The sequence below is a fragment of the Sphaerodactylus townsendi genome, linkage group LG04, assembly GCF_021028975.2.
Source record: "Sphaerodactylus townsendi isolate TG3544 linkage group LG04, MPM_Stown_v2.3, whole genome shotgun sequence".
Taxonomy (NCBI): Eukaryota; Metazoa; Chordata; class Lepidosauria; order Squamata; family Sphaerodactylidae; genus Sphaerodactylus; species Sphaerodactylus townsendi.
Window position 1 is genome coordinate 46,466,223 of NC_059428.1, and position 144,179 is coordinate 46,610,401.

The window sequence follows — 144,179 nt, forward strand, 5'->3', positions numbered from 1 at the left end:
AGAAGAATGGGATGTATACTTCACCTTTCTTCACCACAAGGTGTCTCAAAGTGGCTTACAACTCCTTTACTTCCTCTCCCTACATCAGGCACCTAGTGAGGTAGGTGGGGCTGAGAGAGTTTGAGAGAACTGTGGCTAGCCCAAGGTCACCCAGCAGGCTTCAAGTGTAAGAGAAGGAAAACTAATCCAGCTCGTTAGATCAGAGTCTACTGCTCATGTGGAGGAATAGGAATAAAATCTGATTCTCCAGATTAGAGTCTGCCATTATTAACTACTACATCACAGTGGCTCTTAGAACCCTTGCAAAAAAGCATTTTAATTACATGTGTAAACCTACACAAGGAGCAATTTGGGGGTAGGGCCTAGTACACCAGTATTGCTCCAATGTACGATATCATTTCCAGTTTAAAATCGAAGTGATGCAGGGGGACACAGTATCATTTCTTAGTTTTATTATAGAGTTTGTGTGGAACGAAAGAGTCAATTCCTGTGCCACTTTGTGCACTAGCATGAAGCTGGACCATCAGGCATTCCTCCCAATTACTCCTGGCGGTGCTCAACACTTAATGGGAATTGACAGAAGGCTTCCCATTGTCCTGCAGGCAGATGTTTGTGAAGGCAAGAGAGAGCCAGCAGGAGCAACCCTACTCCCCTACATGAACATAGAGAATGCACAACTGAAGGTCTGTCCAGGACATTGAAAATGTAGCTGCAGTGGATGAATTAAAAGATGCTGTGAATTTGTAGCACTGTCTTTTCTCTGATTTAGGTTTCAAATGTATCTCTGCAACTCGAAGAAATAGAAGCAAAGTGGGAAAGACTGGCACAAAAACTTACGAAAACAAAGAAGAAATCTAAAAGAAAGTCAATCTGGAATTTTCAAAATATAATAATCCTATTTACAGTGGTGCTGTTTGTTATAGGAGTTATAACATGGACACTACTGTGGCTCTTTATTGGTGAGTTCTTGCATATTTCTTTATGCAATCCTTCTTGTGGGGTTTTCCGCACATGTATGAAAGATTCTAAACCAGGGGTTTGCAACCTGCGGCTCTCCAGATGTTCATGGACTACAATTCTCATCAGCCCCTGCCAGCATGGCCAATTGGGGGCTGATGGGATTTGTAGTCAATGAACATCTGGAGATTCGCAGGTTGCAGACCCCGGTTCTAAACCAATTTTTGTTTTGAGTCATAGAAGCACTGTTTGCCATAGTTTGTTACGATACATTGTTTTCTTTTTTAAAAGGGAGTTGGTCTTGGTTTACATGTGTGCATCGCTTATTTTCACCCCCCACATGTATCTTAAATCCAGGGTTAAATCCAAAGCAAAGTTTTATTGTTACATTATCTTTCATATATTTTTTCTCATTCCCCCGCTAAACTTTAATGAACATGCCAAAGATTCTGATTTTATTTTTGCTGCAATGCACTAATATGCTTATCACACTAGAATCTGTATCCTTTTGGGTTAAGGGTCTAGAAAGGAGATGCTGAAGAATGTCTGTTTGGAAACAACAGAACAAGAAAGCTATTAGATATTGGACCATTTGAAAAAACATTCTCCTAATCATCAGAACCCATATTATAACCTGGAAGAAGTCTTAGTAACATTTTCCCACTAAGATTTCAGGCTTAAAATTCTGCTGCCATCAGGGGTACTTCTTACCAGAGCTCCCACCCTCACCATCAAAAAGCCCAGCAGTGATGACAGATTTTGTGATCCCCACAGAAAATCTTTCCTTCATTTTTTTTACCCTTCAAGACTGAACTATTTTTTCACTCTGTTAGAAACGTGGGTCCAAGGACCCTCAAAATAATCTGGACAAAGTTGGTGAAGCAGATAACAAAGCTTTTATTGGTTTACGGTCTTGCAAGATCGGGTGTCCACTCAGTAGTAGGCACACCCTTCCTTTGTTCTACAGCAGTTTATATTACTTTTTCAGGACTACCCAATCCCTCCCTCACTTCTCTATTGGCTAGGAGATGAGGGCCATAGCCTATTACAATTCATCTAGTCATACTATGTCATATACCAGGTGGTATCTCTTCCAATTAATACATCTTTATATGGTCATTTCCTGTAATTAATATTTGGTTCCTTTTAACTGTCAACCCTTCGGTAGTGCCTTCATGATATATATCCATGCCGTGTCTTCATGATATATATCCATGCCGTGTCTTCATGATATATATCTTCATGATATATATATCCTTCTCTGGATGCCCTCTGGATGCACCTGCCACGTCTTTGGTTCCCTTAGCTTACTGTGAAGACACCATCATATTTTACCCCTTCATCAAAAGGCCTTCTATCTTGGCACAGGATCTTAGCCTCCTATAAGCGGGTACTTCTTGGCACAAGAATCTAGGTTTTCTTGACCCACTCCCCTGCTTTGAAGACACTATCCCAAGCTTGCTAGGGGCCCTCTTATCAGCAGGTGTCTGTTTGGCACAAGAGCTCATGTTCCCTTATTATTTATGACTATTGAAACCAAGCTTCAGAAGCATCTTAGAAAAAGACTTTAGCTAGAGGCCTTAAGAAGCTTCTGAATGGAGTTTCTGCTTAATAGCACCTACTGATTAGGATCTAGAGAAGCAAGCTGTTTTAGCTATTTTACACTTTAAACTGAGAGAATAACATTTATAGCAGGATTCATTACACATGAAGCATTAGGATACATATATTGAACATGAGTGATTAACATATTATTTAAGTTTCATTATTTAGTTACAATATAGAAGCATTTTAAACGTAAAAATGTATTATGAACTTTCCCCTACTAAACTCTTAAACCCTACTAACGGACTTCAAAAGAGGAGACATAATAACCTTGGAGTCAACTGGACTGCTAACATCTTTAAAGTGAACTTTATATGAACTCTACATACACTTTTATAAAGCTAAATTATACTTAGTGTTCAACAACCTTTATATTTTCTGTGAAGGCTATATTCTTTGTGACTTCTAAATAATGCCTATATTTGTGCACTAAAATATGTTTATCTGTGAAAATACTTACTATAGGCTTACATTTTAGGAAAACCCTTAATAATACCTTCTTTGTGTAAAAACAACATTTTGCCATCTCTCACAACTCTACTCTTCATCACATATCAACAAAATGTTGCCTTGTAATCTGTGGGTGAAAACAGATATAACATTTACAAAAATTAACATGGGCATACACTCTGCTGAACTGGAGTTTCCAGAGTGTTAAGAGAAGGCCTGGAGTAGCTAGGGCCTACTGGCTATTGCCTGGAACATCATCAACGTATGCTTTACCTCTTCCCTGAAATAAAAACAACAGTCATGTGATTTTTTTTGTTTGGGGTGATCTTAATAAAGGTATCACATTGCTTTTTTATTTTTCTGTAGCAGCTACTTGGAATAGCCATGCAGTATATTTTCAAGCATACAAGCATTTAGGTGTGACATGCTAATATGACTGAATCATGGGGGAGGGCTGAGACCTGATCAAGCACTAAAGCTATGAGACATGTATGTATACAAAACAAGTTGTAAATGTGGGTTCAAATTGCAGGTGAGTAGCTTAACTCTGGTGGGAATTTAATTTAGAATGTTGTGTCTGTCTTTAGTCATCCTCTCAGGTTTCTGAAAGTAACTTTATGATCTTTAGATTATCATCTACTTAATGTTTCCATAATAATATAAAAAACAAGATAACTTTCTTTGTGTTCTTTACAGTTCAGGCTGAAAGCAATGATGCTTTGTACTTTGTTGGATTATTTCGTATTGCCAATATTGAGTTTCTCCCAGAGTATCGGCAGAAGGAGTCACAAGAATTCCTCTCTGTGACACAAAAAGTGCAGCGAGTGGTAAGGAAAAAAAATAATCTGATAACTGTATGAAATGGATACTCATTAGATGATACAAAGATTCAGCAAACCCTTGTCCTTTGACAATGGGTGATATTTAGTTCCAGCATTAACTACCTATTTAGAGCAGTTGGAGCAGTGTGTCTTTTTCTTCAGGCCAATAACAAGGGAGTTTTGGCTCAAAAGATATAAGCTTGATTCAGCAGTTCACCTTGCACTAGGCAGCAACAAAATCAGTACACACAGATTTTTCCTGTAGCACAGGCTGCTGTACTGCAGTCAAAGCTCTGCTCAAGACCTGAGTTCAATTGTGACAGAAGTCGATTTCCAGTAGGTGACTCAAGGTTGACTGAGCATTCCATCCTTCTGAGGTTGGTAAAATGAGTACCCAGCTTGCTGGGGATAAAGTGTAGAAGACTGGGGAAGGTAATGGTAAACCATCCTGTAAACATAGTCCTCCTAGTAAATGTTGTGATGTGATGTGACCACATGGGTCAGTAATGACGTGTGCTTGTACTTGAAACTACCTTTACCATTACCTCTTCTGAAAGTTGGGTCTGCATCAAATGGCTCCTATGGTACAATCAGCATCACTCAAACTCAATTTTGTTTGCTTCTTTCTACCAGCAGCACCCAAGGGCAGTGGCCCACTTTTCTGGTAAGACTAAAGGCCAATCTGCATCTGTTGAAAGGGATTCATTTCCCATTTCAGACTAAGGGTAGTCAAAAACTAGAAGAGAACCTGCACTTTCAGGAAAATCCTGACCACTACCCCGTTCTTCCATCAATGTGCTCATCCTGGGCACCTGCAAAGAGAAAAAGACATAATAATTGTTCCACTAAACACTGCTTTTGGTCATCCTGTTATGGAGATGTTATGCAAAATGACAAAACCAAATGTTATGAATTATTTAAAAAACCAGGGCAGTTTAATCTGTTATGTGCAGTCAATCCTTTTACAGAGTTTTTAACAATATCTTTTTTAGCACTGCCAATCCATTTTGTGGCTTCTGTCTTTCAGATGAACCTCGTTTATTCACGTTCTACTTTCTCCAAACTTTATAAGCAGTCCATTGTCTCAGATGTCAGGTGGGACATGTTTTGTGTTCCTTTTTGGTTGTTGTCTTTTGAGGGAAGTAATCTCAAGTAAATAGTATTTGCCAGCTGTGTACAAGAAGTTTCTTTTGTTGCAGAATACAAGCTACCTCAAAGGTGACAAATTCGCATACAGAAAGCAGTTCTGTACCCAGTAAAGAATCTTAATCCATCTGAAAGTTTTAAATAACATTTTCTCTCCTTTCTGGTATAAGAAAGGCTATGCATAATTTGCTTTTTTATCTGTTTTCAGTAATAACAATCATGGGGGCCTCCTTGTCCATTTCTGGATTGTGTTTGTGGTGCCACAGGCAAAGAGGCAAGTATTTTGTGAAGACTGTGTCGCTGCTATTTTAAAGGACTCAATTCAGACAAGCAGCACCAATCGAACATCAATAGGGACTCTTCAAGGCCTGGCTGTTGATATAGACTCCATCGTGCTTAGTGGTTGGTATTTCTTTTTAATGTTGAATGCAATATAGACATTGTTTTGCTATGCCAGAATAAGGGTAACTAAGTCAGTCTCAAGTAACTCTCCATTGTAATGTAAATATACTAGGGTTACTCCGCCCCACTCAAATCCTGCATGCCCCAGACTGCATCCTCAAATAATCTCCATGCTACTCTAGTCTGTAGCATGGAGATTATTGTAAATGCAGTTCAATGTAGCAAAATGTAAAGTGATGCACATAGGGGCAAAAAACTTCACATACATGCTACAGAGGTCTGTGCTATCAGTCACAGACCAGGAAGGGATTTGGGCATCTTAGTTGATTGTTCCATGGGAATGTCAACTCAATGCATGGCAGCTGTGAAAAAGGCAAACTCTATACTGAGGATAATTAGAAAAGGAATTGATAATAACACTGCAAAGATTGTCATGCCCTTATATGAAGCAGTGGTGCGACCGCACTTGGAGTACTGTTCTGGTCCGCCACATCTCAAAAAGGATATCGAAGAGATAGAAAAAGTTCAGAGAAGGGCAACGAGGATGATTGAGGGATTGGAGCACCTTCCTTATGAGGAGAGGCTGCAGCATTTGGAGTCTTTAGTTTGGAAGGAGACGTCTGAGGGGAGGGGGATATGATTGAAGTCTATAAAATTATGCATGGGGTAGAAAATTGTTCTCTCTTTCTCACAATACTAGAACCAGGGGGCATTAATTGAAAATGCTGGGGGACATTAATTGCTGGGGGGCATTAATTGAAATGTTGGGGGGCATTAATTGAAAATGCTGACTAATAAAAGGAAATTTTTTTCACGCAACGTGTGATTGGTGTTTGGAATATGCTGCCACCGGAGGTGGTGATAGCCACTAATCTGGATAGCTTTAAAAAGGGCTTGGGCAGATTTATGGAGGAGAAGTCGAACTATGGCTATCAATCTTGATCCTCCTGAGATTGCAAATGCCTTAGCAGACCAGGTGCTCGGGAGCAGCAGCAGCAGCAGCAGAAGGCCATTGCTTTCACATCCTGCCTGTGAGCTCCCAAAGGCACCTGGGGGGCCACTGCGAGTAGCAGAGTGCTGGACTAGATGGACTCTGGTCTGATCCAGCAGGCTTGTTCTTATGTTCTTAATCAATTCCTCTCATCTCAAATTCATTTTTAACTTGTATAAGAGTGAAGGAGGGCTAGGGACAGGTTGATGTGGAGGCCAGCTAGTTGGAAAATGGTTGCTGACTCAGTCATAGGCCTAGTGAAACATCTCTGTCTTGTAGGCACTGCGGAACTGAACTAAGTCTCACAAGGCTTTGATTTCAGCTGACAATTCTACCAGGCCAGAACAGAGCAAAAAATGCTCTGGCCTTGGTCGAAGCTAGCAGATATTCTTGGGGCCAGGAACCGCAAAAAGTTACTCCCAGAGTACCAAAATGCCCTCTGGGAGTGATGTTTTTATGAAGCTTTTAGTGAGGCTTTTAAATTGTGAAATATGTAATTTTCATTGTGAAATTCTGTTGTAAGTTGCCCTGAGCCCAACCTAGTTGGGAAAGGTGGGTAAAAAAACCGAATAAGTAAAGAAATATAAAGCTTTGGTAAAATATGGATGGCATCATTTGTCTTTTTTCTCTAATGTAGCTGGGCTTCGATCAGATTATTCTTCAACAACAGGAACAGGTACACAACTTTCCTTGTCTTTCTTTCACTTAAAAGGAGAAGTGCTTATTTCCAGTGTGCTGTGCAACAAAAATTTAATTCTAACTCCCTCTGTGTATCAGTTTATACTGAAATCAACGTGATTCTTGTACGCCAAATATGGCAGTTATCTGTGCTCAGCAGTGTATTTGTTAATGTGAAGCAGTGAAGGATATTTAATGGCACCTTCTACCTGAGACTGTAAATGACAAGGATTGAACCGGGGATGTTTTAATTGCAAAGTTCATGCATTGCTACTGAATCACATCCTTTTCATTTGTAGAATTCCATTGGCAGATAATCTCTTAGATAATCTCTTAGCATGTAACCACCTGCTATAAAATCATGGCCACTGTAACTACATAAAACCCAGTCAATCTTGGTTCTGGATGCACAAGAAGTAGATATCTGTTGATTTTGTTCTTGGTCTTCATTGTAATTGGCATAAATAGAAAATTACAATCTAAATTATAGTCTAACAAACATTACACAAAGGGGACTGGAGAAAAAGAGATACTACTCTTGCTCCCCATTTCTTAAAAATGTATAGCCACTTTTAAGATTAATCCTTAAAATTTTCTTTATCTATTCAATTCTGATTTCTGACATTATGGATTGATGAAGTTGTGAATGTGAATAGCATGAATTCTTTTTATTGCAGAACTTAGAAAAGAACCTTTTCAACTCTCTGTGCAACTAGATTTGTGCCTTTTTTGTTTGCAAGTACAATAATCTCCATGCTACTGACTAGAGTTGGAAATGAACTATTTCCACAGGTTCAAACTGCATGTATGACCTGTATGCAGATTATCTTCATCAGCACTTTCCTTTGGACTTTTCTGTAACACCAGGAATGATGATCTGCTATTTCAAATTGATTGCATTGACGGGATACCTAATTCGCCTCTCCATAGCATCCATTCAGATTGAAGCTGACAATTGCATCACTGACTCGTTGACCATTTATGATTCTCTGATGCCAATCAAAAGTAAGATTCTGTCTCGGTAGGTATGCCTTTGAATAAGATTTATTTAGATATACACTCTGTTTAATAGAGAGGAACCATTTAATATACAAGAAGTAGACACTACTCACCACAGGCACATGCTTGATTAACATGCTTAATTAAACTTTTGGACTACTAATAGAAAGAGTCAATTGTTTTCATGAAGATGGGCATGTAGACTTGAATAAGTAGAGAGATTTTTAGCGTTATTTATTTATTTATCATACGGCTTGCGCTTCTCATATGCAGATGTTTAAAAAGCACGTTTACAGTAAACCTTAAAACCAATTCCTAAGCACCCCTACACATTATTATTCAGACAGATTTAGTAAAATAAAATACAATAACTAAAACCATTACACAGACAACATTGACAATCCACAATCTATGAAACAGGGCAGAGGAAGATAAGTTTTAATTATCCATTTAATAATTCTTAAACTTTGCCCTTATAAGTACAAAGAGGGATTTCTCTTATTATGTGACTGACAGACTGTTGACTTTACAATCACATTCTGAGAACTGGAGCATGCACCATTTATGCAGAAAGTGTGCACATCTTCTGTGGCCGGAAAATAGACTCCCATGTAACACAATTATGGTATTATGGCAAAGAAGTCATTCTGTGAGCATGGAGGAACCAAAATGAACCAATGCTAATGGACCAGAATTTAGTTGGAACGAGATTCTATCAGAAGCTCCCAGTGGATGAAATTGCTGCTTTCACAGCAGCTGTTTTTGAACTGTGTGCAAAATTAATCACATCTGACAGTGGACAGCAAAGGTTTGGATCCTAAGCAGATGAAGGTTACTTCCCTGCCTCTAGGTTCCCACTGCAGGCTTCTTTGACCTCTAAACTGTGCTCATGTCACCAGTGCATCAACAGAAACTGTGTGGAGGCTTGCGGCGTGGGGTAGGAGGAGGGATTGGTAGAAATAGCCCTTCCCTATGGAAATGGAAATCCTCCTCCATTGCTGGGACTGGTGATAACACTGACAAAATCACAATGTACAATCCAAGCCAGGATCCCTACATTTGTATTTACTTCAGTGTGTATGATTAGTTACTGATGGTTATTGTATTTTCCATGCGTAATTGCTACACAATTTTTGCAATACAAGTATTTCTATAATCATACATGCTTTGGTTCCTATTTTACTGAATTAATGTTTACCTGGTGGTTTTCACTAATGAGTTCTCTTGTTCTATATCAAAGTAAGCAGACAGAAGCAGTGTCTTATTGGTAGCTTTGGTGTGAATTGTGCAAGATTTTGTTTTCTTCCTGATTCAGAAATGTTTAGTGAGATGTATAGACTAACATGAACAAAGTAGGCAGACAAAACAGGGATCTTGGTTCATTTCATTGCTATGAGAGGTAATTGCCATTTCCCCACTGATAAATTAAAGCCAGATACAACCAGGTTTCAAAAGAAACGGCACCTTTTCATCGCGGCTTCGCACATAGCCCACTGTGCTCTGATTGGCAAAAAAACAAACCTACATTCAACCCATGAACCTCTCCACCAATCCGGCTTTGGCATGTGTTTTTTTTAAAGGTGCACTTCCATGCAGGTTCTTAAAAAACACATGATAAGGGGGAGAAGGAGTGCCAGAACCCGGGATGAATCTGTGTTTGGCAGTTAAGTATCACGCGATTAATTGACCGTGGGGAATTGACCAATGTGTGTGTGTGTAGGTGTGTATCCCCAAGAGAGAATATTTCCTTCAGTTGAATATCGAAGATACTTGCTCTAAGGCGGCTAAGGATGGTTAATTAATGATTGCTAATAAATTAATCATTGGTTAATGATGGCTAATAATTTCAGCTTATATGTTAAAAAAAGTTAAAGTCTTCCATTTGTTTCAGAATTTGTGAGCCAACCAACTCCCTTGTGTCTTTTGTTTCTACAAATAATATGATGTTGGTCACTCTGAAGTCTACACAAGTACATAAAGTAAAAGAAATCCATGGCTATTTTGAAGTGATTCCACAAGAAAGTACGTGACAGTCATAACAGAGTTATAAAGGTTGAGTTTCACATGTGAAATTCTCACAAATTCTTCTTTCACCAAAGCATGTCAAGTTCTTTTTCAGCTTCTCTGACAGACCTTCCCCATCTCTCCAACTGGTTCTCTTTGCCACCAATTATCTGCTTTCTTAGTTATTAGCTTTTTCAGATTCTGTGTACTTGAGACAGCAGTATTGCTTATGTACCAGTGAAGAAGAATATGTTCTTAGAAGTTCATCTTGTATGAAGTATCTTCAATGATTGTACAATGGATTCTAGGCTATCGGTCATTTCTTCTGCTAATAATGCCACTTTCCTCCAGCTTCATGTACCAAGTGAAAACAACATCTTAGGAGAATGGAGGATATAACCTGCATCGGAAATGTCTTGGCTCAACTACAATGGAACCATCAGGATTTTTTTTAAAAAAAAGTAATTGCTGTCTCATGTTCTATTACGCCAGTAGATGGAGTAGTTGTTACATGCACACACAGTAACAATAGTATATGTAAGATTTAAAAATGCATTGTTTACATTCCCTTTCAATAAACTATTCTTAAGTCGACTGATGAGGGCATCTCAAAGTAATGAAGCAGATCAAGATAGGACTGTTGTGCTAGATGGACAGCTTGTCACACTCTTCTCTTATCTACCACAGTATCAATATCGTACAAACAGATCCTGAGCTAGGAAATCAGAAGACAAGATGAGAGTGACAAAAAAAATGCTATTTTGGCCAAGATACTTCCATTATTTGAGCACTGTTCTGAGATTTGTTGCATTCTTGATGCGCTTGTTTCCATTCAATCCACACCTCCAATAATGCTTGCATATAGCACAGAACAACATTTATTTTAGGGGATGACTCTGGGTTAATTTCCAAATGGGTTTATTTCCAATAATAATACTATATAATAATATAATATTTCTTCTGTTGTTGTTGTTAGAATGTGGCAAAGCTATCCAGGCAATAGGAAATACTGCTTTGGAAGGGAGAATCACAAGTCCGTATTACCCAAGCTATTATCCTCCAAAATGCATTTGTTCATGGAATTTTCAGGTAACACTCTTCCTCCCAAATCCTGAATATGTCATAGAAACTGTGGTTCTGCTTAACGTGAAGTAATTGCACATTTTATAGCCATTCTCATACTCTTTTGGACTACAGCTGGGAAACATGTTTGAATGTTCCCTTTTTTAAAAAAAATCAAAGAATGTAATCGTTTAGAACCATATACTCCCCTGATGTACCTATGTTCTATTAACAACATATTATTTTTACCAGTTACATTTTAAATTTTTTACCTCACAAGAGGGTCCTACCTATTTTATCTTCAAAATGAGGTAGGGTAAGCTGAGAGAGACAGTCTGGCCCCCGGTCACCCAGTAAACTTTATGACTTTTTAATTTCTACTGGTGCATTCTAACTGCTGCATAACACCAGTTACTTTTTCTGATAGGACACATTCAAATTATCTCTCATCGGTTCCAGGAGGTATCATATAACCCATCTAAAAATGTAGATAAGCATGTCTTTGAGCAGTGAACACTATCCAATGTGAAGAATGTGGTATTCCTTTCATTAGCACAGGTCTTAGACTCATTGTTGTGCCTGAAGGAGAAACTATAAATGGCTTCAAACATGCTAATATTTCAAGGCACCACAATGGTACTTTTCAACAGCCATTTGTGATTATGAACTCTATGATTCTATTTATCACCCCAGTCATATTAAACCACCCTGGAAAAAGTCTGCACAAACTGAAAAACAGAATTTTAGCATGCCATTTGAACTAAACCCTAAGCCAGGCAACAGTCCCCAGACAGAACATTCTTAAATATTCACTAAGCAGCTATGTGTTAGCCTTTGTGGTGGCAGCATATCCATCAGTGTGCTGGATTTTTGTGTGCTGGAACAGTTTTTCTTTGCCTTTGGAGAATATCTAGTTTATATACCTTTTCTCTTTAGCCCATGGCAGCTTACAAAACATGGCTACAGAAACAGAAAACAAGGCCTGTTGTCTGATCAAGTCATCCGAGACTGTGAGTCAGCATAGAAAAGATAATGCCAATGTATCACAGGATCTTAGCTCACTCCCAGCTATGTTAGTATCAAAAATTGTTTCTTGCACTCTGGGGCCCAGCAGGTAGTGGTATAGGCTCAGAAGGTGATGGCTAAACTTTGAGGGGTGACCTGGAACTGATTCAGTGTGGTGTGGTGGTTAAGAGAAGTGGACTCTTTGAGACTCCTTCAAGGTAGAGAAAAGCAGATACAATTTTAAAAGATATTATATTAAATTATAATACAGAATCATTAGTTTTAAAGGATTATTATAAAATGATTTGCCTCTTAAAGACAAGTCACTTTATGCTCTAACTTAGCATATGTCCCCTTCAAGCCCATTTAAAAAGAACAGATGGAGTGATGGAGCAATTTAATACTGCCATTGATTTAAGCAGTTACTGCCCCTAAAGGCCACCAGTGAATTGTACCTGGCCCACTTGTCTGTCCTTTCCATTAGTACGGTGGACAGGTTAGGTTCCACTTCTCCATAAGAATGACCTGTGAGAGCTGACAGAATGTTGACAGCTGGAAAAACAGCACTTAAAAACAGTAATTGAGAATTGGCAGCTGTGGAACTGTGGAAGAAAAGGAGGATGTCTGACTGAGAGCAAATGTGGCACAGTGATTAAGAACAGTGGAGTCTAATCTGAAGAACTGGGTTCGGTTCCCCATTCCTCCACATAAGGTCTACTGGGTGACCTTGGATGAGTCACAGTTTTCCAGAACTTTGTCAGGCCCACCTACTCCACAAGGTGCCTATTATGGGAAGGGGATAGAAAGGTAATTGTAAACTATTTTGAGACTCCTTACAGTAGAGAAAAGCTTCTTCAACTCTTCAGTGCCCCACTCCCTGAAAAGAAGAATGTTACACACCTGCAGATTAGCTTCATTCTTTATGGTGCTCCTGTAGGTTCTGTGGGTTTCTGTTAGCCACACTGATCCCTATCCTACTCCACAACTTTCATCTTCAACAAGATGAAGAACAATTTTGATACAGCTGTATTATTTTCATCATGTATTTTTGGGTTGAGATGGTTGGTGAGTGAGTGAGCACCACCTCTAATATCCCCTGTGCCTCATAGCAGGCTTCAGTTGAGGCATTTCAGTGCACTTGGACTTGGAATGGCATTAGAGATGAGTGGGGCTGCCAATCAGAGTGGGCAACTGCCCTGATGCTCTTTTGTACTGACATTTTAATTTTGATAGTAGTGTTTTGTCCTGACTTTCCCAAAAAGACTGAGAGAGGATGAGGCCCAAGCACATGCTTACCCTCAGAGTCCAGAACTAGGAAGCTGAACAGTGGCAAGTTGACCTTCAGAAAGACCACCTACTGAACGGTTCAAGGGACTGGGCATGAACAATGGAGGTCAACAATGTTGTTTGCATGGGAGAAAATGTGACCAGTCTGCAGACTTGTCAAAGGGCATGAGAAGAGCCTCTGGGCTATGGCACTGAGGTCCAGCCAGACTGTCTCTTTCATGGCTCAATATATAGGTGGCCTGTGACTTGAAAGATACTCCCTCACCACTGCAGCTGCCATATCCTGTCTCATTGGCCTCTCACTCCCAAAGGAACACTCCCAAAGGAGCTGCATGCCCACCAGATGAGCTCCATCTCCAAGGACATCTTGGCGATTGCTGGGGGGAGGGGGTGATGCTGCCTTGCAGCAGAAGTTCATTCAGTTAGTAGCTAGGAATAAATAAATATTTTTGTTCTTGTTTTTGTTAATTTTATTTTAAAAATCTCATTGTAGAGGAGTTTTACAACTTTATCTTTTGTGTCTTTTGCATCTGTCAGAAATGGGTCTCTCTGGTCATTTCTGCATGGTCCAAATATCCCGGGTTGAGCAAGGGAAATATCCCAGTTTGGCCAAGAAGTTTGCATGGTTCCTGGTCCTAAAGTGGGTTTGCCCTGCGATATTTCCCTCATCCCGGGATTTTCAAAAATCACCAATTTGGTAATTCTTTTCAAAAACCCCACAGTGAACCCGCTACCATGCAAACATGGGAGCACAACCATTTTATTTTTCCTGCCCAGCTGCCTGATCTCCCCACTCCACCACCCACCCCCTTGATCTCCCCACCTGACATCTTGTCAGTTTTCAACTCTGCTGAACCACCAGCCATTGCAGCCCGTGAGACATTCCCTCAAGCATGTTTTCGGCTCATGGCATCGACTGGGTGCCATTTCGTTTGGGTTAATTAGGAGTGGAATCCCAAAATGTCCCCGTTTTCTTTTCTGTACATGTACTGGTTGCTCAGAGCGCATAGCTAGGGAGATGTGCATTTTGGGTCGAATGTTAGTAAGCATATCATGGGGTGGGGTGAGGCTCTCGTTTTCCACAAAAATATGAGAATGTGAGTAGGAATATGATACTGACCCTATTGTTTTCTGCTGCCACTTGCCGTGTTGAGGCGTGTGCCAGGCCCTACCCAGAACTTGAAAAAGAGGGGGCTTCATTTCCCCCTGCTCACCATGCGTCAACCAATCAGAAGCGCAGCCTTTTTGAGGGGGTGGCAATGGCCAGAAATGAACCTTGGGTGGTAAACAGCCAGTTTGAGTTCAGTGTTAAAGAGGAGTTGGCAGCCCCAAAACAACAGTCAATCAGAAAGTGGGACGCCAGGGATGTTTGCGCATGTGTGAATACGCTTGTGATATAAATACAAAAGACCTAGGCTTGTGTGAAACAAACTGGAGTATTTCCTCCAGGTCTTCACTCGATTGCTTCATGGAAACAGGCAGCCATGCGAAGGGAGAAAGCAGGATAAAATAGACCCAGATTGTAAGATACCGATTGTAACCCAGTATAATTGTGCCATGCAGAAACGGCCTCTCTTTTGAAGATGAAATTGCAAGATTCTGAGCTTTTTGATCTCAGTACAAAGCCTGAATCTCTCTCTCTCTCCCCCTCTCTGGTCAAGTAGCAGTAAAGGGAAATGAAAGGTTTCCTTGTAAGGGGATGGAAAGCTTCACCTGCTCTTGACCTGCACTAGCATAGCCTTTCTCACCAAGCTCTCTGATGTGCTGGCAGCTGCGTTATGGCAACCACTGTTTCTCCTTAAGGTCTGGCACACAGATACTAGCCACTGTTCCTGATCTGGCTGCCTGTGGGTAATTTCATAGACACTAGGGCCCAAATCTGTCTATAAGCCACTGATCTCTTGCTCCCTGCTATAATCTGTTGTAAGCGTAAGAGCTGTTTAAGTTTGCTGAGAGTGGAAGAAAAGGCATCCTGCATCTGCTCAGATGCATCCTGGTTTTTATTCCTCCAGTTAACTCTGCATGTATTAAGTGCTGTTAAGCTTCTTCTGACTCATAAGTGATCCTATGAACTGTGTCCTCCAAAACATCTTACTGTTAACCACCTTGCTCTGATCTTCGAAACTGAGGATCTTTACTGAGTTAATTAATCTCATGTTGGGTCTTCCTCTTTTCCTGAGACCCTCTACCTTTCTAGCATTATTGTCTTTTGCAGTGATTCCTGTTTTCTCATAATAACCAAAGTACAATAGTCTCAATTTAGTCATTTTACCTTCTAGAAACAATTCAGGCTTGATTTGATCTAAATCACACTGACTTGTTTTTTTGGTGGTCCACAGTATCTCTAAAACTCTCCTTTCTTCCTGTCAACCTCCTTTGGTCGATTCCCCACCGGAAAAATGAATGTAGATACTAACTGGTTTGGGAAAAACCAGGACCTTTTGAGCACGGTTTCAGCGTCCCCACTGTAGCTTCTGCCCCACAAACGATCCTTGTTTTCAGAAATGCAGAGTAACAAAGGATTCCCCACTGAGGTGGATTGAACACGCAGCCCTCTCAGGGGCTACCCTAATTGGCTGCTGCATTGTTTTGGGGCAGGATTTTTTTATTTTTAACCTTGCGGATCTGTCTGGGCGAGCATGCGCAGAACGACTCTACGCGGAGACAAAGAAATGGGCAATTAAAGCAAAGTCCTGTTTCCACGCACCTCCATGTAGTCAGATCCACGTGGATACGACATGTAGCACTGCTTTGTATTGCCTTCTACTCAGTCAGTCAAACTGGCCCCATGTTGCTTCATATCCATGTGGATCTCCAGTCCGTGAAATAAAAAAAAGGCTGTGCGCACACTGTGCACACCCCACTGCATTCTCATTGGATGGGAAGCTCCATGTCACTACCAATGGTGGGGAAACAAATCTGGATTCACCCCCACAACTTCTCCTCCGCTCCAGATTGCCCACGCGTTTTTTGAAAAGGTCTACTTTCTTCCAGATTCTAAAATAACACGTGCCGGCGGGGGGGGGGGGGGGCGCCAGAAACGGGATGAAAACATGTCCGGCGCTGGTGCAGTGGGGAGTTCTGCTGGAAACCTGGATATTTTGTGTGACGAGCACACATCTAATCCTCAGTGGGGAATCAACCTCTACTGACTAACTTTTACAGCCATACTTAGTAATTGGAAATACTTTGGCATGAATTAACCTGACCTTTGTTGCCACTGTCGCATCCTTGTACTTCAGAATCTTTTCTAGCTCCTTCATGGCTGCCCTTCCCAGCCTGTCTCTTTCTCATTTCTTGGTTGCAGTCTGCCTTTGGGTTGATGATGAAGCCAAGGAATAATTATTTTCCCCCAAGCACTGTTCCAGAGTAGGAAAACAGCTTGGGGGAGAAAGCAAGAACCCTTCCTTACTCCATGGCAAAGTTCTATGCCTGTTTGGGCTCTCCTTTTGTTTCCTAAATGTTATTCCCAGAGCTGCTTTGTGAGTTTCCAGATACAACTTGTTAAAAAAATCTTCTTCTTCTTCTTCTTCTTCTTCTTCTTCTTCTTCTTCTTCTTCTTCTTCTTCTTCTTCTTCTTCTTCTTCTTCTTCTTCTTCTACTACTACTACTACTACTACCACCACCACCACCACCACCATTACTACTACATTAAATTAATATACATTAAATTAAACCGGTGTAACTGAATAGTATTTAGTTGTTAAAAATTTAAATGTTCCTCCATACAGACTTCTCAGAAGAACCTTGGTATAGCACTGAAATTTCAAAACTATGCAATCAATGAAAAGAGCATTAAAGGCTGCAAGTATGGGTGGTGGAAAATTAATGAACGCATGTAAGTATTTAACAGTACATTCCTGAAAACAAAATTGCTGTCTAAGGGGTAGCCATGTTTGTCAGGCACACAATGGCAGGTTTCCCAAACCTTTTTGAGAATGTGGACACTTTTGGAATTTTGAGGGCCGGTGGCAGGTGTCATGACAAAAAGTGGCAGCCACAGGCAGCACACATATATCGGCAAGAGGAAAGAGGTTAAAACACACAGGAGAAGCAGCACAAGTAGGGGGACCACAAACACACATTGAAGAAGACAACCAGGAGAAAGGAAAGACAAAACGCACATACACAGAAGAATTAGGCTCCTAAGGGATTTTGAACCTGAGTCTCCAGCAGGATTCTAGTGAAATTCAAACCACATGGGCTTTCACTGGATAACAACTATTGGATAGTAGCAAGAACCCGGACCTGGGTAAATTGTGCAAGCTGTGTGGTATCAAGTCAACAGGCCTGGCTTCAATTGCTATGCAATCCAAAAAGGAAAGTGTCTGAAAACACCTTGCAAGTGGCAGGAGCCCTATTCCAACATCCGCACCCACTGTGCTGTGAAAAGTTGCAAACACTGGTGTCGGACCATTTACTTTGGTGTTGGCCACTGCCTGGCTACACGGCAGCCAAACCCAGAAGCTAGATCCTGCAGCAGCAAACCTCTATCAAAAATGCTTGTGCTGTCATCATGGTGGTGTTCTGGAGCATTCCCAGAGGTGGACTAGTGCCTTTCAGGCTGGGCACACCCCTTTCAGGAGTGCAGACTTATACCACCAAAAAGTGTGGCATAAATCACTTTGTACTATCAGTTTCTTCACAGTAAAAGTTTTTCCCTTTTCCTCTGGTGGTTGGGCCACTGATCGCCTTTTTGGAGGTAGTGCGGCAGCATGTCCCCAGCCCCTGCTCTACTATTCACCCGCCATTTGGATTGGGCTCCCCATTCACACTCAAAGTCCAAAACAGCTCTAGAAAGGGCCATGATTCCCTATCTCTACCTTTTCATGACAGAAATCAAGAACTGGAGGCTGGCTATACTGATGTGGTTGCTTAGCAATGGCCAATAAAGGCATTCATTCCTTAAAGCTATAGGTGGTTCTTTTATCGCGTTGGGCATTTTAAATGCCCCCTCAAAGTTTTGTGTGTGTGTGTGTGTGTGTGTGTGTGTGTGTGTGTGTGTGTGTGTGTGCAAATTTCAGATTTTTCTGCAAAGTCGGGGTTTTTCTCAGGGTTGTAAAAAGATCCATTTTGTCTATCCATGACCTTCATATCCAGGTCTAAGTATCCACAGATGCAACCAATTCGAGAATTAGATATATTGATGATGATATCCTTGGTCATATATTGAGAAAAATGTTCCCTGTCACATGTCAACACTGATTCATCTTGTAGGTACTGTGGTTATTACATTGATCATCAAACAGTATTCCGTGTTGCAAGCTTTGTGGCTAATGTCGAATTCCAATGTAGTTCCAAGCTTTCAGAGAGGCCACTTTTGGTGGAATATGCAAGCTACAACATCAGCCAACGTAAGATCAGTTTATAAATTTCCTTTGCAGTGTATGAAAAATAATTAATGCATCTTTAAATGAAAACATTAGAAGCTATTATGAAAATGCAGGGTAATGTCATGTTTGGTGCACAGAGACAGGTTTTTAAAATGAAGAGGTTTTCCTCCTTTTCTTGTATTCTGTTTCAATGCCTTTGAAAAGTTTATGGGATTACTTTTTTCCCCGTAAACCTTGTATTGCAGCCCCAATCCAAATTTCTCCCACCACTGAGCTTTTAAAATTTATTTTTAAAGAAAGCCATTGAGAGATCTAATCGTGTATTTCTCACTTCTAGCTTCACATTTAATCTTACACATATCTGCACCAAAATCCTTTTGTGCTATTCAGGTTGTTTTGTTTTTGTTGTATTCATCCTTTGCCATTTTTCTTGACCTGCATTTGTTCCTGTGCTGCTCTTTGTGTGTTTACACATGCCAGTATCAACAGAGTAATAAATGTAAATAATGAGCAGGATGTGAAATGCTGTCCAATGCCTGGGGCATGCTTAGCGAGATTTTTCATCTTTTATCTGGATTGGTAGACCATCCTCTCACTATTATAATACAACCTGTTTATGAAAAATCCTCAGAAGAAAGATGTTTTATATGTGACATTTTAGTATGCATGTTTTGTGGAGGGGGATTCAAGAAACACAGGTTCCTCCATTGGGCACACAGAGGTAATCACACAGTTTTTTAGATCTAGGTGTTTTTTTTTTAATTATACAAAATCCAGTTGAAAGAAAATCCATCAAATTGAAAGAAAATCCAACTGTAAAATTATTGTAAAACTTAAACAAGAATAAGTGAATTCTGAAAAAGCAGTAGCAAACAAATTGTTAAACACACAGGAAAACAAAACCATTGTTATCTGGTGTCTGAAGGACAAGACGATTATGTCTGGTAAATATTTCTGTAGAGCTGTTCTGTAAGTAAAATGCACACACAAAAAGAGCACATCATGGTGCCAACGTGGTGTAATGGTTAAGGGCAGATAGATTCTAATCTGGAGAACTGGGTTTGATTCCCCATTCCTCCACCTGAGTGGCAGAGGCTTATCTGGTGAACCAGATGTGTTTCCACACTCCTACTGGCTGGGTGACCTTGGGCTAGCCACAGTTCTTCGGCCCCACCTACCTCACCAGATGTCTGTTGTGGGGAGAGGAAGGGAAAGGAGTTTGTAAGCCACCTTGAGTCTTTTTACAGGAGAGAAAAGTGGGGTATAAATCCAAACTCTTCTTCTTTTATACTACCAATATGGAATGCAATGGGTTTTTGAAGATAATCTGAAAGGGCCAATGTAGTTAGGAGGAGATGCACTATCTTTAAAGGAAGGAGCAATGTTTCTCATGATGTATGCCCAAAATCTTTCTTGTGGACCAAAATTCTGTTTGTTGGAAGAGCTGTTGCTGCTACTGCACTGATGGAACAGCACTTTTATGTTCTAAGCCATGGTTAACTTATCAGGTTTTGATTTTACTGTAAAAAATTCAGAAGTATCCTAATTAGGGTCACTGATAAGACTGTGCCTGATTTTTCCACTGTGTCTAGAACGTTTCATGGGAAAACACCTGGTTCAGATATGCCCTTTGCACATTACCTTTGATCAACTGATGTCTTTGTTTTTAACAGAGTTCTTCTGATCACTTTTGATGGCTGATAGCTTTTTAATTTCAATTTTTGACTAACTCTAGAAGTAATATTTTCATCTATGAGTCCCACTGAAATAAATTGAAGTATCTTGCACTGCTTGCATAAATTTCATCAAGGCACATATAAGAGACAATACAAGAAAGTTGTTTCAAATGAGAATGAGAGGACAGCTGGGAAAGCTAGAACTTACTACTCTTCCCTGTCTTGCTATTAGCCTGTCCTCTTGGATCTTTTGAATGCTACACTGGATTGTGTGTTCGCCAGGCTCAGCGCTGTGATGGGATCAATGACTGCTTTGATGAAAGCGATGAACTCTTTTGTGGTTAGTATCTGCTCATGTAAACACACACAACCCCTCCACATGAATGTGGAATTATTGGTTTGAATTAATAACTGCTGTTGCTTCCCTCAGAGATCTGCTGATTCTCCCTTCCTTTCTTGTTTTAGATGTGTCTAAAGAAATCTGCAACACCAGCATCTTAACACAACAACATTCCCTTTTTTGTGATGGAATAATTGACTGTGAAGATGGTCAAGATGAACAAAGCTGCACCACAAGTAAGATTTCCATCCCCATAAGCACATGTGACAGTTCTACATAGCTCATATTTGCCTCTCTGTCGCAGTTAATCTTGTCTTGATCATGACTTCACTGGGTACGCTTAGTGAGCCAGACAGTCCTTTCAGTCACAGTGCAGTTAAAATACTATGAACAGATAACAAAGGGAAATGACAGCGTTGTTATTTGCATTTCCTGAATGGAAATTGCTAATTGAGGATACCAAGTATATTAATTTTGGGAATTTGCTTTCAGGCATTCCTTGCACCAACAACACTTTTAAGTGCAAAGATAATATTTGCTTCAGGAAAAGAAATGCAAAATGCGATGGGATAGTGGACTGCCTCGACAGAAGTGATGAAAGCAATTGTAGTAAGTCTTCCTTATGTACAGTGCTCAGAACTGCCCTATAAGTAAGTATTTAATTTTTCACAAGGGTATGTCAATCAAGCCGAAGCTGTGGAGTCAAATTACTACCTTGCTTTGAAATTGTTGACTAAAATGATGAAAGATGTCAGCTCAGCACTGCGAATAGTTGGAAGAGATCATAATCAAATAAAATGGGCCCAGAAAATCCCGGAAAACTGACTACATGTATGTATGAAGCAGTAGTGATTTGAAAGATCATCCAGCTGAACAGGCAGGACACATTTTCATTTCCCGCCAACTTGCCTGTTCAAATGGGGGATCAGCTATGTTTGAAACTCTTTACAGCACACCTGACACTTCCCACCACCCCATGGGAAGATTCACAGTTTTAGGCATATTTTACTTGGCAAATCATTTAAACTCAGTCTATCATTTAAAATCATTTAAGCACTGGCAAATCACGTAAAATGCTACGTGCACTGAAATCCTAACATGGTTAAAAACTCCTCATGGACTGTGAAGTGTGTGTGTTATGTACCATCAAGTGACCTCCAGAACATCTTATCATTGACAGTCTTGCTCAAGTCTTGCAAACTGAAGGCCACGGTTTCTTTTATTGGGTATATCTATCCCATACTGGGATTTCCTCTTTTCCTGCTGCCTTCAACTTTTATTGCCTTCTAGCATTATTACGGCTTTCCCCAGTTAGTTTTGTCTTCTCATAATGTGACCAAAGTACGATACCTTTAATTTAGTTATTTTAGCCACTAGGAGAGTTCAGGCTTAATTTGATTAAGAATTCGGGTTTGATAGTCCTATAATTTATCTGTGAGGCCCGTTTCCGCCCACCCGAATCTTGAAAAAGCGATACAGGGTCAGCATACTTTCGGCAGCTGATCCGACGATGCTAGGACCGTTCACATGAATGGTCCCAGAAAGAGCTGGGCCGCCGCTGCCGCAGAGTGTCGTCGCCTGACCGACCCGGCATGTCCCCGGGCCTCCAGCTTGCGTGCAGCGGAGGGCCTGAGGACACGCCCCAGCCTAATCGCCTGCTCCAGATGTCGCGGGGCGGGGGAAGGCGTGTCCCCAGGCCTCGGCGGAACTGAAACCGGGGACAAAGGCAAGTAGGAGGGGAGGGAAAGCGGGAAGCAGCTACGCCGTTCGCACGGCAGCGGCTTCCAGGCTGGCATTTTCAGAAAAGTGCGCTTCCCAGAGCACTCTGGAAGCGCATACGGCCTTTCGGCCAGGCGGGCGGAGCAGCACAAGGAGCTCTTGCGGCGGCTGCAAAACAGCCTCGCGCCCTAAGCCTGTGCCGAATGGCTGGCTTCTAGAGGGATGGCGTTTTTGCCAGTCCCCAGGCCATGCCATACTTCGTGCGGAAAGCGACGCGAACTGCATTGTGCACTAATTTGTACATCTCAATATCTAGTTATTTAGATAGCACTTTGCCAATATGGGTAACAACAAGACTACCCTCTAATATTTGGCATTTCTAGCCAAAGAGTCCTAGCTAGTGCTCAACTGAACTACACAGTTCCTATGCACAGTCTAGTCCAACAACCCTTGAAGAATTATGAGTTGCAGAACTACCACAAAAACAGCCAGTTATTTCTTGGGCCTCACCTCCTCATTTGTCAGTCAAAGCTCCTGTAGAAAATATGAGATTCCAGCAATGAGTTTTATATACTTCCAATTTATGGCTTTTGAGGCATTTGATTTCATTGTAAAGCAAAGGCGCCATTGCAAAGCAATGAGAGCTATCGAGATAAGGTGGTTGCTGGAGACTGCCCAAGTGTCATCAAATCTGTGTGAGTTCTGGATTGGGATGTTATCCTAAATCCATGCTATTGAACCAAAATTTTTTGAGTAACATTTAAAAAGTGTTATTACTTTATGGCTGTTTTGAAAAATCTCTAGTCTATTGTAGATCAATGCTACTGCAAGAGCCATTTTAAATTGTTATTCTCTTTTAAGGTTGTGGCAGTACAAAATACAGCCATAAACTGCACCGGATTGTGGGTGGTTCTGATACACAAGAAGGTGAATGGCCATGGCAAGTCAGCCTCCTTTATGGTGGAATTGCATATTGTGGTGCATCAGTTATATCAAAAGAATGGCTCCTCTCAGCTGCTCATTGTTTTCAAGGGAACAGGTCAGTCATTAATCTGGGATTCATTCAGGAATTGCCTTTCATAAGTCAGTGGTATTGACATGGGATAGACATGGAACACAAAGGATTTCCTGTTCTACCATTAATTGGTTACGGTTAGCTAAGCAATGCAATCACAGAGTTTCCAGTACCTGTTTAGGAAAATAGTTTGTCTTTCTTTGCATATGGTAAGGGCCAGTGAACAAGATTGCCCTGCTCCTGGTGGATACTTGCCTCTCATCTGCCCTTAGTAGCTCTCCATTCATGCCTCGTGGGTCCTTTGATTTGTCTAGCACAAAGAGAAGCTTCTCTTTTGACAAGCCATGCTTCGGTCCACATCCCATGGAGGAAGGAAACTGTCACATACAGAAAAAAAGGGGGGTGGGTTACCTAACACAGGATAGTCACCTGCATCAGATACTTCCCTATGCTATACTTTCAGATTCTTTAAGTTTATTGATTCAATGTATTGTTGAAGGCTTGTCTACCAAACCATGGCCACACAGTCTGGAAAACCCACCACAACCAGTTTATTGATTCATTTAGGACATGTCCGCATGGCACAATTATACCGGGTTACAATTGGTATCTTACAATCTGGGTTTGTTTTATCCTATACTCCAGTTTGTTTCGCATGAGGCCAGCTCTTTTGTATTTTACATATAGTACGTATCCTGCCACGTCGCATGATATAAACATCTCCGGTGAAAAGCTTGCATTCAAGATTTGGCTGTTGTTTTGACGGTGGCGGGGCTTGAATGAATGTCAGGTGGGAAGATCAGGGGGTGGGGAGATCAGGCAGCTGGGCGAAAAAATAAACTGGTCTGCTTCTGTGGTGTTTGCACAATAGTGGGCTCACCTCAGGATTTTTTAAAAGAACCGGCAAATTGGCGATTTTTGAAAATCCTCGGATGAAGTAAATATCACGGGGCAAACCCGCTTTAGGACCAGAAACTGTGTGAACTCCTGGGCCAGACTGGGATATTTCTCCTGCTCAACCCAGGATATTTGGACTGGGCAGAAATGGTCATGGAAAAAAAGGCTAACATGTTTATAGTATCTACTCTCTGCTCATAGCAATTACCTGTATGTGACTCTGTGACTCCTGGCTTATTTCAGCCCAAATATATACAACAGAAAGTGAAGAAAACACAGTATCACTAACAAATCAATCCTGTGCAAAGTTACTTTAATCTGTTCATTAAAATCAGTGACTTTACTGGCTTTCACTTTATTGAGTACTGGCTTTATCTGAAAAGTAATTACAATTAACCTAATTAATTGCTAACAATGAAAACATTCTAGGAAAAATAGTACAGATTTTTTTCTTGTCTGTTAAGCCCCATCATCAGCATAGAGGAGGAGGTTTCATATTGTTTAAAGTTTGACCTCCCCCCTCTAAATTGTCTCTGCCTTCCAGTTGTCTCTTTTGCATCTTATTTGGACTGAATTTAAACTCATTGGCTTTTATCCAACTCATTACTTCAATGAGATACCAGTTCAGTACATCTACCATCTCACCTGGTTGTCATTAGAGTTGGTGATACTTCTGGTGATACTTCTCTCCGTAGGACTTGACACATTGATGTTTAGCAACACGGGAGACAAGCAAGAAACTTATGGGATCCATAGCACAAATCCCATGGAGATGGGTAATTGTGTTTTACTGCCACCCTTGAGAATTGGATGGGCAGGCAAAGTTGGAACCCCCAGAGTGAGATTATTCCACATTTCTCTGGCTACTATGAAATGGTTTAAAAATTAGAGCTCTCCTGCCATGTCCCAGAATTTTATCATGGATTATTACATATTCATTTGTGTTTGATTAGGTTATCAGATCCCAGAACTTGGATAGCTCATTTGGGAATGCGCACTAAAGGGAAAGCCAAATTCATTTCTACAGTGCGAAGAATAATTGTTCATGAGTATTATAACAGTAGAAATCATGATTATGACATTGCACTGCTACAGTTAAGCACACCATGGCTGGACACAATGAGATGGCTAATTCAACCGATATGTATACCACCTACCTCATACAGAGTGCACACTGGAGAGAAGTGCTGGGTAACAGGCTGGGGACAAAAGCATGAAGCAGGTGAGATCATTTCTCAATATGGGCATAATTTTTTTTCTTTCCTCAATGTAGAATTGTAATTTTTTAAAGCACAGAGTACATACGAATTATCTATTATCAGAAAAGTGTCACAAGACTCCTATTTATTTTTACTGCAACAGACTAATACTGCTACCTCTCTGAGATTAAAAACTGTTGGGTCAGTAGAAAGCAAAATATTGATAGTCTAGCTGTATAAATCCATTTTTGCCGTGGTAGCATGGACATTGGCATACATTTCTAAATTTAAAGAACTTTTTTAATTCTGGCAGGTGAGGCAGGATTACATAACTTTGTCGTCTTCCAAGGAAACCACCTTTGTGATCAGTGGACAATGAGTACATGATTATCTTAAACACTGCTAAGGGATAGAGTGTGTTAGAGACTTTGAACAGGGACAACCCTGGTATATCAATGTATGTGCAACTGAGTGAGGTTGGAAATAACATGGGGAAATGACTGAGGAACACTAGAGAAGTTTTATGGAGCAGGAACAGCTACAGGCTAATCAGATGGTTCAGGAGTTACAAGTGTTGGACCAGAACCCCTTCCTGGCCCAGATCAGTCATGTTTAAAAGATAGAAAGAAAATTTCTGACTTAGGTTTCAAAGGACTTAGGTTTCAAAGAGAGGATTTTTATTGTTCAGATTCAGTCTCTGTAACAGGGTGCTCTAGATAGAGACACCATTTCCCAGACACAGATCTTAGTTCTTATACTTGCAAAATGTATACGTCAGGATTTTCTTACGTACATACCCTCCAACATAAAATCAAATTTTGCTAGTTTAACACAAACACAAATTTAACACAAACACAAATTTCCTCTGCCGGTTTAACACAAATTTTGCTAGGATAGCTTATTTGCTCCTTCCATAGGTCAGGCAATAAAACTATTTTCAGCTTTTCAATCAAGTTATCCAGTTTCCAACATTCCTGAAGACGGCTATAGCCCCAAGCAACCTCTTCCAGGATTAAATGATTTCACATACATCTTATTCACTAAAAACAGTTAAAATGATTATAATTCTTATAATGTGATTCAAATAAAATACATATATATTTTTCATATATTTCAGTATCATTTCAGAATTCATTAAAATATAGGAAAACACATTTTAATTATCTCATTAGATTTTACCTGTCTTCCAACCTTTAAACATTTATTTGACATCTGTATTTATTAACTAAGTTCCTCTACATAGCTGAGGATGTATTTTGGACTCTGGGAGATGCTATTTTTAGAGTCCTGTTCTGTTTCAGGATGTTATAAATTCCTTAGTGATATTATAAGGTCTTCCTACTTTGCACCTTTGCTGACAAATTACTTTTTACTACTGAAAGACTCGCTGATTTTCAGTTTATACAGATCCCTTATTCTTCTATATCAAATATAATATTCAGGCTATTTTCCTGTTCCTATACAAGCAGATATATTTAATACAAATTTTCCCTGTTACTCTCACTTGACTCTAAATTAATTGTTATCCCACTTGATATACATAATTCTACTGTGAACTCAGTATGTGGCCACTTTCTGACACTCTTTCTTATTTGTAGTACCAGTCTTCCATAGAGGGTTGGAATCTAAAATACAAAATTCATTAGTGTTGTTATCACTTGTCCTAGGATGAAAGTTGCTATAGATTCCAGTGGAATATTCTTCTATGTAAAGATTGTGCAAGTTTACCGTGCATTGAGAAGAACTGCAATGGCTTTATGATTCAGGATATTATCTAGAATGGCAAATGGTAACTTACTATTAGAAATTATTTTCTTGTTTTAATTATAAAGCTTCATTTGTCTTTTCAGATGATAAAGGATCAGCTATTCTACAAAAAGCAGAAGTAGAAATTGTGGACCAAACACTGTGTCATTCAACATATGGGCTTATCACAGCCCGGATGCTGTGTGCTGGGGTGATGTCTGGGAAAAGGGATAGTTGTAAAGTAAGTATTTGCTATCTCATCTACCACATTTGTTAGCAAGCAGTTCTGTACTGCTTATTTGATAATCAGAAAAAGTCAGTTCTGTAACTATATATATATACAAAGCTGAACCCACAAACTAGTATGGGGCAGCCATGCAGAACTGAGGTGGATTCTGCACTGGCCAAAAACAGAGTCCCAGGGATGGCAAAAATGCCATTCCTGGGGCACTGTTCGCATAGCTGCCACCTCCACAATGAGGCAGCACCGTGCTTCCCCCCTGCCCAAGGTGGAAATGCTGTTTTCCTGCCTCACTCATTGATGTTTCCTGCTGGTGCTGTGCAAACAGCACCAGGTTGGAGGTACCACTTTTCAGCACCTCCATTTTCCACCACACTTACCTTCTCTTCCTGCGGAGCTCCTCAGGGACTGGGAGGAATGCCCACGCTCTGCAGGGAGAGAAGGGGATCAGTGTTATACTGATCCAAAGTTTAAATTATTTTATTCCTTTGAGCAATCTTAATCAAGCATTTGAAAATGTAGACTTATTTTAAAAACTTGTTTTCAAAATTGACTTTTCAAAAACTTTATCTTTGTTTTAGGGAGATTCTGGAGGACCTCTATCATGTCGAAGCAAAGGTGATGGAAAGTGGTTTTTGGCTGGGATTGTCAGCTGGGGTTATGGCTGTGGAAGAGCCAATTTTCCTGGAGTATACACAAGGGTGTCAAATTTCGCTACATGGATCCACAAACATGTGCCTACAGTTTTTTAATTCAGCAGCAATCAAACACAGAGTCAACCATGAAGTATTTCCATTAAAATAATACTTATGAAGCAATTGGGTATATTTTCCATTTGTCATTCTGTATGTCACACCACAGGTTTGCAAATAAATTGTACACCTCTGTGTTTATTATGAAAGCCATACAAATAGAGATTTTGAAGGACTGAGATCCCATCTGTTTTAAGCTCACATATTGTGAAAACACCCTGTAGTATCTAATCTCACTGGCTGGATACTGCCCAAAAAATCTGCTGACAGAAACTTTCTCCCTTTCCCCAACCCCAAATGACCTCCAAATGTTGCTTCTAAGGAATAGGGAATCCCCAAAGAACAACATAATCAGAATTCTGCTTCAGGAGGAGGGACTCAGCAATAGCAGCCTCCTTCCATCAGTGAAAATCCTTTGTGAGATCCAAACAATATATTTCCCACAAATATTTCAGAAAACATTTTGGGGAAAAAACAAATTTTATGATAAAAGAATAAAATCATTTGAGTTATTCAAACTGCATGTAGTTACAAACAATCAAAATGAAGTATACTTTACATGCAGAAGGTACTAGGCTTGATTCCCTTGTATTTCCATTTAAAAGATTTCAGGCAAAGGCTCATGTTTCAGACCTTGGAGAACTTGTGCCAGAGAGAGAACACTGATCTGTCCCAGTACGAAGGCCAAAATAGATATTATCTTGGCATGCAAAGTAGAAATTAAAATGAAAGCTAGTGGATAGGCTGTCAGCAGGTTCAAATTCCCACTTTTTCATGAAACTCATTGTGTGGTTTTAGACAAGGCCCTGTGTTTCAGCCTAACTTATATAACAGGGTTGTATGTAACAAAATAGGAAGGAGTGGGGAAGGACAGAAGAACTGCACTCATTGCTTTGAAGTCACTGTAGAACTGGAAACAGGGTAAAAATGACACACATACTAACCCTGATCTTGATTAATGTTCTGCATATAGTCTAACCTCACATGGTTCTCATCCAATGCTTACTGAGGGTCAAACAACATGTTTATGGTTTATGTCAAAGTTCTAACCTGTTGAGGGGTGCAGTACTGAAGCGGGGTTCAATCCCCAAATAGCAGAGTTGCACGACACACACACTGGAACTCACAGCAGGAACTGAGACGGACCCAGCAATATCAGCTTTGCAGAAGCAGTCCTACTTTATTTAGTTCACAGATGACGTGAAGACAAGAGTCTTACAGTAAAAAGCATAGTGCTGACTTATATATGATTCACTAACCAATCAAAGTTCCCTTCCAATTAGTCCAGAAAGAGGCTGTGTCATGTGGCAATCTGTCATTTAGATTTAGCTGATCAGACATTGCTTTGACATAACCTGACCTGTAAGTCAGTTACCTTATGTCACAGTTGCCTTATGTCACACTGATGGGAACTGATTTCCTGGGAGAAAACTTAGATGTAGAGCCCTAATGTGGGACCAGTAATGAGGAGCAAGGGCAAGTTGACAACTGTGCCCAGTGCATCCCAGGACAGGTGTCTCTAGCCTTGTTCTTCCTGGGTGCACTTTTGGAAGTTTGAACAAAGGTAGTGGATGTTGTCACAAAGTAGCTTCAACGTGGGGTTGTGCCAATCTCATAATGGCTGTCATGGGAATGGAACTTACTTTTTGCTTGGGAGAATAAATGCTATTTCCAAAGAAAAAGAAGGATTTTCTCCCTTATTGCCACCAGGAGAGGTTGCCAAACCCAAAGACATAAAAAGGCTGCAATTGTGTCCAAACCAAGGTCACATGCAGTAATGTGCTGGACCAGCATGAGTTTAGCAATTTTAATAAGTAAGCTTGAATAGACCTGTTCTTGTCAGAAGCTAAGCAGGGTTGGCCATGGTTAGCACTTGGATAAGAGACCACCAAGAAATAACATGGTCGCTTTGCAGCGAAAGCAGTGGCAAACTACCTCTGTTAGGCTGATTATCTGGTGTGCGATGGGGGCTAATGTCCATCACAGCAAGATTTCTTTTGTGGGCATATTTCATGCCCCAGGCATGTTCCCTCTGCCCTACGGCTAGCCTACCTAGCCCCACCTTTCCCACTTCTTTGCACTGCCATCCATGCCTTCCCAGTCTCCCTCCTTCCATGTTGCTGTCTCCTTCCTTCTTCTGTAAATGCTCATATCGAGATACTGCTATCTTGATATATTAATAACGGGCTTTTCCAAGGAACAGTACAAGCAGTTTCATTCTGGCTCCACCCTACCTCCCCCACTCTGCTTCTGGCTGGCAGGACTTTTTAAAACTTTATTTCAAACACGCTTTTATTTTAAACATGTCTTTATTTTAAAAGAAGCCTCTCTCTTCTCTTGTGGCGGCAGCAGCAGTGGCAGGAAGTGTGTGTGTGGGAAGGGAAGGGGCAGAGAAGAGAATATCAGATCGAGATATGGTCCCCTTCTTCGGCAGCATACTTTGCCTCTTTCATTTGGGGGGATTATTTTTTTTGGAAGGGATACTATATATATATAACTGCATTTACAAAAACAAAGATAGAACCATGGTTTAAAAGCTTTTACAAATCCAGACACATCTTGGCACTACCTGTGTGATGAGATCTGTGCCTGAGTTGATGGGCAGAGTTAAGAGTACCAGGAGAAACAGAGACCTGGGAAGAGTTCTCTGCAGAAAAACTGCACAGCAGGAGTGAATGCCTCCTCCTGTGTAAACAAAGAGAACATATTACAAGGCCACTGAACAGTGAAAAGCCCCAGGGTAAGGTAAGCATTCCATGTATAATTGGCTGCAGCTCAGCTATTATCAAAAGCTAGATGGAGCGTGCTTATTTCTCCCATCCTGCAGTCATTCCACTGCCTGCAGAGGTGTATCTAGGGGGAATGGAGCCCGTGGCAAAATCTGAGTTTTCCACCCACCCTCCTCCCACCACAACCTTCAGATTGGAAAACTCTCGGTGTTTTCGGGGTGAAATCTGGGGAGGACAGGGTGTACAGCTGGATGAAATTCTATACAGTCTGTAGTGGAGCACCTCCCTGTCCTCACTGGTTGTGAGCTGAACCGACCCTCCTTTCTCTTCATGAGCAGTGGCTGGCTTGTCCTCACTCCAGGTACTGGGGAGTGGCAGGATGTTGGTAGCTTCTTGAACCACAGGATGGGGTTGGGGTTTGTATTGCCCTACAGCTGAGTCCTCTTCATCCTCTCTTCCACTCTTGTGCTTGTCCTTGGAACCTGTCGTACCCGTTGCCTCTGATCCGCCTCCAGCCTTGCCATTCTGTCTATTTCCTGGTTCTGTTTGCCATAGCAATGCTGTCTCACACACCTCTTCATACTCCTTTCCTCTGTCTCCTTCACTCCTCTCCTCCTTCCTTGTCTCTACACTCTGCTCTCCCTCCTCCACGCTCTCCTCCTTCTTCACCTCCAGCTGTTTCCTCCCTTCTGCCTTTTATGCCCTCCCTTTATTTCACCCCAGCCCAATCCCTGCAGCAATACCTGGTGTAGTCCAGGGCTCTCCCTGGCCCTGCCCTTAGGGCTGTGACTGCCTGGGTTGTCAGGGCCCACAGCTGTGGCACGGCTCATCATTCCGGGCCCCACCCCAGCCAGGTGGGTGGCTGCCTGCAATCAGAGCCAGCAGCCTCCGAGCTGCCTGACTCGGCCTGACCTCCCCTGAGCCCACAGGTCTTGCCTCAGCTCGAGCCTCAAGGCTTGCCTAGACAGCCAGTGAGGCTATCTGGCCAGCTAAAGCTGACACAGGCTGCTCCCCACCAGGTGAGCAGGCCTGTTCTCCGGGGATGGAGTCTGGGCGGAGCTGCATTGCCTGCCCCCCACGTGACCAAATGGTGGCCGCCTGGAGACATATGATCCCATATGTCCCCAAGGTGGTACATCCTTGACTGCCTGTCGATCAGTTAATGAGCTCAATTTAAGGTATTAGCTATGACATACAAAGCCCTTTAGGGCCTTGAAGTCTCATATCTGCCAGACCCTCAGTAACTTTTGTGGGCATATGAGCTTTGCTCATTGAAGAAGGGTCTTCTGCAGGTGCCAGCCTGCAAGTGGGTGAAATCAACTGTCCATACATGTGTCTTCCCTGTTGTGGCCCCCACATTGCAGAACAGACTGCCTAAGGAGGTCAGGAAGGCTTCCACTCTTATGACTTTCTGCAAACTTCACAAAACTGAAGGGCCTTTTTACACAGAGATAATAGTCTACCACTGTTCTAAATGATTTCCAAAGTTGCTTAGAAAAATATTTAGGACTGTTTCATGTTGTGGCATAGCATGTTGAAACTAGGATCCTACTATGGAATCTTGCATCATTTAATATGTTAACACTTGTGCTTTGCTTCTGTTTTTATACTTCTTTTTAGTTCTACAACCGTAATTCTATTGCATTGTTCATTGAATGTCCCATCTTGGTGTCTGTACTGTACTGTAATCAGCCTTGAGTCCAAGTGATAATGATGGACTAAAATACATAAATTAATAACAAATAAATACATAAAATGGATCCTATGAACAAGTTCCACATGCTCTAGGTATGGTCTTGGATCCTATGTACCTCCAACAGAAAGTTATGGTGGTCTGGAATCTTCCTCATCTTCCTCTACATGTGGAATAATATGTTGTGCTTTGCTTCTGTTTTTATACTTCTTTTTAGTTCTACAACCGTAATTCTATTGCATTGTTCATTGAATGTCCCATCTTGGTGTCTGTACTGTACTGTAATCAGCCTTGAGTCCAAGTGATAATGATGGACTAAAATACATAAATTAATAACAAATAAATACATAAAATGGATCCTATGAACAAGTTCCACATGCTCTAGGTATGGTCTTGGATCCTATGTACCTCCAACAGAAAGTTATGGTGGTCTGGAATCTTCCTCATCTTCCTCTACCTCCTAGTCATTTCCAATCCTGGGAACATTTATTCCTAAAATTGAGGGGCTCATGGAATAATAGCCATACCAGTTGGGTGACTGTTGTGGAAAGGGGACAGGGAATGGAGCTCTGCTTACAGAAGAGAAAGAGGAAAGATAAATAATTATCTTTCCTCTTCCCACTGCAGTTGTCAGAAAATGGTGGCTATTACCTCATGCAAAGTCCACAGCTCCTTACACTTTATTAGAAGTGAGCATGGCTCCTGGAAGAGGAGTTGGTGGGAACTGCAAAAAACCGTTCCAGCGTCTGCCGCAGAATATGTTTTCTCTTGCAATTGTTCTTCCATTTAGACAAGACTCATTGGGAACAAAAGAGAGCTAAAAACGAAAGTGCTAACACATGATGAACTGTGCTCTGTGCCAGACACTATCTAGCATACACAGGACGTTCATACAATCCAAGTTGTTGAAGCTGCAATTGATGCAAATTACAGCCATGGTTAGAGTTGTTTGCCAAAAGAAGTTTATTAAATCCGTACTCCTTCATTTCCTTTGTAATAATGTTGAGAAGCAATTCTAAATTGAAGCCTATGCTGAGGACTGTCTGGTCTTTGCTGTACTGTTGGTTAAATGTAATCCAGGCTTTCTCAGTAATGGGAGTTGCTCATCATGCCTTTTTAAATGAAAAAGCTGGTTCATTTCTTTCACAAAGAAGCACTTCTGTAAAAATACATTTGTTTCCAGTAGTTTCTGCTGTTTGTACTCATGCATTTGTTTTGCTCATGTATTTTTAAAGTGGGTTCTCAAGGGACACTTCATGCCATCTGAGTATACATGATCATACAAGTTCAGTTTGGAAAACAAAGGGTTACTGCTCGGATGACTTATATTTCCTCCCCACCTAATAGCTAGTAGTCAGGAGGCTGTTGAGTTGTACAGCAAAGAAGAATCAGAAACAACAACTTGAGAAACAGAGGCACCTATTTCGATGGATTTTGCTGAGAAAGATGTCTGAGTTTCTTTCAGGATTTTGATGTTGAGAACTGGGGAGAATAAATCAGGCCAGTATCATGATGAGGCCTTTCCCCTCCAGGCGGGTCTCTACTATATTCAGCATACCTACTCCAAATGATTCAGAATATCTCTCTGGATTGGTAAGACAACTTCAAGCGACTAGCGCAGCAGCACAAACATTTTCATTTGGAGATTGTTCAAGACTTATATGTTAATAAATGTTGTGTCAGCATTATTTTGCTTTACATGAGCTGCTGATTTCTAATTTTTGCTCCTTTTCCTTTTGGTTTAACAGGGACTGTCTCTTCCTCATAGCCAATCTTCAGGAGAACAAATTATTTATCTAAAGCACTCTTTTGTCAAAAAAATGAACAAATGTTTATGGAAAAGATGGCTGTTAGGAATATTACCTGTGGTTTCCTTGACTGTCACAGTAGTTCTTTTGGTCATGCATTATACATTAGGTATGTTTCATTCCTTGAACGTGATTTTCATGTTGCCCTTCAGATAGATCATTTTAAAGTTGATCTATTTTAAACTTTTTTCCCACTTAAAATCCCAAAATTCTATGTTCATCATATGTGTTTATTAAAGAGTCAGATGGTATTTTTTTTGTTATCTGTTAGCATCTGAGACTAATCTAACGTTGAGATATCATAATTTAGTTGCTGGTCTGGTGATTAGGAGCTGAAACACTTTCCCATTAAAATTTGCCTGCTGACACACAAAGGGTTGCTGCGTTGGGAAGAAAGGTGAGATGGTGCCTTTGGAACTAAGGGTGTGCACATATACTTTTTGATGTTTTGTAAACTCAGAGGAAACAAGCTTGAGTATTCAGTTGGGTCCCTCACTTCAGACTCCTTTACAAGGGAATAAAATGTTAGAAACTATGTAGTCAAAAACTATAATATTAAAAGATCAACATTTATAGTTTGATAGACTTGAGGAAAACATTTTTATGCACCTTAATTTCCAAATAATATTAAATTGGATTCCAACTTCTTCAAGTGGAAGTAACTCATGCAAGCAGATATTCCCATATAAAGTAGATTTGGCTTATAACAGCAAGAATATTATTAATAGTAATTTTCATTTGCACGCAATGAACATTTATTTCTATGGAAATAATAAATATGGCCTGATGTCCCAGTCTATTTGTAATAGAAGTCAAAGAATGATTTTTTAAAAAAAGATTTCTATGAATAAGCTAGCAGATATACACCCATATTTCTGCAGTGATACATGATTTGTTCTGAACGTTTACCAATTTCAGCTCCAGCATTCTCTTTCATCTATGTTGGTGGAAGTGTTGAAATTCCTAACCTAACCTTCACAAGTGATTTAACACATCCCAGGTCACACAGGTTTACATTGCAAGCTGAAGTTCTCCAGAATTATGTAAGTTTTATGAAAATATATATTGGACTTTGGAGGGACTAAAATTTAGTTGAATAATTACTGTAACTGGAACATGTTATATGACTAGAATACTGAGGGATGGGTTTTTTAATTCGTGCATGTATGTCTGTGCTTTTCTCTCCCATTTACTGAAGACAATTGCTCAGTAAAACAAAGGAGATGAGGTGGGTGAGACATCAAAAGAATTCTTAGGGAGAACAGTTCCAGAGCTGTCCCTATCCTATCAGTAGGCATAGCCAAAGTGAACCTTTTCAGGCAGGAGAAGATCTTGAGGATACCATTGAAAGATTTCAGATTTTCAGATGTTATATTTTTACCAGTGAACACAATTTTTTGTTTTGTAGCCCACGCAGCAAAATATCTTATCTTTTTCCAAAGTAGAAAGTTGTTTCATTCTATGCGTTGTTAAATAAGAGAAGTAGTAGTTTCTTCGCTACAGAAACCTAGTATTGTTTTGCATTTCTTCATGTATAATCTTTTGATTGAATTTATATTTAAATGGTGTCATCCAACTTAATAATGCTCGCTTGCCTACACTCCAAAGTTTGTTCCATTTGTGTGATTAATACATACTAACCAAAGGATTAGAAACACAAAGCAAGTCTCTGTTAGCCTCCATTTTCCAAGTGAATGGTTTGGGAGTCTCAAAGCTGTTTTGTGGATGGTTGACATGAGTTGTGTACAATCTGATTGGAAGCCAGAAATGACAGAGATCTTAAGTAGCCTAAATCCATACTGATTTTTTCCCAACATCCTCTAGTAACTGAAGAATCACAGTAATGCGGTCTAGTACAAATTATCAGTCTGAAATGAAGTATTATATTTAAACTGAACCTTTCCCGCTGATTAGAGAATCACCCACTTTATCAGATTACTTGAGTGAAATGTAAAACCAAACATTATCTTTAATACAGCATAATATGTCAGAAAAGGATATGATTGCACTCAAACTTAACAGGATTTTTTTCTGTTCTTTATATTTAGCTTTCTAATTGTTTAACTATCAGTTTGCAGAATTATATGGCTCTTCTGTCTTAGGAACTTATTATTTGAAATCAGTTATTTCTGCCTTTAGGTAAGTAATTTTCTAGTATCACTGGATATGGAATGTTTCATCACTCAGCTTTTGATGGCTTTTTTTGTATTCCCTAGTGGGTTGGATTAGGCCCTTAAATTAATGGTGAAGTTCTTGGTGGGCCGCTGTCTTGGAAGTTCATTGGCAACCTAGAGCAAGATCAGCCTTGGTGGCTCTCGAACTTCTTTAAGACCACTCAGCTTGGACCTGATTAGAGTTGATATGATTGGCATAGGCTCATCTGCTGACACCTCCTGTACAGCTCAGGAATGATGGGTGCATCAAACATGGAAAAGGATAAGCTTACAACAGCTGCTATCATCGTTGGCTCAGCTTGTACCAGTCCATTTTAGCAGCTCATTTTGCTACTAGTTTTATGAATTAGGAAGAACATGCCATTGAGTCACAATCAGCTCATGGTGACTCAATCCATAGGATGCTCCAGGTGAAAGACAAGCAGAGGTGGTTTACCATTGCCATTCTTTGCATAACAGCCCTTGTTGTCCTCCCATCCAAGCACTGATCATGACCAACCCCTGATTAGCTCCCAAGCCCTGATATGCTTGAGCAATGTGGGCTGTTTAGATTACAAATTAGAGGAGAGTAAATCCAGGTCCTTTAGACTTGATTCTATACATATAATGTCGTAATCCTAAACACGCTCTCCAGCCAAATGAAATTAGTCACTGTGTCCCACTGAAAGCAATAGGACTTAAATTTATCGCAATAATTTTCTGGTTTCAGTGGAAATTAGTCACAACTAATTTTAGCTGGATGAGAGAAACATTGCTAAAAATATGTTCTAGTAAAAGCCGTGGGACATTTCCAAATATTTAGAACTGGGATGACTTTTTAATTATAGAGTATACAGGTTTGGACTGTGGTATACTGTGACCTGGATAGCCCAGGCTAACCTGATCTTATCAGATCTTGCAAACTAAGCAGGGTCAGGCTTGAATAGTATCTTGGTGGGTGACCACCACAGAAGTACAGGGCTGCTACACTATGGCAGCAATGGCAAACCACTTCTGCTTGTTCACCACAAATTGTCTGCAACTTGACAGTACTTTCCACCACCACACTCTACCTTATGCTGATGCATGATGATTGCATGGTGATTGCATGGTGATTGCATGATGATGCATGATGACTGAGCATGGAGAAAGGCCTTCCGCTTTCTCCCTTGATCATCTTGACTTGTTTTAGTCTTCAGTGGGCAGTATTTTGTCCATTGGAAAAACCATATGTATACTTGGGGTAGTGCCTTTGATGCTGTTTTGGATCAGGAAAATGGTATATTGTGAAAGGCTGTGTCCACTTCTCTATGCATTCCACAGCTTTGATCCCAAGGAGGTACTGCGCACAGGAGAATTTGCAGTTCATATTTGACTATTATACAGGTGCATGGTGGGGGCACCAGATGGAACCTGTGTCCTGTGTAAATCATCTTGGTGCCTCTCTCTGTTTTTCAAGAGAATTCAGAACAATTCTGTTAACAATGAGTTTTACTGATGTGCCTAGGCCAATAGATACAAGTAGTTGCAATAAAATCTTATAGTTATGGTATACCTTATAGTTTGTCATTCTTACTTCTTCTAGTGAAGGAAAAACTGGCCTTCGAGCATACTACTGGAGCACCTTTTGGGCCCCAAAAGACATTGTTATCACTGTTAAAAATGTAATCTCAGTGAAGCAAAAGCAAATCATTAGTAAAAGGAGACCCCCAAAGATTAATGGTTCATCTGAAACAGATTCTTTGGAAGAAGATTTTGACATAATTACAATGGAACTTTTTGGTAATGAAACATCTGGTATTCTTTCCATGTTTCAAAACTTAGGTGAATTTAACCAACTTTGCTAACTATTACTCATTTTAGTTTCAGATTATATGGACTATGATGTTACATTAAAATCAGGTAAGAGCTAATTTATTTTATATATATATACTGGTGGATAGGTTTTAGCTTGGCAGGCATCAGCCCTTTATCAATTCCAACCAATATAATCAGATAATAAGCTCTTGTTGTTCTAAATTCTGAACAATTTTTTCCAGCATTTTCAACTGCCATTGTGTAGAACTTGGACTATCACAGATTATTTTTTCTGTAGTTAATAATTAATCATTAGCTAACTGGCCACAGAAATAAAGTCTGCAGTATTTCAATATAATAGGTATTTTGAAAGTGAATGTTGTGAGTTTTCAGGTTGTGTGGCTGTGATACAGTAGTTCTATCTCCTAATGTTTTGCCTGCATCTGTGGGTGGCGTGGAGAGAATAGATTTTTCAGTGACATGCCTCTGAAGACCACAACTCATGCAGCCTGGAAAACTCACAACAGACATTTGATTCCAGCTGTGAAAGCCTTTGACAATATGTATGTTGAAAGTATTCATCAATTTTACTTTACTTAAGAAGACTAGCAATAATCTTAACTACGCTGTATGAATAAAGAAATAAACACTAGCCTACAGAAATAATGCCATCAGTGCTGACTATCATTTTATAGCTCTGGTGAAGCAATTGAAACAAGTGGTAATTTCAATTAGTTGTTTATTTTACTTTTTTTAGTGCTCATATTTGAGAATAGAAGCTTGAATATACAGAAATGCTGTTTTTGGTTTTGTGACAGTACAATGTATAGTCAGCCAAAGGGGCTATAAACACTTTTTTTTAAGTGAAAAAAGTGAAGCAATGAATTAACAGATTAGGTAAATCTTTCCATGGCTTGTCCCAGCAATCCTATCCCAAAGTCTATCTGTCTATTGATTTATTTACTGTTTATATCCTACCTTTCCAAAATCCAAGGCAGCATACACAGGTCAGCAGATTTAAAAAAATATTGAAATGTGATCCAAGAAACATCCAAGAATCTAATCAAGGCATCACAATAATAACAGGCATACCCAGTCCCAACTTCACTGGAAAGACCTATAAAACAACAACAACAACCTTTGTTAGGCATATAAAATAGGCTCTAGTATGTTACCAGACAATTGTAATGTACAAAGCAAGAGTAAGATCAATACACAGAGGAACTGTGTCTACAACAGAATCATCTTACAAGGCCAAGAGAAAGTCCTCAGTGTCAGTCCTTTACATGCGTCCTTTGACAGACCATTCATTCCATGAAAGAGGAGCTGCAATGGCAAAAGCACAAGCCCTGGCAGAAGCTGTATGAATCTGTCAAACAGAGAGTATTGAATGCAAGGCTTGGTGCACAGATCCTAAGCTCATATGGTTGTTATCCTTACATAACATGCTACAGCTGTTCAGCAGAACAAAGACAGTGAGAGAGAAAAATCCCCTTCCCATCTTAAACAACTAATAGTTGTTAATAAATACCTCACCAGGCTATGCACACACAGGTTGTGGTGGGTTTTCCAGGCTGTGTGGCCGTGGTCTGGTGGATCTTGTTCCTAACGTTTCGCCTGCATCTGTTGCTGGCATCTTCAGAGGTGTATCACAGAGGGAAGTCTGTTACACACTGTTACACTGTTGCCAGCTTCCAGGTGATGGCTAGAGTTCTCTAATTCCAACTGATGGCTAGACAATAGAGATCAATTCTCTTGAGGGAAATTGCAACTTTGGAGGAGGGACTTTGTGGGATCACATCCCTACTGACTTCCCTCCCCTCCTTAAGTGCTGTCCTCCCAGGCACCATCTCAGATCCTAAGTCACAGTCTTCAACCTTTGTTGGAGATCCATTATCAGATATCTTTTAATGCTTTCTTTCTTTAGCCTTTATTTAGCATAAAATCTTTTTAATGTTAATAGTCAGGAGGTGGGGGGAGTGCTCCAAATCAGATATGGTTACAGCTACGGAGAACACCCCTCGCCTGGATAGTCCTAGGCCAGAGGCGTATTGGGGGGAAATGGCGCCAAGGAACAACACCTGTTCCAGGTGGCCCCCAACCTCCATGCCTGCCCTGTGATCAGGGGTGGAACTCAGGGGTGGGGCTCGGGAGGCTTGGATGGGCACCACAGCGGGAGGTCAGCTCCTGGGCTGCCTGCTGCCGCAGTGCCCATCCAAGCCCCCCACCTTCCTGCAGGCCACCTCCTGTCCTCCCCAGGCTATGGGGAGGGCAAAAGCCAGCCTGCAGGGAGGCAGGGGGCAGGGCACCGCAGAAGATACCCAGTGGGGGAGAGGCCTCCCGGCCATGTGGCTCTCCTGCGGTGTGCAAGGCCTCTCCTGTGGTGCACGAGGCATCTTCCCTGCTGGCACACCTGGCCTCTCCTGATATGTGAACCCTCTCCCCCACCAGGGGATCGCACCACTGTGAGAGGTTGGGGATCGTGCCAGTGCAAGAGGCCTCCTGGCAGCGCAGCTGGGCCCTGTCTTGGGTGCCAGCAAGCGGCGCCACGGCATGAGGGGAGCCACTGGGAGCCCCCCCACATGACCAAAAGGCTTGCGCCTGGGGACATGGAATATCCCATGTCCTTATTTGCGGTATGCCACTGCCCTAGGCTAGTGTTATCTCATCAGATTTCAGAAACTAAGCAGGGTCTGCCTTGGTTAGAATTTTGATGAGAGACCATAAAGGGTAATGACATGGAGGCAGACAATAGCAAATCATCACCAAACATATCTTGCCTTGAAAACCCTAAGTCAGCTGTGATTTGACAGTACACACACAGAGGGCACAGGCTGAATCTGAGAAAACAATAATGTGTGACTTGCAGGTTCTCTTGTACTCCTGTCTGTATGGTGCCCAATTTGGATTGTGAGTGTGACACTAAATGGAAAAGGGCTTCAGGTTTTCTCCCCACCCCCACCCCCCCACCCCCAGCATTTTCCTGACCTGAATTGATCTTGTGCACATGCTGGCTTTCCACAAAGAGTGTACTTCTGGGACCACTGGATGTTAGAAGAACAACATATGGAGAAAAAAAATTGTGGGATATATCCAATTCCTCCCTCTCTGTGTGCTTGCTAATAGCATTTTAATTACACCTTCCAGATATTTAAATGAGGTGCAATTAATTTTCTCTGGGGAAATGCAAAAATGTTGCCATTTTCAGTGCAATCCTAGGCAAAGTTACACCTGTGAGTTTAGAAGGTTATAATTCTGTTCAGGATTGGACTAGCTATCACCTAGCAGTTGCTCTATTGTTTGTCACTGCTCCTGCAAACAAACACACAAATAAACAGAAACAACCCCCCACCTTCCAAAAATCACAAACATAATGCTTTCCTAGAAAGGTACTGAAGCTGCATTTTCCATTCTCAACATAGATAAAAACTAGGTGCTTCTTCTGTGCTGGAAAACAGCGTTTTAGCACTGGTATAAGAAGAGTGAAATTTGGGACTTCAGAAATCTTAGAGGCAATGGATCTTGTGTGAACAGTTTGTTACAGGATAGCTGGGATAAATAAGATAATATCTTGGAAAAATCTATTATTTAATGCCACAGATAGGACTACACTCTGGTTTTGACCTCTGAAGATGGCTTAATGTTGATGTGATTTATTTGTTTGAAAAAAAGCTTGTGGGGGGTTGAGGAAGGGAATGAGAATGAGAGAGAGTTGGATGAGAATAGCCCTTTGCCATAAATAATCCTGAACAGTGTTAGAAAAATCAACTTCTGTTCATAATCTGTAAAGTGTCATTGTGTTAAGAATTATTCTAGTTAGAGATAGTAAAGGTATTAATAATCAGCAGAAGGTTTAATTACGAGAATCACTGTCAAAATTCTTATCTAAGGAAATTCACTATGTTATAAAATATCTTTACCATCTGCAGCAGAGCTACAATTAAAATCAGTGGATTTAGAAAGGTGTTACTCTCCATGAGTAATCAACTGTAACAGGAGTCTGGACAATTTCCAAGGATGGACCTGATCCTGAGAAGACTTCTTTAGGATGGCAGTGCAAGTCACAGAACTCAAAAGGACTCAGTTCTGAAGAAAAGTATTAAGGACTTAACTTGATGAAAGGTTAATTGTCCCAAACTGGACATTATTGTTTGTCCACTTAAAGTAATGTGGTTCACTTGCTTTCTCCATAAGCTGGTTCATTTAGGGCTGCTTTTCATTGAATTCATTGGTGAAAGGCTCTGGCTGAACACTGAGAAATTCAAGACACAAATCAGTGTCATAGAAGAGATCCTTTTTCACAGCCTTTTTGCATTTGCCTTGTTCCAAAGGGGGGGGGGCAACTTCATGGGGTGAGAACACAGCACAGAACTGGCTCACAACCAATCCTTGTCTTATGAGATGGACAAGCCTGCCTTTTGTGATGGAGATATCTGTCCACTGGGATCTGGGTTGACAGGGTCTGAATTAGTTTCTCTTTAATTTTTTTCTCTTTACTGCTTTTCAGTAATTGATCTGCTTTTGTTTTGTCTACCAGTGGCCTTTGACCTTTATGCAAAGCCTGGTAATAATAGGACATTGACGCTGATTAATCCCAAGAAATCTTTCTATCAGTGGAGGCTGCGAGTTCCATCTGACTTTGTGGTGAGGCTGGTCGTTGTTACAGCACATGGGGTATCACCTGGGAGCTGCACATCTCACAGGCTATCTGCCTATGATTTCCTTCTTCCCCTGCAAAACAAGATCATTACAAGGTAGGAGCATAAGGACAAGTGTACGCTATGGGGCATAAAGCATGTACCAAATCCTAAACATTCAGTGAACATCAGATAATTGATTCAAGCAGTGGTAAGATACTAGATTCATGCCCTCTGATCTTCAGTTAAAAGAAGCACGATACTGTAAATTCAAAAATAGTGTGCTCAGAATATGAATTTCCTCTTCTCCTAATCTCAATTTTTGTCACAAGCTGAAATCTTTTTCTCTGTTCCCAGTTTAAAAAATGAGATGTATTTAAAATGCATGTGTTGCTTGCTTTTACATCTATGCAGACTTTAGCTGGGCTATTAGAAACAGATCTTCATTGCCTTGTACAGTAAAAGCTTTGCTATCCCACATTTGACTATGTGAAAAACTCAGTAACTGACATCATCTAGAACAGGGGTAGGGAACCTTTAACACTCAAAGAGCCATTTGGACCCGTTTTCCATGGGAAAAGAAAACACTTGGAGCCGCAAATAATTTTTGACATTGAAAATAAAGATAACACTGTATATATTGAGTTTTTTTACCTTTTACTCCGCTCATTCTAGGGAAGAGGGCATGGATGAATCATTTTATGCCTGCAGAGGCGGGCAAGGACTCAGAGACCAGCAGTACTCACTTGTTGACCACCTAGGAAAAGCCATACTTGCTCCAATGGGGAGACAGAGTGAGAGGGGAAGCCCGCTTAAAAAAGCCAATAGCTTCTGTGAGTTGGTGCTCCACATACTACTGCCTACCAAGAGACATTGAGAGCAAGGAATGGAATAGCTGACTTGACTCATGGAAGGAACTTAGTAGTGCAAAGTGAGAGAAAGAACACTTGCTCACGGCTCTCGAGCCACAGGTTCCCTACCCCTGATCTAGAAGACTCCCCCATCCCAGCATCCACCACAAGCCTTCATCTTCAGAAACACATGCCTAGCTCTTACCTCTCCAGGCTTCTTGTGTCCAGCTGTTGTGGGGTTTCTGACAGCCAGTACTGCCAGCTGACTTCATTCTTGGACAGCTCCCTTGCTGCTTGCCCACTCTTCTGCTTTACCAAGTAGGATTAGATAATAGCTGGGATAGGAAGAATTAAGGCTTCAAACCTTAAAGGGACTGTCACTGTGGGGTTGCAATGATGTGGGGTTTGATTGCTGTGGTTTCCTCTGGGTAGAAGGCAAGGCAGTACAATAGATTCAGTTATCCAGAATATTTGACAGCTGGCAACATCTAGTCCCCACAAACTGTGGCTTACAAAACTTTTACTGTGCAGACAGACTATGTATACAAGACTAGTATAATGCAGTTGTCATAGTTATCACTTTCACAACATATTATTATCCGTAGAATTAGACATGTTTCAAATTTGTACAAAACCAAATTCCAGGTCTAATTCAAATGCACCATATCCATTGTAGCAAACTATAACATCTACAGTTTACAGAAAAGCACAATGAAATAACTCACAAGTTGTAATTGGCCAAATTTGTTTCAGATGAGTTATTGAATGTCAGGGACAGAACTCCCCTTACTATCTGATTAACTTCAACCAAAATATGTAATGTTGGTCACATTCTCACTGGACCGAAGAAAAGAGAGCAACATACTGAAAGCGTATTTTCAAGCTGTTCCCAAAATTGGTATGCAGTCAGACCTACATAGGCATTTTTGTGCACTATTTTTGATAATTCAGATTTACTTGTGATCTGTTTGAAATATTTATTCGAATTGAAACAGGGATAAAGCAGATATCCATGGATTCTATTTCCTAATTTCCTAAGGATATTGGAGATGTAATGCAGGTATTGGTTGCAAACTAGCAGCTGAATAATACAAGCACCAACTTGACCTGCCATTGTTGTCTATTGAACTTTGTCCCTCATTTCCACTTGTGGCTTTTTCACTTGGGGCTTCCAGCCCACTGCACTCTTGCCTCACTTAAAAATAGAGTCATGACTGGGTCCTAAGTGTAAGCCCTCTGACCAATCCTATAAAATATATATATTTCTCACAGCAGTATATTTCTGCTTTAAAATCATATTGGCAAAAGCCAGTTGCCAAATGTACTCCTATGGGTGTAGGTAGCAGCATGTCAAAAGGTCAAAACTACTTTAACAAAAGCTAAGATAATGAGTTACTCCAGCATAACTTGGAGGCCTCATTTGAGTCACGAGAATGCTTGATTACCACACCTTGCTATAGAAACTGTTAAAGACAAAGAAGATGGAAAGCTACATTAGCATCAGTTGCTGAATTTCACTATCTCTTCTAGCAACAGATGGTTCCTTCCTTGCATTTCCCCAACCTATAGATATGATCTCCCTACAAGAAGACCCCATCCTGAATCAATCAAGCCTCATTCAAATCTGAATACTGAAGGCAAAGACTGTAAGAGTTACTTTGCATAAAGCCATTCTGTGCTTCCTGACTTAATCTAGGACCAATTGACTCCCATTGTCCCAAGGTGTAGAACAGGGGTCGGGAACCCGCGGCTCCGGAGCCGCAAGCGGCTCTTCACAGCTTCTTGTGAGGCTCCCTGCGTGGCTGCCCCTTCCCGGAAATTAAAGGAAACGAGGTAAGCGGGTGAGCGAGCAGAGCGGGGGTGAGCAAGTGAGAGAGCAAGTGGGGGGGGGGAGTGAGCCGGCAGGCAAGTGAGCGGGGGCGGACGGGCAAGCGAGGCAAGCAGGTAAGCGGCGAGCGAGCGGGCGGGCAAGTGAGTGGGGGGGTGAGCGAGCGAGCGGGCAGGGGCGAACAAGCGAGGGGGCCAAGCAGTCAGGTGGCCGGGCGGGCGGGCATGCAGGCAAGTGAGCGGGCGGGCAAGGCAAGCAGGTAAGCGGGCGGGCAAGTGAGCGGGCGGGCAAGGCAAGCAGGTAAGTGGGCGGGCAAGTGAGCGGGGGGGCAAGGCAAGCAGGTAAGCGGGCGGGCAAGTGAGCGGGCGGGCAAGTGAGTGGGCGGGCAAGGCAAGCAGGTAAGCGGGCGGGCAAGTGAGCGGGCGGGCAAGTGAGCGGGCGGGCAAAGCAAGTAGGTAAGCGGGCGGGCAAGTGAGCGGGCGGGCTTTGGTCGAGGAATGCTGGCAGTGACCCGTTTTGCCAAAAGAGCTTAGTGCACAGCCTTTGCTGGTGAGCAATGAGGCTTTGCATTGGAATTCGAAGAGTTTTATTTAAGAACTGTGTGTGTGTGCTGCCTAGAGACTAAGCGGGAATTTTGGGTGGTTTTTTTTTCCTTCATCTCCTGATCTGCCTCATCAAGACGCCTTGCCAGCTGGCCACTAGCTCCTCAGTGAGCCAGTCTGTATTGCAAGGGTGAGGTTAAGGTCAGAATCTGGCAATCTCTGGCTGCGGGAGGAAGAAAATCATAATTTTAGTTTAGGGGGATTGCCGGCAGGACAATCATACCGTTAAGGACCCCTTTGTGTTAAAGCCATTTGTTCCCCCCTTCCCCTTTGGAGATAGGATCCATAGTGCGCTTGTTTATTCGCGGGTTGCTCTCGTAACTCACCAAAAGGCTTGGCACGCAATAGAGAGAGGCACCCGCTGAGCTGCTCCTAACTATAGTTTGAAAGTGCTCTAAGTCTGAGAAATACGCTTATTAATCGCTGTGGTCATAAGAGCAGCGGCACCAGCACTGTCTAGTTGTTCTGGCCCAGAAAATCCATTTATTAATAAATTCGTTGTCTTAAAGAGGCCCCAGCCGCAGCTCCAACTTTAAAAAATAATACTCAGTTCTAAAAGTTCTCTCGCTGCGGGTTTGTAAAAGGCAGCCCCAGCATTTGCCCAGTTCTAGTGTTTTGGCTGTGGTCAGTTAACCAAGGCACCAGCCGTTGTGCTCCTCTGTTCTTTTCGCTGTGGTCTTTAGCTAAGACTCCAACCATTTGTGTTAGTGTTCTTTGAGTTGTCTGTCCATAAGAGACATACAGGCAGCCCCTTGTTTTGTGCGCCTGTTCCTCCAGGAAGGGGCATTCTCACTCAGATTTGTGCCCACAGCTGCCCGTCTGTTTCTTTGGGTTCGCTCATCACTGCCAAGTTCATGCTAAAAGGACGCCAGCAATTTCTATCCAGCCCAAGGGAAGCTTGAGACTACTTTAGATATTTTAAACATTCTCTGCAACTTAAAAAAGCCAGTAGTAAAGCAGCCAGCCTCTTGAAAGAGACCCACGATAGGAAAAAAAATTCATTCCCATTAGAAAGTTTATTTCAAGTGTTTTGCAATAAGCATCCACATTTTTTTAGTGCACAGATCCTTGATTGTGTGGCTAGCATCATATGTCGCTGGTGGCAGTAACTCAGGCAACAGACATTCTGGTAGTGAACCCTCTCGCCATGAAGAGGCAGTTTTCACTCTCTATCTGTGTGAGTCCATCTAGCGTAACCCCTTCAAAATAAGTAAGGAGGTGGACTTAAAGCCACCTGTGTTATTGGCCTGTATAGTAAAGGACGCCTCTTCAAATAAAGAGCAAAGTCCTATTTCTTTGTTTTTACCGGACTTCTTAAAAATAAGGAGCTAAGTCCTTCCCTGCAGCAGGCATAATATCACAGTTTGTGTAAGGAAAAAAATTAGCAGGAAAACCGCTTTCTTTACTATGTCTGCAACTACAGTCCTTAACAGTGGCAAAAGCATTTTAAAGAGGAGCCATGCTTTGGCACCAAAGCCCATAAATGATTGCTCAACAGGGATCTGACCCGCGGGCAGAGATGCATTTGATTGCCCTGACCCACTCAAGAATCTCTTTTCTTGAGAATCATCGTCTTATGTAGCCAAGAAATGGGGACGGTCAAACAAGGCAGCAACAGGAATTTGGGGTCTCTTCAATGCTCTCAATGCTGCAACCGACCAATTTAGACAGGCCTGCCACACTATTAAAACAATGCAGGCAGACCATGATAGAGAGCTCACCGCCCTTAGAGAGGCCCGACGCTTGAGATTCAAAACCCCATTAAGGTCCATGATAAAGAGCTGGCTGCCCCAAAGAAATAAAAGATGCAGAAATTCAAACCCATAATAACACCCATGAGAAAGTGCTCTCTGTCTTCAGGGAGACAAAAGATATAGAGATTCAGAATCTTAATAAAGACCATGACCAGAAAATTAGGGAAAAAGATGTGGAAATTGAAACTCTTAAAAAGGAGCATGGAAAGGGATTCAAACCAAGCTCATGAGATAGCAGGCCTTAATAACAGAGATAATCTGACCTCTCCTTAGACCTCCCGCGACGACATCAAGCAGCAGCTGATGAGTTAACAAAACCCGGGCGACTCCAGGAACGTGATCAAGAAGTTTTTGATCTAACTAAGCAGTTAAATGGATACCCAGACTGTGGCACGTTTTTTGGCCCAAGAAAAGAAAGCAGCAAAACAGGACTCTGATCATTCCGCTTGTCTCACTGAAATTGCAAATTTGAAACAAAAGTTGGCTCTGCAGAAGGCTGCTATTGCCTCAATTCACCCGACAGTCTTTTAGACTTCTCTCGAATATGAGTCCCTAATAGAACCTGAAGTCCCTAAGGATGTTATGGCAACCTCCTCTTAACCCTGAATGGGAGGAAGCAGTTCCTGTGAACCCCGGCCAGAGTTAGGGCAGGTAGAAACCACTGGTCCCAGGAATACTGTAGCGCAAGGAAGTTTTTTTTTGAGAGTGATCCCTTGGTCAGAATCTGAAGTACAAGCTGTTGCTGCGAGGCTAGGGGACCCCGAATCAGACCACAGGCATTTCCTGATTCTTCAAGTTTTTCTGAATTACCCCTCAGCTACTGGCTTCGATGTCTACCAGTTAGCCCGACTCTGCATTAAAGGACCTGAGATTCATGCCATTAATGATGCTCTCATTAGTCAGGACCTGAGAATCTCCATAGTACAATGGGCTGGTGATAGTGGCACTTACATTTGGCATGATCGCACCCTAGAGGGTCTCTACATTTTGGAAACGCAGGCTCCAGGCGAAAAGCCCACTGGCCTATGGTGCCCGCGAACAATTTTTTTGCTGTAATTGCACAACGGTTCCATCCACTGCACTCCGTGTGTAAGGATTATAATCAGATGATTTTAAGAGGGCCATGTATGCTGGCCTAAAATGCCCAAAACCAAGATAGCTCTTGGTCTCGCTGATCCCACCTGTAGGCTTCCCTGGTTGGAATTTTATGATCACCAGGCTGACCGCTGACATCTTAAGGGATCAGGTTCCTCTCCATGCTAAACCTTCCAAAGAGCAGTGAATTCCGATCCACAGAGTTTCCATTCAGGCAGTCACTGGCGCCAATAATGGCCCCCCCCATTCCAATTTGCAGAGAAAAGGCAAGGTGACATGCAACGTAATTATAAAGACCCTGGAGTTGGGACAGACGCCCAGATCGCTCTTTTGGAAACTCCTGTGGCTCAGTCTATGATTCCTGTTACGTTCCTCCTCCACAACCGGCTCCCTGCCGGGCGATGCCCCCTCAGAGATTAGTGCTCTACCAGCCTGAGTCTAAGCAAGCTCCTGCTCAGTCCGGGCCAGAGGCCAGTGCGTGCTTTCGAGAGCTGTATTTGGGCAGGACCCTCAAGGGCCTAGGCTATGACATGTCTCAGTTTGACAGGTCCCTCAATGACACTCTTTATCCACTCTTGTAATGCCACACTAGTGCCCCCCCCCTCATCACCTCCTGTGCCAACGCCACAACCCATCTCCTAGCTGTCACTGTTTCCAAAATCCAAACCCTGACGTGCGATAGGATGCCCAGGTTCCACAAGGCTCCAGCAGATCGCCAGTAAGAGCCAAAATGCCTAAGGCAGTAACAGGAACCCCTGGGAAAGAGAAATCTGCCACTTTAAATTCAAACCCTCCTTCTCTGGGACACCCCACTGCAAAAGTGCTAAAGCCAGCAGAATATGAGGGTGAACCCAATAAAAAGATTTCAAAAGCAACTCAAACTCAAACTTCCGCACAAGTTTCCCCAGACTCCCTTAAGAGAGTATGGGAAAGTTGGCAAAATAGAATTGTGAAATTGGAGTGTCTTGTTAGAAGACGGACCAAAATCAATGCTTTGCAAAAGTGCATTAAGAAACAGGATTCAAAACTCAAAAGGCTCAACAGAAGCAATCAGGAGCTTGGAGAAAAATTAGAAGCTTGTCTCAAAGACAAAACGCAGATTCAGAGTGAACTTGCTCAAATGAAAGCTAATTTGCAAGTGCAGAAATTAAAATACATGTCCTAGAAGAGAGCAAAAGGAAAATAATGCAGCCAGTAAGGCTGAGCCACTCCTGCCCCTCCTTCTCAAGGAGATGAGAGGATGCTTGGTGTTTCAGTTTTCCCACAGCACAGACTGAAAAATGTCTTAACCTCTGAACATGTGCAAAGTTCTGATCTCAGACTTCAGATAGCCCGGCCAAAGAGAGAACAATTGGCTTCAGTTTCAATGCCAAAACAAAAAAGAAGCCATAGCCTCTGAGAGAGTGTGCAGAGTTCTCTGCAGTCAGGACTCCAGTTAGGAACAATTGGCTGCAGCTGTCCCTGCAGAAACGGACCTCAGAAATAAAACAAAACGGGAGCAGAATAGCTGCTCCAAAGAACATGCAATTTTTGACAAAAATCCAGCACTAAGACAAGCCATTGTAATTCTTGTTATCACAGCAAAAGAGAGAATTTGAAATGTGTTTGCATCTTTTGAACTCTGGTACCCCAGACTTCGGCTCCAAAGTAGAGCCTCCAGTTTCAGAAGCAGTCATTCTTGAGAAATCACAGGCAGGTCCTCCAAACTGCCTTAGAAGAGCCAACAGAGCCCCACACAAGCAAACAGAAGGTGGACCACACCTTCAAGTGACAAGAGATTACAAGGCTCACCCACCCGATTGACTGATTTTGCATAAGATAAGGTGATTAACCTTTTTTCCCCCCAACTGTAGCAAGATGAGAAGAGCTTCAGCCCCAACTTTTTGGAAAACCAGGGGGGGGGAATCTAATTCCAACTTTTTTTCCTTGTATTTAGGTGTGTGTGTTAAGTCCTCATATGTTCTCCTTTGTTGAGAGATTTTTCATTTGCCTTTGTGCTATGTTTGCCTCTTTACTCATTTAGTTTTGCTTTTTATTTTTCTTTTTAACCCTTAATTGATAGCAAGTAGCCTTTACAGAAAAGTCACTTCATTGTTTTAAGAATATGTTCTGCAATTTGTTTTCACTTTGCTTTGTCTCTATTTTTGGCTGCAGTATTTTTGTGGTAAATATACCTGTGTTTCCCCCCTATTTGACCTCACAGGTGTTTTTCTTTTTGTTATTCAATTCAGTAATTCAGTCACATGGGCTTCCAAGCCTTTTCCCACTTTTGTTCTCAAGTCTTTCTCTTTTTGTGTTTTTGAGGAAGGAGAACTCATTTTTGCTTTGTATTTTGCTTTTTACTTTAGCCTGATGGGTGAAGTGCCGCCTTGTGCTTCTCCAGGCTTCCTGATCGCACTCCACTGCCTCCCAGCAAGCTCCTCTTGGTCACAAGCCTCCTCCTTCTCATGAGAAAAGCCTCCACTTCAGTGTCTCAAGGGGGGGGTGACAAGAAATTTAGATCTTGCATCTCCATTTTTATATTTTTATATATTTTATATAGTTGTTTCTATAATTTTGTCATTCAGCATGCATCAGATATGCAGCATTTAATTTTTGCAATCATCTACCTCCTATCAAAGACCTTTTTTAAATAGTGTGATTAAGATTATATATTGCTCTAAATATTTTTCATGGTGCCTCCATAAGATGCCTTCATGCTTTTTGTTAGTTTTTTCGATCTGTCCATATCTTAATTTTAGACAACAATATTTTAATTTTTATTTAGCCTTCAAAATTAAATATGCATGCCCACAATTCTTACAAGCCAGCCCATGTTAGATGGTGGCCCAGACTCTTGGTGCCTACTTTCAACAAATTTCAGGCATGCCCTAACGCCTCTGCCCCTACTTCTTTAACCATTTTAGTCCTAAAACTACAGGAACCTTGTGATGCCAATCAACTGCTAAAGAACTGAAGCAAGCAAGTTCCATCCTGAACCCTGATGTTATTAAATGGTGCTAATGTTGCTTTATTACACACGTCTTGGCACCCCCTCCACCAAAGTGTTTGCTGTTTAAGTGTTCCAGCTGACCGCTATTGCCTTGCTCAGCAGTCCCCATTGCTGCCTGGTTTCCAAGATGACTGCCGCCAAGCCACAGTCTCATTCTGCCTGCAAGGTGTCCCACAAAGAACTATTATTGCTATGTCTTTAAATCTCCTACATCAGCAAAGGGAGTCACCCACAGTCGACAGTAAAAATTGGTGCCAAAAGAACTTTTCAGCAAACTCCTTTGCCATTTGCCAGAGACATTTCAGCAGATTTCAAAACTGCACCATGAACAAAGCCTGTACCTTATTTTCCACAGTTTTACTCATCCAAGGACATTGGTTCCTTTGGTGCCTGCTTAATAAAAAAATGTCAATTTATTTTTATTGATGTATTAAAACAATTGTTGCATTGTGCTATAGGAATGTATTTGTATCTGCATATTACCTTTGCAAGTTTGTTTACATTTGAATTTATATGTAACCAGTCCAAGAATTTTAATTGTATTTTACAGTTTCAATGCTTTCTTCATCTCTCTTTATCCCTCACTCCCTTCCAAAAGTTTTGATCCCTTCCTTTGTTGCTTATTATGCTATGGTATGCTTATAGGAATTTAGTTAAGTTCTCCATTGATTATTTTAGCTAATTGTGCTATTGTAAGAATATATGCTATGTGCTTATTGCTACTTCATGTTACAGAAGGCATGATTCATCCCCGGTTCATCTAGGTCTCTAGGGGATGGTTTCGATAGTGTAGGAAGCCCACTGAGACATCCCCAATCCTCCTTCCTCTTTGTTTGTTTATTGTGAAAAAACCCTGTACCGCACTCCAGTCGCTTTTAAGGGGACTGTAACGACTCCAAAGGACCCCTAGAATATTATTTTCTATATACTTCTGCTTTAAAATCATATTGGCAAAAGCCAGTTGCCAAAAGCACTCCTATGGGTGTAGGTAGCAGCATGTCAAAAGGTCAAACTACTTTAACAAAAGCTAAGATAATGAGTTACTCCAGCATAACTTTGGAGGCCCCCATTTGAGTCACTAGAATGCTTGATTACCACCTTGCTATAGAAACTGTTAAAAGCCAACTTGCTATCAGTAGATACTGTCATTTCTATCTCTTCTTGGGAACCCAGGTCAACAACAAATAAGTAAGCATTCTGCATTTCCTTCCCTTTGTAATGACTCTCCTAAAACCACTTATCCCATCCTGAATCAACTGTAGCCTCATTCAAATCTGAATGCTGAAGGCAGAGACTGTAAGAGTTACTTTGAATGGCTCTTTGAGTAAAAAAGGTTCCCGACCCCTGGTGTAGAACAATAGAAGAGTCGCTAATTAGCTCACCCAGCAAGCCCAGCATGGGAAATTCCAGAGAATTTAGAAAAAAGGAAACTTAAAACTCACTTGTTCCCGCCTCTTCCTGGGCAAAAGAGTATAAAAGGTCAGTTCACCCCAACACATGTGCTCATTACTAGCCTGTACCTCTCTTGGTCTGGTCAGTTTGAGACACGATATCGTCCTTCGCTTGGATTCAGATGCTGGTCATTTGAAATCCTTGCCTTCTACAAGATCTTCTTCAGCTGAATTTAGGTAACGTATTTCCCTGAAAACCCCCCCTCCATTTCTATCATCCAAATCTATCTTTTAAAACCTTTTTTATATCTTAGGAACTTGAATGTATGTGCTCTTGTGTCTCACTGTGTGTTTGTATTTTTAAACAAATTTATATAAATATTTTAAACTCAATTTGGACTCTTGTTTCTCTGTGGAATATCAATTGCCAGAATTCCTTCCCCGTAGATACAGTCTAAAAGATCCCCTCTCGGCCCCTCTCGCTGCCAACATGAGAGCTCATTCCCCTTTGCTATTTTTGTGCTGTTATATTTTTAGCAGCTGGTGGAGAATCCCTTTAATAAAATCCTTACCCCTGTTAAGGCCGTAACATAAGCAGGCCCTAGAGTTGCCAATCTTGAGCTGGTGGCTGGAGATATCCAGCTACTACAACTGCTCTCCAGGCAGCAGATTTGTTCACCTGGAGAAAATGGCTGCTTTGGAAGGTGGACTCTGTGACATTCTACTGAAGTCCTGCCCTCCCAACACCCCCTCCCCCGCCCCCACTCCTCAGATTCCACCCTCAAAATCTGGAGAGCTGGCAACCCTAGCAGGACCTGAAACAAATAAATTAAAAATTAAAAAATTGAACAGCAGACCTTTATTTGACGGGAGGTCTTGTTCTAGGTTCAAGATATAATTCTGGTCTGGTCATAGTGCCTTTTTCTTCACCTCTTGGGCTGACCAAAGAGGAAAACTGGCCTTTTGCTACTTCCATCACAAAATAAAGGTACCATGAGCCTTCTCTCTGTTTGACCTTCTGACTTCTCCCTGTGATGAACCCCACTGCTGTCAGAGTATTATGTGAAGGGATGTTTTCAAGATTACAGACCTGATGTTTCATCAGTTTAGGAACTACTCCTTTAAAAAGAAGTATCAAATTTTTACTAAATTATTAGATCATCTGATTATTAGCATATGTGAAGAGCCAGACAACTCTGCCTTTAGTGCACAAGGCATATGCTAGAATGAGGGAGTGGCATGCAAGGGAGGAAAGGTGTGGGAGGGGTGACAGCATCTGGACATGGCCCATCCACCCTAGCAGAGGGAGGGGAGGGGAGGGGAAGGGAGGGAGGGAGGGGGTACCATGCAAGGGAAGGGGAGGGAGGGGATGGGAGGGAGGGGTGGCATGCAAGGGAGGGGAAGGCCTCCCAGCATCTGGATATGGCTCACCAACCCTAGCAGAGGATGGGGTAGGGGAGGGAGGGGGAGGGGTGTCATGCAAGGGGAGGGGAGCGAATGAGGGGTGGCATGCAAGGGAGGGGAGGGAGGGGGAGGGGCCCCAGCATGTGGACATGGCCCACCCACCTTAGCGGAGGGAGGGGAGTGAGTGAGAGGGGTGGCAGGGAAGGGAAGGGAAGGGAGGGGTGGCATGCATGGGGGGAGGGGAGGGCAACGAGGGGGAGAAAGTATTACTTATTTTCCTGCACTGTACTGAATTGTATTGCTTTGTACAACATTCCCTAGTGGGTTGACTTAGGAACCACATTCCTTAGTGGTTTCACTAAGGAACCAGCTGATGCATACCAGTCTTGAATGAAAGCTGTACTTGAACTCTTCTAAATAAATAGTACATACCATTTCTGATATAGGGCCTCTGATCCAACCTTTTTTACATAGAATTAACATAATGTCATATATCAAAGCAGACTATTTAGACACTGCAATCCTAACTGGCCTTCCAAGCCCGCTAATTCCTTTTGCCATGGAAGGATAAATTGCACTGCTAACAATTGCACTGTGAGAATTATGAAAGAGAACAGAAGGATGATATTCTTATAACTGTAATTCCAAAGAAGAAAGAGTTAATGGGCCTTCTGTCCATGATGTCAAAGAGAACGAGAAGAAAAAAATTGTAACAATCTTAAGATTATCACTAGTCTTTTGCTTTTCCCCCTTGCAGTATGTGGTGGCCATTACATCTCTTGGAATGGGACTGTGACTTCTCCTTATTACCCAAGTTACTATCCACCCAATATTGATTGTCACTGGATTATCAGGGTATGTATTCTAAGATGAAGTATAAAACCATAAAAAAACCTTAATGTACACTAAAAACAATAAAATAATTTTAGTGTGATTCAAGGCAGGAAATCTTTGTTTTATACTTGTACAATCATTATTTGTGAGGTGAGAGGAAATGGACATGTAACAGCTTAACATGGGCTGTTTTTGCACGGCACAATTATACCAGGTTACAATCAGTATCTTACAATCCGGGTCTATTTTATTCTGGTTTCTCCCTTCACATGGCTGCCTTTTTCTGTGAAGGAATCAAGTGAAGACCAGGAGGAAATACTCCAGTTTGTTTCGCACGACCCCAGGTGTTCTGTATTTACACTGCAAGCGTATCCGCACATGCAAAAAAATCCCATGTCCTGTGTTCTGATTGGCTGTTGTTTTGGGGCAGCAGGGGGGGAAATGAAGCTCCCCTTTCCCCCAGTTCTGGATAGGGTCAGGTATAGGCCTCAACATGGCAAGCAGCAGCAAAAAACGATGGGGCACAGCATCACATCACATCACATTCCCACTCATGTTCTCATATTTTAATGGGAAACAAAAGACCCACACACACACAATATGCCCTCTAAAATTCGGCCCAAAGCGCACATTTCTCTGGCTATGCTCTCCGAGTAACCAATACATGTACAGAAAAGAAAACTGGGAATCGTGTGAACTTCTTGGCCAAAGCGGAATATTTCTCACAGTACTTATATAAACATGTGTGAATGTGTGCAGGCTGAACCACTAAGCTGTTACTTGTAATCATCAGTGGTAGCCTGGTAATGCTGTTTATCCCTGTTGTGGATTATAATGCTGAGAATAAATACTTGGAACAGCACAAGTTCATAGCAATTTGTTCTATTAAATGTGGATTTTCTTAACTATTAGTAGATTATCTAATGACTTATTATATGGCTTGAAGTCAATATCTTAATTACGAAATACATACCTGGCTTTCCTACTAAGTTTTACAATAATAACCACACAGCACCCAAGTTTTACAATAATAACTATTATAATAAATGGAAATTCTTTTTTAAAATACATATTCAAAGAAGCAGATTAAGAGAGTAAAAACATTTGATATCCCATAAAATAACAAGGTTTGAAGTAGTAGGTTATATGACTTAGGTGCAATTGTAAGAACTGTTACTCCCAATGAAACCTAGGTATTTCAATGGGCTTAGATGGGAGTAACCCTGCACAGGGCTGTTTAAAGGTGTTTAGCCCTCTAGTTCAATGCAGATGATCTGAAATTTTTGTCATGGTCTGAAGCTCTACCAATGTTAATACAACATGTGTGTTGAAATAGTAGGTACATAGTGTTAAGGAACAAGAATAAGGTAGTTCCTATGGCAGTGATGGTGAACCTTTTCGAGACCGAGTGCCCAAACTGCAACAAAAAACCCAACTTATTTGTGCAAGAGAATTCTTATGGCGGCAATTTAACCTGAATACTGAGGTTTTAGTTTAGAAAAAACAGTTGGCTCCTAGGTGCACATTACTCGGGAGTAAGCTTGGTGGTAGTCGGTGGCTTTGCTTTGAAGCAACTATGCAACGCTTCGAATGGGTGAATCGCGACCCTAGGAGGGTTAGAAGCAAGCCCCATTGCCAGCAACTGAGCTTACTCCCAGGTAAAGGATTGTGCTTTAGTTCTTCCCATGAAAATCAGTGGGGTTTAACAGCACTTAACAGGGTTACTTACATGTTGTTCCCAGCAGCCCAGGCCAGCCTAGATATGTGTGTGGGGGCGCGCGCGAATTTCCGCCCCCCCCCCATGATGAACCCACAGAGAGGGCTCTGTGTGCCACCTCTGGCACCCATGCCATAGGTTCGCCACCACTGTCTTATGGTAATAGGGCTATTTCTATTAAATTCAGAAAAATAACCACATGGCTTATTCCAATGTATTATGGCTCAATTATAAAGAAAGTGGTTTCATGCCTGTTTTATATTTTTTGTGCTGAATGGACTTATTTTCCTGAAGGAATTTGGAACAAATACTGTTGTTTCTCTTGAAATATCTAAACACAGAAATGGGAATACATTTTCCTTTTTATTTTTAAAGATAGGGTTTTTTTTTAAATCTTAGGCCCCATTACCTGGATACAGATTGTTATTCAAACTTCTTGTGATACAAGTTCAGGAACAATCTCTGGGATCCAGTAAATGTGATAGAGACTGGCTGGAAATTGATGGGGTCAGGTGAGCAGTTTTGTTTACTAACTTGTTAGACAATAGGGTTTTTCCCCCTTTGGACAAAGGACCTCTGCCTGCATTCCACACTATAAACCCCTGTGTATGCCTTCTCTTGCACCTTCTCTTGTAGTATTGCTGGGGAAGGGAGGGCAGGGTGCTGATTTTGATAGTCAGAAGCTTGGTATTATGTGTTTTGCAATTGTTTGTATTATGTGTAGGGGAGCATCTTATAAGAGGGGGCTGCCCACCTGTGGTCTTACAAGAGGGAACTGCCCACTATTATGCGTCTATAAATGAGATGGGATAACCATGCAACAAATTCTAGAGTAGGGATCCCCAACATTGTTGAGTCTGTGGGTGCCACTACACAATGACTGCTATGGAAGAAGAACCAATGATAAAATGGCAGGACTGCAGGGTTGCCAGTTTGTACATGCATTCAGTATAATAAGTGACTAGAGCTGTTGTATCTGAGTAAACTGAAGAATTTTTTGAATCCCCGAGATTTATGAGTTCTGATTGAAAAATGTAATAAGCAGGCTTCTAGTGATACCTACTTGGCTGTAAAGCCAAGAAGTTGACATTGCTCGTTACCAATGTTAAGAGGTAACATCAAAGGCATCCTTTTGTGTGAAACAGTTTGCTGAACTAGATAGACCACTGGTCCTATCCAGCAGTGCTCTTCTTATGTTCTTATTGAAGTATAACATTTGAATCACAGTAGGGGTAAAAGTTATAGAATTAGTTGTTAGTTGTTGAAATGGCTTTATAATACATGCATCACTAAAAATAATATTTTATTAGACCAATTACAATAAAATATGATATATCTGTAGTTTATCCCTATATCTCGACCAGATACTGTAAACCAGTTTCAGAAGGCAACAGGGTCAAGGAATATGGCTATTCAGTTGCCATCAGTTTCCATTCAGATGAACTGGTCACACACAGAGGGTTTTATATTGAATTCAGAGTATTCAGTCACACAGACCGTAAGTAGCCATGAGCACACTTTAATGTTCTTGTGGGGCCAGTGTTATAGCTTGGGAAAACTGCTTCAAAGTTCTGCTAAATAATAACTAAAAGTAATAATTACATTTCTTGTCTTCTGATAGTTGACTTTTTGTTTTGTTTTGCTAACTGCAATGCTTTTGCTGCTAATGCTAACAGACACCAGTGCTCTAAAATTTCTTGAGAAGGCTAAGAATTTAGACAACATGCTAGATTTTTTTAAAATGTGCTTGTTGTAAGGCTGGACGCACTCAAACAAAGTCAGCTCTGTGAAACAGGAATAACTTTATTAATATATGTTACCCTAGCTACAGGGTGCTGGAACTGAGGGTTCTTGCCCTCAGTTCCAGTATATGTAGGGTGTGCAGTGGGCAGTCCTGGGTGATGGCGGGAACAAGGAATCAGAGGGGAAACTAAACTGAAACTCTCCGGGATTTACAGGAAATGAAGTCTGATCCTGACACTTGTTATGAAAGGTTGGCAAAATCTGGAAGGCACTACAAACAGTTGTCACACTGAATTTCAAAATCACCTAAAGAAACCTGATCAACCAGCTGTGATAATACTGGCAATAGAGCAGTATTATTTATTTGCTGCTCTGGTGACTTCTCCTACATCCAGATAACGTTAGGCAAAAGGCAGTGAACCATTTTGATTTGGTTTCATGCCACATTTTTGCATTGAGGCTGGCTTGGATCCCTCTAATAGATTATCTGAACTGGAAAAGAGAGCGATGAATGCAGCTGAAATAGTTATTGAGTTTGTTAAATATTTTTAGGAATAAAGTGAATAGTTGGCTTTTATGTTCCATGGCAGCACAATGACATATGACCGATTAACACATGCAACCTTCTTTATCATGATATTACTGAGCTGAATTTAACAACATTAATTAAATACGTGTGTGCTGGCAGGACAAAAATGACAAAGTTGGATTCCTACTAGTCATCACTGTTGTTGCTGCAGATTTCATAGTGGTCTGCATGGAATGGGGCGTGGGAATGTAATTGCTTTTATATGTGTTAATTGACTGAGGATGGAAGGCTAGGTCAATTAAGACATGTCTCTGGATGTTCATTGACTGAGAAAGAATGCTATGACCAAAATGCACTTCCATGCTGCATGTCAGTCAGATGTAAGAATTATGTAATCTACATGTGGGGATTTATCCTGCGCAGGAGATCATTAGGACAATATTCACCCATTTCAATTACTGAGTCATATAGGACCTGGGTCTCCAGTGACTGTTCTGCTCCATGTGCCTTGGCTGTTATCTTGACAAGGAGTGTTCTGCCAGCATAAGTGTTCTGCCTCCTGACACAGCATGCTAGCATAATCCTCCCACGCACACTGACATAATAATGTGGTTTGCTAATACAGGGGGTGGGGGTGATGGTGGTTAGGAGCAATCTTATTTCACCAAAGACAGAGTTGCTCTGTTACTGCTTTTTAAGATGACTGTGATAATCGGAAACCTTTTGTTCTTTTAGCTTGTCCTAGGCAATTTAAATGTTCTGACAGAACATGTGTTCCTTTAAACAGCAAGTGTGATGGGTGGAAAGACTGCACAGATGGAAGTGATGAAGTCGACTGTGGTAAGTTTATGGACATGATCAAATTTGGTATTTTAAATGTTGTGCACAAAAGGCCTTTTCAAATATTTATATTCATGGATATAAATGGGAAGAGGTGAATGACATGCATTGCCTTCACCCCCAGCCTAAGTTTTTTCAGTAGAAGGTTGGAACAGAAATGCTAAATGGCCATCTCTTTCTCTCTCCCTCTCTCTTTTAATCAGTTTTCCCAGTTACATGAGGGGGCCTTATGAATGTACATATGTAGGCCCTATTTCAACCTTCCATCATGTGTGGAAAGCTGTTCTGATTTTACTTCATCCCAGCATTCATTCCTGTCAATAGGAAAATACAAAACAGGCTTAAGACAGTCATTGGAGGCATATGAGATTAAAAGTTTTAAACATAAGTTCAGGCCATTAGAACCTTAGTAGACCAAGTAATTATTAAATCAATCAAAAGAACAACGTACAATCATTGGTCCTTAAGATTTTTTAGGGAACAAAGGAAGGAAGGAAGGAAGAAACAACTAAGAATATACACAAACCCCCCTCAAGTATAAGGGGGAAAAAGGACTCCCAATTTCTTCTGTGCCAAATATATACACAGTCAAAAATTTATTATTTGCTCCCCACTTACAATTATGAAATTATAATTCAATACATTTTACTTATTATTACTAATTAAGTAGGATTCACACATTTCTCTATTATATCAGTTTTCTCAGTCTCCCAGTCCTTAAACTGATAAAATTAGTTCAGCGGCTGGATTCTTGCCAAAAGAGCAGTTAAAGGACAATGTTGAAACTGGCTGTTGTGGGTTTTTTGGGCTCTGATGCCATGGTCTGCTAGTTTTCGCTCTTAATGTTTCACCTGCATCTATGGCTAGCATTTTCAGTGGCATGTCACTGTAAGATGTGTTTCTTTCTGTGGAACAGTTTGGAGTGATTGTGTGGTGAGGTTTATGCAGAGAAAGCATTTGATAAATTTGAACTTTTTAAAGGTTTTGGAAAATTTGGATTTATAAAATTTTATAAAATTGGTGGAATCTATTTTTCCTTCACAGATTTAACTAAACCATGTGAGATAAAGAAAGTAACAAGACAAGGTTGCCCAGTATCTCCTTCTTTGTTTATTCTAGTGCAGGGGTGTATTTGGAAACAGGACTGGATATGACATAAATCATGTGACTTGGTCAGGCTGGGTCCTGTGACGGGGGGGGGGGGAGGTGGCTGCCTCACCAGATCAGCCTCAGGGGAGTGGCTGCCTCAGCTGATCAGCCTGCAACAGTGAGGGAGGTGGTCAGCACTAAATATATAAAGTCTTACATGCTACAAAGGGCTAGGTTAACATGACTTGGAATTATATTTTGCTGCATGTTGTTTGGTTTGGATTAAAAATGGGTTTTGTTGAGAAATAGAAGACTGCTAGAATTAGGACATGATATCAAATTGGCATGTCTATTTATGGTATGACAAAGTTAAACTGAATAAGGATCACATAATCAACTGTTTAACAAGTCAATCCAAAACTGATCTTTATTTCACATAACACACCAAGGCTTCTTCTACATGACTATAATTTCCCTTCTAGCTCTCATGGCAGCTAATATTATAGTAGCATTCACAGAAGCATTCCTAATTTTTTTTTAAAAGAAGGCCAGTTGTGGTGAAATGATAGCCTTCACTGCCGGGGTGACCAACGTACAGTGGAGAGACCATGTAGACATTCTATTGCTGTAGTAAGTGCCTCTGCAGCAATGAGCACTACCCAGCGAATTGTTGCACTGTAGAAGTAGTCCATTACAATTAATGGACTGTTTCTGGAACACATGATCACAGGAACATCTGCTATTTAGCAGAATTCTACAGTCTTGTCAGTATTGTCCTTCCCTAGGCTGTGATCCAGTGGAAACTGATTGTGGCAATGGGAAGTGTAGGCGCCATTCCAGGACCTGCAAAGGAGATGACAGCTGTGAAAGTGATAGCCACGAGGAGGACAGTTGCTGTAAGTATGATTTGAATTATTTTTAGACTGATAATGGGAACCAGTTTCTTGGTAGAAAATGCCCCCACATTACAGCCAACTTAGGGTGATATTATAGGTTATCAAGGGAAAGAAGGATGAATGGTGGTTTGCCATTGCCTGCCTCTTCATAGCAGCCTTAAGTTTCCTTGAATGGTCTCCCATTCAAGGGCTGACCCTGCTTAGGTTCCAAGATCTGATGTGATCAACCTAGTCTGGGCAATGTAGGTTAGTGCTGTTTTTAGTCCTAAGGGTTTGAGTATCGAGGACTATTTTACATTTTCATTTATAAATACCAAATTATAGGAATTGGAGAGCCAGTGTGGTATAGTTGTTAAATTTTCAGACTAGAGTCTGGGAAATCTGTGCTCGAATCCCCACTACGCCCTGGAAACATGCTGGGTGACCTTGGGCTAGTCATACAATTTCTGTTTTGACCCTGACAAGTACTTGGATGAGAGAAAACCAGGATTGCTACACAATGGCAAGCAACAGCAGACCACCTTGGAATGTCTCTGGCCTGGAAAACCCTGCAGAATTGCCATGTGAGCTATGTCTTGATGGCAATTCTTTTTTAAAAAAGGAATTGACCAGTTCAACATTTTATTGGCCAAAATTGTTTTCAGAATGCTAAAGGAAGCCAAATGAGCAACAGAGTAATATGCTTCTTGAAGTTCATTTAAAGACCCAAAATCTTGAAAAAAAGTTGAAAGATGTTAATCTGATCATTAAAAATGCTTCAGGGAGGCTGTGATGGTAAGAAAACTGGAACAGGTTTAGCTTTTCTTCCCCATTTTGTTTCCTGAATCAAAAATACCTCCCCAGTCTCAATATGCAAAATACAGATACAATATGGATACTTTTCCTAACAGTGTGCAGTGTGCTTCTGCAGTGTGCAGTGAGCTTCTGTAGTGTGCAGTGTGCTTCTGCAGTGTGCAGTGAGCATATCTGATTGGGCAAAATGGCACAGTTAATCACATCCCTTTTCCAGGTCTAGTGAGAACCACCTAAAGAGAAATAATTTCTTCTTAAAATGATCCACTGAGATCCAAGTAAAGCATCATAGCCAATATCCACCCCCAAACCCCACCCTGTTTCTGAATATTTGAAAAGTTTCTGCATGCTGAACAGATATTTCCTTCTTGATGTAGCTGGTAAAAGAACCTCACTTAAGTAAAATCAAAAAAATTAACAACCCCCCCCCCCCCCCCGAGGCTAATCAAACATTTTTAATGAAAATTCTGTTATATGGTTGTGTCCCTTATGCACATTATGTTGCCCTATTTCTTGTTCATAGTTATACAAAGAAATTTGAGTAGTATATGATGTACACGGACCTGTAAACCAGGACATTTGACAGTGACCATATATTTCCCCATTATATAACTACCCCAGTGGCAAACTGAGGTTCCACACTGTTTTTTAAAAAATGTCCACTGGGCTTAGAATGACATAAGTGCTTAGATTTGCCTTGTAAGATACATCAAAATATTTACTTATTTTTTATGCCATCTACCTAGGAACCTGCCTGAGGCATAGTAATTAAAATCATGTCTTAATAAATATCTAGTATATTGCCAAGACACATGTGAAATGATGTTGTTAAATGCATTCATATTTTTTTCCTAAAATCTATTGTATGAAATTATGCCATGTGACCTATATCAGGGCACCATCAAAACAGATTAACCATTTTCTACTCTGTTACATCCTTTCAGTGTACAAAAGTTGCTCACAGCGTGCATATAAATGCTTAAATGGGAAGTGCCCAATAAAGCTAAATCCAGAGTGTGATGGAATAAGAGATTGTGCAGATGGATCTGATGAAATGAACTGTGGTATGTAATTCATGAGGGGAGCAAATGGAAGTGCCTGTGTACCTATACTAGATCTGAAGTACTCTAAGATGCATGTAAAGTTCCCATAGAAAGAAGCTCTCCATTAGCTTTTATTTTTCTTTATTTTCTTTATGTATAATTTGATTTCTAGACCACCCATCCTTATCAGGGCCCAGAGCAGCTTCCAACAGAGCAATTCAACAGCAATCAAACTGTCAATTACAAAAAAAATGAGGTCCTAAGTATACCTCATTAAGGATGGAATTAACAATATACAAAAACAAAGTACCTCAAATAATAACAAAAGAAAGAGAGGGAAGGGACTGATTCAGTGCTGGGGATAGTTTTGTAAGTACCGTAACACTGCAATCCTGAGCAGAGTTATACCGTTCTAGAAGCGCTGAAGTCAATATTCTTAGAAGACTCTATTTAGAATTGCACAGTTGAACGTTATAAGGCTGCAACTTTTGTGATAGTATGGAGGATAAATATAGCATTTTGTTTCCATGCTTATGCTAAGAGTTCTTTGTATGTGCATTTCATTTTAAATAGTCTGTGGAAGGAATCAGGTAAAGAAAACCAGAATTGTTGGTGGTGAAGATGCCAGGTCTGGAAAGTGGCCTTGGCAAGCAAGCTTGCAACTTGGAACATATGGCCACATCTGTGGGGCATCAATTATTTCAAATAGATGGCTGATATCTGCTGCCCACTGCTTTCTGGACTCTGATTCTATAAGGTAGGCATTTTTCAGCATAAGGCATTTATTACTAGGAAGGAAAGCTCATTCCCATAATTTGCTGATAGACACAGCATAAATATTATGTACATTATGGACTGTATTATAAAGCTGGGTTACTTAAAGTAAATTTGCTGAAAAAAATGTGTACCATTTTGGGGCTTCCAGCTTCCAACACCATGATGGCTGCTGCTCCCCTATGGGAGAAATGACTCTATTGTCTCATTTTCGCTCAAGCGATTGTAGCTCCTTAGATTAAAAAGTGCTATTAGAAAGAAAGTCATTGTGCTCTGGAGAGATAAGAATGGAGGAGTGGGGGCACTGGAAGAAAACCAGAAACTCTGGCTCTTTCACCAATTGGAGCCTACTGTACATTCTCTTGGCAACAGGACAAGAAGCAGTATTTAAAAAATTACTTAAAGCTGTAAGTTGCTTTTTTAAAATTAAGAACATCATCGGGACCCATCATTCTTCTTGGGAGGGTTGCATATGGGTTCGTGGGATACTGTTTTAGAATGTAAATTTTAAACTTTTATATGTTTATGTTTATATATGCTTTTATATTGTTCACCGCCCTGAGCCCTTTGGGGATAGGGCGGCATACTAAATCAAATCAAATCAAATCAAATAAATAAAGAAAGAAAGAAAGAAAGAAAGAAAGAAAGAAAGAAAGAAAGAAAGAAAGAAAGAAGATAAATTTAAAAAGGCAGTTTAGCCTATCATCATATACTTCATCCAGCAAGAATCTATTTCTTACAAACAGATAAGTATAACTGAGTTATATGCCTGATTTATGAACTGCTTCATAAATTTGCCATTTTGGAATGACAGATTCTGTTTAGAGATCTGTTAGTGCTGTATTGCTGTAATGCTCCTCCACAATTTAAAGAAATGAAAACTTAAGAAGCTTGCTTGAAAAAAGGAATTATTAACTCACCCAGACTTATAAACTACCCGGAGTAAAAAGACTTGATTTTACTATAGCTTGAAACTGAGAGAAAAGGAGAAGGAAATAATGGCTGATTCAAAATGCAAAATGAGAACTATTTTGGACACAGCTATCCCAATTTCACCAAACAAAATGAAGAGAATTGAACCTATGCTTCAATGTGCACAGAAAGATATATTAGAAATGAAAAATAAGATTGATAAAGTTGATAGATGCATGCAAAATTTAGCAGAACTGAAAAAAGAATAAAGGTCTGACTGAAGATTTGCAAAAAGTCTCAGACTCTAAAACAATGGAAACAAAAATAGAAGTAAATCAAAAATAAATACAATACCTGGCTGAAAAATTAATTGGCCTGGAGTTAAGACAGAAGAAATTTGCATTGAGAATTCGTGCTTTACCAGAATCAGATGGGGAATTTTCTACCAGAGCTAGCAAAATAAATGCCTATATCGGTTTCAGAAATGCAAGCAAAGATCAATAAAATATATCATGTGAGATCACTTGCTGCACAAAATAAAAAAGTGCCCCAGACTATGGGATGTATCTGTCATTAAGATCAATGAGAGAAGACATATTTCACATTCATTTTAAAAAGAGAATGCAGAATTTGGGGCAGGACTTGACAATCATGAAGCAGCTACCATGGGAGATATTGGTGAAGAGGAAAGAATACAGAGGCACTGAAGAAGAAAAACATTCCATTTAGATGGTGGTTACCAGAAGGACTATTTTTTAAAATCTTTAATAGATCTCAGTAAAAGATCCTTAATGTACAAGAATAAATTAAGGGAGGGAGAGTTACTTAAATTATATAAAAAGTATACTTAAAAACCACAGAGGCTATAAGAACTCTGGATAAAAAAGTAATAGTTTAAAATAGATTATATATGTAAGTATTGGTAATCAAGTCATGAAATGGAAGTTTAAAATAATTTTTTTCTTTCTCTTTCTTGTTCTAGGAATAAATAGAAAGCTGGTATAAGAGATTTTGATTATTTGATATAGAATGTAGGGTGAGGTAGGAGTCATGTAATTAATATTTGTTTACAAATCTGTTCATGTTCTTTTATCTTTTTTATGCGGTCATAGTATGTAGGTGGACTTGACTCTATGGAAGACTGAGGGTGACAATATTTTTTCTTATTTTTTATTTTTCTTATTTTTTTTATAGTCTTTGTTGAGTGGCTGGTTCACTATCTGGTAGTTTTGTTGTTATATAATTTTTTTAAAAAAATTATTACCAAGAAAATGTGTAACATCTTTTTAAAGCCATGCAACAGAAAGCTAGTTACAAGCAATTGGTGGTGGGGGGGTGCCATCAAGTCACAGCTGACCCTCTAGGGTTTTCAAGATGAGAGCCATTTGGAGATGATTTGACATTGCCTGTCTTCATGTCAGGACTCTGATATTCCTTAAAAGTCTCTCTTGCAAATTTTAGCCAGGCCCTTTCCGCACTGCGGAAAGGGTGCCTCCCCACTGGCAGGAATTCTGCCGGTGGGGAAGCGGGGGCCGTTCGCATGAGAGCGTGTGAGCGGCCCCCAAAGAGGCCGGCGCAAGAGAGGTGGCTCCACATGGAGCCGCTTCTTCCCCGTCCCTCTCCCACTCATCTCGTCGCCTCCATCGCCCTGCTGGCCTCCGTAGACCTGCCCCCAGGAGTCAGAGGACAGCGAGGGAGGGTCTACGGAGGCCAGCAGGGCGATGGAGGCGACGAGGTGAGTGGGAGAGGGACGGGGAAAACAGCGTATTCCCAGCGGTGCCGTTTGTACCGCGCCGCCGGGAATGCGCTGTTGTTCACTGTTGTCGCCGGGAATGCGCTGTTGTCCAGGAGGGAGTTTTTTGGAAGCGGCCTGATGCCACCCTGGGGGAGTGGGAGGGGAGCCAGGTCGGCGCTGCTGTGTTTTGGCAGCGCCGCCTGTGCGAACGGCTCCCTGGGGACGGCGTTTTTGCCGTCCCCAGGGCGCCGTTTATGGCCCGTGCGGAAAGGGCCCCAGAGTCAGGACTGAGAGTGGCCCTTTCCTCACAAGAATTTACAACATTTGGGGGCTGGAAATAATAACATTTCCTCCATGGAGTTCTGTATTATTCCTCCCCCTTTGGTTCAAAAAATGTTCACAAGCAACCATTCTTCCTTTTTTGGAAACCCCTTTTATAACAGTTCTTTTGTCTGAAATGTTTCCGAGCCAGCTTTCCTCTCAGTGCAGTCATTTTTTAAAAGTTTTATCTTCCCCACTGCTGTTTTTCACACCTCTGTACTGTTGTAAACTTTTCTCTCAGCACCATTTTTTTCACATTTCTCATCTCTTTCCTTTTTCCCCTTGCCTTTTTATTTTTGATATTTCTGGGGGGGGGGAGGGGGGGTTAACCATTTGGTTAAATCTCCAAAGCTTCAATTAAATGGAGCTACAAAGAATAAAGTCAGAGAATCAATTAAGCATCCTTTCTACGAATAACCCCAACCCTCCCCCCCAAATGTTTTAAAACTCCTCACTGCAGCCACAAAATGCTTGGAGTAAGGGTGTAAGGGCAGACAAATATCATGGGGGGGGGGGGGTTCAAAACATTCTGGAAATATTGTATCTGTCTTATGGTGAAAGGGTCAGTGTGTGTCTGACTCAAGGTCCCCCAGCAAGCATGAATGCAGATTTGAACCTGTTTCCCAGGCCCTGATCTTACACCTTAATCACTATACCATGCTGGCACTCATACCAAGCAACTTAGGTGATTGAAACTGATTTGTTTGAATAGCTAGCATCAGTGAAATCTTCAGGAATTTCCCAATCCAGAGCTGGCAATTCTTGCCATTTTTTTCCCCATGAATATGAACACATTTATAATTGGAGTCCATAATAATATTAGATTGATAATTGGGTAGCTATTGTGGATTTACAGGTGTATCAAGCATAAACACCCCTTGAAAATCTAAATCTGATGTCCCCAACCGTTCTAACCCTTCACATCCCTATGGAATTCTGACACAAGGCAGTGTATAGCCAATCAGATCTTCAAAGACAAATCAAAAGCCCTGCTGGGAAAAAGTCCCACCTGGCTACAGCCACCTTGCAACAATACTTGGTGGGAACCAGTAAAGCTGTTAGTTGGCACTGTGGCACCCATGTGCACCACACTGGGGACACAGTGCTTTGTATATTTATCAAATGGATGAAATGCTATTCAGCAGGAAGCTAGAATCACTGGCTTTCCAGGAAAGAGACAGTCACCATCACAAACTGACAGCCACATGAGAGCTATTTTCCACTGGTGTGATCTGACATGCCGGTGATAGTAGAATATCAAAACTGTACATGCAGGGCCAATCACAATGGTTTTCAACACCTAGTCACCACCTTCTTTCATGACGATGGGATTGCAAAATTCTCACTGCATCGATATGGTTCACACTCATATCTCAGCAGTTCAATGTGGACAAAAGCTCTTTCATTCTTCAGTCATTCTCTTCCTTAGCCATCAAGTTCATATCAAGACAAATGTCTCTTTCAGTACTTTTAAGCTTTTGATTTTGTTCCTGTTTTTTTACAGTTAGCATCAACACCTGATCATATATGATCAATATCTAATGCTGTTTACAATAATATAAAAAGGTACTTTTTCTGAGGTTTCTCATTGCTTTATCTTATTATCATAGTATTTATAAACAGGTGCAATTCACTAAGAACTGATTCTGAACCATCCCTTTTGAAATGAATGGGAGGTGAGGAAGAACAATGCTTGGGGAATTGCACTCTTTGTCTGTTTTTCAGATACTCTACAGCATCTGACTGGACAGCATATATGGGTATAAGGATCATTAACAAAAACAACTATAATCATATAGCCATGCGATCGATCAAAAGGATTATTGTCCATCCACACTATGACCAATATATCTCAGACTATGACATTGCCCTGTTGGAAATGGAAGCACCAGTATTCTTCAATGAGCTGGTACAGCCCATATGTTTACCAAGCAATCCTAGACTATTTATTTATGGAACTGTCTGCTATGTAACTGGCTGGGGAGCCATAAAAGAAAATAGTATGTTCATTTCTGGATATGTTTATTGCAAAGTGAAAGTGTGACACTAATTTGTAGCCCCCACCCCCAAACTGTGCCTTTTGAATTAGATTTGGGGTTTTTTTAATTAGAAGAAAATAAGGTCAAGAAGACCTGGCTCAGTTAAATATCAGTGACAGAAGAGGGAGATGGGCTCTCTGGAATTGTGTAATTCATAGGTCATTAGCAAGGTAACAGCTTATGATAGCAAGTAATTTTAAATCAAATTTATGTTTAATGTGTTACATTTTTCAACCGGTTTGCAAACTTTTTTTTTAATGGGGAAATACAGGCAAACAAAAGTAATTAATGTACTGTCGAAGGCTTTCATGGCCAGATTCAACTGGTTGTGGTGGGTTCCCCACCCTGGGACATGGACAATATGTACCCCACTAAACATTTCCTTCTCACTGGACAGTGTGTAACAAATTTCCCTCTGTGATACACCTCTGAAGATGCCAGCCACAGATGCAGGCGAAATGTTAGGAACAAGACCACCAGACTACGGCCACACAGCACGGAAAACCCACCACAACCAAAAGGAATCAAGACTATCTTAAAGGCTTTCATAGTTAGAATCAACTGGCTATTATGGGTTTTCTAAATGGAGTGACTGTGGTCGTTTTGCTAATGATGTTTTCCATCTAGCAGACCGTGGACACACAGCCCAGAAATCCATCTTAAAGCCCAAGTATTTATTTATTTACTAGGAATGATCTTTATGTGAAGTCAGCTCTTGATAGTTTTTAATTTTCAGTCTTGCCATTTATGATTTGAAATATCTTATCTGACTAATTGCATATTTCTGTTGTTTTAGGTCAGCTTGCAAAGACTCTACAGGAAGTAAAAGTGAAAATAATTAGCCAAAGCATTTGTAACAAGCTTTATGATGATCTGATTACTTCTCGGATGCTGTGTGCTGGAAATCTTAATGGTGGTATTGATGCATGTCAGGTAATGCAGATAATAAAACTGCAAAAAGCTACAATGCAGAGTAGTTTTCAAATGCCCGTAGAAAATAAAATTTTGTTTCAACACTTCCTTCAAGGGATTACTAATATTTCTCTTTCCAAATTAGGTCTTCCCTTCATCCCTGGAATGATAGTGGTGGGAATATTTTTGTTATACTTTCTTTTGCCACATGGTGGCATATTTTTTCGATGAGCAGCTAGAGACAGTAAAAAATGGTCATCTAACATGACCTTTGATTTGGACAATCATGCATAGAAATGGATAGAGCATCCCAGATTTGAATGGGAGATTTCCTAGTGAGGGATAAATAGAAATATGTCTAAGCACCAAAGTGAAATAAAAAATGAAGTTTCTCTGATCTAATAGTGAGTCTTCTGTCCCTCCCCTTTAGGGTGATTCTGGAGGTCCATTAGCCTGCATTGGAAAGGGAAACAGATGGTATCTTACAGGCATTGTCAGTTGGGGTGAAGGTTGTGCTCGAAGAAACCGCCCTGGAGTTTACACCAGGATCACAGCAGTTTATGACTGGATTCGCCAATACACAAACTAATAGATGACTTGAGGAGAAAACTGGAAGAGCACACATATCCTTATGGGCACTTAAGTTTAATGAACAAAGCAAATTTTATAAATTTGTTTAAAAACATGTTAAGAAGAAACATTATAGGGGTTTTTCTATGTTCATTTATATGCAAATGAATGTTACATAATGTCCTGGATTAGAATCACAAAAAATTAATTTAACATCTTTGTGGCTCTCATTAATTGTCCATCTGCAGAAATTGGGGAATAGAGCTGAATCTGCAATCATTATTTGCCTGAAACTATTTTGAAATTCTTCTGCTTTACATGCTTTCTGATCTTGCTTTTATTGTTTTGCTATTAAGCCTGATCAGTTTTTCCCTCTTTCTTGCTGTCAAAGGATTCAGAAGTTTTAAGATTTAGAAACATCTTTGAGAGCTTCAAAAAATGGAAAAAGTGGCTGGAAGGGTATGCTTGACAAGAACTGTAGACATTGGAAGTTCTAGTGTCCTGTGTCATAAATCCTTTGTAATTTACAGTGCAATTCTGGACTTAGAAAGTTGTTATTCTGTTTGGTATTTCACTGTTACTTTTCTATAATCTCAATTATTTCTATTTCCCAAGTGAACTTTCCAAATTTTTATCAAGCCACCCTGCCTCATCACCAGTAGCATAGGGTATTAGTACAACAAGATGTGCAATAGTGGTCATTCTTGACATTTTAATGAATAGCTTCTTCAGAGCATTCATATTGTCTGATTTATGTACAGAACCTTAACAATGAAATCATACATATGGATGTTCTTCTGGTGTTAGAATGTATGCTTCCTTTAATGAGGCTATTCATATGTTTCTCTTAAAGTCCTTTAAAGCTTTTATATAGTACAGTTGCTCAGGTATTTACTCCGTAAATAATTAGATGCAATAGGCAAACAAAGGCCGTTTCCCCACTCGCCTTTTGTTGCAAGCTACTCACTCCAAGTAACATGGGGTCCAGCAGCACTCCCCACTACTGGAGCAGCGACAACGCAGCTGCCCCGATTCTGCTGCCCTCACGACCCCTCAGCGCACGTCATTTCTGCCCCTGTTCAGAATGGCGCTGTCCGGGGGTTGCCGCGACGGCTCGCCCCGGACTCGGCTGGCCAGGGGGCGGGGCCAGCAACGACGCGGCAGAGGGAGCTGGCGAGGGCTGGGCCCGCCGAAGAACCGGCGGCAAGGACCCAGCGCGGCCGGGAGACGGCCGCGACGAGACGCAACTGTGGCCAGACCTGAAGCCATCGGCCGAGCCTGATCAGGGCGGCCGAGGCTTGAAAAGGAAAGGCAGGGCGGAAGAGCGAGGCTGGCCGCAGTAGGGCGCGGTTAATGAAGCCCGGTAAGCCTCGCTTTTCTTTTCAAAGTGGGGAAACGGCCAAAGTTATCCTTGCAACATTTGTCATCTGTTCTTTATGTTTTCTTTTGACCTGAACAACAAATATTCTGGCATAAAATGTTTATTGTAGATAAGGTTTTGGCTACAACAGATTAAGATAGGAATTCATCTCAAAATGTGATCTTATTTGACCTGTCTTATTTATCCTTCTCTGTTGAACACACTTTGCTTATACAGTCTTCTTTTTGTCTTGATTGCGGGTGTTAACAGGCCCTTTTTACCAGTTGAGGGATGCACAGCAGGCTCTTTGATTATGTGGAATCAGGGTTGTTCTAAAATGTGTGTTGGCAGAGTAATAAACCCATCAAAATTGCATGACCTGATTAAAGTGTTGTCAAACCTTCATTCAGAAACTAAAACATTTGATAGTAAAGCAGAGAAACAGAGAGAGGGTCCTTACTACATCACTAGCTGAAAGAGAGACAGCGTGTGGAACTTTGAGAAGAAGTCAGATAATGCCCTAAGAGCAGAAATGTGAAGACAGATAAGAAGTAACACTTCACAGAAGACATGACCTCACTACTTGTGTGTGTGTGTATTCAAACTATTTGATCTCTTCTTGTGGCTGACCCAAATACACCCAAGGCATATTTGAACTAAGACTGCTACTGTGCTTCCCTCCAATGTTCCATCCTCCCTTTGAAACATGATTGGGTAATGGATCAGCACTTCCATAGGTTCAGGGATAAAACAGCTGAGTGGCTGTTTTTACTTCTTCTTTCAGGAGCAGGACAGCTTGCTTTCACAGCTTGTTCATCACAGTGGGCTTCAACCATGGAGTATATAGACAAAGGTGTATCTATGCAAACTGGAGCCCGGGGACAAAACATGAATTTGGCACCTCCCCCCGGATATGGGCGGCCACCCTTCCCCACCACGACCAAACAATGATTTTTTGCACCACCTCACAAAACACCCCCCACCCCCAGCAAAACATACATGGCTCTTTCCCCACCAACTCTCTTTCCTAATTTTGTCCTTACACCAACCCTGTGAGGTAGGTTGGCCTGAGAAACAACTGAGGTAGGCCTGAGAAACAGCTCTAAGCCAGTTCAAGGGGACATTAACTTTTAAGCATGTAAATCTCTCACAAATCACCCCCATCAGAAGATTTACCAAACAAATATCAGCATCATCTCTCACAGATCATCCCCCACCCCCAGCAAAACATACATGGCTCTCCCCCCATCAACTCTCCTAATTTTGTCCTTACATCAACCCTGTGAGGTAGGCTGGCCTGAGAAACAGCTCCAAGCCAATTCAAGGGGAAATTAACTTTTAAGCATATAAATCTCTCACAAATCACCCCCCATCAGAAGATTTACCAAGCAAATCCCAGCATCATCATCAGTTCTGTTGCTGCTGGGCTCCCAGCTCAGCTTCACTTCTCCTGTGCCTGTGGGCACCAGTCTGCCGGGGAGAAGGCTTGTGAGTAATGGCATGTGACTTAAGGGAGAATAAGGCACACTGGGTCAGAGGGAGGGGAGGCGGAGCTCCCCAGTCCTGCCCCTGGGAGCACAGTGGGATTTCTCCCCCGCCCCCTGGACACTCCAGGCCACCGTACAGAGTGGGCGGGGCTACAACAGGCACTGGTAACAGTGCCGGGCTTGCTAAAGCCTGCTGAATCAGCCTGTGTGGAGGGACGTTTTGGCGCCCCTCACATGACCACAATGGATGTGCCCAGGGACAAGGGGTACCCTTGAAAATACGCCAGTGTATATAGAGGAAATACACACAGCAATAACTTCACTAAAATAAACAACAGGGAACCTCCCTAATGGAGGACCTGTGAAATGTCAGGGTAGAAGCCCTTCCCTTGGGGAAGGGAAAGGGTGATTTGCGCATTACCAAATTGTGATGATAAAAGAGGGCCACTTTCTGGAATGGAGGCCATTGTGATATATTTATAAAAAGAAATAACAAGTAGATTGGATCCAGACTAGATTGGCTATTTCCTTTCAATCCATTCTTGTTGCAAGTCCTCTACACCAATGTCCTTCTTGATCGCCTATTCCCCAGGAATAGCATTTTGTGGAAATCAGTAAACTTCAGTGAGAGAAGAGAAGCAGGAAAATTCTATACTGCCATTTAAAAATTTAGTTAGGATTCAACTCATATTGTGTCTCCTATGATACTTTTTCTACAGGAATGTACAGGAAGAAGCTATATCATTTTACAAGATTGGTGTCTTCCTGGCTATAACCCTGACCTGTAGTTCTCCCACTTCCCGGTTGCTTCTGATCATAGTGCTGTGGGCTATCATCCCATAGTTCTTGTATTTATGCGGATCTTCCTTGTGTATGTGTCATACTTTCAGTTGCAGAATGTTCAGTTTGCTTGGGGGTTTTTTTTTGCACTTTTGCACTAGAGCAATGGTGAAATATGTCCCCATTGGTTTATGCAGTCACTGCCCCTAAAGCTTGCCAGTGAATTGTACCTGGCCACTTCTCTGCCCTTTCCATTAGTGTGATGGACAGGTTAGGTTCCACCTCTCCCTAAAAGTGACCAGTGAGAGCTGACAGAATGTTGGTGGTTGACAGCTGGAAACCAACACTTAAGAACAGCAATTGGGAGTTGGCAGCTGTGGAACTGAGGAGGAAAAGGAAGATGTCTGACTGACAGCAAGTGTGATGAAGTGATTAACAGTAGTGGACTCTAATCTGGAGAACCAGGTTTGAGTCCCCATTCCTCCCCAGGAAGTGATGTTGGTGATCTTGGGCTAATCACAGTTTTCTCAGAACTCTCTCAGCCCCACTTACCTCGCAATATGTTCATTGTGAAGATGGAGAAGGGAAGGCTATTGTAAGTCAGTTTGAGACTTCCTACGGTACAGAAAAGAAGTGTATGAAAACCAGTTCTTCTACTTCTTGTGTGAAGCAGAAGAGCTTTTTAGAGCAGGGTGAAAATAAACAATTTATAATCAGTAAACCCCAGGGGTGGGATTAGGACCATAATTCAAAAGTTCAGTGGAAGTGAAACTTTATAATTTCTACCTTATTTTCTCCAGTGTTATGTTAATACTATAAACAGAAGTTAACTTTTTGTTTTTGTTTAACCCTGTGGGCTATGTGTTTAACAGAAAGAAACACATACACACACAATTTAATATATGTCTTATATATATTAAATTGTGTGTGAATGGTGGCAGTGGCAGTGTGTTAATGGAACAGTGTTTGAGCTCCAACCTCAATAACTCTGGGTGAGTGAGAGCCTGTTATTAAAGGGGGCTGGGCTATCCTCTCTGCTAATGTCTCTGTGAGAGAGAGGACCTGAGATATGAAATGGCCTGTTTATATATTTTAAAAGGATACAGAATAATAGTTAATGTAAAATCCTCACCTAACCGTAACACAGAATCCAAAAGAGAGAGGTTGCTGAGGGTGGTAGGCACTCTGCGTGAGTGGAGAAGGGACATCACAATGGATTAATTGCTTTCCTATGTTCAAGTTGTTGTTTTGATTTGTTGTACTACTGTTCTCTCTCTTTTTGAATTATGGACAGTAGCTAAAAAATTCAGCCTAGCTATGATTAGGGCCTTTTGCTGGGAAATGGAATATTAGTTTGGAAGGTTAATGTTGAGATTATTCAAAGCACCCTTACACTTGTCCTGTTTTGTTCAGCAATAAAGAATTTTGCTGTGTTTACACTCCATTCATTATTACTGTGCATTGATTTTATTCACAGAAAAATGTGCGTTGTGGCAGGGGGAGGAGAGGAAACACAGCATACAGGCACTTCTTTTGTCCAGCAGAATTCAAGAGCACAGTCTTGGCTCACTCACCTACCCAGGACTTGTCAGGCTGCAGGTTTTCTCACAATTGCCATAGATCACTTGCCCACTACCAGTTCTCTCACTGCTGCCTTGGCCAGCCTATATGGACTGTATTCAGAACTTGAAAATGGCACCTAGGTGCCCAGGCACAGTGTTCAAGTATACACTGAATAATGTTCTATGAGGCAGCAAGGCAGCAATTGTCTTTTGGTTTCAGCCCTTCTGTGGCCCATGACAGTTCATTCAAAGCATAAATGAATTACCACTGGCCCACTGTAATGCTAGCAGTTGGCCACTCTGCCCATTCTGGCCAAAGACAAAATGGTGACATGGATAGTTCACTGCAAAATGGCACAGGCATTTCATACCAGCAAAAGACAAAAATCAAACTGTTTCAGTTGGGAAAATATCAGGGGGAAAACATGTTCAGAAAGAGTGAGAAAAACTGAAGAAAAATTGGCCCAGTAAGGAACTGCTAATGAAGCTGTGTGGAAACAAGGGAAAAAACAGTAACAAAGGGAACTGAAATTGAAACATTAGGGCAGACTGGAATACCACCATTGTCTAGTGATGGTTGCTACAGATGGATTAATAGGATTTAAAAAAACACACATTTCTCTCTTGTAAGTGGGCAAATAAAACCCCAAAGGTGAAGAAAGTCGACACTTTGATGAAAATGGAATAGAAGATAGAATCTACATACTATTTCCACCATATGCCCATCCTGTCATTGCCCTGTTAAAAAAGTTCCATGGCCTTCTTATTAATCCACACTTCATATTTCTCTATGCAGTACTTCATTTTTGCCTGCAACACTAATTTTAGTAAGAGGTCAAAAACTTTTTAAATCTACACTTTGAATTGATTGGCCCAAAGTCTTCGTGGAGGGAATTTTGAAGTTGCACCACAAGTTTTGACTGGCCAGGAACAACACTTCCAGACTAATGAACCTCCATATTCAGAGGCATTGAATCTCTGAAGTTCAGTGTTAGGAGGAAGCATCAGGGACAGGTTTTGGCCTATCTGCCCTATTTATTAGCCCTTTAGGGCAACTGTTTGGCTGCAGTGTGAAACAAGGTCTGGACTAAATAGACCATTGGTTTGATCAGTGGCGTAACACCAAGGTGACAGGGAAGGCGTGATGCACCAGGCATGTGTTGGTGCAGGGATGTGGCCAATGTATGGAGGGTGCGTGGAGTGGTGGCACGTTCCAGGGAGGGTGGAAGCATGGCAGGGGTACAGGACACACATGTGCTCCTGGCACAGTTCCTCCTCACTCCAGCCCTGGGTCTGATCCAGCAGAACTTATATGAACTCTGAGGAAAGTCCCATAAATGGGGTGCAGCTCCTTGCCTGGTATCCAAAACCTCCTTGAGCAGGCCTCTGTAAACTTTTGCAAGGGACAGAATAGATCCCTCTGAGAACATGTTTAGACATTGTAAGTAAAGCTAGGTAGTAACAGCATTTTCTTTCTTTCTATTAGTGTTATGCATTGTTTCACCTAGCTATCAAGTGTTCCCAAATATCTGTGCTTTCTAGAATGTATGTTTAGCAAAAAAACCCCAAAAAGCTTAAAAAACACTATCTCTGGTTTGGGGGAATAAACATGATTAAACCATCCAGTCTATTACAACTCTACTAGGGAAAGTGGTGCTGAAACAGTTTCAGTCAGAGAAAAAAGGAAGATGAGGGGAGGCAACCCTCTTCACTGTTACAAGGTTGCCTGCACATATTCAAGTTTCTGTTTCCTTTAAGGGGAAAAGGCCTGATCAGAAGCAGTCTGGGTGCACAACAGTTCTAATCCTAATCTAAAAAAATATAACTCGTGGCTGAAGACTGCCAGTAATTATCCTGAGGTAACAAGACTGACAACTTTAAGTTGGGAAATTCCTGGAGATTATAGAGTAGTTTATGGGGAAGGCAGAGTTTGGGGAGGGGAAGAGGAACCTCAGTGAATATAATGCTATAGAGTTCACCCTCCAAAGTAGTAATTTTTTTCCCAGAGGAACTGATCTCTGTTGTCAGGAGATTAGTTATGATTCCAAGAGATCTTCAGGTCTCACCTAGAGAATGACAGCTCGATTAAGTAAGCAAGAAAAAAGGAGTAGATTTTAACAAATGAATCTTTCTCCTGTCAGACTAAATACAAAGAGCTGGGACTGCAAGACAACTCAAATGGCAGCTGGGAAAGCTAACTGTGAGAGTTGCAGCACCTGTATATATTTACTGACATATTTCATAGGGGCAGAGCTGTATTGCTTCCAAACAGGACACAACTGTCACAAAAATGTGATTGTGTAGGTTGTCATCCTTCTTGGCTTGTGTAAAGCTTGCTAGCTAAAGCTGCTTGGTTAATGGGCTCGGGGGGTGTGTGTCACTTGATGCTCTGTCAAGTCTCACCCTGCCAGTGTCAGTTCTGTCAGCAACAGTTTTACAGTTGGGAATGGGGTCATCAAATAAGAACAAGTTTAATTTTTGGAGCTGGCTGACTGACAAAACTGCTATGGACATCATGTATTTGCCCTTAAAGTTACTGCAAACTCCAACTGTTATAGAATACTTCAGCCTTGGGGAACTGGAAGAAGAAGAAGAAGAAGAAGAAGAAGAAGAAGAAGAAGAAGAAGAAGAAGAAGAAGAAGAAGAAGAAGAAGAAGAAGAAGAAGAAGAAGGAGGAGGAGGAGGAGGAGGAGGAGGAGGAGGAGGAGGAGACTCAAAGGGGCTTACAATCTCCTTGCCCTTCCCCCCTCACAACAAACACCCAGTGAGGTAGGTGGGGCTGAGAGAGCTCCAAGAAGCTGTGACTTGCCCAAGGTCACCCAGCTGGCGTGTGTGGGAGTGTACAGGCTTATCTGAATTCCACAGATAAGCCTCCACAGCTCAGGCGGCAGAGCTGGGAATCAAACCTGGTTCCTCCAGATTAGATACACGAGCTCTTAACCTCCTACGCCACTGCTACTCCTATGGAGGCATATAATATCACGTTTGGGAAACTAAAGCTTAGTATTGTCATGGTTGGTTTGAGTATCTGCTTGGTCCCTGCATTCAACTAAGTAGATATTACAAACAAACAAATCCAGATAACATATTTATTTTAATCTTCATACTCTGACGTTTAGCTCTTAACTCCTCAAATAATTTGCACCTTCACAGAATACACATAAGTTTAGATGTTAGCCCAGTTCTGCGGCAGTTCTGGCTGCTTCCTAATTAAAAGGGCAGCACAGCTGAATTACTTGCAGTTGTTGATGTCTCAGTACTCTGTTCTCAGAAGATGGTCTCTGGAATGTAGAATGGGGATTTGTGTGCTTGTTTTCGGAGCAATGGCAGTAATAAAAAAACCCTATAAAAACACTTAAGTAGTTCAGTGACAAAGCATTTTTGACTTTTTCATATTGGGAATCACTGAACTTTGGACTTCAGTGAGATGTGAAAGAGACTTGCACAAGAATTAAGTTAATGATTGGTAGTTTCCTTATCAACACACCTGTGTTGCTATAATTGTATCTGTGGGATTCTCAAATTAGTGAACTTGGTGTAGAAGCAGCCAAACAACACTTCTATCACAATGAGAAAAACCATTATAAATACACAAGATTATGATCCAGGTATGCATGAAAGATCGTAGATCTGAAGTGAACAGACCTACTTTCAGCAGTAAGGTGAGAGGTAATGTTTTCCTTTCCAAGTATCAATATTACGCATATCCTCATGATTATGAAAAGTGTGTACTTTAGTTTTATGAAAGAATAGAAGCAGGGACTTTGGTCATAGCTGATGGTACTTTTTACATGGAAAGTACCCTCTATCATTCAGGCCAAGCAGTCACAAACATCACATAATGTACAGTATCATTTTTGTGTGTGTGAGTTGTGTATCAAGGTGAATGAACTCCATCTAATCATCAAGAAATCTAATTCTCCGTGTGGTCAAAAGTGAGACTATGTAAATCTAGAGACTGGAGCCATGAACAGCCAAACGATCTTTCCATAAACTTGAAAAACACCCCTGATTTGGTGGGAATTAACCCACCTACTAATAATAGAAGCCTGTAGCTTTAAGAAATAAATGTCTTCAGTAGCCATTTCTAGGCAATCACAACAGTAATGCCACCCTTCAAACCTTTGTTTCTGCCAATAAAAGGCAGGGAGGAGAGGCAGGGTCCTTTCCAGGGCTGTTTTGGCCTTTAATAGAGGGTTCATTGGCTCCAGGCCTTGCAGTGACTACTGGGTTACTCACAATCTCCTGACTTGTATGACTCACTGGGGACCGACTTCTTGCTACTCTTCAATGAATATGGAAGTCAATGTGATATAGTGGTTAGAGTTTCAAACTAGGCTCTGGAAGACTTGTTGGAATCACCACTCTACCATGAAAGCTCATGGGGTGACCTTGAGCCAGTCACACAGTCTTAGCATAACTTACTTATTTCTGTCAATTTACTTGCTACATTTTCCTCTGGGTTTATTTTAAGCTGTTCCCATGCAGCTTAGAGACCAGTTTTCTTTTATTGTTTATTACCTGAAAAATTTAAGATATGTGCATGATATGTGTATTGTAGGAGCCAACAATTCTGCAAGCAACTCATTTTTATGAAGCCTTTTGGACTCTTTGTGTGTAAACAGCAGGATATGCAAAACAGTAGATCTGATACATGCTTGTTATCTACAATGATTGACTGCCATATCTCTCTCTTGTCATTCCATTCCGTATGTGCCCATGGTAACTGATTGTGTAACCAATACACATTTACTCAGGTCACCATCACACCTGCACAGACTGTGGGATATAATACTTTGAGCTGGTGACAGAAGTTCCAGGAATCTGGATTTGTGGTACTGATTGTATTCAGCCAAGATACATGCAAGGGTCATCTTAAGCAATTAAGATTATTATAAAGGTTTCTTAACAGTATATGTTAGTATCAAATATGCACAATGCTTCTGAGTTACTAAAACAACATAGTGCATCTCAACTCCTGCAAAGATAGAAATTAAAAAATCAATTCATGTCAATACTTGTGCAGCCTGTTCTGCAAATATATTGGTTCTGAATCAAATGCACATACCTGCAGCACGTAATTGCAGTTGGAATTCAGGCTTATATGCTCTTTGATTTCAACATTTATTTTCTAATTCATGCAGAGACAAGAAGATCAAGAAATTAACTATTCATTCAACTGCACTTTGTATCCCCATTTCCTCATCTATCTAGAAATGCATGCATATATTCCCCAAGCTAGTCACAGTACATAGCTCTGAATATATTAAAATGAACTCATCAATGAGTTTTCTGAATTAACTGTATATTTACAATCATTCATATGCAATTTTATCAGGGCTAAAAACACAAATCCAGCTGTCAGCATCATAAATGACACTCTGAACTTAGTTTTGATACTTCCCAATGAGTTGTAATTCACTGGAGTTCCAAGTCTGAAATTCAAAAAAATTATTTGGAGAAGTTAATCATCTCCTCCAAGATGGACTGTATTCCTCTTGAGGAGGTTAGCAATGACATTTTCGCCAAATAGCTCGATTATGGGCATTTTCAGGGGGAAGGTTGCCAGCACGGATGTCTTTAGAAATGCTGTCCATCCACCATTTCTTTGATCTTCCATGTGGCAGTGGCCTCCAGGGTCAAAGTATAGGGCCGTTTTTGCAACAGAGGTCTCCTCCAAGCACATAATGTGCCAGTACAACCGGAGCCATGTTTCCCTCATTTTCTTTGTAATTTGTGTAATTCCAAGTCTTTGTCATATGACTTCATTTGTAACACAATTGGAAAGAGTCAGGCCAAGCATCCACCAGAGCATCTTCATTTCCATCACATGAAAAGCATGTTTCCGAGTTGTTGGCCAACATTCTGTTCCATATAGGGCCACAGGGCAGATAACTGTGGTGTACGCTTTAGCCTTCAGACATTCAGGTATTCTTTTGTCACACAGGACTCCTGTGGTTTGCCGCCACTTCATCCATGCTGCGTTAACTCTAGATCAAGCATCTGGTAGGGTGAGATGTAGGATCCGAGATATTTAAATTGAGTGGTTTTCTTCAAGCCCCGGTTTTTAATTTGGATTGTTCCATCTGTTTGAGGGCCAAATTCAAGGTATTCTGGGTTTTTTTTTGTAAATTTAGCCGTAATCCATAATCAGCTAATCTATTGTTCCACTCATGTGATTATTGTTGAAGAGCTGTGTGTGATTGGTTAGCAAAAGTCACATCATCTGCATAAAGCAGTGTCTAAGGATGTAGCATTTGTAAATCAGCTGTTACTGTATCCATGCAAAGAATGGAGAAATTAATAATCTAATTTGGATAAGTCATTTAAGATTCTCTTGATGACTGTCAGGTGAGGTTGTACTCTGAAATTATTAATTCAACCATTAATTGGATAATTACTTTTTGTTAAATAAAATATTATTTTTATCTAGCTTGATTTTCTCCTGTTTTAATTTGCATTCATATTTCTTATTTGATACCTTGAATTCCTTGATATACAGTACAATTATCGATGTCAGTTGTTTTTATTCCATCCTAAGAAAGAACTGAGCTTTCATTACTACAAAAAAGGATTGGGTTGCCTCAGGCTAAGTTACTTCTTTAGGCCTACAGAGGGCAGGTTTAGTAAGGTAAGCAAACTGGAAAATCCAGCCCTGCAGAATTTGAGAATGAGACTTTGTGTTTCCTGGTCCTAGACCGACAACGATCTGCTAACATTCAGGGCTGATTTCTTTCAAAGTCTATGTCTTATTTTATAAGAACTCCATTACATTGCCTGATTCATGAAAAGAGCTTCCCAAATGAAAACTTGTTGGCGTTATGTGCTATCAGAAGATACATGACTGGAACTAAAAACACAAAGGAAGTTGGTTTTTCCTGTTTAAACGTCCTGCATTGGAAACTTCTTTGCTGAGAACTAGAAGCAATGAATGGCTACTTTCCAGAACAAGATGTACATGATCTACTTGAGCTACATGATCTAGGGGAAAATACAGAGGAAGAAAGTAGATCACCTGCTATCGAGGAGCCTCTTAATGCTGGAATCCCAAGAACTTCTGAGGTAGGCAACTTTTTAAAAAGGGCATATTAGTGTAACACTAATATTTCATCAGAATAATTTTATAGTCATAAAGTATTTTCACTGGAGGTGCTTAGATTTTTAAAAATTATATTGTAAAGTCTAGTTGGAGAATATTCCTCTTGAAACAGACACTGTGTATACCCTTCAACCCCTTATATATCAGTAGAGTTACCCTGTTGTAATCCATGAATTTAGAAGGTGTAACTCTGCTTTGCGTTAGCTCTGTGTATTTGTGTAATTTTTGTTGTAAACATAACTAGATAAAGAAAATAGCATATCATATTTCAATAAGGAGCTGTATTCTCCTTCAACCCCCCCACCCCCCACCCCCCAAGTTCAGTGTTTGGTGAGCCCTGTTAGATTTACCTCTGAAGGCTCCTATCTCTTTGGTATTTCCCAACTTTGCCTAGTTTCAGTTGGTTCATCAGCTCCGGTCCTTCCTTAAGCAATCTTTCTCGACAATGCCAAAGTTTCAGCTAGTTCAAAATGAAGCAGTAAAAATTACTATTTGGCATAAGTTCGTGGTGGAAAGTGACATCAAGCCACAGCTAACTTATGGTAATTCTTAAAGGGTTTTTCAAGGCATGAGATTATAGTTTGCCATTGCCTGCCTCTTCATAATAACCCTGGACTTCCTTGTTGGTCTGCCACCCAACTACTAACCAATACCAACCCTGTTAGCTTCCAAGATCTAATGAAGTTGGGCTAGCCTGGGCCATCCAAGTGAGGGTTTCCAAACCATGCTGCCTCCTGCTTCTGGGATCCCAGCGATCCTGCCTGCCCTCTGCAGCCGCCATGCAAACGGTGGCACAGGCAACAGAAATGGGTTTCATGAACCTGTGTTGGCTGTGCAAAACCAGCCCCAGTCTTCCCAGTTAATCTTTTAATATCTCTGTGATATTTTGAACATTTTTTCAGGTCCCCCCGCCCCCCCATCTCCCAAGAAATTCTCAGATATATTTGGGATGCTGGATAGACCTGAAAAATATGACATTTTCCTGGGTTTATTTTTAGTTTGTTTTACCAGAAGGCACATCCCATGTATTATTGAAGTAATTGGGTCATTGGCTAGAAAATGCAAAAAGCATTTGGAAATGAAATATGTATCCCACTGAAAAATATACAAATTAGAAGTATCCTGTGTACAAATATGTATCTTAAAGTTTAGAAGTATACCAACCATGAAACCAATATATTTTTTTAGCTCGGTTCTTTTCACTAAAGGAAGAGACTTTATTTTTGGTAAATATTACTTCCTTCTTGTCATGTTGCAATGTGCAAGATTCCAGAGACGTATACATTATCAACTTAGAGATTGTTTGCACATGTATTCCTAACTGAGTAATTACATGTACAAACATGTCTTTTTCCTGTACATCTTGTTCTCCACAATCCAGGAGCCAGGGCTGTGTGCATGGAGCACTGATTTAAAGGTCAAAGCTCTGCTGCTTTTCTTTTGACTGCTTGGGGGGGGGGGGGCACCTGTGGAAGGTACTGGATTTAGTCCAGTCTTCCTTCCCTACCAAGTAGAGACAAGCAGGATTTTAACTTTTTTTAAGGGGCTCCAATTGCACAGCTGTTGTTACTTTACCTGCAGTGTGTTGGATTGAAACTTTCAAAATTTTTGAAGCAGAGTCCATTTCTACATTTGCTGTAATTTTCTGGACTGACATGAAGTAATCCCACACTATTTCCCATTTCCAATAAAAATACAGTTAACACTGAACAAGTTCCTATTGTATTTTTCATATTTTTATTCATAAATGTATGTGGGGCATCCTGAGAGACCTTATAGGGCAGGAATATTGTAACTGCCTGTTGTACTTTTTCCTGTGTTATCTCTGCTTATCATTCTTTCCTATCCATCCCCTGCCTCCATCATTTCCTTCCTACTTATACTTCTCAGGTGCTTTTCCTTCATTGTCTTTCCTTCCTTGCATAATTTCTTCTTTCCCTCTGCAAACCTGGGATTCCTCCAGATAGCTGGATTTGTCCTAGGTTTTGTGATAGGAGGGAACTGTGGGGGCATAGGTGAGGACGTCTTGGGGCAGGGGATCCCAGTTCTGATGGGACGGGGTTAGGGTTAGTCTCTACCTGGGCCAGGGCATTTATGGTGGAATGCTCTTTCTCCAACTGTTAGGGCCCTGTGGGACCTTGGTGAGTTCCACAGGGCCTGCAAAACTGAGCTGTTCCACCGGACCTTTGGGGAGGCTGGCCATGGACTGTCTGCCCCCTCTTGATGCCCCAATCTGGTTATACCATCTTTGGCAATTTGCTGGTCCCCTCCAAGGAGTAGGACTGGATGCTGTCAAATAAATATATATGGGGTATTGTTGCTACTGGTTTTCAAGGGAATTTCAATGGATTTTAATGTATTATTTTATTATGTTTCTTGTTTTTATGCCTTGTTATATACCGGTCAGAGCCCTTCAGAGCAGTATAGCAATTCAAGTTAACAACAACAACAACAACAACAACAACAACAACAACAACAACAATAACAACCTGTGGGACTTTCGAATCCAAACAGATAAAGTGTTGAAACATACTACACCAGACATCACCGTGATCGAGGACAGGAAAATGACCATCATTGATATAGCAGTACCCGGTGACAGCAGGGTCACTGAAAAATAACAAGAGCCCCTGGCCCCGCTAGGTGCCATTCCAAAAACACTAGGGCAGCACTTGAAACATCTTCGAATTGACAAAATTAGCATCTGTCAAATTCAGAAGGTAGCCTTGCTGGGATCTGCACGAATACTACGCCCATACATTACAACTTCCTAGGCCTCGAATTGTAATGAAAGGCCAACAACCAGCTAAATATCTGGAGGCTGTGAAAACTACAATAATAATAAAAGGCCTCTTTATCCCCACTGTACAGAATTTAGATCTGTACTCTAAGCCCAGGTTCAGAATAATCAGTGGATGGATGGTGCATATATAGATGGATAGATATAATTATTGAACAACCAGTTGTATTTAATGGTCATTTCACACATTATGCAAATCCATTTTTTCTATCAAGCCTGATGGAGCTTCCTCTCCCAGGTTACATAGTTCCTCTTCCTTTTCACTTTTGGTCCTGTCTCACCACAATCTGAGAATCACTATTTTAAGGGGTGTATCCTTACTCAGATTATGTGTTTTTGCAGCAATCATATAATTAAATATTTCCATATCCCCTTTTCAATACAGTGCTCTGCCAAAGCATCTTTCCAACTCACCAGACATCTGCCAAAGCTCACCAGACATTCGGGTAAATTCTGATTACTTTAAAAATGCCTGTAGTCTTTGAACGCCCAATCATTATTGATCTGAGAAAATATGCACAACATCATGCTGTCCATTATCTATCTACCAAGAAACTGAACGTCAAAGGTTTATGCAGCTTCTGCCACCTGAAACTAAGTAATTTATTGCATCTGTTATCAAGGAAAAGCATTGTTGATTTAAGAAACTATGTATGTGTTAGAAGTTTTTTTCTTACTAGGTTTAACAAGGATGTTTACCTAAGGTGGAACAGTTAACTGATGCTGCTGGGAATCTAAAGAGCCAGCATGGTGTAATGGTTAAGAATGGCAGACTCTAATCAGAAGAACTGAGCGCCCCCCCCCCCCCGCCTGCCCCATTTCTCTATATGAAGCCTGCTGGGTGACCTTGGGCTAGTCACAGTTCTTACAGAACGCTCTCTACCCCACCAAATTCACAAGGTTCACAAATTCACAAATTAGAAGAATCTTAAGGTCACACAGCAAGGTGTCTCTTGTGGGGAAGTAATTGTAAGTCACTTTTAGGCTCCTTATGGTAGAGAGGCGTGGTATAAAAAACTAAATCTTCTACTCTTCTTCGTCATCTAACATTACTGCTGCTGTTTGTCAGGATCCAGGATTTTACTTATATATATATACATACAGAAAATTCTAGACAAACTAGATAATATAATTTAAATAATCAAAGCAGTTTCATCCCAGGTGGTCTTGCTTCACTGTCTGGAACAGATTCTAGGGTGTGAGTCATGGCCAAAGATTCCAGGACAGCTATTTCTCTTTACTTTGGCATCTCCTTAGATTTTCTGTAGTCTATTGTTCTTCTCGGAAGGGCCATGATTCAGCAACAGAGCATTTTCTTTACATGCAAAAACACAAAGATTCGATTCCCGGCATCTCCAATTAGAAGAATCAGGTAGTAGGTGAAAGTTATCTATTTGAGAACAGAGAGCCACCACCAGGTAGAGGAGACACTGCTGACCTTGATGGACTAGTGATCTGACTCAGTTAGTAGGATGTTCTGGGTTTTCTGAGTTGTATGGCTATGTTCCAGTAGTATTTTCTCCAGACTTTTCACTTGCATTTGTGGCTGGCCATACCTGGAAAACTCACAACATTCTAGTGATTCCGGCCGTGAAAACCTTCAACAATACACTGACTCAGGTTTGCAAACCAAGAATTACAACTGATCTTCAGACTACATAAATCATTTAGTTTAAACATTTATTCCTCATCTCCTGGAGAAAATAGCTGCTTGAAAGTTGAATTTACTTGGTCCCTCTCCTCCCTAAACCCCACTCTCCTCAGACCTCCAGGTATTTTCACACCCAAAGTTGGCAACACTAGGCTCAGTAGAAGGCAGTTTCACATGTTCTTTCTTTGCAATTGGTTTTTAATTTTTTACATTCACCCTCTAGCTTTCCTGTTTATGCCTTCACTGTTAACTATAGGCTGAAAATCTTCAGCTGTATTTTGTTTTGTCCTCATTTACTCCTGTTACATCTCTGCTGTTTCTTGGATTTCCATTTCCTATCTTTAAATGAATCTTTCTAAAACAGAGTTCATGTTTCATTCTCCCCTCCCCCCACTTTGCCTTTTCTCCATTTTTCTCTGCACCCTAGTGTTATTAAGGGAAAGTTGTACCCCATAAAGTAATTCATTACTGTTGCAAATGCTTTGTGGAATGTGGCCCTCTGAATCACCAGTTGGTGATTGCCTATGATTTAAATAGTTAAAGTCGCAATGTTTTATTACTTCCAAGAGAGCCATGTGTTCACTTATTCATTCATACTGTTCTGCTCCACCCAACTACATTACTTACTAATGGTTTTCATTTTTATTATTTGTATGATGATGATTAACAGCCAGCAACCCTGTGCTCTTGTTCGGAGATCGTTTTTTGGAAATGCAAACTGTGGATGGTTATAGCTTCAGTTTTCCTGTGTTTGATCCTTGTGATTATTATAAGTTTAACGTTTTATTCAGGTATGCATCCTACTTCAAATATTAATTTTGTCAACAAAATATCACGGGAAAGGGAGAACTGTCTGTGGAAAGCGCCATCAAGTTGCAGTCAACTTACGATGACCCCAAAATTTGCCATTGCCTGCCTCAGCATAGCACCCTAAAACTTTCTTGGCAGTCTCCCATCCAAATACTAACCAGCACTGATCCTGCTTAGCTTCCAAGAAAGATCAGATTATCCTGGGCTATTCAGCTCAAGGCAAAGGAAAACTTCTCTCTATCATAGCCGAAATCTAGCTAAAGTGAATGTTATAAAATCAACATGACCAGTGTGAGGTAGAAATTAGAGTGTTGGACTAGGACTTATTTATTATTAGTTTTTTACCCCGTTCTTCCCTTCATAGACTCAGGGTGGCTGGGAGACCCGGGTTTGAATCCCTACTGGTAGCATAGAAGTTTGCTGGGTGAACTTGGGCCTTTTACTCACTATCAGTATAACCTATCTCAAAATGGTTGTTGTGATGAAAAATTGAGGAGATGAGAATCTAGTAAGCCACTTTGGGTCCTTGTTGGGAAGAAAGGTAGGGAATAAATGAAATTAGTAGGTAAATAGTAGGTAAATAAATAAAATCCAGTCCAATGAGGAAAAAATAAGAAAAACAGCACCAGTTCCAAGAAAACCTATTTGAAAAGGGAGTTCTCATATACCACCCAAGTGCTGAAGAGATCTCTAAGCCCCCTTCCGCACATGCAGAATAATGCACTTTCAATCCAGTTTCAATGCACTTTGCAGCTGTGTGGAATAGCAAAATCCACTTGCAAACAATTATGAAAGTGGATTGAAAGTGCATTAATCTGCATGTGCAGAAGAGGCCACAGAGAGTAATTCAAAGTTGTAGTTCTAATACTTTTACAAGAAGCTCTAATCTTATTAACATTTAAATATGTTACTTGAACTGTCTCTTTCCCAGATTTAAGTGTTGGTGTAATATTTACTGTCCTGAACTGAGTAACATTGGAAGAGGGAAAAGATTACATAATTTTAGTTTTCAGGGACAAACTTTTAGGGAAATTAAAATTGCCCAAGAGGTCCCTGCGATACTACAAGGACACTGAGGTCAGAATTAGCCAGTAGAAAACTGGTAGATATCAGTTCATCAGTTGCCTTCTTCTGTAGTACCCTCAGCTATGGGCCAAGTGGTATGAGCTGATTAGGGCTGCAACCTCTTGTTGGCGGTCCTGGTTACCTACTGGGTGGTGGTGGGAAGTGGACAAGGAATAGGTGCCATTCTGATGTTACACTATAACTTTCATTGCACACTCAGAATGTCATCATGTCAGGCAACAATGTTTTGGGAAGAATCTTATAGCATCATGTCAATGTGATACTATTCCATACCCTAAACATTCTACTGGTTGCCAAGGCTGGGCTGACAATAGGCCTCCTGAGCAGCAGTCCACCAGAAACCTTCTGTTAGTGAAATAGCTCATCTGCTCTTGAATAGAGCACTCAGAAATTCTTGCATATGGAAGTTGATCTTTGACCATCTGTGCTTTTATGCTTTGGAGTCAGCTGAGATAAATCAGACCTATTTTAAGCTCCCCTTGGAGCATCTGACACCTGGCTTCTGAGTGCACTTTACACTTATGAAAAGCACTTCTGTTGGTAGAAAAAGGGCCTGATTTTAGCCAGTTATCCTTTCCATTTCATCCTCTCTGCTGACTGGTTGTCTGCATGCCAACATGGTTTTAGAGAGGAGGTTGTCTGCATGCCAACATGGTTTTACCACAGACTGCAGAGAGGAGGGCAAGATCAGCTGTTTCACTTCTTTGAGCACCACTAGACTCTGGCAGAATAACATTCATGCTAGCAGGTTTGCTATGAAAAGCCCCAGAAGCCTTATAATGAACTGCCAAAACAAAATGTGCCTGGAAGCCAGTGCAATTTTTGGCAGTTTCCTGGGTGGAGAAAGGTTGGGAGCAGCATCTTGTATTTTGCTGTAAAACCCCAACACTTTTTAAAGTGGAACCACATGTAAACAATGTTTTAGTAGCGACTCTGAAAGGTTAGGATAATAATGGGCACAACTGAAATAGAAACAATAACTTTTGCCACCAATGGGCTATCTCAGTCTTACAAAGGATAGCCTAATCCAGTTTCCAGATTTTGAATCTATATTCTCAGTTGGGAGGAAGAGGCCATCTAAAAGCAGGGAGTATAAATCCTTCCCAAGATACACAGCTTGCTTACCATCATCACCACTGTCGCATCTGTGAGCAGCCTCAGGTAGGCCTTGTGCAAACTGTAATAGCCAGCAGTCCAAATCTGTTGTGGCTGAATGTGATGAAAGACAAAATAAACAAAGACTCAGCTATCATCTTAGTGGTGGAAAGTATAGTCAAGTCACAGCTAACTTGTGGTGATCTCATAGGGTTTTCAACAAAGATGGCAACCTTGGACTTCCTTAGTGATTTCCCATCCATGTACTAACCAGGGCCAATGCTGCTTAATTTCTGGGACCTAATTACATTGGGTTAGCCTGGGCCACTAGGTCAGGATGGCTGTTATTTTCCTATGCTAACAAAGGTGCATCAGTGGCCACAGTGTCATTGATGTGCATTAAGAATGACTTGATGCTGAACCTGTAAAATTATCAATAATAAATGCTTCTTTTAATTTAGTGATTTATACAGATGAAGATGAATACTGGGATCTCAATTCAATAGTAAATGGTAATCATCATAATTTCTCTGGAATTTTAAAGATTCACTGCACTAACCCTGATTGGCTGCTCTCCGAAACAGTATATCAGCTGCTTTCTGAAAATCTTAGTAAAAGGGTAAGTTCATCACTTAAAGAGGATGTGTCTAGAATGTTTACATGTGCATATTTTAAATATTTAGCAAATATCCCTAACCATAGATTGTATAATAGAACAATCTAGAAGAGATACAGGAAATCAACTTCCAACAGGAAGAATTTTCATGGATTCTAATTGAAGTGGATTAAGACCATAATGCTGGTGGGCCCATGCAAATTCCTGATTTGAATTTTCTCCTGTAAAGCAAATTGTCACATAAAAATCCCTATTGAACCTATGTTTTCCCCCATGGGGAAAATACCAGCTTGTGGGAAGGGGGAGAAGGGTGTATCATAATGGCACAGGGAAAGAGTTAACTCCATTTCCCCAGTGTGTGGTCTCAATCCAATTTGGAATTTTCCATTATTTGTTACAAAGGGGTGGGGGAGAGAATGCAGGGAAATATATAACTTTTTATACCTACTCTAGCAAATCAGTAAGCATGTAAGCATGCATTACTATTTCACAATTGTTTTACAAAGCAAATTGGTATGTGTGTTCAAGAGGCTTGCATGGTACTGCGATATCCTGCCAACCACAAGAGAGGTGGTAGGCAAGGAGTGCTGGAGGTGGGAGATATTATGTCATCTGCTCCACATGCAGAAGTTTCCAAGTTGAATCCCCCAGCTTCTCCAGATAAATAGATCAGGTTGTAGGAGATGTGAAAGACCTCTATATGAAACTCTGGAGACCCACTGCCAGTCAGAACAGACAATACTGACCTTGATGAAACAATGATTAGGTAAAAAAATAGCATCATGTATTCCTATAAGCATTTGCTTACGAGTCCCCTGCCACCAAACAAATGATGGCCAGTCTAAAGCATTTCCCAGCAGCCACCCCAGCCCCTATATCAAAGTTGCAGTTAGCCAATCCACCATTTGGACGTGGAATATATATTTCTGCTTTTGTGATGGAAATAACAGTGCCCAAAGATGATAACTGAAATCTTATGTAATAGTTCAGTTAAACGGTAGGAAAGTGAAGCAATAGGATTGGGTGAAAATTCTCCTGTGCTGGCAGCTCAAAATAACTGCCAGCCATTTCCAGAAGTGATGTAACATTGCTGGCATTCCATCAAGGCAATGTGATATCACTTCTGGGTATTGGTTGGGGATGTCATACCCCCAGCGCAGTGCCATTTTTAAACATTTGTCTTATGGATGGCCCTCATCAGGCAACAATATAAAGATGGCAATAATATAAAGAGGGCGCCTGCTGAAGTGGTAGATCTGGCTTCCCTGCTTACACAGAATACTATTACAATACAGTCTTTTCAAACAGAGGTTCAGTAGCAGTAAGGTGACCAATGCTGGGTTGGGAAATTCCTGGAGATATGGGGAGATAGAGACTGGGGATGGTGAAGTTTAGTGAGAGGAAGGACGGAAGCAGGGTATAATGCCATAGAGTTCACCCTCCAAGGCAGCTATTTCCCCCGGGAAAACTGATCTCAGTAGTTTGAAGATCAACTGTAATACCAGATCACCAGGCCCCAACTGAAGATTGTCAAACCTAAGTACTACCTTAAAAACCAATAACATTTATTCCAGTTTTTGTGAGTTAGAACTCTTTTCCACAATTCAGAGCTCGCTTCAATACTTCTTTTGATGAACTTACTGCCAGCTCATGAAAGTGAATGCTGAAATAATGCTGGCCTTCTCGTTTCTCGTTGTAACAAATTAACGTATCTACCATTCTGGATTTAAAGCAAAGAAGAAGAAAGTGAAATTGTGACACAGGATATAACACTGTTACTCTTAGTTGATCATACTTATGTCTTCTCTGAAACACCCCTCCTGGAAGAGGGGTGTGTGTGTGTGTAATTTCTGTTCTGCATGTGTTTTGCTCTCTCTAGTGGTCAATTCCATATTATATCAGTTTATGCCTAGCATATTTCTCTGCAGATTTAAACCTCCAAGAAACAGAAACTTACAAGTGAGAAAATTGACAATGTGGAAAAGCCCCAAGGTCAACAGTAAAACCTTTCATGAAACTCTAGTGTATATAAGGAAGCATTTAATCTCTGCTGATTCAGTTTGAATATCCCAGCCAAAGCAGACAAACACTAGAACCAACCACACAATGTAACAGGTTACTACAGGCCCACTTCTGCAAGTTGGGATGTTAGCAAGTTATCTTAAATAGGGCAAACTTTTGCAATAGTAATAATCATGGTGTGTATTGGATAGCTGTTTTTATATTGTCAGGAGGGAAAAACAATGCCTTCTTTCTTAAGCTTACAGATCTATACAGTAATTCCCCTGCTCTTGGGCGCTATTTTATTTATGCTGAAGTTATTTCCTTCAGGTAAGAAAGTAAAATTATTCTTTATACATTATACTTTATTTGTTTAATTTAGAACACTTGGCTCATGTAAAATATTAAAAGAAAGAGGAAAAGATTTTGGCAGTCATGTAGAGAATATCTGATGTTTAAAGAAGAATGGATGGAAGCAAAATGCATCTGTTCCTATTGTAAAGTAGTTGTCATTGAGAGCAATCCTAAACTGGTCTACTCAGGGACTTACTCTTAGGAAACAGTCTTTAAGGTTGCATTGACTTGTACCTATGAATGGTAGATTCAGCACAGGTCAAATATAATGGGTGTAGGATGTTATATAAACTACTTGGGGAGGGGGACTTTGCACAGGCCCTGTTCCCAAAACAAGTCTGGCCCGTTTTATTCCCCTCGAAAATCACTAAACCAGCAATCCTTTTGTACAATCCTGGGTTGGAGGTGTCCCTACATGAGCACAACAGGCAGGAGACACTTTATCCCCCCCCCCCTCCATCTGTTCACTTTAAATTCCACACTGTCCACTGGCAGGGAGAATCTGCCTGCTGGCCATTTTGTGCAGGTTGCATAGCAAGTTGAGGGCAGATTCTCTGAGTGCCCAACAGTGTACAAAGTCCCCCAAGCACATTTTCTCCCTGTGGCAGTATGACCCATCTCCAGCAATTTGTTCATTATTGCCTGGCTGTTACAGAAAGGTCCCTTTTCATTTTTTTTCTTTTGTGTGTTGTATATGCACAGCTACACAGGTGCAGCTGATTGCATTGTGGGGCAATTGTCATGGCTGTGGGGGTTCCTTTCTGTATGCTTACACAGCTATGCAGGTGTTGCAGGAATTTTTTTAAAAGAGAAGCATCTCTGTGCAAAAGTGCAAAAGCAACCCAGATTGTTTCCATGAGCATCACTACCTGAACAGGTGAAAGGCACACATGTGAATGGGGAAATGGAAAATGGGTTCCTTTATAATGACTGAAACCTGATATACATATGGTGTGCAGAATCCACCAATATTTGGGAAGTAATCAGGAGAGTGCAACACAACCTCTGTGATCTGCTCAGTCTCATCTGTTTAATTTGTGACATCATGTTCTGGGTCTTTTTAAAATTAATCTTTTCAAAATCATTGCAATTAAAGTTGTTTTAGTTGCTCACACATCTCAGCTGTTGAAACATGCTTCTAGTGGGCTATTTGTTTTTTAGAGGTTGCTTCAGTGTGTTAGCAGACATTATCCTGGTACATAGTGTCTGACTAGCAGCAATACATGAAGTTTAAAAAAAGTAGTAGAAAATCAGCCTTTGTTTATAAAATGTTCTTTGCTGCAGAACCATGAATTTATTAAAATATATTTGAGATATGATGTGGGCCATTTCCCAAGAGAGCATTTAGAGAGAAAGAGAATGGTTGTGTCATGTCATAATCTAATCATTCTTATTAAAACAAATGAGGCAAGTCTGTACACAGGTCCCTTTTCGGATCCAGAGATCTGTGAGAGCATAGAACCTCCACATTCAAAGGGAGTGTACTTTTGAATGTGATTTGTTGTAGGAGACCTGCTGTCTTTGTATATAAGTCTCCTGGTTGCATCTAGTTTTCCTATGTGGACCTTTCCACTGCGGAAGAACTGCTTCTGTCAGAGGAAGGTTTCTTTAGGGAAAATAAGGAGTCAAAGTAGTGCAGAGTGGTAGGATCCAAGCCCCTGCCTTGGGTGGTGATGTGGAATAACCAGTGCTGGATCTGTAATGAGGTCAACTGAGGCAGTAGCCCTGGGTAGAAGATTTTGGGAGGCAAGAGCTTCTTTTCTTGATCTCCAGTCTTGACCACAATCTCTTGTGCCTGCAATCCACCCACCCTACTTCCTCTGCCTCACTTTCCTGCTGCTTCCCATCCAGAAGCTGGAGTAAGTAATCCTCATTCCCTCCTCAGTCTTCCAACTATCTTTTAACACAGCATGGCAAGCCATGTGTGCCTGTTACCAAAACAACCAAAATGGTGAACGAACTCTTAGCTGAGCAAGAAATACATAAGAATTCAGGAAGCCCTACAGGACATCCATAGCTTGCTATACTATATTTAAAGAGGTCTGGGTTGGCAAGGGAAAAAGGAGGGAATGCTAAAGTTAACCAATGGGCTTGCACATAACATTACAGAATTACTGAACATGATACTTTTCCTCTCCTGAGGAAGATTTGAATGAAGAAATACATTTGTCATATTCAAACTATATATTTGATGCATTTTTTAAAAAAATGTCTCACACATTTATCTGTAAATATGTGGGAAGGGATCTCTGTAATTTGGCTGCTATGTCTAGTTCTTTCTTTCAGTGATGAAAACAAAACTGCATCCTTTGAGCTGGGGTTCTCAGTCCCAGCTGAATCTGAAGGGTTCATGAAGAGCAGAATGAGTGAGACGTTTGTGAAGAATGTTTTAAGGCAAAATATTTATGATCAGGAAAAAATATATGACATAGATATAACTGACTGTACAGATTTGACACTTGATCCAACCTCTCTTTCAGTTTCATGTAAGTGCCTGATTCAATTAACAGTTAAAATCTTTTTAAAACAACTCTTCAAAATTCTTTTTAAAATAACCTTTTAAAAAGTGTTTTTACTGAAGTATAACAAAGACCTCTCTGTTAAATGTTTTTCATCTCAGTTCTTGGAATATTATGATTCTTTTCTGTTTTATAATAGAACAAAAGTGATTTCATTGATGTTATTTAGTTTATTAAACATTAAAGTAAAAAATATATAAGAATCCTCAAATGATGCAGAAATTGTTAGGTAATCTTGATTTGAGTTTCATGAAGCAAGAACCATCCTCCCCCTACTCGGTGGCAACATGCTTATTGGAAACATACAAAGCACACACATGCCCATGTGTATATTTGACAAAAATGTTTCCAGTTAACAGTAAATTAAATAGTTTAAATAATTCTAATTAATTTGCTTTTTCTCCTTTCCCGACCTTGTTTCTAATGCAGTACATGCTAGCAGTGCAGATGAGTGAGTTATACATGGACTTCAGCACTTCTGATCAGCCTAGGAAGAATCTTCAGCTATGGAGCTCAAAATGTAAAATTCAAAGAAACAGCTCTTCCTGACTGATTTCCAGTATGCATCAGGGCTAGATCTGCATTTATTTTTTAGAGAAAGAGGCAAAAGTACACAATGACACCCTCCGTATATTATATACATTTTTTTTACTTTATATACCAATGTATATAATCACGAACTCTTTTAAATGGTTGAATAAATTATGTTGACCTCTGTGAACTGTTAATAAATAATTACACTTTTCCATTACGTTATCTATAGTGTTTGAATATTCCCTCAACCCCTCTGTACACATAAAAAAACCCAACCCAAAGAGAAAGCTTTTCAGCCTAACCTTTTACTGGACATTTTTAAAAATAATGCACACATAATTTTGACATGGGAAACCCCAACACACCTCATGCTCCTCCACAGCCTGATAAAGTACAGCAAAATGAAAGCTTTATCTGGTAATGATGCTGCTAGAAGCTAAAATGATGAAACTGAAACTACTGTACTTTACTCACAGGAAGAGGCTAAATGAAAAAAAAAATAATGCTAGGAAACATTGAAGACAGTAGGAAAAGAAGAAGAACTACCGTGAGAAGACGCACAGCCCACAGTTTCATGACCTGCATAAGGCTGTTAATGAGAAGATGTTTTGAAGGTAATTGATTCATAAGTCAGAAGTGAATAGATGCAGAGGCGTATGGTGAGGAAGAGCACCTGGAGACAACAACTTCTTCAAGCAACCCCCACTCCACCGCACACCCCACCCCCGTGACCCTTCAGGCGTGGCTCAAGAGTGTGGTTTGGGAGCATGATCACACCCCCGAGCACTGCCCCTGGCCTCCGTGCAGGGAAGCCGGCTTTTGAAAGCCAGTCTGCATGGAGGTGGAATGGTGAGGCTTGGGGGTGGCAGGAGACGCAGGTGGGCACCGCGGCTGCCTGCTGCTGAGCTCCACGCCTGCCTCCCTGCAGGCTGGCTCCTGGGGGCAGGGCTTGGTGGAATGTGGCTGGGACACACACTGTTTGGTCATGTGGGGATGTCTGGCATCCCCCCCACGCGACCTAAAGGCAAGCACCCAGGGACATGGGTGTCTCCATGTCACTAGGGCTATATGCCCCTGAATACATGACACATAGCTCATATGAACAGGCCCTCCATTCTTGCCCCCCCCTCTGCTCTTTTTCCAAAACATAAATCAGGCTCTTTGGGAAAGGTCAAACATATCAGATGAGGGGACAAGTCTACACATGGCCCTTGGTAAAGCCAAGCACAACATACCTCCCAGTTTTAAAACAGCAAGGGTGGACATGAAAATAGTCCATCTTCTTCCCCTAAATGCCCATGGTCTGCCTGGTAAATGTAGTGATGTGACATCACTCCATGGGTCAATAACAGAGGCATATGGGTGTGAAACGGCATTTGGAAACAACTCCTTCAGGTGCTCACCCCCACTCCCATGCCCCCCATCCCTGTGCTTTTCAAAAGCCAGCCTGGGCAGAGGCCATGGGGGCTTTGGGGGTGATGCCATGCCCCCTAAGCCATGTCCCTGAGGGCCCCCACCCTGAGTCCCACCCCCTGGTTTCCATGCAGGAAAGACAGCTTTTGAAAGTGGAGGTGGAGGATGGGCTTGGCGGCAGTGGGCAGCCCAGGTGGGCACTGCCACCACCTGCCGTCAATCCCTGTCCCCATCTCCCTGCAGGCCGGCTCCTGGGGGCAGGGCTTTGTAGCATGCTGCTGGGGCGCACACCATTTGGTCATGGGAGGGGTGTCCGGTGCCTCCCACATGACCAAAAGGTGTGCGCCTGGGGACATGGGTGTCCCCATGTCCCTAGGGCCAATTGCCTCTGGTCAATAATGACCTAGTGCTTTATGTTTTACCATTTTATCTGTGGGCCAAAGTATGCATTTGGGTTTTTACGAAGTTGAATTCAGGTTCCCTTCTGATGTGGAGAATGTCTTTTGAAAATAAAGAAGAGCTCAAACAGGCTCCGAACATCACCACACAGAAAAGGTAGGGTTCCTGCCTCCCCACCCCACTACCGCGCCATTCCTTTGCAAAAGCCAAACAAGCATTTAGAGAAGCAGCAAGGAGTCATCAACAGGGAGCAGGGTGAGAAAAAAGTGTGCTAAGCAGAGCAAGGGAATAAGGGGGTTGAGGCTAGGCGAAGTAGTGCCCCCTGGAAAATCTGCCCGCTTACACCGTAAAGCAAAATTAAATTCATTCTGGAAGTGGTCTTGTGTAGGGGTGAGCCCGCGAACCCGGCAGAACCGTAGAAGGAGCGCCAGGCATGCCGGTGCTGGCTATGGCCTTCCGGGCACACACGCTCCCCCAACCCCCGCTCCCCCATGAGTCACGGGTCATGAACTGCCTGACTCGCGGTCACCAGGTGTCCCATACAAAAGGACAAAAGGGCTCCTGCCCTCAGGTGAAGATTAGACCCAGACACGGATGCTTCCTCCCGGCGATCGTAGCGAAAGCCCGAGCGCCGAGACTCATGCATCACATGATGATCTCCCCGCTCTCCCGATCTCCCGACCTCGCTGCTTCTCCCCGCCTCTGCCCGACCCTCTTTACACGCTCGCTGAAAACCCTCCTAATAAAAGGTGTAGAGGCGGCGAAGACGAGGAGAGTTGCCAGGATCACAGGATCCCGCGACTTCCTGCTTGCTGGGGGTTTCTCTCTCCACCAGATGAAATCCCCGCGTGTGCGCCTTCATTCATTGGGGCCTGCGTGGGTACGGTAATTTCACAAGCTGGACAGTGCCGAAACCCGGGAATCTCTCGGAACCTGGGAAACGGCTTTTCGGTACCGATGCAGTCTCGGGCTGGATCGGCGCAGATCCAGGGACTCCACCCTCGGTAACCGACCATCCAGCTGGATCGGGCGCATCCAGGGATCTGCGTTCTCGGACACTCTCTCGGCCTGATCGAACCACCGGTAAGCATGGGCGCTTGTAAAGCACGGCTTTGACAAGCACGTTAGCGGAGGCTGAAAGCGCCAGCGAAACGCGGCGAGGGTCTCCGTAAAGCAGAGGTTTCGAGCTGGTCAGCGAATTGGTTGAGGAGGATTGATAGGCAATGCCGTCCATGGTACCTGTGAAAGGGGACATTCAATCTTGGTACTGGGAAAACATCGGGCGACTCTGCAACAGAGAGCCTCAAGCGCGCCGACATGTCGCTGCTACTGACGTGGAGACAGTAAGTTAATGTCGCATGCATCAGCCCTAGAGAGGTCCATGGTGTCTTTGCCATGGATCTCCCTCTAGATCTTTCACACCTTCAATTTCAAGCCCGGAATTTTCTCTCTATCCACTAAACAGGATGCCTGTCCTACTCCCCGCTTTCACTTCTGCTTCCTCCTCCTTCTATCTTCGAATCATCTCCCGCTCGTGTTCTTCGCCGCCAGGCAGCCTCCTCCTCTTGCTCCGCCTTCTGCTCCGCTTCCCCCTCCCGTTTCTGAAGCCACCGCACCTCCGTCAATGCCACGTAATGGCGCGAGTTTCAAAACTCTAGCAGAGCGTATTACCCACGATCTGCAGAGGAAGGAAACCCTGACTGAAGACGATGCCGACCTCCTCGCCGTCTGCCCAGCCCACTACACTGACCATGTGGGGGAGGACGGCGCTGTCCAACGGGTCGTTGAGTATCGCCCCATAGGCTATAACGTTCTCACTGAGCTCCGCAAGGCGATACGGGACGTGGGGATCACCAGCCCCTATGTGAGAGGCATGCTGGAAGCCGTCATGCGGAATCACATAATGGTTCCGGAGGACTGGAAAACCACTTTCCACATGCTCTTGAACCCTGCGCAATTTGTTGTTTGGGAAAGCGAATACCGCCAACAATGCATAAGCAGAGGAGCAGCCTCTGGCGGCGCCTATACCGCCGCTCAGCTCTATGGCTGTAGAAGGCTTACGCCCTTCCTGACTAGCGCCAGATCATCTCCTGCCGGAGGAGGCCACCCTTAAGGTTGCCTCTGACTGTGCCTACAAGGTGTTTGTAAGAGTGCCCGCTGCCAGACAGCCAACCCAGAGCTTTTCCAGCGTTCGACCTGTGAAGCCCTCAAGGACCGCCTTGCGGCTGAATTTACCTGAACAGGCTCCAGGAGGCCCTGCAGAGAGCAAGTCAACAACGGCAGCAGCCCAACCACCACGAGCTCTTCATGCGCCTGGCATGCAAAGAGAACGCATACTCTGCTGAGTGCCGCCAGAGGGCGATCCTTGGCGGGCTTAGGGAAAGAACCCCGAGCTGGCTGGACATGCTTAAGGCTTCTGCCAGGATATCGGGTCTTCCTCGGGCCCATCGAGGCCAACCTCCTAGTCAGCAGAACTCTCTCCACCACCCGGGGACAGCCCCAAGATGAGTGCTTCAGCGCTGCGACGGCGGGGACACTTCCAGCAGAGAGATTGTAGGTGCGCCCAGTGGGGGGCTTACAACCCCGACGTGAGGGGGGTTCTCCCCTGGGAGACGAAGGCCCCAGGGAAGCCCCGGACCAAAATGCCCTCCGATGCGGGGAGGGCTTTTCACTGGAGAAGCGAGAGTGCCCGTCGGGGAAAACTCTTACCTCGGGCCTCTCCCCAGCCCAGGGACCAAGGAGAGGAGAATACTAAATCAGCCCCCGGAGAGCCAAGGCCAGATCTCCAAAGCCACCTCCTCCCAGCGGTAGATATCTCCCTCTCCTGCACCCAGCCTGCTTTCCCTCAAGTTTCCCTAATGTAAGGATCACTGCGCTTGTTCCGACTCCAGTACAGCGATCCCATCCCCCAGAGGCCGTCCAGGGTTGATCTTGCCCAAAGCCTCCGCCGCTGGGCAGGGACTGTTTAATGTCGTTCGGGGAGCTCATTGACTCTACACACCAAGGAGCCGTTCACATTCAGGTGTGTGGACAAACATCCACAAGCAGAAGTTGCCCAGTGGAAACCAGCTGCTTTGCGCCACAGCTGATCCTCCTGCCCCACATGCTGCCTGCCGCCCGATTCACATAAAGGCCCAATGCGAGCCCAGATGCGCCATCAGGGCACAGCCCGGCACCACCGTAGCAGCGGTGGGAAACACCCGATGGCAGCTCCGCCCGTAACTGGAGCTCACTCTTAGAGGGGTGGTGTCCATTCAAGGGACTTGTGGACACCTGGCGCCCGGGCGTAACCATCATCAGAGCAGCCCGAGGTGGCCTGATCCAGTGGGCCGACAGAGAGCTTGCCCACAAGCATCTGGGGCGTGGGGGGGAAGCAGACCGGGCAGACCGGAGCACCCGCCCGCTCACAGTCCCCAGTCCAGGGCTTGAGCGACCGCGCACAGTCCGCCCCATCGCTTTGTACATCCATGTTAACTTGCGGGGAGGGATCTCATGAGTCAAGTAAAGACAACTCCTAGTTTGGGATGGGTCAATGCACCCCCGCCATGGCCGCTACCCAGAAGAAGAACAGATAGCCGCTGGCCACGTTGAGATCCCCACCCCCCAACTTTGCCTGTGTTCCCTGCCTCCACCCCAGACCCCCCGCTCTGGAACACCCTCCTTCGGATCTCTCACTTCGTTCTGATTTTTTCGACCAGCAAAGGCGTGGAGGGCCAATTGGCTGACTGGCCCTCCCTGGATTGTAAAATCTGGGCCCGTCCTGGTAACCGCCAGCACTGCCAGGACAGGCCCCAGGATTAGAATTATAGTTTAAGCACTATAATCACTTCTACAAATCTATTAAAAGACCCTAGGCTATTCCGGCGTCTCAATGGCGGGGTCACACCCCTTAAGGAAGCGGGGTCTCTGGTTGGCGCCAAGCCAAGATACTCAAATTCGGTCCCCCCCCAAATTCTGACACGCCATGCGCTCTGCCTCAACCCTCTGCGATCCATGGTAAAGTATATATTTGCCCCAGGAGGTGGAACTCTCCCCGGTCCTTTTGTCCCAAAGACCAACCTCCCAAATGTTATTGATTGTTCTTGCTCTTCTGACGCATCCCCTTCTCTGGAACGCAGCACCCCAAAGTCCCTTTGTTCTACAAATTAGATATGCATACCCACAATCCCTTGATGGTCCACTTGCCCCCCCCCCCCTCTCTTTGGGGCTCGGACCATCGCTCTGAACACCGCATCCCTGATGGCGTCTTTGAAGCCAACTCTCTATAGGGAGTTGTCTGCTCTTCGTACACCCTGTCCCATGTCCAAACAAACTAAAGAAAGGGGAGTAAGGTGGGGCCTCCATGGCATGGCCTGCCCCCTGCAGAATTGAAAAGCAGAATTGAAATGGAACAATTGAATCTGCTCTCGGACCCACTTCCCACCTGAGCCAAGACCAAACAGCTTGGCAGGGCCCGGCCCCCTGCATAACCTGGGGAAGGGGTATGCTTCAATCCCTCTCCCTACAGGTCCCCAGTGGATTCCAACTTCGCCATGTCCAGCCAACCCATGGAATGGCACCAGAAGGAAACCAACCCGATCCCAGAGATGGAAGCGGATCTCCCTGGAAGATCCGGGTCCCGTGGGTTCTCACGGAACCACCATGCCAGCGCCAGAACGGCTTGAGGACCCAGGGATGACTTGGGGAGGCGATCAGCTAAGGAGCCCAACGAACCTCGACCCGAGCTTCGAGAGCTGCTGCAACAGCAAGTGCTGCCCCGGAGACACCCGAGGGTCTCTCTGCGCCTGCCATCTTTAAGCGTATCATCACTGCAAACTCCGCCCAGTCAGCTCATCATCTGCCTGCTCTGCTGCCTCTTGCCGGGTGACGCTTTCGGTCACCCCTCTTTTGGAGATCAACCAAGTCAACATCTGGGAGAGCGGTTCGCTGCCGCTGCCAACGTCTCATCCTTTTGCCTGGGCCAGTATCTCGGAGTGGGAAGCTTGCTAAGCTCCTGCCTACTCCCCTGTCTGCAAAGCTCCCCTGGAAATTTCCTGGAAGAGTCCGGCCTGGAGCTCCTTTCAATGAATGCTCTCTGGTCTATCAGGTACTCCATGAGCGCCGAGCTGGGGACCCATTGTCCAAAACCTCCCGCTGGAGCCCTCTCTCTCATCACTCCAAACCTTAGCCAACCACGAAGTCCAACACTTAGCGCTCGCATTGCTGATGTGGCGTAGATAGGAGACTGGCCTCGAGCCCAGTCACCGGCTCGACCAACTGGAACACACACACATGTTGAGGACATTCCCCCCATATATGGAAACATCCTCCTCCCCTAAAGGCTGGTTCTGGACTTGCGGGGAGAGAACCTTCAACTACATCCCTTCGCCTCTCGCCCGGGACTGCTTTTGTTGCCTTTTAGCCCGTCTTACCATCGGGTCCTGCCTCCCAGGCTCCAAACCCGGGAGCCCAAACGCCCGTCGCCTCAGCTCCACGTCTTTCCCTCGACCCTTCCTGCGGGCGTAGCGACGCGGTCGCTCTTTCCAAGCCGAAGTATGTTTCCCTTGCAACCTCCCTGGTGGGAGTCCCAGGACCTTCGGCCACCTATAACGCATAAGACTATTGGCTGGCTGGCTCTGTGCCCTTACCAAAGTCCATTAATTCCCACCTCCACCGCTCTGGATGCCCTGGCCTCGAAAGCAACAAGAACTTTCGTCAAGCAACTTTAGATAATGGGTGCCGCTATTGATTATTTGTTATTACTGCATCACCAAGGTTGTGAGAATGTACATAATATGTGTTGTTTTAATCTCTCATGATAATCTCCCATTTGATTCCATAATGAAAGTTCGTGAGTTACAAGATGTTGTACTCTAATCCTGAAATACTGCATGTGTGTTGCCTCACTGGTGGTCAGCCCTTTGGAGCTGGCTGCTGGGGGGGGATGGTTAAGTACTCATTGTACAATTCTTCATTGGTCTGATTGTATGCTTTGTTGTTGGATCTTGCCTTGTTCAGTGTGTGTATCTACTTTTGCCTGTAACATTTGTAAGAAACCCCTTGACTTTCCCCTATGCCGCAACCAGGTCCTCATGTTGCACAAACAACTCAGCCAGCTTGAGCAAGTCCCTGGGGAGGCAAGCATCCCCCTAAATTGCCCCGACTAATTCGGCTTCCTTCCTAATATATAAGAAACGGGGAGATGTAGGGGTGAGCCCACGAACCAGCAGAACCATTAGAAGGAGCGCCAGGCATGCCGGTGCCGGGCTGACGGCCTTCCGGGTGCATCACGCTCCCCCAACCCCCGCTTCCCCATGGAGTCACGGGTCATGAACTGCCTGGACTTCAAGGGTCACCAGTTGTCCCATACAAAAGGACAAAAGGGCTCCTGCCCTCAGGTGAAGATTAGACCCAGACACGGATGCTTCCTCCCGCACGTAGCAGCCCGATGAGATCATGCATCACATGATGATCTCCCGTTCTCCCGCTCTCCCGACCTCCCGCCTGCCCAACCCCTTTACATGCCCCCGTTGAAACCCTAATAAAAGGTGTGAGGGGCGAGCGCACGGGAGAGTTGCCAGGATCACGGGATCCCGCACTTCCTGCTTGCTGGCTCTCTCCACCAGATGAAATCTCCGCGTGTCGTCTCTTCCCTGGGACCTCGTGGATACGACTACAGTCTTGCTTGATGCAGGGTGATTAGAAAGTGAATGTGGGGCTTGAGAAAATATGTCCGTACAAGAAATCTTGCAGCAACACACATTTTCACCACCATCCATTGGACAGCAGATGCCAGGTGCATAATCAGCCTACTTCTCCAACCTCTAAGCATGATTCTTCCCAACATTTTCAACAGGATAAAGAGGGTGTAAGATTTTAGAGAATGCAAAATGTGTCATTTAACATATTTGATTAATTCCTTATTTGGTACAAATAGCAGTGTGTTTTCTAAAGAAAATTGAAATTAGGGAGATTTAACTCAAATCATATAATCAGATTGTCTTGTTAAGAATGTGGGCTGAGTGCACCTATGTATTCTTTTCAGCAAATGCTGAAGCAGTGGTGAAGCTACCTTATTGCTCATGTAACTTATTATTCAGTTGAAAAACACAAACTGTTCACTTCAGAGCAAAGCCTGCTAATTGTGTCTTCCTTGAGAATGCCACATCTAGCTATTACTTTTCCATAGTAATTCCACTGCTGTAGAAATTAACTCCATGTTTTAGAGGATTTAAAGTGCCTATTTTTTTTTCCGGATCTTTGTATTTGACTGGTGTATTGTTTGGACTGCTGGGGTTTGAAAGAGAGACTTTTTATGTATATATTGTCAGCCATCCTGCGCTTTCAGTAGTCAAGACAAGAGATAATTTTTTAAAAATAAATGTTAAAAATAAACCTCCATAATCATACTGTCTTTTAACTGACTTGGCAATTTTGCAGCAACAGAGCAAATGTAGTGTAAACTGCCAGTTACTAAAACTCATGTTCTGTTACAATGCAACCTAATGCAGAGCTATTCCAGTCCAAATCCATTGCTAAGACTAATTCTACATAGGATTGTACAGCAAATTGGCATAAACATGTCTGTTCAGATATATATCTTTTTAAAATTAGAAATAAGAGAGGGGAGGATCCTGTCTGGCCACATTAGTACAAAACAAATATTTTCCACCTTGAATAATTTTATCTTCAACTTAAAAAAAATACCAAGAGAATATTTCAGTCCCTGATTGGGAACGGAGGAACTTACTTTAGTCTGCACTGAAAAGAAAAAGGGAAATCAGATTTGAATGTCATTATAATTAATCTAAAATAAGAGCCTTGTGAAGAATGGCCAAAGACCGGTCTCTGCAGCTGCTTGTAATGTTTAAAAAACACCAGAAACTTTCCCTCAGATTTCCCCCAAAGCATGTAACTTTGCCACTCATATCAAAGACCCAGAACTTCAAAGTCAGAAAAACAATGAGCATTTTCAAGCCATTCTTTTACCAATTTGAATAATAATTAGTACCTACTTCTAGAGTGAAAGCATCTTATAAAACATGGCCAATCTTTTTACCGGGACACAAAAAAACAAGGATGCTGATGGGAACTCATGAGCAACCAAGTGTTGATTTTTAAAACTTTCTGAATACCTACCATTCTGGTTTCTCAACACTGACTGACATGGGGAAAGGTTCTCATTTGCCATAGTCCTCACCATTTTCCTTTTTGCTCCCTTGATGCAGAGATGACATAACAATTGTACAGAAGGCAAGTATCAAGGACAGAAAGGAATGTATGGTTTCTTCTCTTGGCTGTGAAGTATAATTTATCAGGTGAGTCAATTAACTGCAGGATAAAGAACACACAAATAAAATCTTTTCCTCCTTTGCTTTCATGGTGATTTTATATACTGGTAGTCATTTTCCCCTCTCAGGATTAAAAGAATTGGTGAAAGAAGAAAACTGGAACAGTGATCTTACAAGAAATCCAAAGTATGGCATATATCTGAAATTGGGAGTATTCTATCAATCTGGCATCCATACACTAACTAAATAAGGGCAGGGCTCCGTGTGTAAGGCACAATGTGTACAGTTTTTGAAAAGATACCAGATGATTTGGATAGAAGCCTTTATGGTAACAAAAGCATGTATATATAATCTGAATCTAATTTACACAAACTTTTATTCTCCATTGACAATTGACATTTTTTTTTCAAATTTATTTATATCATTTATGGAGACTCCAGATGGATTCCACAAGTTGAGTCAGTACAATCAACAAAATGGAACATTCATTAATCAATGCATTCAGATTTGGGAAGTCTGGAACCACCAGAAAGAACTGAAGAATAGCATTATTAACATGGCATGCTGAGTCAGGGGTTCCCAACCTTTTTGAGTCTGTGAATTATGCTACAGCATAAAGCGAGTAGTGACAAAATAGTTGCCACCAAATGGTTGCTGCAAGAGGTGGAGTCAGCCACAAAACTGTTGCCAGATAAAGATAGGTTGGCTGATGGATGGAACATTGGCCCTTTCCACACTGCGGAAAGGGCGCTCCCCCACTGGCAGGAATTCTGCCGGTGGAGGGGTGGGGGCCATTCGCACCGGAGCCGCTAAGTGCGGGCGGCGGCTCCGGTGAGGCCGGGCGCAGAGAGAGTCTGGCCTGCTTCCCGATCCCTCTCCCACTCACCCTGCGTTAAGCCTCCACATTGTTGCTTTGCTGTCTCGGCCTAAGACCAGGGGGCGGAGGACAGCGAGGGAGGGTCTTAGGAGGCCAGCAGGGCAACAAAGGCGACAAGGTGAGTGGGAGAGGGATCGGAGGAAACTGGCTCGCGCATTCCCGGCGGTGCCCGTTTTGCACCAAGCGCCGCCAGGGAATCAAAAGGCGGCTGTTTTCAAAAAAAAAACTCTCCCTCCAGGTGGGAGGTTTTTGGAGGTGGCCTGACACCGCCCTGGGGGAGGGGGAGGGGAGCCAGGTCAGCGCTACTGCGTTTTCGCAGCGCCGCCTGTGCGAACGGCTCCCTGGGGACGGCGTTTTTGCCGTCCCCAGGGCGCCGTAAATGGCCCGTGCAGAAAGGGCCAAAGAGAAAGAAGCAGGAAAAGGGAGCTGCCAGGGAGGCGAAATGAGAAGTAGTAGTGGGGACTCCTTCGTAGTCCCCCACTTATTTATGGCTAAGTTACAATAATTAAATTGAACATCCATGGTCAGAAGGAGTTTTACCCTGAATTCCACACACTGGTGGAAAACAGTAGAATGAAGCGATTGTCTTTCTGCCTTGCTTATTATAGAAGCATCTGTTTAACCATTCTGGGGAACAAGATACTAGACTTGACAAAATGGACCTTTGGTCTGATCCAGCAAATTCTTCTGCATTTTCTTTGTTTTAATTGGTTATGTTCTAGTGCCCTCCCCCCAAATACAGATATTATGATTCATTGCTAATAGTTTAAGCTTTAGAAAAATTCCCAGGGGACATTTTACAGATAATTTTTAAAAATTCAGAAATACTTTAACACATGTCCCAGAAACAAAAATAAAACCGGTAACACAAAGTAGATATGATTTTTTTGGTACTTCCTCAGCTTCAAATGTTTATGCCCCCGTACCTGCTCTCAGAATTCTCTTTTCTATCTACATGCCTTTTAATGAACAACAATTTGGAAACCATCTTGGGAGACTGCTATATGGAATTTTTTTCCTGAAGTGATGCAGAGCATACCTTTCTTTTAGTACTTACCATCTTTTCTGCATTAGACTAGTTTTTTTTAAAAAAAAACTTCTTGTTCTTTTCTTTCTCTTTGAGTGTATTTATAGTAATTGCTATGTATACCAACAATATTTCAATCCAATAAAATCCAGTCAACAGAGAAGATTCCCACACACCAGAGACATTTAACTATACAGAATTTTCCCTTTTACATCACTGATGGGGTGTAGCTACTGAAAAAAAATGGAGTCACTTCCTAGAAGGGGGAGAACAAAGCTAGCTAATGGGTATGCTAAACTGGGTTTTCTAATAAAGCAACAGAAAACCGAGCTGGTGTGGTTTGAACACTTTACAAGATCATTTGATCGAAACATTCAGTCCTTAAGTTTCATTTGCAATGTGAATCATGCAACCAATGACTAAACGTTGTGTCTGTTTGAAGAACAGCACAATAAAAGTGTATTAAAAGTCATAACAAAAACATACCATACTGTTTTTTTATTATTTGTAAAGCCACATGAAATTCCTCTCCATGCTGTCATTCAGTTCTGTAAACTATATAAGCCATGTGAGTGAACAAAAATACTAGAATAAACCAAATACAACATTTAAGGAAGTTTTAAAAATACATATTGCTTTAGCTTAGTAGTGATGTTCATCTCAATGCAAATTGAAAGTTTTATACTGCACATACTTTGTAGTGGTTTGTGAGGCAAGTGAATGGTCTTTTTATAGTACATACTGAAAACTGGAAACATGTGATTTCCAAGTAAAATACCTTCTGCAGCTACAGATTAGTTCAGAAACTTCTCTTTTAACTGCCTGCCCAATTACATAGCTCTATTTTGGTTCCTCAAACAGAAAGTTACTAGGTGCCACCTGAGCGTGTGCCCATTATGTGACACCCATTCCTGCTGGGGGTAGTAGGTTCCTTAGCAGAGCCTCCACAGCTTGTGTTATCGAGCCTGCCCCATCCCCAGATTTCTTATTGAGGCCCCCAAACACAGGGAGGTCCAGCAGGTCCCTATAAACAGGGCAATTATGCCAGCCCCTTGCTCGCCCCCGCATCTGTAAATTCATAAGGCAGGACCTCCCACCGCCCTGGATGACCCCTCCTGACCCCCAAAGAAAAGCAGCCCCAATGCCCCAGCAATGCCCCAGCAATGCCCCAGCTATGAGGTGTTGTTGCCGCCTCCTGGATGCCACCCTCACTCCTCCCAAATCCCCATGCTCTTTGAAGGGGAAAGGCTGTGGCTAGGCCCAATAGGCCTTCCAAAATGAGCAAGTAGTGATCTGCTTGCTCTACAGCCACAAAAGAGGCCAGAGGCCACCACATGCCGCTTTTTATAGGCATGCCTATCCCCATGTCACGTGCCAGGGGCCTCAGGTCCAAGCACACACATGCGCTTTGCTCAGGGCCTGGTTTGTGTCACTACATTCCCTTCCGCAATGGCAGCCCTGGGTAAGTCTGGGGCTGCATCTTCTCTCACTCCTTGCCTGTACCTTAACTCTTTTCCTATCATCAAACAGCAGAACAAACAAGTATGTAATTTGATCTATACATTCTGAGTTTACACCAACAAAATGGATGCCACCAACTGTTGCTACTTGAGCAAATGTAGTCCAAGCAAGTCAGTAAATGTAGTCCAAGCAAGTCAGTAAATTTTGAGCAGGTGTCACCAGTAGCAAATTGGTTAGTCACCATATTGGCAACTGCTCATTTAAGTGCAAAATCATTTAAAACACTACTAGTTTCACATTTATTTATTTAGAAACTGTATATGCAGCTTTCCCAAAGCTCTGCTTTAGCAGTTCACCAAATCAAAACACTAGGGCTGATTCCATATGGGCCAAAAAACAGCGGTGTGAAAATGGTGTGAAAACAGTATAAAACCCTTAACACCATTTTCACACCGTTTTCACACTGCTGTTTTTGGCCCATGCGGAATCAGCCTATAATAAAATAATAAAAGAACTTAAAGAATTAATATTAAAACTAGCCAAAAATTCAGGAGCATAAAAAGAGCAACAACTACAACAACATTTAGCAGGCCTCAAGCTACATGTAAAGGTTCAAGCTACAAGTAAAGCTCCAAACATCTAAAAAGAAGATGAAATTTCTCAGGGAAAGCCCAGGCAAAAATAACTTTTTTGGCGTGTCACATAAAGGGCAGAAAAGTAGGTGGCAGGTGAGCATACCTGTTACTTAGCTTAACAGGGGTTATTAAATTTATTAAAGGGAATCTCCACCAGCTGCTAAGAGTGTAACAGCACACATATGGTTTTAAAGGTAGCGAAGGGGAATGAATGCTCACATGGCAGTGCGAGAGGAGACTAGGGCAGGATCTTGGAGACTATATCTACGGGGAAGGGATTTGGCAAGGAGAGATCCGCAGAGTCCAAATGAAATTTTTAAGCATTTATATAAATTTGGTTCAAAATACACACATACAGTAAGACATAAGAGCGCATACATTCAAGTTCCTAGTATATAGAAAGGTTTGAAAGGTAGATGGGACGATAGAGAGGGAATTTGGGAATTTGCAGGGTGATACGTTACCTAATGTTCTCGAAGTAGAAGCAGTAGAAGGCAGGGATTCCACGCCAGCATGGAAACCCGGTAGAAGACGATATCGTGTCTCAAACTGACCAGACCAAGGGAGGCACAGGCTAGTAATGAGCAACATGTTGCAGGTGAACTGAACTTTTATAGGGTAGATTGTTTCTTTGCGGGAAAAGGAACCAATTGCACTCGGTTTCACAACTGTGCTGGGTTTGGGGTGCAGAGCTAATTAATCAGCTCAACTATGACTAAGACCGGGACAAAAGGGGCAAATTGCTTTGTTAAGCTAAACGAGGAAACGCTGTAAGGCTTCCATGCAGATTAACCTTTTAGGGTTACTGCCCAAGATATTCAGATTTTGGCTGAGACATCAGACCAGGGTAAGGTGGGTGACTTTAGGAAAGTAGTAACAATGGATAGAGGAGATGCAGAAGAGCAACCATCTGTTGTTGACCTGGTTTCCAGAAGAGATAGGGAAAAGGCAGTATCTGATATTAAAGTGGCTTTCCATATTCTTTGTCTTTGACAGTATTTTTGCAAGGTGTGGTAATCAAGCAGGCCCTTACACAGGATGAGACCTGAATCATACAGGAGTAACTCATTCTCTTAATTAGCTCATGTTAAAGCAAACTTTTGACCTTAGCTTGCTGTCAGGTGACCATGCTGCTACCTACACAGAGCGGTGCTGTGAAAACTTAGCTTCTGCCAATATGATTTTAAAGGAAAATATATTGCCATTTATATATATATCTATAGGATTGATCAGTGGGCTAACATACCAGAGGTGATATGCTTGTCTCTGGTTATAGTTCCACAGTGATATCCATGTTTGTATGTTCAAGCAAAATAAAACAAAAGTCTGGCAGTGTCTTAAAGACTTCCAAAATTCCAGCATAAGCATTTGGGTATCAAAGTTCACTTCATCACGTGTATGAGGATTAGCTAAGTGACAGAGCCCTGCCCCACACAGCCATTTATGGCTCTGCCCACCTCAGTTGATGTCACTGCTCCATGCTTGTGTTCTGGTAACTACTGGATACCATGCGGCAGCACAGGGGAAGAGAGGCAGCCCTCAGCTCTCCCCACATCCTGGCAGCAACAGTGGTGAGGGTAAATCTCATACCACATATTTATTCTTGAGGTTAGAAGTAACATAATGGAGGGAACAGTGAGATCATCCATCAAAGAGAACACAGTACATTCAGCGAGGGTGAGGATCACTTATAACTGTAGATAGATGAACAGAATAATCTAAAATCTAACCATGATAAGCATAGCTATTTAGTATGTGTCAAGAGTTAGTTATGTTGAGCTATGGATGAAAGAAACCTAAATCTTTAGTTGAGCCTTAGATTAATCCTAATTTAACACTTTTCAGTTGGATTCTCCCTTTGAAGTTCTTCTGTAACAGAACAGTAACCTTTAGATCAGTGACACAAGAAAGATCTCAGAGCCACCTGCATTTAGCTAAAGAAGAAAAGCAGTTCTGCTTTCCAAAATCTAAGTCAGGAAGTGAAACTACACACTTGAAGATCAGAGAAGGATTACTCTAGAAATGTTTGAATATTCATTCACATGCCTTTTCTCCAACTGAATTGCCACTCTACTCCTCAAAAGCAGCAATTGGCATCTTGGAAGAAAAAATGCAAGTACCAAGGCTGTTACTCCTAAACTCTTAAGGGAATTTGAGTTTTTGTGGGAGTAGGGATTTCGATCTGGGGAAGGCTTGTAAAGACAGGATATTAAAATGGAGCCATATTGAGAGGGACAGAAATCTTTGTTCACCTATTCCTTCTGTGCTCTTCCTCAAATCTTTAAAGCAGATAGTAGCAGCTGCTAAACAGTTTTTGTTTGTAATCATGTTCAGATCTGCCGCATGTTATCCATATGATACTAATATTTAAATGCTTCTTTTTGCCTACTTTAGTCCAGTAAAACTCGATTTGCTTGCACTGAAAAATGTAACACATTATTATCCAAAGAAAAAAGCAAGCTCTACTGCCCTGCTTGCTATATATGCCCCATATATACCTACTCAGAGATTTATGGCTCCCATGTACTGCCTCCCTCAAACTTCTTGATCATATGTTCCTGAGTGGTAGGAAATGTTACATATGGATTATTTTCTTGTATGAAAACAGTTATAAGATGCTTTGAAAACATGAAACATCTTTGGAAAATAATGAAACAAGGATGAGCTCCAGAGAACAACACCTCAATGCATTGCTTTCTTCAATTATTTCCAGTAATGTGTTGTTGTAAAAGGCTAATTCCCCGGTGGGAATTACATGATTTCTCATGGGGAAGTACATATTTTCAGTTCTCCGAAATGACAAGACATACTTATACTACGATACACATTGTTCTGTAAAGCTAGATGTTAAAAGCCTCAATCGGTAATTGTGAATTGATCAGTAAATTGGATAACACAGAGCCAAAATGACCTCCACATCTCTTTTCTTCTATGGAATTTGGACTGTTGTTGCGGGTAAGTTTTGCACCAATTAACTTTACCATTTAACATTAATTTCCTTGACAGAGCCATCATGAATACACAGGTAAAATGTTAATTATGTTTGTACAGTGATTCTATAATATAATCTATCTTCAACCTTCCAAATACATTACTTAATGGGAGGAAGAATGGTGGGTCAGCAGCAGCAGATAAAGATGTATTCAGACAGGTGGTAAAAAGCTGGCAGCCATAGTGCCTGCAGGTTTTCAGACAGCATTCAGTTCTGGTTTAACATAAAGGCTGACTGGATATACTAATGAGCATGCAATATAAACATAGTCATAGAATAGAATCATAGAATTAGAAGCGACCCCAAGGGCCATCAAGTTCAACCTCCTCTGTGCAGGAATACACAATCAAAGCACTCCTGACAGTTGGCTATCCAGCCTCTGCTTAAAAACCTCCAAAGAAGGAGGCTCAACCACATCCTGAGGCAGTGTATTCAGTGGTGGGATTCAGCAGGTTTGCACCACTTTGGCAGAACTGGTTGTTAAAATGGTGCTTGTAAACAACCAGTTGTTAAATTATTTGAATCCCACCACCGGAACCGGTTGTTAAATTATGTGAATCCCACCACCGAGTGTATTCCACTGTTGAATAGTCCTTACTGTCAGGAAGTTCTTCCTAATGTTTAGGTGTAATCTCTTTTCCTGAACCTTGAATCCAAGGTTTCCTGAACCTTCTCCTGAACCTTGAAACCTTGTCCTAGTCTCTAGAGCAGCAGAAAACAAGCTTGCTCTCTCTTCAACATGACACCCCTTCAAATATTTAAACATGGCTATCATGTTACCCCCTTAACCATTTCTTCTCCTGACTAAACATACCCAGTTCCCTCAATCTCTCCTCGTAGGGCATGGATTCCTGACATTTTACAATTTTAGTTGCCCTCCTCTGGAATCGTTCTAGCTTAGCAATATTCTTCTTGAATTGTGGTGCCCAGAACTGGACACAGTATTCGACAGAATAGAGAGGTCCCTTGTCCCTTGATCTAGACACTATTATGTCCCTTGATCTAGACACTATACTCCTATTGATGCAGCCCAGAATTGCATTGGCTTTCTAGGTTGCTGCATCACACTGCTGACTCATGTTCAGTGTGTGGTCTACTAAGACTGCCAGATCCCTTTCACATGTACTGTTGTCAAGTCAGGTGTCACCCATCCTATGTACATTACATTTTTTCTGCCTAAGTGTAGTATCTTACATTTATCTCTGTTGAAATTCATTTTGTTAGTTTTGCCCAGTTCTCTAATCTGGTCAGGTCATTTTGAATTCTGATACTGTCCTCTGAGGTATTAGCTACCCTCCTAATTTGCTACCATCTGCAAATTTGATTAGCATGATCTCTATTCCATCTTTCAAGTTACGGATAAAAATACTGAACAGCACTGGGTCCAGGACAGAACTTGTGGCACTCCACTTGTTACTTCTCTCCAGAATGAAGATAAATCATTGGTGAGCACCTATTGGGTTTGGTCAGTTAACCAATTTCAAATTCATCTAACACAAGCATTGTCTAGCCCTCATTTTGCTAGCTTGCTTGCAAGACTATTGTAGCGTATCTTGTCAAAGGCTTTGCCGAAATCAAAGTATGCTATGTCCACATCAGGTTTCAGTGATGCCTATTACATCATATTTGCTTTGACATGTTAAAAAAATCCAAACTGGAACATAATAAATAAGCACAGTGCATCTGAGCTGGTGGAGAAAACATTATCTCTCATCTTTGAATAACTATAGGAAGTACTCACAGATATATTATTAGAGGCAGAAAGTCTGCAAGATTGGAGAGTAGAATTTCTTGGCAAGGTCATGGCATCTTTTCCTCCTATACATTCATAAGGTTGGCAGGCTGTACTAGCATGGCCAATCATTGGAGCTGTGCTTGCTTTATTATGACAAGTCACCCTCATGAAAAGCATTGCCAGAATTTAAAAACTTGTTACTGTTATTTGCAGGTGCAGCCCAGGTGATCCACCAGTCAGTTCAAATAGCCATAGCTGGAGAAAATGTGACATTGTGCTGTCAGCTGGCAGAAAGCTATGATGTTGTTCAGGTAACCTGGCAGAAGGAGCATGGGAAAGACAAGACCAATATAGCTACTTACAGCACAGCTCATGGTCCTAAAGTCCTGGGCGAATATCAGAATCGTGTGCACATTTCTCCAAGTGGGCTGAACGTTTCTACCATCACATTCCATGCTGTTACAATAGAGGATGAAAGCTGTTACAGTTGCATCTTTAATACATTTCCCTTGGGATCCATCCCAGGCAGGACATGCCTCAAGGTCTATGGTAAGTGACGAGATCTCTGGGAAAGTCTGTAATCTCCATCAGTTCCAAGTTCTTTCATGCCAGGAACTGTGTACAACAGTGTACTAGTAATGAACTCCAGGTGGGTAATCATGTTAGTCTGTGGTAACTAAGTACAAGAGAATAACAAAATGCATTCCACTTCATCAACTCACTTCAGCAGATGCAATTAATTAAGAGCAATATATATTCCATGCAACAGTAGGGCAATATATATTCCATGCAACAGATTCTGTACCTTAAATAACTGCTCACTCTACATACTTACCAGTACAGTAAGTAAAGAGATATTTTTAGATGTTGCAAAATAATCATAAATACTATAAAATATAATTAAGTGTTCCCTCCATAATGTATGTATATCCACTGTATGGAGCAAAGCTAGAAGATGTCAGTCTGTAACTAAGCCTGATGTTATGTGTATCCCTTTTGGATTTGCACTGAGATGTAATCTTGTCATTTCCCCAGACTTTAACATTGTTATACAAAAATTTGAATGATTGTCTTCAAAAAATGATCAATTTAGTACTTCCATTTAGTACTTCCTTTTCTTTCTTTGGCAATTAATAGAGGAACATATCAGCCATGGAAAGAAACACATCTTACCATGGAATGTCTTTGAAGATGCCAGCCATAGATGTGGGCAAAACATTAGGAGCAAAGACTACCTGACCACGGCCACACAACCTGAAACCCCACAACACCCAGTTGACTCTGGCCATGAAAGCCTTTGACAATTCACAAAGATAAAATAATAAGTATGCCATGTACCTGAAGAAACAGATAGTTGGCTCTTCGCTTTACCTCATACAAAAGACCTATCTTTTGGATACATTTCTAGTCACAGCAAATCTGATAGAGGGCTATTGTTTCCCTTGCCCCTTTTGAAAGACTGGGGTAAAAGTTCATGTCTAGCCCAAATGAGCTGAGTGACAGTGCCATTATTTTGAGAAAATTAAGCTGCACTGATGTGCATAGCAGATAAAAGTGTGGGACCTCGACCACACAGAGTTGAGTCCAATTCCGTATCACATGTAAACTCCCTGAGTGCCACAGGCAACAGCCTTTGTCAGCCTAGTCTTCCTTCTAAGATTGTATTAATAGATATATAATGCAATTTTATTGTGTGTGTTTAAATTTGCTAGCCACGTTGCTGGCCCTTGTGAGGACAGAAAAGTGGCACAATTTTATCTGATGAAATAAAGAAAAATCAATTGTGAGGATAAATGAATAAATATTTATTCTGATTGGTAGTTGTGTATATATATTGATAATTTAGTTTGTGTCAGGGTTACGTTTTATATTGCCTCATCCAATCTATGTTCACTTGGAATTATGTTCAATAGAACTTACTCGTAGGTCAGTGTTGCACTGGATTGCAGCCTTAAGCTTAGCCTTCAGAATAAATGAAAGTAGAAGAGACCAAAAGGTCAGACAGTTGACCCAAAATACCATCCAACTCCCATTCTACTTACATATATTCAGGCTGTGTTCTATGATCATCATATACTGGGCAGGTCCAGATACAGGGTTTGATCTACCTAGTATAGGGGTCTGCAACCTGCGGCTCTCCAGATGTTCATGAACTACAAATCCCATCAGCCCCTGCCAGCATGGGGCTGATGGGAATTGTAGTCCATGAACATCTGGAGAACTGCAGGTTGCAGACCCCTGACCTAGCATAAGTGGAGCCGCACTAGCTGAAGGAGAAATTTCCTGCCTCCCTGTTCTTTGTCCAAGTTTTGTGCCCCCTGGAATAGTGTGCCCATAATCCAGAAGACTCTGTAGGCAGTATTAGGCAAAATATAGTGAAAGAAGAGAAATTACACACACCAAACAACTCCTTGCCCCATCTTCTATTGCTGAGTAGGCAAAAGTGTCCTCCATAAGTGGAAACAAATGATAGGATCCAGGTCTTAGAAGGCAGACAATGCAAACTTATGAAGACAAAGAGCACATAAACTTTTGCTATTTGGAACCCTGGGGACAGATTTTAGATGTTTTCCATGTTTTGTTGCTTCTGTTTTACAGCTCTAACAAAACCCAAGGTAGATGTGAAGCGTGTTATGAGTCCAGACAGCACAGGAAAAGAAATGCTAAAGATAAGCTGCTCAGTAACAGGGAGACCAGCTCCAGTGATCACCTGGCAGTTCCCAGAATACCTTCAGATAAAGCCAATCCAATATATCACCCACCATCCTAACCAAACAGTGACAGCTGTGAGCAATTTTACTCACATGTCCTCCAAAGATCTCTGGGAGAATTCAGTCAACTGTGTGATTCAACATCCATCTTTAAACAGTACACAAGCATTAACCTTGCCTGAAAATGGGGAAGAACAAGGTGAGTTTAAACATGAATGTTTCTTGCTTTAATATAGCGCTGTTGTGCAGGACATCCTTTAGCCTTGGCCAGATGTCTCCAGCAAGTATTCTGTGCCCAGTAAGTCTGGAGTGAGTCTCCTTTGACTTGTAGTGAGTGCAGATGGTGTTTCTTTAGCCTTCCCCATGCACCAGTGTTCCCTACCATTTATATGGAATAAATTGCTTCCACACAAGTACACTGTCTCCTGAAAACAACTGCTACAATAGAAACAAGAACAAATCAAAAATCTTTCACTCCCATTCACAGACCAAACAAAATCTTAAAATTTATTATCTAAATACAATACAAACTTTTATCAACATCTGTATAACAAACTGCATCCTTATACTAATTTTGAAATAACCTAGAGCAAATATTTTTAAAAATCTGTATTAACCTATAATCTAATTAATAATGGAATCTACTAATTCTAAATTATATACCTAACTATTAAGTAAATATATACAATAAGGCAGGAGCTTACCACCCATAAGAACATAAGAACAAGCCAGCTGGATCAGACCAGAGTCCATCTAGTCCAGGATTCGGCTACTCGCAGTGGCCCACCAGATACCTTTGGGAGCTCACATGTAGCATGTGAAAGCAATGGCCTTCTGCTGCTGTTGGTCCCGAGCACCTGGTCTGCAAAGGCATTTGCAATCTCAGATCAAGGTGGATCAAGATTGGTAGCCATAGATCGACTTCTCCTCCATAAATCTGTCCAAGCCCTTTTTAAAGCTATCCAGGGGGACATATGACGTCTAATGTCCCCGAACTTTGACCATTTAGTCATCTGGGGGGGGGAGGAGGGAGATACGCAGCCTTCCCCACCAGCCGGAAATATACCAGCGGCTTTTGGGATGAAATTCTAGCAAACTCCGAGTAGCAGGTTTACAGCAGTGAAAGCAGGGATCCCGCCCTCCTGCCTCCCCTACGCCCTTGCTCTCCTTTTCTGCTTCTGCAATGGGAAGGAATACAAAGGAACACCTTGTATTTGGAAAGGGGAAGAGGAGGAGGTGACAGGAGGGAGGAGAGAGGCTGGTAGGTGGGCTTTAGGAGGGCCAGAGCTGGAGGAGCCCTTGCACCAGCTGAAAGAATGCACCAAGCGTGGCCCATGGAGGAAAAGCCCCCATCCAAGGCACCTGGAAAAGATTATTAAAAAGATGGGTGCTGGGTGCTCATGGGGAGGGGGGGTGCAAAATCTTTCCCCAGGCTCCATTTTCTGTGGAGATGCCACTGCAATGAGGGTGTGAATGGGAATTATATCAGAAGTATGAAAAGGAAAACATGTAAGGTTGCTTCCATATTCAAAGCACTCATCAATAACAAATGGACAGCAAGGGGATTGTGAAGCACTTATGTCTAATTTTCTGTTAAAGTGGACCAATGTGAAAGGGTGTTTTGTTTTTTGTAGGAGTTTCAGGAATCTATGTCAATCCCTGCTTCCACTACACTTGTTACCAGGCTGATTGGGGAATATGCTTCACTTCATTCCCCAGGCAACCCATCCTAAACTTTTTAGAGAATTACCATTCCCTTTCATTTGTCAGGCAGCCTAGTCTGCTTTCTGTTCTAATCAAAAGGATTCTACTTTCCCCACGCCTTCCTATTTTCTTTCTCTTCCCTTCCCTTCCCTGTCCTTCCTTTCCTCAAGTCCAGTACAAATGGAATGTGTAGATATGGTTTTCTCTTAAATGGTTATGGCGCTGTATTGGTGGTTATATGAATTTTATGTGTTCTTAGTGTTTTTATGCTTATGTTTAAAAGCTTTCCCTGAGCCCACATGGGAAAGGGCATCTCATTAATGGAATAATAAATAAATAAATATTTGCTTTATCACAAGTCAGACTAGTAGTATCTCCAAGTCAGCAGCTTTCCAGGGTACAGGTCTCCTCTACTGCCTATTACTGATCCTGTTAACTGGATAAGCCATGGATTGAACATGGGAGGGGCCTTTGGCATGCAAGACATACTCTGTCACTGAAACATGGCCCCTCATGAGTACTAAATATGTCATCATTTGGTGACTGTTTCCATATCTGAAGGGCACTTTTATGCCACATGCATATACTTTTAGCACTGCATACAACTATTGCCATGCTTCCAAAGTGCAGAGTCATGTTTGTCCCAGTTTCAGCTAAAATGAAAACAAGAAGTGAGGGCTGAGGGAGGTAGCAGACTGCAAAGCATGCTTGTGGTAGTTAATCAGCAGAAGCTGCTTTAATTGTGGGTAGAACAGGACAATTTCCATCACTTATGTTTCATGAACCTCAAGACAGAGAAACCAGAGTGACAATTAAAACAAATCTATCTATTAGTGCTGACAGACCAGCAGAAGACAGATTTCCTGTTAAACAATGAATCCAGCGATGCTGTAGAGCAAACGGCCATGTTTTTATTACGGTCATAAACAAACGATCTTAATTTTGCTTTGAATTTTGTCTTAAAAATTTTTTTTTGTATTATATTTTAAATCTTTGTCCTATGCTATTAAAGGTTATCTGTTAAAATCTATCTATTTTGCATCCATGATAGTGTTGCTTATGTCAAAAGATAAATTGTAAGTTTATAGAGGAACAGTATTTTCAGGATCAACTTCTGATTTTAAGCATATACCAACACTACAATTATTCACAACTGTCTACAGGGTACAGTGTCTAGGCTGTCTGTTCTATTAAAGCACAGTCACACAAGCAAAGATGTCCTAAGTCCTAGGTCAATAACACACTGACAAACATCTGAGGCATGAAAAAATGCATTTGTGCAAGCCTCCACTATGATCTTAATGCAACAAAAAGTTTTTAGCAAAGTTCTCTTCACATAATGTTTTTTTCTACCCCTTTTTTCTCTCTGCCCCGTCTCATGTAATGGTTTCTTTGCAGCAAAAAGAAAAGTCCCAAGAATTCCTGTCATTGTCTGCACATTGGCCGTCTTTATTCTGGGGTTACTGGTTTTTCTCATCTTCATCTCCTGGAGAAGATTATCCCACCAAGATAAAAAGCAAGATCTACTCATGGTGAGACTTTTTTGTTATTGTTGTTGTTGTTAAAAACAAATAACTGGGAAGCAGGGATTCATAGGCCATTTCCACACGGGCTGAAATAGTAAAACACCATTTTGGGTGCACAGGTGCCACTGCCAAATTGATGCAATTGATGCAAATTGATGCACTCTCCCCCTCCCCGAAACAGCATTTTTGAACCTCACTCGGGGAGTGAGGTTTTTGGAAAACATTGGTTTCCATTTGGTGCCAAGCGAAAGGCACCGGGGGGAAGCCAGCATTTTTCCCATGGCCCTCCCAAACGGCTCTTACCTTCTGCCACCTTCCATCACTTTGTGGAGGCCAGGGGACCTGGCCTCCGACCCCAGAGCCATTGCCCTGGCCATAGGGGCATGTCCCCTGGCCTCCACAACGCAGCGGAAGGTGACAGAAGGTAAAAGCCATTTGGGAGTGGCGCAACCTGTGCGAAGGCTGCACTGCCAACTGTGCAGCCAGTGGGACCATCAATGTGAACGGTCCCAGGGGGTGCATCGGTATAAAGTATGCTGATGCACCTCTGCTCAGCTGGCCGTGCAGAAACAGCCATAGAGTAAAAAGCTCATAGGATCTTAAACCATAAAACCTGTTGTCAACAATGGTATTTGGCCTTGTAAGAAGAGTGCTTCTGATCATTTGCAGAGATTAATTTGCTCAATTGCCATGGAACATTGGTGTATCAATGCCTGTTAAGTCATGATCACTAAATGGAGTTTTCTTACTCAGAGGCAACACGTTTTTATACTTCATGTCTGGTCTAAAAAGCAAGATGGAGGAATATGTCCTCCATGACCTGCTTATAAACCTTCTTGGAAATTTCTGCTGGATGGTGACCACAATCTAAACAGGATGTCCTGTACTTGGGCTTCTAGATGGCCTCTTTACTTAGACTATCCCTCCTATCCTTGCTGATTAATTGTGCTGCTCTATCCTGTTTTGTGAAGAAGGACACAAACACATCCTGGAAGGAGGGTGGAAATAAAAATTAAACACATTCAATCGATATTAATTATATATCCTGGTTAGAATTATCCCTCTTGGGTGTCCTGGAAAGTAGGAAAACATTTTTTCAATTTAAACTTCTGTGGCAAGCAATTTTCACACACATTCAGCATTCTAAAGCAGTCTTCTGCTTATTTGCAGCCTTAAAGATATTGCCGTGCTCTTCCCTAGGCTCTTCTGATATGTCCAGGAAGTTCAGCGTAGGGATGGTGTTCCTGTACAAATAATCAAGTCCCAGTGAAAGCTCTTCACCAAAAAACTTTCTGGGTGGATGAAGAATCTGTTGTGAGATGAACCTTCAAAAAACTCTTACGGTATAAAATATAAACACTGATGCTATAATTAAACTAAATTATATAATAAAATTCAGTAATTATTTATTCAGAAATGTAATAAAAACATTTGTTTGTTGTGCCTTGTCTGTGACCTGATCCCATCAGTGTTATACAGTGTTATACAAATGCTAAAGGAAGCTGATGCCAGTGGACCTTAAAAAGCAGAATTACTGCTTGCTATCTGCTTATTCTACTATAAATGTTTTGTGGATTTGTACTGATGTTATGACTATTGTACTGATTACACTATTCCCCACCTTGTTAATAAAATATAAACATAACTTCATATTACCAGTTAAACTCTGGTAACTAAATAAATTTTAAGAACCCTGCAGATTAGCTAGCACTGGGTATCCTTGGGCCTATAAGATAGGCGGATTCCGCATGGGCCAAAAACAGTGCTGTGAAAACAGTTTGAAAATGGTGTAAAAGGGTTTACACCATTTTCACACCATTTTCACACTGCTGTTTTTGCCCCATGCAGAATCCGCCATAGAGATATTCTACCAGCCCTTTGGTTGAGGTCACCTGATATCCGCCATTCCATCTCGCTGGTCTCCTACCTCTCACCTACTATCAACTGTCTATGAATTACTAATACTATATTCTCCCCCTCTTTTCTGTTTTACCCATTCTTAAATATTGTACAAAAATTGCTGAGATGAGGTTGTAAAAGATAATACTGTTTTAATCGCCATCAATTAGATTCAATGTTGAGATTTTAGGTGTATTATATTTATATGCTTTTATTGTATTATTGAGGTTTGAAATCCTTGTAGGCTGCCCTGAACCCGATGTTGGTTGGGAAGAGGACAGAATATAAATTTAATAAAATAAATGAAAAACTCTTTTATTTTTTTTTATCAACTTGCTTCTCTCTCTTTCTCTCTTTGTTAAAAACAACAAAGGTCTGATGTAGCTACATTGACTTCTTGTAATAGTGTGAGAAACAAATTTAACCAAAACCAGAAAAAAATACTATGCAGCAGTACCCACATCCCTTCAAATTCTCTGTAATTCTCTTCTCTGATGCATATTGTCATTTTTACACATCAGTAGATCGAATAGGATGGCTGGATTCCAAATACTTCTGCATTTGGTGGAGGTATGGTGCCAATTTGTTTCTTCCAACATCTGCTCATGTTTTAGGGTATGGTGCTCTGAAAGTATCCAAATGGGGGAGGGGGAGTGTAAGGCTCCATTGATGGATAGTACATTTATGAAGCCCCTTTGTATCTTCAGGACATCTGCATGTGGAGTCAAGATCCTAGCCTAAGTACTTTTGCTGTCTGTGCTGGCTGAAAGTTGGTAATCTGGTTTACCCCAGCTTCGTGATCCCTTTTTCCTGGCCAGTGTTTTAACTCCTGCTTTCACGTTCCCCGCACCTCCCAGAGGATTTTGCTGTATTACATTAAACATATGTAATGAAATAACACCTTAATAACCATTAAACCAACAAAATCACATAATTACAACAATGTTATATAAGCATTTCAGCTTTGTTTTTAATTGTTGTAATAATGTGATTTTGTTGGTTTAATGGTTATTAAGATGTTATTTCATTACATATGGTTTAGTGTAACACAGCACAATCGTGTGGGGGGCGAGGGGAGCTGAATTGAGTTGTGGAGTTGTCATGCATTTGCCTTCTCCACCAGCGCAAAGAACAACCCTGCCAGCAGAGGGAGCAAAGGTGCATGCAGCCAACTGCGCCTCAGTTCTGTGGCAATGAAACCCAGAAATCGTGGCTGCTGCAGAATTGTCTTGGGATGTGTGATCAGACACTGGAATGAGGTGGGGTGGGGAATAGGCCAAGGAGTGGTGTTCCGAGGAGTGGAGCCAACATTAGTTGGCTTTCATCCCAGCTTTGTAGGCAGGTATGCTGCAGCCATTTAGCCCCATTGAAAGGTTAAAAAATATTTCTGCCTCCCCATGCGGCTGGTAGACAATGGGGCTGTGCCATGCTCAGCAACTGTGGGCTGTGGATGGGACTGCTGATTGCCTTGGTGGCCATTATGAGCCCATAGGGGGAAGGGTGGCTTATAAATCCAAAAAGAAATAGAAATAAAATGAATGAATGAATGAATGAATGAATGAATGAATGAATGAATGAATGAATGAATGAATGAATGAATGAATGCAGAAAGGTGGAGTATAAATTTGGTAAAATAAATTAAAATAAATAAACAATTTTATTTCTCCAAACCAATAGAAGAAAACCAGGGCAAAAAGACAAAAGGCAAAGCATAAGTAGGCAACAGGTAAAAAGTGTTGCTAGAAGAAAGAATGAAATTATTATTTGTCCCAGATGTGAGATATAACAAATTATTTATTTATTTATTTCTATACATTTCTATCCTGTCCTATACTGGAAGGTCTTAGGACAGGTTGTAATCTTAGTCATAAAAATCACCTAAAAACAGTTGTAAACTTTGCACAGTAAAAACTGTTGAAAAACCTATTAAACTTCCTAAAAGTCTATTAAAAGCCCTAAAAACCTATTAAAATCCTGAAATTTTCACAGGAAAGTACTTCAGCCAAAGATCAGGGCGAACAGGTACATCTTTACCAATTTTCTAAATAGATATAGAGATAATTACTTAAGGAAGCAATGGTGGTAGAGAAAAAACACCTTCTCGCCATCACCACTGCCACCTGATAAGCACAATATTATGCTCTAACTCTTGTTCTGTCAGCCTTACAGTGGGATTTATGCCATCTGCCCTCTAGTTGTTGACTCTAGCCATTGACTCTATAGAATACCAAGTAGTTTTAAAGGTTCTACAAATGAGGCAAGGGCACATGCCAGCCAGAAAGTCCCCCAGAGCATTCAGGAACCGCTCAGCTTCCATAACTCTCTGATAGTGAACCATCTCAGTGGGTCTTCCATCTCTGGGGGGGGGGGGGGGGGATTGCCACTTAAAGTCCAACTCTAATGAGAATCTGGTTAGTCCATGATGACAGGCTTATCCTCAATTTTCTATAAATGGATCTTCACTATACTATTCTGCAGCAAAAATGAAATTGAGGATATGTTCTACTGCATGAGTTGGGCCAGTCACAATTTGAGACAGCCCCATAGTCATCTTAGAGCAGCAGTAGCATAGTGGCTAAGAGCAGCAGTGGCGTAGTGGCTAAGAGCAGTGGCTAAGAGCAGGTGCACTCTGATCTGGAGGAACTGGGTTTGATTCCCAGCTCTGCCGCTTGAGTTGTGGAGGCTTATCTGGGGAATTCAGATTAGCCTGTACACTCCCATACACGCTAGCTGGGTGACCTTGGGCTAGTCACAGCTTCTCGGAGCTCTCTCAGCCCCACCCACCTCACAGGGTGTTTGTTGTGAGGGGGGGAAGGGCAAGGAGATTGTAAGCTCCTTTGAGTCTCCTACAGGAGAGAAAGGGGGATATAAATCCAAACTCTTCTTCTTCTTCTCTTCTTAGAAGCCATGAAAAACTGAGCTGGCTCAGAGAGGCTAGTCACAGCATGAATGTTGAAATCTCCCAGCACTACTGTGGCAGGGACTTCCAACACCACATCTGATATCATCTTGGTCAGTTCAGATAGGGAAGCTGTCAGGTGATGAGGTGGATGATATACCAGCAGCGAACCTGCTCTGTCTCAATGACTCAACAGCAAGAACAAACCCTCAAATCCAGCCACCACGTGAACTAGCCATGTGACAAGAGGGATGGAAGACTACTTGATTAAAGTGTGGAACAGTGCTGTACCAAGTAAACTGCGGGTCAAAGCTGGGCAAGATCAGGTCCTCCCAGCTCCGCCATCCAGGTCTCAGTAATACATGCCAGATCAGCCTCCTCATCCAGTATCAAGTCATGAATGAAACATATTACAGTAATTACTTCCTTGAGAATAGATGAGATCTCTGAGATCCTGGAGGTCTGCTGCTAGTTGGAGTAAACCATACTGACCTCGATAGACCAATGAAAACTATGGAAACTGTGCATGATTCACGTATGTGATCATTAATGGTATAAAAAAAAACAGAGCATGTTAAACTGGTGCCTTCACTCAACTAGATACTCTTTTTTGAATGACTGGTCTAAGAAGAATAATTAATGTACCTGACAAACTGCGGCTCTTTTTGCAAGACGTAGCAAGTCACTTCAGAAACTTTTGCTAAATGTCAGGATATAAATCTTTCAATACATAAACACACTAATTCCAGAGGTGTCTCCACTTTAACAAAATTCATTGCCCAATCTTAGATAAATACCATTATTACATGAACAGCAAGGTGAGCAAGTGAAATTCGTATTTCAATTGCTTGACCAACAAAATCCTTGTTAGATCACTACTGACATCTACTGTTGTTTCAATGACCTGCAACATAACATAGGAAAGAACAAACTTTGTACTCTTGTACTATTTCAAACCTATTGTTACAGAGATCAGTTTCCTGGCTCAGGATAGGCTTGGGAGGGATTTTCCACTGCCCCTGATCTAACATACATAACTTTTTCCAAATATCCATGGGCCTTTTCAAGAGCTCATTTTAATGCCTTTCCATTGGCCCTGTTTAGAGGGAGATTTTATGGTGTACCTATGGAGGCCTGACTGTGCCCTGGCAGTTTTTAGATATTCGGATTATTTTATTGTTAACATTTTACTTGATTATAGTGATATTATTATTTCTTATGCAGGGGCAAAGTTTTGTTATATTAACCAGTAGAGTAAGCAGCTTGGAGTTTATCATCCCAAATGCAGGCTGAGGCAGAGCTGTTCCAAAACTATCTATATTCAGGGGGGGAAACCTTATACCCCCTGAAAAGCCTTATTTTTTCAGCCATTAGTTATAACAAAGATAGGCAACTAGTTGGTCATTTCAGCAATTTACAAATTAAAATATACATTAATCCAGTATATGATCCAGCACGAGAGATTTAGTGAACAATCCTAAGCAAGTCTACTCAAAAGCAAGTCCCATATTATTCAATAGAGCTTATTTCCAGGATTCCTAGGATTTCAACATTTGTTAAGTATGCACAGTCTTTGCTAACAGTACAAGCTAAATATGAGACTGAAAGTTCTAATCAATGCTATGGACTGTAAGAAAATACACATTAGAAAATTGTTTTGGCAAATTTGGTAATTATTAATTTGGCAAAGCCATCTTCTTCCTTATTTCCTTGCTGTTCCAGGGCCAGCCTATATGTGCATGTGAGGTTGTGTCAAGGCTTGTTGATGAAGGTATGAATTATTGCCATGGGAAAGGATTAGTTTTGCTTTTAAATGATACTTCTGTTGCTTTGGATCTGAGATTTCACACATGCAAATTATCACTTGACATAGAAAAAGTAGGAAGCCGAGGTGAGCTGTTTCTAAGCCTGTGCCCCGGTGGACTAGCAAATGCTTTTTATTCTTTCTTTTTGTTCATTACATTTAGGTCTTCTTGCTTTTTCTAGGTTTACTAACACTGCATCTAGGATTTTCTTGGATTATTATCCTAGCATCATAAAATAAAATATTATTCTTTATCTTATAACATTCCATTATGTTTGGACTTAAGAGTTGCTCATAAACGGCAAACATACCTCTAGGGCAGTGGTGGGATTCAAATAATTTAACAAACGGTTCCAGTGGTGGGATTCAAATAATTTAACAACTGGTTGTTTACAAGCACCATTTTAACAACCTGTTCTGCCGGTGCGAACCTGCTCAATCCCACCACTTCTCTAGGGATATATCTAAAGTAAGCTCCTTGCAAAGACATCCCTCTCAAAGACCCCTGATAATCTTGTTGCATAAGTCTCATATGAAGGTCCTTTGCTTTGCTTCTGTCCATCTTGTACACACCATCTGACCGTAAATCCTTCCTGGAGAAAGAATCCAGATATGCACTCAAATTTACAATGGAAGCTATTTTAAAAGGAATATCAGAACAGAAATCATTTTTCCAATGCATGTACGTTGTGGCTGCTGTTTAATGTTTATGTGCCACCAATGACATGTGTATAAAATAGTTAACTAACTTGCTAAAAGAATGGGATAATGCAGAAACTAGTAGATCTGTGCAATCATTCTACTGATCACTGAAATACAAGAATACAGAGAAAGGAAGTGTTGCTTCACTCCACCAGCTCTTGTGGGAGGAGCACAGAGAAGATTTCTATTTCTTCATAGAAAGACGCTGTAGGGCTTTCACTTCCAACTCCTGGGGGTTTTTTTTGTCCTTTATCAACAATACAACAGCTGCTCTCAGACTCAACATCTTTTCCTTATTGCAGTAACATGCATCCCGTGGTAAGTACTGATATGATATTCTGCTTGCTTTGCCTCCATTCATCCATCCAGACACAGTCCTGGTTATACGGCTCTTCATGCAGATAGGAGGTAGGGAGAGAGGTCTGAAGGGATAAGTGGAGCTGTGTAACTGAGAGGTACCTTCAGATATTTAATTTCCATCAGTGGTTGCTTAAATCAGTCTATAATGTGTGTCATACTTTCTTTGCTAGAGAAACTGTGAGTTCCACTTATGTCATGTTCTGCATTCAAGCAGAAGTTCCTTTTCATGCCATGCCTCAGGCAGTAGTGCTATTCATGTTTATTGGGAAATAACAATGTCATTCTATTGATACCTCAGAAGGGAGTGATTCTGCCTAGAATAGCAGAAGTGGCACTGAACTCCTTGAGACTTATTTCTACCATCATGTGGAGGATTTGATTATAGGAATGCTTCCACACATCACGCTGAAAGGGAAACGTGTTTTTCTCCTACTCTTGGTGTAAAGACCAGGAATGGCAGACAGGATGGAAGCAGAAGAGTGACTGAACCTGGTTTCTCATAAATGCATAAATGTTTTTGAAAAACGGATGTGAGATATATTTTTTTAAAAGAAATTCAGTCACGTGAAATTAGCTAAGACACTTGGTCCTGAGGATGTTTTCTCAAAAGTAAGTCTCATTGCGTTCAGCAGAAGTTACGCCCAGACAAATGTACATAGTATCTCAAAAAGGTAAAAAGGTTCTTAGTGTGTACAGTTACGTGTGTGTGTGTGTCTGCATTGATTATATAGGACTGAAATCGAAAGATAATCAATACTTAAACATATATTACAGATGGCATGATGGCATTTGGGAAATCCAGAAGTGATTTAAATTTTAGGCAGTTACAATATGACAGCTAGTAGTTTTAAAAAACAGTAAGACTAATTTATTATCACTCCCAAGCTTTACTTAAATATTCTCCCTCTTACTGCTGAACCATTCTAGTTATGAAATCACTAAATTGGTCATAGGAGGAAACTGCAAAAACGTAAACCAAACTGATCAATATCCCAAGTTTGCATTCACAATAATTGACGTGAACTAAAATTTCCACTAAACTCATTAAAACTGGAAATGTAGGAGTGAATTCTAGCCTTTTATTGCTTTTTAGCTAATCTTACAGTTAAAGTGTATTGTGGGCTAATTAATAGTGTGATGGTTTCCGTATGCATCTAAAAGTATACAAAAGATGCTCCCATTCTCCAGAGGCAGGTTCTGATAACAAGTTTAAGAGGAAGACAGAAAGAGCAGATCCTCTCCCATCCCCCCCCCAAAGAAACCCAAACACCCAGCCCTTTTACAACAGTCTAAGTAAAAACAGAAATGAAAATGTTTTTAAAATGTTTGTTCACCTCTGATCTTCTGTTCACTTGCCTCAGTATTCTCTTTCACTGTACCCTATGCATTTTTCCACTTCTTTTTTCTTCTTCTCTTAAAAGTGCTTAAAGACTAAGGAATTGGAGATACATAAAACCACAGATTGGGCTCCACTTCAGATTTTGTTATAACCTACTTTTTTCTGTTTGTTTTCATACTATTCTGTGTTAAATCCCAAGATAACATTTCTTTAATTGTGGCACTTACAAATGGTCATTGGCTTTATGGCAGAGGTTTCCAGCTTCTTTGTACCCCTTCTTTTTGAAATGTACTATAACATTCTATTGTCATTTCATCACTGATTCTGTAGCTGAAATCTCTACCTTTTCCTCATTGTCTTTCTATGAGAAATCTGTTTCCTAATTATGTTTATTTTCTGTCAGAAGCTTTCTGGTGCCCAGCACCAAGGGCTTTATAGTGCTCAGCCCCCCCCCCCCCGGGGGGCTTTTTGAAGCTCAGTTATAGCATTGAGGCTCAGCCTAGAACAGTGATGGCAAACCTATGGCACGGGTGCCAGAGGTGGCACTTGGAGCCCTCTCTATGGGCATGCACACACAAAGTTCATCATGTGGGGGGCAGAAAATCCCCCCCACATGCATCTAAGCTGGCCTGGGTCACTGAGCACGGCGTGCGTGCACCATGGTGAGCAGGGAGGACTTGGCTGGCAGGCCTGGTGTCTGTGCTCCAGGTGGCTGCTCCCGGTGGGGGGGGGGTGCAGAGGAGGCAGAGATGCTAGAGAGGCACAGAGTGGTGCGTGTGGGACTTGCTGGAGGCTAGAGACTTGCCTTGACTTGGCTAGAGACTAGAGAGTGGTGCGTGTGGGACTTGCTGGAGGCTGGCCCCTGCTCGAGCGGGTGGGGCGAAGGAAGAGGGAGCCAACCATTTTTTCTAAACTAAAACCTCAGCATTCAAGTTAAATTGCCAGGTTGGCACTTTGCGATAAATAAATGGGGTTTGAGTTGCAATTTGGGCACTCGGTCTCAAAAAGGTTCGCCATCACTGTCCTACCAGATCTGGCTGTTCTGAATCAGTTGACAAAATATTACTATTTATAATCCTCAGTATGCTACAATTCTTAAAGATATAGTATCATCATGGAGATGATTGACATATTTGTGCAAAAGGGAACATGTTGACAGATTTGCAAGGAGCAGAGTAGAAGTTTTTGTTTGTTTTAGGAAGATCCCAAGCTATTTTTAGTCTGCTACACTCAATCCTGAACTAAGTTAGGAAAAGTTTTCCAGCACAGTTTTTGTGCCGTTCATAATTATTAATTATTAATTTTTTTTACAATTTTAGTTTGGTGATACAACATATATTTTAAAATATTTATATTCTCCCTCAGACTCGCAGCTAACCATGGAACAAGTTGTAAGGACGCTAAAACATATGAGTACATTAACAAAATAAAAATAATACGCAGATTAAAAACACAAAAACTATCTTATCCATCTTATCCATCAAGTACACTCTGAAATAGAATTGCCTTGCACGTCGTCCATAATGCAGCCAGGGAAAGCACCCTTCACCCATTCTGGTAGGCCTAAATTTACTATAAAGAAGGTCCATGATTTAGATGTTGCTATACAGATAGTCATAAGAGAGAGTACTGCAGGAAGAAGGTTGCTTAAAGAAACTGACTGACGTATGGCAATATGCTAGGAGATGTAGTTCAATTGTAAATGTTACTGCAGTCTTCACACTGTAGTATTCCTTTTACAGTCACAATTTATGAATATGTGCACACCCCAGTAGTGTGCTTTGTCCTATAGCAGTGATAGCGAACCTTTTCAAGACCGAGTGCCCAAATTGCAACTCAAAACCCACTTATTTATCGCAAAGTGCCAACACGGCAATTTAACCTGAATACTGAGGTTTTAGTTTAGAAAATTCTTAGTTTGACTTGGAAAGGTGCAAACAGTTTTCTGTTCTGACTACATTTGAAGATACCTGATAACTTACCTTGAGCCATAAAGAAAAGGAGGGATAGACATATTTTGGCTCCAAGGCGTGTGTTACTCAGGAGTAAGCTTGGTGGTAGTCGGTGGCTTTGCTTTGAAGCAACCGTGCAACTCTTCCAAAGGGTGAATCATGACCCTGGGCGGGTTTACTAAGAAGCAAGCTCCATTGCCAGCAACCGAGCTTACTCCCAGGTAAAGGATCACACTTTAGTTCTCCACATGAAAATCAGTGGGGTTTAACAATGCTTAACACGGTTACCTACACTGCTTCCCCAAAACTAGGTCTTAGGTTTAATGCTAATTATTGAGCCCAGCGGCCCAGGCCAGCTTAGATGTGTGTGTGTGTGGGGGGAGCACTCAGTTTGCACGTGCCCACAGAGAGGGCTCTGAGTGCCACCTCTGGCACCCGTGTCATAGGTTCACCACCACTGTCGTAGGACATACAAAGGACATCTATATATATATTGCCCTGCTTTATAGAGAAATACAATTTTGGTGAATGAAATATCAAGATCATAATGCAAAATATGAAAATTTTCATAATACTGTCCAAGACCCTTTTCAATTTGTGTATGTGTGGGTAAAGTGCCATCAAGTCATACCTGTCTTTTGGCAACTCCAGAAAGGGGTTTTCAAAGGCAAGTGAGAAGCAGAGGTGGTTTGCCATTGCTTTCCTTTGAAGTTTTCTTTTTGGAGAACTCCCTTCTTAACCTGCTTAGTTTCTAAGATGAGACTGGGCTACACTATGTTGCTTCCTCCTTCCCGTTTCTTATTGGATTTGGGGAGGAAGAGCTTGCTGCTCTGAGAGGCTTTCTTCTTGGGATAATTCATGTGAGCTGAAAAAGATCTCCTCAGATTACAGTTGAGGATTATGAGCTGGACAAATTTTGGGTTTCTGGTTCACTCCTTCCTCTTGTTCCACTTCATCCTCCTTTGTCAGTTTTTGTTCCTTTGAATGTAAATAAGCAGTGAATAAATGCTGGTTTATCTCTCACTCATGACAAGACATAGACTGAAATGTTTCCATGTATGAAATTTACAATAAAGGAAGGACAATGAACAATGTTTTGTCTCCTGAAAATTGCTTGTCGTTTATCCATTCTTAGTTTGACATAGGCTGTTTCTGCACGGCCTTTTTATGGCGCCCTGGGGACGGGAAAAACGCCGTCCCCAGGGAGCCATTTGCACAGGTGGCGCTGCTGCAACGCAGCAGCACCGACCTGACTGCGCTCCCCCTCCCCCAGGGCGGCGTCAGGCCGCCCTAAAAAACAACCCTTTAAAGGGTTGTTTGTGCCGCAACAGCGTGTTCCCGGCGGCGCAGTGCGAACAGCACCGCTGGGAACACGCTGTTTCCCTTCCCCGTCCCACTCACCTTGTCCCCGTCGTCGGCCCGCAGGCCTCTGCAGCCCCTCCCTCACTGTCCTCTGACCCCTGGAGGTCGGAGGGCAGCATGGGCGGGGCTTCAGAGGCCAGCAGGCCGACGACTGGGACAAGGTGAGTGGGAAGGGGGCAGAGGCGGCTCCATGCGGAGCCGCCTGTCCTCCGCCGGCCTCCCCTGAGGCCGCACGCATGCTTGCGTGCGAACGGCCTCCGCCCCCACGCCGGCAGAATTCTTGCCGGCGTGGGGGCGCCTCAGGGGCCGTGCGGAAACGGCCTTGGAAAGGTGCAAAGAGATGTTTTCTGTTCTGACTACATTTGAAGATACCTGATAACTCACCTTGTGCCATAAAGAAAAGGAGGGATAGACATATTTTTAGTTACCAGTAATGGAATTATTGAAGGCTTTCATGGCCAGAATTAACTAGTTGTTGTGGGTTTTATGCCTTGTGTGGCCATGGTCTGGAGCAAGAACTACCAGACCACAGCAACATAGCCTGGAAAATGCACAACAGCCAAGTAATGGGATTCTTACAGAATCTTCTCTGTGCATGATATATTTGGGCTATACCCAAACCCCAAATGGCAAAACCCCTCAATAAGAAACAGATCAATTGTATAATCATAACACAACTTTTTTTTCTGGTCCTAGGTAAAGAGGTGTCTTTGTTCGCTGTGGACTTTACAGGGCTTGACCATAGCCATCATCTCAATAATGCTTTGCTGGGTACAGGGTGAGTCGAATATGATCAATGGATTGTGAGGAAATGCTTATTGCATAAAATTAATATCCACTGGCACACAGCAGCACTGCATACAGAGCTTAGTTACCCTCTTGCCAAAGAAGTACAAACACACCTGTGAAGATGCTACCACTGGGCCTTTCTCTAGAAGTATGGTTATGAAAAAGACTTTCTTCATTTCATTTGCCCTACTCTAGTCCTTAGCCAGACTCATATAAAGGTGTAATCATGTAAGAAAGTATCTGAGAGAGAAAAACTGGTTACATGTGTTGGGAGATTTGGACAAGGAGCAATACTCTGTGGAATTGGGTCCCATATATTCTGGGGAACAGGAGAACAACTGTGGGAACAGGAGACAATGGGTTGCATCCAATGAAACATGAACCAAACTTTATTCCTGGAAAGGATCCCTCCCTCACATTTGTCAAGTTTGGTGGAAACAGATCAGGGGAAATGGATCTTTCCTTCAATGTCTTCTCCAGATCCTTGGGGACCCATCAGGGGAAGCACAGGAAACAGCACAAGAAGCTGCATCCCAAATTAAAAAAATATGAGGAAACTGCAGAGCTCTCCTCTTACCAACAGAAGATACTTTGGGGACCTTTGGACTGAAGAGTTTTCCAAAAAAGTTGCAGGGGGGGGGGGAATCAAAATTAACTAACTATATCCAAAGCCCCTTTCTTCTGTATTGAATTGCACTTAGTTGAGACCAGCATCTGTGCACTCAGCTGCCAGGAGCCTTTTGTGTGCTCTTTTCAAAGGCTAGATGCAGGTTGTATTACTAAACCACAATGATTCTTCCCCCCCACCTTAAAAGTCTAAAGGAATACAAGAGGGGTGGGCACTGAAGACTATCTCAGTAGTCTTGTTGTAATGCTTCATTTTTATGTAATTTATATTTTTATTATGGTTTTATAAATTGATGATGTATTTTATGCTGTTTTCCTGCCTGAGCCCTGCTTTGGCAGGGAGATGGCAGAATATAAATAAAATTATTATTACTAGTGTTATCATCATCATCACCATCATCGACAGCAATAACAACAACTAGCCAGTTAATTACAGGAACAAAAGAATATATAGCAATGGTTATTTCGTTGTAAATTTCGTTGTGCGTGCACAGTGACAATAAAATGCTTATGCTTATGCTTATGCCCTTTCAACTGTTAGGAGCCCCAGAGAATTGACAGTGGGTGTACACTATGGAAATGGCTGACATAAATCGCATTTCCTGGTCTCTGTTTATGTTGAGTGTGGAGGAGAATGGCCCCGCTTACCTGCAAGCGTCTCTCCATCAATCCTCCAAGGTGTCTAAAGACCATTTCATCATTCAGAGGCTTTCTGTTAGGGTGATTACCCAGATTTATATATTAGCTGAAATGCAATTATTTACATATGTGTTTTTGATTATACTTAGCTGACTTTCACAGGGATAATACATTACAGGCACTCGAGGTCAACTGATTAGCTGAGGTAAATATGCTACTCACAAAATTTTGTAGGTATAAACAATATACTCCCAATTTCCAGAACTTAAAGGGAAAGAGGAGAAAGAAAACAAAAAGTGAAGATTGCCTTTTTTGGAAAAAAGAAGTTAAAATAGATGTAACATTTTATAAACTGAAGTCTGGAACAAATAGTTTATGAAAGGGTTTGTGGATAAAGATACAGACTTAAATAAAAACCCTTCCACGCATACTTTTTGTGGCATTGTTCCAAGCAGTGACGTCTGCCCCACATCTGGGAAACAAAATGGTTTGACTTTGTCCAGACCCCCCTCAACAGGAATCTTCCTAACTTCTCCTGTTTCGGTTTTCTTTTGTTGAGAATCAGAGAAAAGGAAATGGTTAAATGATTTGTAAGCATGAGACAGAGTAAACAACTACTCATTACAAATTACTTTGTGTTTTTGTAGGTGCCATTGTGACAGAGGATAAAGAAGTGAAGCTGGGTGGCAATGTAACCTTGAGATGTATCCTAACGGGGTCTCCTGAACTGGTTCAGGCTTCATGGCAGAAACAGATTAATGGGAGCTCTGTAAATATTGCAGCATTGAGCAAGAACAATACGCATACAAATGATTATATTGCTGAAGAATACAAGCATCGACTCACCTTCACAAGTTCAGCACTCAATGACACTGCCATCACCATTTGGAATGTGAGCATCTCAGAAAGTAGCTGCTATGAATGTATATTTAATATATTTCCCTCAGGACCCATCTCAAATAAATCTTGTCTTCTTGTATACGGTGAGTCAATGTTAAAATAGCCCCACAAAGGGAAAGTGTATCTTATTCCTCTTGACTAATATTTTCTCAGAATCACCTGTTCCTACCAGTTGGTGTAGATGGCAGAAGCCAGGCACCCAAGAATTGTTTGACAATTATTATTATTATTATTATTATTATTATTATTATTATTATTATTATTATTATTATTATTATTATTATTATTTATTTGACTTGATATACCGCCCAATCCCCGAAGGGGAGGCAGTCCAAATGGGTGCGGGGAGCACTGCAATGGCCAGGGATGGTGTGGTGAAGTTGGTGTCATACTGCCTCCAAAAAACCTTCAGATGGCATGGAAAGGAGGGTCATTTGAAAACCCTCCTGCTGCCTAAATTGCCTCAGAACCGAAACAGGCTTACAGCAAACAAAAGTGCAGCATAAGTCTGCAGGCTCTGAGGTTAGTATTCCCAAGATGAAATGCTGGTAGAGGCTGATTAAAGTCGGCTCCACCCCCAAAAATGTCCTGGCCCACCCATCCCCTGTTCCAGCATCTGCTCCAGTGTAGCTCCGCAGCAGCTCCCTCTTCTGAGTTTGTCTGAGATGTTGTGGGGTGACTGGATACTGATGCATTTGTTCTCTCCGCTGGTGTGGGTGCTTCTTACACTGATGGAAGGGTTAAACACATTGGTGCAGCCCTCCACCACTCCAAAAGGTCATTCATCCTCCCCCATCTGGATTAGGCTGTGAGGGCTGGAGAAGTGGTGAGCCCTTCTTTCACTTTCCATTCTCTCCTTGACAAGCAAGACCACTTCTAGTATGACTTTTGAGTTGCTTTCCACCACAGCAAGCAGATTTGCCAGTGAGCACAGCTTTGCTCCAGAATGTTTCCTCTGGCCGTGGTCAGCCTACCAACTCCACCCTTCCCACACCCTTGCAGTGCCATCCACGCCTTCTCCTGCATTCCCCCTTCCATGTTGTTGGCTCCTTCCTCCTTCTTTAAATGCTCATATCGAGTTATCAATACCTCAAGAGGGCTTTTCCAAGAAACAGTACAAGCAGAGTCTCTTTTTGGCTCCACTCCACTTCCCCCACTCTACTTCTGCCTCTCACTTCTCCTGCAGAATCAGCAGTGGCAGGAAGTCTATGTGTGTAAGTGTGTGTAGGGAAGAAGGAAGGGAAGGGGAGAGGGAGATAATATGAGCTCTACACAGGGAGAGGGAATTGCTTTGCTTCTTTCATTTTAGGGGAAGATTATTTTTTGAAAGGGCTACAATATCGATATAACAGTAATTAGAATGCTTTTAGGAAGACACCGATCTTGAGACTACTGGTTTAATCTGGGCCTTTAAGATTGACTTGGTGGGTGAAGTTAAGAGAACCAAGAAAAACAGGCCTGAGAGAGTTCTCAGCAGGAGTGAGTGCCTCCTCCCATGTGAACAGGAAAACATGAGGAGACTCCACTACAAGTGCAGTGAAAAGCCCTGAGTTCAGTGCAGTGCAGACCCCACAGTGCAGTGAAAAGCCCTGAAATAGCATTCCATGTATATTGGTCCAGAGAGTGTGTAAAACCCAATAAACAATGTGTTAGGGCCAGGATTAAAGAACTGAAAACAAAACAGATACACCTAAGGAAAAAAGAAAAAAGGCAACATTTGAGAACATTTGCAGAGTGCTATCTCCAGAAAACTTTGCTCAAATGAAGGAAGTTGTCATGACACAGCATTGAAGGAGATGAGGTTCTGCAGGTATTTGGGGCAAAGACCAATATAAAGGGCTTTGCAGGTGATAACAAGAACCTTGAACTGAACTTGGTAACTAGATACAACACATACAACACATAAACACAGAACATGTGTTCAAGGTGTGGCCCTCAGGTTCAAAAGAGGCTCCCTGTTTATTTTTCTTTGGCTCTGCTTTCTGTTTAGATGTTTGCAAGTTCTCTGACTGTCTTGTTGCTATTAGGGTGTTCTCGTTCACCCTTCATATTAGTTGTTCATGGTGACAAATTTTATTGTTTCTTATATATCAGATTTCCATGCATTTCTATACCACCATATTTCTGATGGACTCTTGAATGCTACATGCACAGCAACTGGTTTTCCACTACCCACAATCTTCTGGGTTGGATCATCAGATGAAAAGAATGAATGGAAGATTGTAAATTCTAATGGCACAGTGTCTATCATCAGTAACATACTCATAAAGACCTCAAGTAGCCATTATGGGCAAGAACTGATCTGCAAAGTCAGACACAGAGGGCAGGAGATAGACTACCAAGTGCCCAGGATAGAAGAAGGTCAGTGAACAGATATATGGTAGTAGTATCTTACTGACAGCTAGTGAACTGTATTCTCTTGCAAATCCTATTTACATGACTATACTTGGTTTTCCCCAAAAAAGATTATTGTGACAGTGTGACAGTAGTGTCAAAATGGGGAAATGGCTGAAATCAGACTAAGAAAGTTCTGTGTTCCACTGCTACAGTTTTGGCTGATGAAATAGCAATTTATCTTATGGAAAAGAATATTACAGCTAGTGTGGATTGTTCTTCCAGAGCCACTATGTTTTCCAGGGATATAAAATAGATTCTTGAAGAAAATTTACAAAAAAGTGAAAATACTTTGTAACAGCAATTAATGCTGCTTTTCTGAGGATGTGTCCCATTTGCTTTTAAAAAATCTTTCTGTGGGTGTAATGTGTGGTAACCTGTCTTACAGTTTAACCTGAAGTAGCATTGACCCCTTCTAAGCCCATTGACTTCAGTGAACTTACAAGAGTACAACTCTATTTAGCATTGCACTATAAGGAACCTTCTTCTAGTCTCCAGCCCCTTCCACACATGCAAAATAATGCATTTTCAAACCACCTTCACAACTGTTTGCAAGTGGATTTTGCTATTCCGCACAGCTTCAAAGAGCACTGAAAGCAGTTTGAAAGTGCATTATTCTGCATGTGCGGAATGAGCCTCCTTTTATTGGAGTAGTAGTATACTGACCAGTATTTTTTAATTATCTATTTTTCAGAAAGCATGTATATTTTAAAATCACACACGGCAAACTAATGTAGCAGTTCACTATCCTTATCTACATGTCCATCTGACAATTATTCATTATCTACAACTTTCCCTCAAGATTGATAATCTACACAAAGTTAGAGGTAGACTGGGATGAGCCCATGTGACTAGCCCAAGATCACCCAGCAAGCTTACATGGCAGAGCAGATATTTAAACCTGGGTTTTCCAGATTCTAATCTGACTCTTTAACTGCTTCACTAAACTGGTGATCTGCTTTGCCAGTAGCTACCAGAAGAATAATAAATTATAGTAGCTGTACTATGCCATCTTTTTCTGTACTGAGGCCTAAAACAGCTAGTGGGAGGAAGAAAAGTTGGAACTCCCTTTCCCTAATATCAAGATACCTACGGTTTTTATTTGTCTTTTCGGGACCAAATAACTCTATGAAACTCCAGCTTTGTTTGTGTATTATTTAACCCTTAAAGTAATTACAGTATTCACAAACTGCAGTACTACGGTCATCAACTTTGCCTCTTTCCTTCTTATAGGCCACTGGAATTTAATTCCTGTGTTGCTAACTATCTTGAGCCTAATCTTTGTGGTCTTGATAATATCAGTTGTATGCTGGAAACTCAGGAAAAAACACAAAGGTAAGTTACAGAGAATCAAAACTAGATCATATATCTGATATCCATGTAAGGCTGTTGAGGGTGCAGAAGAAATGGTGGGTAGCTGTTGAACCAAATGGCATCCACACTACACTGAGGGGGACTTGCATTCAGCTATTCATTTAAAGCATGCATATCACACTGCTCAGTTAAAATGTTTAAATAAACCAATGGAAATTTAAAGCAATATAGAAGACCAATCTCAAATAAAAGTAACATACATAAAAACATAACCGTGAATTATATCCAGCCAGGTTTCAAAACCTTGCAAGAAGCAGCTGAATTGCACCTTAAAGATCTTTATAGTACTGAGCCAATGTAGATTTTCCCTTTCAGCCTTTATTGTGAGATTAGAAATAGCTTCTGTCAATTCTGCAGCTGTCTTTGGATGCCTTTTCTGTTTTATTTTCCCTCTTTATATCTTCTCAGGCAGAAAAAAAGATAAAACTGCACACCTCAGAACAATTGGTATTGCCTCTTAACCCTTTCATTTTGCCTTTTGTCCCACTCAGCACTTAAGGCCTGCCCCTTGATCCCACTGGACTCCACCATTTATCTCACTAGTTCCAAACCTGGATGGGTAGGGTGGGCCCAGGCCAGGGGTGGAGCGAGGGGGAACTGCGCCCGGGGCACACGTGCACCCTGCGCCCCTGCCGCGGTGCCACCCACCCTTGCCCTGGAGTTCAATCGCACTCTCGGGCCATGCCTCCTCCATGGCTCCAGCGCTATGCCCCCCCTTGTGGAAATGTCCTTCGCCCAGGGGGGTCAGCCTCTCCCTGCCCCCGTTGCCGCCACACACCACTGGGTTGGCCATGTGATAGGTTCCATCTTAATTCCACCATCACAGAGGACCTATTCCTTGCCAGATTTCTGCCTTTCAAGTTTTGGCAACTTCTAACACCAGTTCATGATTGCCATTTCCATGGTTGGGTTCCTGCTTCCCCTGTAGCTCTTCTCTCTGGTCTGCTTTCTGCCTTTTCTTCCTACCTGCCTAATAATTGCCCCTGTTCTTGCATTAGAGGACTTTGGCAAAGCAGAGATGGAACCTGGACTCTCACGTTTGTTAGCCAAGATTGTGTTGATTTCAGCAGGATAATGCTGTAACTTTTTCATGTCTGTAACTTATGATCAGCATGGAGTAAGGTTACCAGCCAATGGCTGGCAAAAGACAGGAGTCCAAGGCATTTTTTCATTTTAGGGGAAGATTATTTTGGATAATTCTGTTACATAACTTCCAGGGAACACCTGGAAGTGACATCATACTGCTCAAGAAATCACCAAAACCCCCATGGTAAAAACACATCAAATGACAGTTTTATATCAACTGGAAGTGATGCCATATACATCACTAGAAACTCTATAGTTTTACCACAGAGTGTCCAGCCATGTACAGAATTACATAATGTCATTTTCTGGTTTTCCCTGGAAGTGACATAAAGCTGTCACCAATGTGATTTTTCCCCCTTCCTGTCAGCTGCTGTAGTGCTGGTGGGCAATGGGAGTTGGGGATGAGATATCTGCTATCCTTAGTGACAAATGGCAAGTTTAGACTGGAGCCATACTATTGTTTAACAGGTTTAAAGGTGCTACAATAGAGGCATCATTTTCCATAGAGTTAAGCAGCTGTTGCAGTTTGATGAAGCATTTATAAAATCCTAGGAAAGAGAAAAGTGAGAGGAGTGAACTGTGCTCAAGTCACAGGAAGCCATGCTTAATACACTGTCTTCAGCTTTCTGGAAAGAAAATTACGTGTCTCTGAACCCTAAATTCTTCCATGTTTAAAATATGTTTCCTAATTTGCCAAGAGTTTCTGGACGAAGAAACAGATTGAATGCTTCACTTTCTCCTTCCACTGTAATTTAAGGAGTCTTTTCAATGTAAACTATCATTCATAATTATCAAACACAACATTCAGTTTTAAAGGAGGTTTTGATATTAGTCAAAACCACATAGGAATTTGAAAAGAAAAAAATGTCTCTCAGCTTTTCTGTCTAGAGTTTTCTTTTTCCTACATAAAAATACAATGACTGATTGGGAAGCAATCTATTTCTCTAATGGCAGGAAAAATTAGAATGAGCATTAAAAGTAGCTGACATTAACAAGAAATGTAAAATACTGATAATAATTTTGGAACAAAACCTCAGAAGTATTTTAAATTCCTAATAGCCAAATTCAGAATTAGTTTTAGAATTTCTAGTTCTTTGAAATTAAACCATTAATTTCTGATTAAAAATGGGGGGAAATCTCAGTTTCAAATGAACTTTTAATAGTTTTATATGGAAAACAAAATGACCCCAAAGCAAAGATCTGTTTTTTTGAAAAACAGACAGCAGGAACAAAACTTCCAAGGGATCTATTCCCAGATTTGAAATCAACATCGAACTACGCTGCCTAGTTTCCATGCCTTTCTCTCTAACATGATTCTTAAGACAAAATTCTATTACTAGCTTTTCCAGAGGCATATCCTGCTTGAATTTCCAAGGGAAGTCAAGGTTAATTTTTACATTTAGAGGGAAAACATGGGAGTAGTTTCCTGTTCATTCACATCTTGAAGTCAAATGCCTGGGAGGAAAAAAACCAACATCCTTTCTTTAAAAGAGAGAAAGAGAGATTGACAGTTATGAACTTTGATATTAATCAAATGCTGCAGATGTTGAAATATATTTTTGAGAATAGTCTAGGTTCAATAGTAAAGGAAGAAGTGAACCTGAGACACTGTGAGCAAAATTACATAGGAAAGATACCTTTTTAAATATATGAATGGGTCACTTTCTTGAACATGTAATGTGATTGAAAATGTGATAGAGTTGTGACCCAACTCAAATCACCCATAACATATGTTTTAGCTCTA

The 144,179-nt window shown here is 41.7% G+C and overlaps 5 protein-coding genes across 9 annotated transcripts in view; all 5 read left to right on the forward strand.

Annotated features, from left to right (window-relative positions):
- Positions 1-5,339: 5,339 nt before the first annotated feature.
- TMPRSS7 (transmembrane serine protease 7) lies at positions 5,340-28,382 on the forward strand. Its single transcript, XM_048494623.1, has 14 exons — positions 5,340-5,381; positions 7,010-7,048; positions 7,918-8,071; positions 9,941-10,071; positions 11,030-11,142; positions 17,139-17,245; positions 18,625-18,761; positions 20,649-20,756; positions 20,882-20,992; positions 21,249-21,365; positions 23,337-23,514; positions 25,341-25,609; positions 27,437-27,573; positions 28,155-28,382. The coding sequence occupies exons 3-14, from the start codon at positions 7,920-7,922 to the stop codon at positions 28,323-28,325; spliced, it is 1,731 nt and encodes a 576-aa protein (XP_048350580.1). The 5' UTR covers positions 5,340-5,381; positions 7,010-7,048; positions 7,918-7,919; the 3' UTR covers positions 28,326-28,382.
- A 5,759-nt stretch (positions 28,383-34,141) lies between these two features.
- LOC125432031 (suppressor of tumorigenicity 14 protein homolog) lies at positions 34,142-43,104 on the forward strand. 2 transcript variants are annotated; one of them, XR_007244380.1, is made up of 8 exons: positions 34,142-34,340; positions 34,496-34,664; positions 35,474-35,598; positions 36,627-36,694; positions 38,294-38,490; positions 38,572-38,610; positions 42,435-42,627; positions 43,043-43,104. XR_007244380.1 is itself a non-coding variant. In XM_048495345.1 (7 exons), exons 1-7 carry the CDS (start codon positions 34,257-34,259, stop codon positions 42,482-42,484), a joined length of 732 nt encoding a protein of 243 aa, XP_048351302.1. In that variant the 5' UTR covers positions 34,142-34,256; the 3' UTR covers positions 42,485-42,869. The 2 variants fall into 2 exon arrangements, 1 of the variants encoding a protein (XP_048351302.1); XM_048495345.1 differs by lacking the exon at positions 43,043-43,104 and having other exon boundaries at positions 42,435-42,869.
- On the forward strand, positions 42,872-71,801 carry LOC125432029 (suppressor of tumorigenicity 14 protein-like). 3 transcript variants are annotated; one of them, XM_048495342.1, is made up of 12 exons: positions 42,872-43,259; positions 44,747-44,891; positions 55,817-55,914; positions 58,010-58,122; positions 58,975-59,108; positions 60,618-60,722; positions 62,597-62,707; positions 64,444-64,563; positions 65,116-65,299; positions 70,010-70,193; positions 71,120-71,256; positions 71,666-71,801. In XM_048495342.1, the coding sequence occupies exons 2-11, from the start codon at positions 44,813-44,815 to the stop codon at positions 71,147-71,149; spliced, it is 1,158 nt and encodes a 385-aa protein (XP_048351299.1). In that variant the 5' UTR covers positions 42,872-43,259; positions 44,747-44,812; the 3' UTR covers positions 71,150-71,256; positions 71,666-71,801. The 3 variants fall into 3 exon arrangements, with proteins under 3 accessions (XP_048351299.1, XP_048351301.1, XP_048351300.1); XM_048495344.1 differs by lacking the exon at positions 58,975-59,108 and having other exon boundaries at positions 60,670-60,722; XM_048495343.1 differs by lacking the exon at positions 42,872-43,259 and having other exon boundaries at positions 44,713-44,891.
- An 11,877-nt stretch (positions 71,802-83,678) lies between these two features.
- LG04H3orf52 (linkage group 04 C3orf52 homolog) lies at positions 83,679-97,776 on the forward strand. 2 transcript variants are annotated; one of them, XM_048494440.1, is made up of 7 exons: positions 83,679-84,056; positions 87,279-87,339; positions 89,215-89,335; positions 91,997-92,154; positions 94,412-94,482; positions 96,793-96,992; positions 97,455-97,776. In XM_048494440.1, the coding sequence occupies exons 1-7, from the start codon at positions 84,031-84,033 to the stop codon at positions 97,478-97,480; spliced, it is 663 nt and encodes a 220-aa protein (XP_048350397.1). In that variant the 5' UTR covers positions 83,679-84,030; the 3' UTR covers positions 97,481-97,776. The 2 variants fall into 2 exon arrangements, with proteins under 2 accessions (XP_048350397.1, XP_048350396.1); XM_048494439.1 differs by lacking the exon at positions 87,279-87,339.
- A 2,827-nt stretch (positions 97,777-100,603) lies between these two features.
- The window catches only part of CD200 (CD200 molecule), a 51,226-nt gene continuing 7,650 nt past the window's right edge, over positions 100,604-144,179 (forward strand). Inside the window, exons 1-10 of the mRNA XM_048494052.1 lie at positions 100,604-100,714; positions 113,104-113,218; positions 116,582-116,917; positions 118,967-119,278; positions 122,182-122,315; positions 129,812-129,931; positions 135,323-135,404; positions 137,329-137,664; positions 139,676-139,942; positions 141,209-141,310. Of these exons, the coding sequence (XP_048350009.1) occupies positions 100,604-100,714; positions 113,104-113,218; positions 116,582-116,917; positions 118,967-119,278; positions 122,182-122,315; positions 129,812-129,931; positions 135,323-135,404; positions 137,329-137,664; positions 139,676-139,942; positions 141,209-141,310 (1,915 nt within the window). The remainder of the gene's footprint in view (positions 100,715-113,103; positions 113,219-116,581; positions 116,918-118,966; positions 119,279-122,181; positions 122,316-129,811; positions 129,932-135,322; positions 135,405-137,328; positions 137,665-139,675; positions 139,943-141,208; positions 141,311-144,179) is intronic.

Coding starts and splice junctions, on each gene's coding strand:
- TMPRSS7 (XM_048494623.1), top strand. CDS start 7,920: ATGATGATCTGCTATTTCAAATTGATTGCATTGACGGGATACCTAATT. Junction 11,143..17,138: donor TTTGTTCATGGAATTTTCAG/GTAACACTCTTC, acceptor TCCTCCATACAG/ACTTCTCAGAAGAACCTTGG. Junction 21,366..23,336: donor AAGTGATGAAAGCAATTGTA/GTAAGTCTTCCT, acceptor TTCTCTTTTAAG/GTTGTGGCAGTACAAAATAC.
- LOC125432031 (XM_048495345.1), top strand. CDS start 34,257: ATGATGAGGCCTTTCCCCTCCAGGCGGGTCTCTACTATATTCAGCATA. Junction 34,341..34,495: donor CAGAATATCTCTCTGGATTG/GTAAGACAACTT, acceptor TTGGTTTAACAG/GGACTGTCTCTTCCTCATAG. Junction 35,599..36,626: donor CTGAAGTTCTCCAGAATTAT/GTAAGTTTTATG, acceptor TTTAACTATCAG/TTTGCAGAATTATATGGCTC.
- LOC125432029 (XM_048495342.1), top strand. CDS start 44,813: ATGTTGGTCACATTCTCACTGGACCGAAGAAAAGAGAGCAACATACTG. Junction 59,109..60,617: donor AGTATTCAGTCACACAGACC/GTAAGTAGCCAT, acceptor TTGTTCTTTTAG/CTTGTCCTAGGCAATTTAAA. Junction 64,564..65,115: donor ATCTGATGAAATGAACTGTG/GTATGTAATTCA, acceptor CATTTTAAATAG/TCTGTGGAAGGAATCAGGTA.
- LG04H3orf52 (XM_048494439.1), top strand. CDS start 83,922: ATGAATGGCTACTTTCCAGAACAAGATGTACATGATCTACTTGAGCTA. Junction 84,057..89,214: donor GAATCCCAAGAACTTCTGAG/GTAGGCAACTTT, acceptor GATGATTAACAG/CCAGCAACCCTGTGCTCTTG. Junction 94,483..96,792: donor GCTGAAGTTATTTCCTTCAG/GTAAGAAAGTAA, acceptor TCTTTCTTTCAG/TGATGAAAACAAAACTGCAT.